Raw genomic sequence first — 144,179 nt, forward strand, 5'->3', positions numbered from 1 at the left:
AGCAGTTTGCTTAACAACAAACGCTGTGTGCGTGCGTGTGTGTGTGTACTGGCTGAAGGTCAGGCAGCAGTGCAGCTGTTGTCTATCACTCGTCAAACAGGTGGCTCTCAATCCTCAGAGTGTGTTTGGAGTCAAGTGTGAGAGTGTGAGTGAGCCTGAGGATTCGAACCATGAGGCAGTTTCTTCTTACTTTATTCCCCCAGGATTCCAGGCGTTTTGACACATTAGACACAACACTCCTGGTTTCTGCCAGAGATCGCCCTTTTCTTTCTTTATTTTTATTTTATAAAATATTTTACTACCACTTTCCAATAAGGCACCTTTTTATAGAAGCTTTAGAAGTTGTAATTACTGGATAATAATATTTAACAATGCTTTATTAATCAAATAAGCCATTAATAAGTAAAATTTTTTTGGCACACAAGGGCCAAGGTTCAATAAAGGGTCATGGATTTCTTACTTTCTAATAATCTATCAATTCTATAGTAACAAGTGGTAATAAAAAGTTGTTTTTAAATATTGATAAAAAGTCTGTAAAATGACAAAGCAAGTGTAATGCTGAAGGAGGATGTGGTGGAAATGTAATACTTGGTCCCCTTATTTCATAGGAAGAGTTGGCAAGAAAGCAAATAAGCAAATTTCCCAAAATGTTGAACTATTCCTTTTAATCCCTTTTTATAAAGTTACAATGTATAAACACTTTATAAAGGATGTCTTATTAGAAAGTGGTACCAATAGTTTTTAATATCTCGGCACTGTTAGCCCACCATTTGTGAAATAGTACAGGTGGCTCCTGACAGCTGGTAATGTTTAAAGACAACCAATGACATAAAGAAAATTGAGCAGCACCCCCAGACTGTTCACCCCTTTCCCCTCCCCCAATTGTACATTACAGATCCCCGTTTGACATTCGATCCTCTGCCACAAGAAAATCGAAAGACAGGTAGCATAAAACGCAAAAAACCTTTTCTGTTCAGATGATCTAAGGAGTGTTCTTCCGTTCTGCTTCAGTGACGGGGAACGTGCATTTAACCACAGTCCAACTGTATCAGTCGCCATCATGTGACGGCTGAAGATTGAGCAAGTTAACTGCTGTGCAGCTGTTACTCCCACTCAAACGTCCTACTACCGCTACCACTACCCCCCACACCAACACACACTGACAATGTGCGAGACACACCCAAGGACATATGCCTCGGACTTAGAGCCTGTCACACCACCAGCACCAATTGAGATGTTTGAATCAGTGCCCTGAATTCCCCGCTGCTGTAGTGCTTGAGAGATGTTTAGGAATGACTGCTGTGCCTGCCACGCTGCTGCTCAAATATGATTAAATTTGAATAGCTACTAAAACACTCTGCAGTAATGCATTCCTGTAAATTAATTGTGAAATGTGTTTATCCTTTTTTATGCTGAAGAATAATAAGAGGTCAACAGTGAATACACCCCAGAGGTTCTTCCATTTAATTTAAGGGGAAGGACTGACTGAAAGCAGTGAGTGTTTTTCGAGCATTGAGGCAGTGTCTTAATGTTGGCCAATCCAGTGTTCAATCTTAACACTTGTGTAGTCAACAGTAATTCACTGGGGAGTCATTGATGTAGGACTTGGGTTAATGAAACAGTTGGTCTGTTTTCTCTCTTTCTCTTACGTCTGCACTGAAGAACTGCAACAATTAGTTTAACTTATCCATCACTAATCAGTGCTGAGCTTCTTACTAAGAAAAATAACTGATCATCATGCATTTCTCATTTCATATGCGGTGTTAGTGTTCCCTAAAGACATTTACTTTTTTGATTACAACCGCAAACTTTATGACTGCACCCTGTCTTCAAAAATGTTGGTAATCTCATTTATCTCTTACCTTTTATTAATGGATAAGTCATATTTCATCCTCCATATGATACAAAATCAAGAGATTGCAGCACCCAAAAACAATCAAACGTCCATTGCAATCCACATCTTTAAAAAAAAAAGGTTTCAGAAACAAAAAAGCCCTCATATCCTACATCTAGATCCTTCCCATGCAAAATTCCCAATTTTCATAAAAAAGCAAAAAAGTAACAGCAACAACAATCAAACAATAAATTCTAACTGAAGTTGAGGCCTGCTATACAGCGTTTTTAAATTCTTTTTAGAGTTTACACGGAAACCTTAAAAAATATCCATACACTTCAATGCAGGAAATAATACAGCCCGTTGTGTCAAGGCTTATTGTGCACCTGTTGTCTGCTTCCATTTACACTTCCTTCTTTGTGATTGTTGATCAATAAATATTACAGTAATGCTTTCTAATAGGCACCCTTTAAAACGTTGTATTCAGTGGCTATTAATTGTTATTCATTATTTATAGGTCGGTATAACCATGATAAAACAAGTTTTGGGTATCCAGGTTGTGAAAGAAAATGCTTTTTCTGGTGTTTAGACATCTCCTGGTAATAATTCAGTTATAAATGTTGGTAATTAATGAATGTTGTTAATAAACAGATTTTGGTCCAGATCTTCAGTGGCCCTTTTCCAAGAGGTAAGTGGTCATATGGTCCAAATACATCAAAGGGATTTTTCACAACCTGGCAACCCGAAAGTTGCTATTATAGTTGCCTTGTAACTGATCTATAAGTTAGTGATTTGTTAACTATTAATAAAGCCATTAGGTGCACCCTTTAGGATATAAAGGGTTCCTTATTAACAAGTGGTACCATAATAACTTTTATGTGGATCAACATCCCCACAAGGAAGGAAACTAATATTTCCGTTAACTTTGTAGATCAGTCCCTAAATGGTTAGAAACAGGAAATCAGGCTGTCTGTTTGGAGGGATTTGGATTTAAATGTTCCATAAGTGGCTTTCAAATAAGTCTGTGGGCGTAAAAAAACTTTGGGGTCAAACCGGGTCCCACTCGGGCTAAGGTATGGGTGCCACACCTTGTTGCCATACCCAGTTGACTCCCGTTATGTGGCCACTTGGTAGTGCAGTGCGCGTCTTGGACACGGCGCTGCGCTCTCGGCGCTCCGCCGCTCTGCTCGTCTGAAAGCACACCCCGCCCTCCCTCCACCTCCATCTCCACCTCAACCAGCGCTGAAACCGCACAGCAAGAGCAGAGAGGACGTTCATCCGCGTCTGTGATCGTAACCGAGGCACTCCGCTCCCAGCCACACCGGCGTCTCTGACCGATCCGTCCCCGAGGTGCGTCCCGCTCATCCGCCCGCCTGCCAGCAGCTCCGCGCCGCGCACAGCCGCTCCGTTCCGTGTCGGCTCGGTCCCCACTGGAGAACAGTTTATTCCCTGGAAGCTGGATGAATTATTGGAGAGTTGTGAACAAGTGCGAGAAGAAAGCTGAGGCTCGGGATCTGCCTCCGCGCTCCGTCCAGAGAAGACAAGATTCAGCCTGAGTTGTGGACGACAATGGAGGGGACGTCCCTGTATCTGCCTATTGTGATTTTACTGATGCAATGTAAGTGGCAAATTGAAACTATTCATTCAGAAGAATTAAATGTTTCTCTGTTAGTTTTTGTGTTTCTCTACTTCTCCACGAAGTAAAGCTTAGGAAATAGATGATTAAAGTGCTGGATAGCAGCTTTAGTGTATGTTAACACTAAATTAATTTTATGATCGTGTTACTTTTATTTATAATAAGCAAAAAAAAAAGTCATTTCATTTAGTGCTCTAGACTTAAAATACCTTTTTTTAATGAGACACAGAGTGGAGACACACTTTCTTATTTTTTCAAAAAAGTGACGTTTTTTAGTGATTAGTTGTATTTTGCCTCAGTTGTTAAGATAAATTCATCTGAAAACATGAAATTGCATTGGAAGCTTAAGTTAAATACAGAAACAAAAGATTTTTTTTTTGTTTGTGTTATTCTGCAGTTCTCCATTTAGTTAAAGCCCCTCTGTGAGACTGGGCTGTGGTGACGATGCAGCCAGGCTGGGTTCCTACAAGTTGGCCCTAAAGTTGTATTTGGCGGTGTGCCACCTAAGGGTGTGGGTGGCATGGTGGTGACGGGTGGGCCCCTGTTTTGGCAGAAGAGGTGGCAGATCCGTTCATGAGGTCATTGGTTGGATTACCACCAGAAACTTCAAACAGTTTTTCCTCACGATGAGGTGTTTTCATGGCGGGGATGTTACCGGGAGACTGAAGGGTTGGGAACCAAACAGGAAAAATACTAATGGAAATGAACGTGAAAAGCATGAGAACCTGTTTCTTTAAATAGCAAAAAAGCACCTAACTTTCCCTGATGATCCTGCGAGGAAACCTGTGTGACATGCAGAAAAAGAGAAAGCAGTATAAGTGCCGTTAGGGCTCCAGGGGAGCAGTAGCGGTTTGAGATGGATGTGATGAGACAGTGAGAGTGAGTGACGCATATTTTACTCTGTGTTGTCCACATTTTGCCACCTGTCAGGCCACCAGGTCACGAGTTCACAAGAGGTGTGTGTGCCCTGTCCTGCTGTGGACAGCCTGACAGAAATCACTCATCATCTGGCACACTGATAGAGGTCAACAGAGCAGCATCAAATCTACCTCAGCTCTGCTGAACGCCTGTGGAGTGTATTGTTTAAAAAATAAAAAAAAAAATCTAGGAGGAAATGTTTTGGGTGTGTCTTCATGGCAAGAGACCCAATATCTCCACGACCCCCCCCACACACACACACACACACACACACACACACACACACACACACACTGTGTCTAAGACAGCTGTTGCTGACAGGGTTACAGTCATACAGAGAGGCTTTGTTCAAATGGAGAACACACACACACACAGTCCTCACCCTGTTTTTGTCTGTATCCCCACAGCCTTGAAACGTGTGTGCCATCCACATTCACGCTATCTATATCCCACAGCCAGACAGGATATGTCCTATGGGTTCATCTCCCTTCCTCTCTCATTTGTTCCCTGTTCATTTGAATAAGTGCTCTAATTATTGCTGCGCCATGCTTTTGACCTCGGCACAGCCCTGGCAACACCCACCCCAGTCTCTGTAACACTCTGTACGGACCACGTAATGAGAGTAAAGCTGCGTGCCAAGGAGCGAGCGTGACCATCTTTCTATTTTTGCTCAGGCAAGAGGGTGGCTGTCCCTCTGAGTTTAAGCTGGCGCAGTGTTTGGTTGATGTTAATGCCACGCATGTGTGTGTGTGTGTGTAAGAGTGTCTGTGTTGACGCCTTTGTCTAGATCAGACAACACAACAGACCCTTAGCAGAAGCATTTTAAGTACCACAGTGGTCATATCTAATGCCATATTGGAGGACCATCAAAGACCCGCTGATGCGAAGCACATGAAAAACTTTATGTAAAAAAAGTCTATATAAGCTATATAGTTTGTGCTTCATGCTCATTAAAATGATCTTTTTGGTGTAGCAAATCTAGTCAAACTAACACTATTTGCCTTGATAAGGCCACAAATTTAGCTAGCTACTCAGATGGCCAAAGATGCTCGGCTCAACAGCAGCCTATGTCTGGCACGCCTGTTTGCTGGACTCACTCATGATGGATGACGACGGAATCTTAGGCTAATACGGTACAGATTCTGAGTTTTTACATGTTTATTCTTTTCCGTTATGACCCTGGCTCCCAACAGTAGTTAGGTCAATCCCTGCATTTACTGGGCAATACAGCCAAAAGACTGAGCTCCATGTGAGCAACAACACAGGCACAACACTGAAGTGACATCCACTGCTCAGTGGGTCAACTTTTGCATGTGAGTAGACATTTGTCTCTGAATGCGAATAACATTTCGTGTTGACTTCTTGGACAACAGGCTTTTTATTTAGGAAGCTACACCATGTTAACATTAGCCACCATGCAATTGTGAAATGATCTGAACAGGCCATGTGTTCATTGTCTGCCTCAACGCCTTTGTAGTTAATTGAGGCCATTGAAGCTGACAGTGTTCATAGTAGTGGAGCGCACAGTGAAGCACGACACAGGGGCAGTGGGACCTCACATGCAGAGCCTCTTTGCTCATTTTTTGATGTGTGTGCTTATACGTGTGTGTCAGTCAGTGCAGCAGTAAAGTGCAGACATGTTGTCAGCCCTGCTACATTTCTTCTTTCTCAAAGAGACACCCTTCAAGGTGGCGGCAGGCCTGGTCTCACACTATGTGACAAGAGCTTCTCCCATTCACAGTCCTACTGTCTGAGAGGATCTCCCTCGCCTTCAATCCCACTTATGCATGCTTCTGCGGGTATCTGGTCCCCTCCACCACCCGGTACCCCCCACTCCACTTCATTTGTATTCTATTCTTAGGGCCGCTCATCTCTCCTTTGTCATTCCTTCTCGTCCATTTGTATCGTCCTCCCTCGTCTTGTTCATCCTTTAGTGAGACAATGCTCCTGAGAGGGTGTCGAGGTACGCGAGCCAAGTCTACAATGATAATCCTGTTACACTGCCACAAGTCAACACATGGCAAAGTGAGGGGGAAGACGGAGTGTCCGGAGGGAGAGTGTGCAGTTTTAATTCACTTAGCTCAAAGTTTGACCAAGTGAAGCTGGTGTAAATTGAGCCAACTTCAGGAAAAAACTTGAGTGCGCATTATGCTGCATTTGGCAGATGACATTATTATTGTATAGGCTGTTGTTTATTTAAACGCTCATTTAAAAATAGCTGTCATGGAAATTAGAGTGAGTGTGAGAGCTTTGGGTCTGCATAGAAACTGCATGCTCTCTTTGTATAGCCATCCAACATGGCCGCCTTCCTGTTCTGTGGTTCTATTCCACACTTCCTGCCTTTCGTCTCAGCTTGCCCTCCATTCTTCTGTGTCACCCCTGCCTTCACAGAAGACAACTTCTCATAGTAATCCAGTAACAATGGGTCCTGCACAGGAATTTACTGACAAACAGGAAACTGGACAACTGACCATAATTTCAGTACACTTGTATTTAAGTTTAGAATTGTGAGATTTTAATCTGTATGTTATGACATTTGCAGAAACAATGGCAGGAAAAGAAAATGTGTGTGTGTGTGTGTGTGAGAGAGAGAGAGAGGGAGAGAGCGTGTGTCTCCTGGGCTGAGTTAAGCTTTTTGCTTTCAAGAATATGTGAACATCTTCATTACGCCAAATTAGAAGTTTTTCAGCCCTTAATGTTCTGAGTAAGTACCCCTGAGGCCCATTCAACATTTATTATGTAATTTAAAAAATGCATGGCCTTCAGTCTTAAAATGTTTTTTCCCTTTTTTTAATTTGCAGACTTTTGGGAGATGTATTAGGCTTTGGTGCAGCAGCAGTGTGTATGTTTCTGACCTGTTTATCCCTCAGGTAACCTTCACCCACATTGAACCTGTATTCAACAACACGACGACCAGACAGTAATCCTCCCAGTAAACCAATCAGCACATAGGAAAGGCATCTCCTGCTTCCTCTTCCTGTTTGGATGTCGGGTATCACACAGACGGCAGGGAAAACAATCATGGACAGTGTGTCACCCGCCTCTCCCTAATGCCCCCCATCCATCAGGTTAATCTGGACAAGCCTCTCATGAGACGCTTGGTGACCTTGTCCTAACCTGCGTTTAAATAAACATACGGCGGGCTGCTCCTTAACCCCGCAGGATTAAAGCTGAGGAGGGTAATCCTGCCCTTACTTCAGATCTCCTGGAGAAAGACTCAGTCTGCTGTGTTCCTCAGACAGTAGAGCAAGAGAGACCAAAGACAGCCATTAAGCATTCTCCTCTTGCAGTTGGCGGGCAAAATGGAGCACTTTACCCAATTCACCTTGCCCCCTAATGGATGACAAGCGAAATTACGTTCTGAACTGCTCTCACCCCTCTTTTTTTATCTCCCACTCTCCCTCCCCTCTTCTTCTCCACCACCACCAGGTTCCCCCTCCATTCCTGTTACTGTGTCGACCATCAGTCACATTGTGGAGGTGCGCGAGTTCTCAGGTGAGGCAGAAAAAGCAGCTCATCTCACTTTGGAGGCATTTTCACCCTCAAGAGTTGCTGCTTTATCAGATTGTCTCGAACAGAATAAACTATAAGGCTATAAATAGACCAAGCAGTTAAAAATGCCACTGATTGAAGGCTTCGCTATTCTGCCATAAATATCTAGTTGGTCACATTCCCTTTTTCAGATGCGGTGCTGTCCTGCATGTTCCGCACAGAGAGCGACCAGAACCCACGCATCGAGTGGAAGAAGAAGGGGAAAGATGTTTTCTTTGTGTACTTTGATGGACACTTCAAAGGTGAGAAAGCAGCCTGTTGCTCTTTATACAACTTTTGATAAGGGTGACAAACAGGGCATTTGTTTTAATCAGCTTGTAGTACCAGCTGGAAGGGGGCCGCACAGGATGACAAAATACACCACCCAGAGACTGAGACAGGAATGATGGATGCACTGTAAGAGATATTTTAGGCGGTGGTGTCAAGGCATAAAATTTTAACCTGTCTCTTATCCTTGATCCCTCTCCTTTGTGGTTTAGGATGTGGATTTAATGGGTGAAATAAATAATAAATCATACAGTAGCTTTCACCCGGTCAGTCTCTTTTATAGACAGCGCAGTTAGCCTGACAATTTTCTCATATGTCCAGGCTTTGAGATGCCTCTGACCTGTCGCCTCCTCTTCATCTGCAACTCCACTTCACAGAGTTGGTTTAAAAGGTGGCATGAATAAAGAGTTACTGCTTTCACAATGTCAGGTGATTTCTTAGAAAGAGCTGCTGGCAACAAGTATCTTGTTAATTTATGAAACGTCATGCCACTGAAATCTACTCTTCCACCCACTGGCTAGATTATCTGGTTAGGGGGACCTGGGGCAACACATTTGCTGTAAATGTACCATGTAGCCTCTAAGTTCCTATTTAACAGCAGTGTAAACTGGGGCTTTTAGGGTCCCTCAATGTCTGGGCTGTGGGGCAGTTACCCACTTTGCCCAAATGGTAATTTAACCTCCCTGACATTAGCTGTACTCTTACATACCACACAAACACGAAGCTTAACTTTTTGTTATTGTGGCATGAAAATTTTCTAACTTCAGTATTTCCCTCTTATGATGAAAAACTATTTGAGGAATCATTGGAAAAACTCAGAAATGCATGATGGTCTATCTGTAAACAACCCAAAACCCAACTAACCTAACTTGTGCTACTTCCTGCAGCTGTTTCACAGTAAAAGACAACCACTTCTCTTTGCTGGAAGGCTTTTACTGTGAAGCAGCTGTTGAGTTTACATCACAAATTTCTCAAACAAAAATATGACAGTGGTTTAGAAAGTACAAAAAAATATGGTCATGTGTTTTTGAATGATTTATTTATTTATTTATATTTATTTCACTCATACTGCAGAGGTTTTGATTAATACTGGATGATAAATCAATTAAAATGCTGGATACAGAATGAATGGATCCATGGGCAGATATCTTAAACCTGCAATAACATTTGTTTTGGAAACGAGTTTTGAACACAACATTGACATATCATCACCTTTTGCGTTGATCTGGCAAACTTGTTGGCAAACAGTTGCTTTTTTACACATCCAGCAGTTACGGAGCAACAATATCATTCATTTGGTGTCATGTTTCTGGCCATGTGACCAATATAAGTCCAATATGCACTCTCTTTCAGCTCTGTTTTTGGTCTCTACCAACTCCTGATGGAAATATCTGGCTCTTTGCTAAATGCTCCACTATGATCTGAATGTAACGTCTCATATTTAGGTGGCAGCAATGTAAACACACATAGTGGCTTTAACCAGCAGCCAGGGAAGACATTTCCTCTTCCTCATCTTCTGTCCTTTCTCTCAGGTCCCTTTGAGGGCCGGGCGACCATTGAAGCGGCCACGGTGACGCTGCAAAGGGTGACCCAGGAGGATGCTGGGGTGTACCACTGTGAGATCAGTGCTCCTCATGACTCTGTCAACCTGGGCGAGACCAATGTCACCCTCAAAGTCCTGGGTACGACTGAAAGAGATTCAATGATTTAAAAAATGCTAAAATGTTTAGAACATTGGCTTGTTTTTCCAGGTTTTGCTTATGTTTCTGTAATTCTTACCTGTCCTCCAGTGCCCCCACACACTCCATCATGTGAAATCCCCAGTGGGGCAGTGACAGGCTCAGGGGTGCAGCTGCGCTGTAGGGACCAACAGAGCATCCCGCCTGCTACATACTCGTGGTTCAAGGACAGCCAGCTGATCAGTCCACCTCGCCACGCCAACGCCACATATGTAATCAACTCACACACAGGAATACTGGTGAGTGTGTGTGTGTCCACAGATAAACAGGAAGGATGGAGTGTGTATTGGGAGATAATTTATACTTTCTCCTTGCAGTATCATGTTCTATTGAAACAAGCAAGGAAATTATTGTATCAAGTTTGAAAGCGCTCTTTGGTTTGATAGTAGGTAGCGTTTCTGAGTCTTGCTCAAGGACACTTCAGTAGAACAGATGCTTCAATATAAAGCAGTCTTTCTAACAACAGTTGAACCCATCATCGTAAAAGTTTTCTTCTTCCCCTCTCTGTCTCTTCTGCAGGAGTTTAAAGCTGTAGCCAAAGAGGACACCGGCCACTACAGCTGCCTGGCTTCGAACAAAGTGGGACCGTCAAAGATGTGCAAGGGCAAGCACATGACGATAGGTGTGTGTGTGTGTGCTTGCGTGTTTCCACACTTCATCCTGCCTCTTCCCCCCACACCTTTCAGCACTGGAAAAAATCAGAGATGCATTGGAGAGGAAAAACCCACTACACTTATTTCACCCTACTTTTAAAATCTGAAACACCATACCAAACTAACTTAAAATTTGAAGGGCTACTGTATCCATTTTGGGACAAATTACATGGTCTTAAGTTATGCTGTTTTGTTTGGGAAGGTCTTCAGCTTGCTAATAAATTATGTAATGTACTCTAGGTTAATGCAAGCAACCATTTTATGCACTTAATAAATTACAAGAAATATTATTGGAGTACAGGAAAAGGCAATAGACGGAGTTGCATTAAAATGTGGCCTTCCTGTTTATGTTGATGTTAAGAGACTTTATGGTTACCACTGTTAGGAGTTCATATATTTTCCATCTTTTGTGAATTACTGCTTCAATAAATTGAAATTGGAAATGGAGATATGGAAAACAGACCATAACTCAGTCTTCATTTCCCCTCACTTCCAGAGGATGTCAACGTCTCGGCCATAGTGGCAGCAGTGGGGGTGGTCTGCCTGGTCATCGTGGTCTGTGGATGCGGGGGATTCCTCTTACACCGCAGTGGTTTCTTCAGCCGTGAGTTTTTCTCTTCAGTTGTTTTTCAATCTAATAACCACTCTGTCTGCTTGCATGAGCAGTGCACCAATTAATAGAGATATTGTTTTTATACTCTTACATGGTCCTCCTGACTCATCCATCAGCAGGACACAGAGGAAGGTAAGAGCTCTGTGATTGCATTAACATTGATGTGAACAAACAGGCTAATACCCTACATACTGAAGATCAAGGGAGGAGGGGGGGGTGGATGGGTGAGTGGGTTGCACTTAGACTGTGTGTCTGTGTGCTGAGTCAGGACTGTATAGAGTGACAGCTGTGGCTGTGTGTGCCTATATGTGCGTGTTTTTGAGCCACAACTGTGTTTCTACTCATCCAGTGATTGGCGCCAACAGATGTAAAAACCATGGGAAAAGCGTGTTGTTTTTAAATTGATTGCCACTTCCAGGCAGATGTACATCTGTTGAAATCATGTCAAAATGTAACGAGAGATGATCTAAAAAAGGAGACAGTTAAAGGAGAAGAAACAATCAGTGCATGATAATTATGGAATAATTACTGGCTGTTAATCAGCAAGGAGGAAAGTATTGGCAGTAGAAAAAATTGCAAGCAATTAAACTGATTGGATGGGTAATTTGAAATGGATTATTTAGATATTGAAGAGATTGAAGAATGAGACAGTGGCAATACAGAGGGCTGTTAGTGCAGTGCATTTACACACAATAACAGCCCTGTCCTGCAAACACACCAGAGTGGATGTAAGGACGTTTTGATGCTTGACTGGCTGATAAGCAAGAAACCACAGAGACATAAATGCATGTCCTCCTGTGACTGGCCTAAGTTGCTTGACTTTATGTTATTTGATTACTGGCTTGTTACTGCGCAGCGTCTGATGGAGAGTCGTTGTGGAGCTCTCCTTGAAGCTGATGCAAAAGCTCTTTGTCTAGGTTAAAGTCTGATGCTTATCCCACTGAGCTAACTGGAGCTGTCAGTGTCAACGTCCTATTTATAGAACAGGCTTCTTCACAAAGACTCAAAGACAATGTGACATGATATCTGATGCACCAATATTAGGCACAAGTTAACAGAGTAGGAAATCAGATCTAGGATTTTGCTCTGCCTTTTAGAGAAAAATGGTGAGGGACATGGTTAGATGGCTGAATGTTATATCATGCTGAACACTCTTAAATTGTCCGTAGAGTTGATGGTTGTCGTGAAAAAGAAGTGTTTGTCACTGAGACTTAAGATCCAAAAAACTAAAACAAGACTTCCTTGCATCAAAGTGTCCTTGAACAATACACATAGCTGTCCCTGTACTCTGATGGTTACATTACATACAGTATATGTAGCTCCCTCAGCTAGTGTTTCAGACGGATATTTAAAGAAACATTTTAACTACAGTTTTTCATTTTGTCATTTATTATACAAGAAAATCTTGTAGTAGGAAACCACTAACAGCAGAAGTAAATAAATGAGAAAATTGTTGCAATCAATGTAAATTTAAACTGTATATATAAAAAATTAACGTTATGAGTTATTTCAAAAGCATGGCAGGATATGTTGCTTTAATGAATAAATAGAGATCTACAAGGGGCCTGAACTGGAGCCTTGGGGAACACCAAACATAAAATGCCCACTTAAGAAGAAACAATAATTGTGTAGGTGTTAAATGTCTTGCTCAAGGACACTTCCACAGCTGTAATACAAACCTGAAAGAGAGGCAGTAGAAAAGAGTCACATAGGAATTAGACATTATTTATTGGGGTGTTGGATTGCTGCATGTGATCACCACTTGACCTGCTCACTCCAGCATGTCTGTACAGCTTTGGTGCTAATATATGAAACATTAAATCATTCATTCAAAGGTGTGCTTGAAAATAGTTTTGTACCTGTAATCCTACTTGTGTAACTTGTACATTTAATTTGTACCTGTCATTTTCTGTTTCAACTTGTATATTCAGGTCATTGCTTGCAGGTTTATTTTTTTGAGTCTGAATATTTAAAAAATAAACCTGCAAGCAATGACCTGAATATACAAACTTTCAAACAAATGACATGTACAGCGACAAACCTGTATTTTCAAGCACACCTTTATGAAGGATTTAATATTCCATACTAATAACCCCTCACTCCATAAAAGCATGGTGTGCAGTGTGAGTCCAAAATGACCCCCCTCCTTGTTGATCCTTTTTAAAGCCAACACACTGACCCCTACAGGTCATTTTGGATCTCCCAGGGTCATGGTGCAGCCCACATCAGCAGCCAAACCCTGCACAGAACTGAGGACACGTGAGTGTGACCCTTAGGCCGTCAGACAGATATGGAAGCAATTAACAGCCATAATAATTTGAATCTTATATGCAACTTAATATCTAATGGTGAAGTTTAACCATGACTAATATTTTGGTAAATACAGTATGCTTGGTAAATACAGTATGCTTCGGCCAAGAAATTGTTCGTACACCCCCTGTAAACTGTCAATTTTCACTTCTGTTTTTAAATTGATTATAAAGTGTTAATTGGTGAGTTTGAGAGGTGTTGGTAAGAAGATTATTTTACTCTGGGACATAGGCAGGATAGCTGTTTTCCTGCTTCCACTCTTTATGCTCAGCTAATAGTCTCCTGGCTGCAGATTCATATTTAACAGGTATGAGAGTGATATTGATCTTCTCATCTAACTCTCGGCCAGAAAGCGAATAGCCGTATTTTTATAAATAGCAATGAAATATTTCCCTGCTATAAATTCAGTCCTATTTATATTTCTACATATTTACTTTCTTGCCGAGTTAGACTAGAAGATCGATACCATTTGTGTTAATTACGAAGCTGCGGCCAGGAGATGGTTAGCTTAGCTTGGCTTGGCTTAGCACAAAGACTGGGAACAGGGGGAAAACGACGAGCTTGGCTCTATCAAGGGTAAAAAAAAATCTGCTTACCAGCACCTCTAAAGATCACTAATTAGCACGTTATGTCTCGTTTGTTTAATCCATTCAAAAATAGAAGTGAAAATTGACAATTTGCAATTTTATGGGGGGTTATGTAACAAACTTGGCTGGGTGCTAGACAGGACAGTAGTCCAAGCATATTTATCAAAATGCCAAACTACTCAAAGTATTCAGTAGTTACAATTAGGTTTTCAATTGCATATAAGATTCAAATTATTTCAACTGCTTTTTGCTTCCATAGACAAACCAGCAGAGGATCATTACACGTAGATACAGACTGGCAAATGTATACAAAATTGGTTTATTAGTTAAAACTAATGCAGTCTAATAGAGCAGTCCTGCAATAAATCCAACTTTCATTAAGGTTATAATCAGTTTTTGTTGAAACTACAGAGAGGTGTTGATTCAACTTTATGGTCATTTTGGAGGATGTAGTTTGTGGTGCTGTTGAATTGCATTGCGTTATACTGACAGGTGTTTCTATTATTTTGTCCAGCCATTTATATCAATAAAGGTAGGCTAAATAACAAACACCTCTCTGTATAATGCAAAAGAGTTTTAACAGTATTCAACAGTATCACAAACTACATCCTCCAAAATCAACATCTGAAACAGTTTCAACACAAGCTGATTCTAGCCTTTATGAAAGTGGGAGTTATTGCAGGACTGTTGTATCCGTCTGCATTAGTTTTAGTTAGGTGTACCTAATGAACAGGCAGCTGAGTGTATTTGTGTCCAAAATGGGAATGACGACTGTTAGGTTTATCAAATGTCAAACACTGAACTACAATTTCCTTACACATTCCTCTCTCCAGTTTAATACAACCCTGCTCAGTCGGTCAGAGCTCAGTCAGACTTTCCTTTTTACCCAATGGGAGGTTTGCCATGTATGATGTGCATTATTTATGCAGGGCAAGATATGACTCAGGATACAGCTGTCCGCCTCGAGTGTCTTCTCTTCTTTGTGACTGTGTCAAACTGTCCGATGTGCTTACCATGTCTTTCAGGTCCAATGTCAACTACATCCCTCCGCCCCAAGAAGTAAGTGTTCCCCACCAAAAGCAAAGCGCTGACTTAAGCACGAGCAGCTCACACTTACCTAATGAATGTTGCTGTGTTTTTGATTGAAATCATAACACCGTCACAGAGAGCCATAATTCTGAAACGAGTGCAAGAGAACAACTCAATACTTAAATACTTCTTTTTCTGTGTCCCTCAGCCCCAGGATTTTAAACACACCCAGTCATTCATGCTCTGAGAAGCTGGTCTTCCTTTGAGAACACATCACCGTAGTGATAAGGTGCCAAAATTGGATTCTGTGATTTATTTTCTCTCTGGACTCTGAATGAGCTCTTGTTCTCCCAATACATGCTAATTTCAATCTTCTTCCTCTACCACTTCTTTTGGATGGGTTATGACGAGCAACATTTGCAAGGCTGCTTCTTACTCTTACTTTGCCCTGTGGGTCGCCTCTGTCATTGACGTTTTCTGCTCTTATGGGATTAAGGTACAGATGCATGGCACTCTGCTCCCCCCTGGTGGTCAGATGTTAAAATTCCAAATTGATCTTTTCTGAATGATCCAGGGACTAGTAGAGCTTTCCCCAGACTTTGTTTCTCCCCTCTGCAGGCCAATCGTTTTAACTACCTTTGTTTTCTTTTACCAAAGACTGACCATTTAATTTAAAGGATTTATTTGCTTTAAAAAGATTGAATCATCACAAGGGAATTCTCCTTAAAGCCATAGTTTTGGAAAGCATTGTTTTCAATCTACTCTAACAAATGCAGGTTACCTCAGCAACTGCCACATGCCAATGTTTTGTCTTCTGTAACACTGGGGCCCCCAGCGCCACACAAGATCCTCATGATCTTAGTAACAACACGAAACCAGACCAAGCCAGTCTAGGAGAACAGGAAGCCACTCCAGCCAATTATACTGAGACCAACCCCATTCCATCCTAATGTGCCTGCATGGTCTTTATACACATATATATACCTTGTGCCTTTTTAATTTGTCTGTCATATTTATCTATGATCACAGTTTTTTGTAAAGAACTTGCCTTACTTTTTTCTGTCTTTATATTTTTGTGCCACTGTTTAATGTTTATCGAAATGGAGTATCTGTTTTTAGACAGTGTGTGAATGGATTGTTCAGAGTTTTATTTGAATGATGTATAAGTAATAAAAGGTTTTTCTATTCAAAACCACACTTTCCATTATTATTGTGATTACAATTACACAGTGGTGTTAAGTTACTTACATACAAACTTACATACTTGAGTACATTTACTCAAGTATTTCCATTTCTACTACCTCATACTTCTACTCCACTACATTTATTTAACTTTAGTTACTTACTTTACATATTCAGATTAATAATACAAAATATAATCAACATGATGTATTAGGTTAAAATAAGACTTTATTGATCCCAGGGGGAAATTCACAAGCTATCCAGCAATATATAAAGTAATTACGATGTAATCATAATTCTTCTAAAAAAGGCCATTCTTCATAATGAGTATTTTTACTTGTAACAGTATTTCTATACTGTGGTAATGCTATGTTTACTTAAGTAAAAGAATCTGAGTACTTCTTCCATCACAAGTATCAAACTGAAATGCAGTTATTATGGCCCCTACAATGACAATCTAATTAAGTGGAGCACTGGTTAATCTGTTGTTTTGTGTCCTACTGCATTGTTGTTGCCTTATTCCTGAAACTAACTGCATCTTTTGTATCTGCACATCATCTCATACATGCTGAAAGCCTCTTCTGTATTCCCACAGAGGGAAAGGCTGAAGTGCAGTGGCTCAGCGAGTAAGACTATACATTAATCTTTCAAGTGCATTTCCTGCTGACAGGCATGTAGCATCAGTCAGGTTGACAGGCAGCTTTAGCTTGGTGCACAGGAGCAGGAGTTCAGTCCCCAAATTACAGTTCAATATTTAAGAGTAAACGCTATAAATAGAATGCTTTAAACACCCATAGGTCTCCCCACTTCATTTGTTTTTTTTTAAATTCTGCCAATATGGACTAAGTGGGATTTGACCTGACACCCGGCATCTTACACAGGGGTCCAGCACTGGGTCCTTTAACTAGATCTTTTGCTATCAAAATAAATAGATTGTTAGTTAGTAGTTTTTTTTTTTTTTTTTAAACAGAAAATCCAAGGCCTTCAATCAAACTCAACATGCAGCCACAAAGTGTATTTACATGTGTATTCTGAATGCGGCCTTGCACGGCTGCAAATCACAGTGAGCCAAATCTTTGTACATTTTGTGAGCTCCACATTAAAGCTTGGCTGCACAAACTCTAGGCATTAGGTCAGATGGAAACTTACCCTTTCTGACGCTATTTTGGGTTTCAAATATTCATCTTGGAGAAGCTTAAAAGCATTTTTGACCATGTCATAATACAGCAAGACCAATTCAGAGCGACAGCCAATTTCCATCCAGGTCAGCCAGCATATGAATTTCAGATATCTGCCTATAAATTACAGCCATTTCTAATGCAAATACAGCATAGTATGTTCTCTGAATGCCATAATTCAATTTTTTTATAATACTGGACTAAAACACACATTTACAAGAGCTTTGAACAAGATCTTATTCGCCTACATGAACACTTTCAAATCTATGACATTTTATTATTTTCGGCAGGCACTGCTATCACTTACCTCAAATAGATTGTCCTGATTTTCAAGACCAGAACACACAACAGGTTTGTCTAGTCAGAATGCTGAATCGTATCAGAAAATATTTTTGACTGATCATAACATTTCAAATATTTATATACTATATATTTGGAGATATTTTGTCCAGTTATAATTTTAGTATCACGAAATGATAGACAGCATCTGATTTATTATTTTTTTTAATCAATTATCACTCTACAGCGAAGTGACAGTGCGTGGTAACAATAAGAAGCACCTTAATGGACAACCAGTGCATCATGGTTCAATCCACTATCGTTTTATTAAATACAACATATTGGTGACATGTAGGAGATATACAACATGGAAAGCATTCACTTGGCTCCTTCATCAAGCTTGGGCTCTGGAAAAAAATAAATAGAGAACCATTAGTTTTAGTTGTTGATGAGTGTAATTTACTGAATTGAGACATACTGCAGTTGTACAACACGTTACTAATCACAATATTTGAGATTAGATTTGAAACCTAGACAAAGACTACAGGAATATATAGCAACTAGCTAGTTGTAGCTTCATCAAAAATGAAGCTCAGAAATAAAAGCTTCCTGAACCAATTTCAAACACAATGAGAAAATCATCTCGCTTTGATAAGTGTCACTATTTACAAACAAAGCCCCAAATCACAGTGTGTCTCTCCAGTGGCAAAGGAATACATTTTTATGAGGGGGAACTTACTGTGTGAAAGCAAAGAATCCCAATTTTTTATTCATTTATTTTTTAAGTCAGCTGCCATTATAAGCACATTTAATTGTCATTTCAACACCGTAGCTGATCAAAGTTAATGCATTTTCTTACATTTATTACCCAAAATCTTGTTTTAGGCATTTGCTTCTATCGGCTGGGACTAAAACAATTAAGAAATACACTGTCTGGGTCACTCTGTACATCAGTGAGCCACAGTCAATGTTAAAACCTTGACTCATTAGATGAAAATGACATTAACAACAATGTGTGATATTGACAACCATTTGTGAACATTGCAATGCTAAGTCTAAAATATTAATTCAATAATTATTTACTTCTCTCCCCCCCTAAGCAGTGATTAGGAAAATAAACCCTGTCTAAATGAAGCTGTAATTTAGATTTATTTCAACCACTTAAAACAACACATTTATTTGACTTTAATAGATAATAATAATGGGAAACAATTAGGGTAGGAGACATAAAACACTCACTAAACCAACATAAGGTCAAACTAACCTGAGAATTTGTAATCCGGGAACTTGGTGAGGTCTCCTCCTCCATATAGCCTCTGTAGTTTGGTCACCTCATCAGACAGGTTCTTCTGGTAAGCGGGTCCTGCGTCCACAATGCCACCTGAAGTCCTGGGAGAGCCAAGGCATCAAATAATGTTCAAGAGATGAGCGTGACGCCGATGAGTGGAGGAGATGCCATTTGAATACAACATTAAGAGGGAGGACTGAAATTAGTGTGCTAAAGAAGCAAAAAGGTGGCTTTTATCATTTCTCTAGGGCATTTAAAGTTAATATTTCACTAGTGACTGAACTCTGAGCTGGAAGCCTACTTGTGATGAACCTCTTCTATCTGGACTGATCCAAAATCTAAACATGCCAGGACAAAGTAGTGACATTTCATGTGGGTATATGACAGGAGTTGTGCATTATCAACTGACTTGCTCTTGGTGTTGTAGTCGCGGATCTTGTCCAGGAACAGTTTCTGGACGGGGTCGAGCTCCTTGGCCCGGTTGAAGAGGACAGCAGACATGCCGATGTTCCTGCGCAGGGTCAGGCTCACAGTGGAGCGCAGCACGGAGGACAGCTGGAATAACCGGTGCAGTGTCATCTGAAGGAGCAAAAAGCCTCGGGTTATGTTGTTATCAGGACAATAGGCTGCGATTCTGTGTCTGTATCACATTAGTAGGAAATGAGTAGCCTGAAATTACATTATGAGGAAACATCTGCTAATGTAAAACTAGATGGGAACTGGAAACTACATCCTGTATTAAACGTTAAATGCTTTACCATTTTAACGCATTAAACCTTGAAGGACTCCGTCACCTACTAAACTTACATCATATATATATATATATATATATAGATAGATAGATAGATAGATAGATAGATAGATAGATAGATAGATAGATAGATAGATGTGCTGCTGGTTAGCTGGGGCAAAGTGACGTTAGCGCTAGCATAAGTTAGCTGCCGTCACCTGGAGCGCATACTTCGCTAAATGACATTGAGTTAGCTACATACTAAACAGGTGCAACATTATAAGCGACTTCTGGACTTAATTGCCGACTTACATTAGTAATATCAGAACGACGTTATACAAGGTCGGTTTCATTCTGGCTTCCTGCTAGCTAGCTAAATGTTTTCTTCACCCTACATAACAACTGCTATTGCTAATATGCTACGTTAGCTTTAGCTGACGCGACATAGCCTTCTAAGTGTCCTCTGTCGTGTTTTGTGCTACAGCAACTCATGCTAACGTTACACTCACTAAAGAAATTAACCTGCGTTTATCAGTATGCACAATAATGACACATAGGGTAAAGTTAAACGTTTGGAAGGATCTTTTAAAACTGAGTACTCACCTTGGATTTGACACTGAAAAGCTGAAGATCCAAATGTGGAGGACCGCGGTGGATTGTGGGAGTGCTTGTAAAAAGTAGACGTTCGCACACGTCAAAAAGGTGACTGTCTTTGCGCAGCGCTGCGCATATTTAGGTTGACCTCCCATGGCACATCAAATTATCCCAAATCAACCAATTTATGCGATTAAATGTCTTTAAATTTAAAAAATAACATTTCGGTTTTTTGTCATTATCTGTGGCTGTTAGCACTGAGAGAATCACAAAGGAAGGATATAGTACACTAGTATAGGTATTTTAGTTACCTTATTTTATTTTTGACTTTCGTCTACACTGTAATTTTCAAGGACATGTTATTTTTATTGTATGTAATTTCAATTAAATTCAGTTTAGGATTTGCACTGTCATGGTCCCTATTAATGTTACTTGTGGAAAAAAAGGCACAGGCAACTTTACAAATGTAGCTCTCACTGGTATGCAAATTAGTTGTTTCCTATACACCACTGTTCATTTGACTTCAGCATCCAAGTGGATTGTAGTTTTCCCCCATAATCTCCAGGTTTTATTTAATTTGACTTGACCTGCTGGCAAATGGCTTCATGTATGTTCAGTCAAGCCCTAGATTATTGACTAGGTGCAGCTAAAGAATAACCCGTATATAGGGTGACTCATGCATGTTTCATTTTGCACTGAGGACAGTTCAACATGGACTGAAACGTTTGCACTTCTGCACTCTATTCAATACATTACAGGGCTGTACAGACAGTGGAAAAATGTGCTAGAAATATTTAAAATCAAGACTCGAGTCTGAATCTTTTTTTGTTCTGTGTGCGAGTCCTCCCCTGCTGCACTTTATTTCATTTAATAAAATAACATGGATGTGGTCCACCTGAAACATTGGTATGGTTTCAGTTTAATGCAAAATAATTCAGCCTTTAACAACATGACCTGGGTTCATCTGTGTCAGGAAGCCCTCTGATGTGTCCTCAAGCAACACACTGAATCCCTGTCAGCTCCAGTCAGCTGTTTTCTAGCTGAGACCGACCTCTGACCTCGTTATATGAAGGGAAGAAAAAGGAAGATACCCCTTCATCAGAGTATCTGTTTTCACACTATTATTACCTGTCTGATACTTAAGACCATACAGAGACACGAATTATTAGTATAAAACAGGATGCATGATGAAACCTCATGTGCATTATCATAAAAAAAACACAAAGATACAGCATCTGTATGTACATTCAAAACTTTATTATGGAATACAGTGTAGAAAGCGTTTTCCCAGTCAATGCAAATGGCCTGCACAATATTACACAGTGGAAAACAAAACCAATATATAATCCACAGAAAAAAGATGGAAAGAAAATCCTGCTTCCTCTTCTACTCTACTGCCCTCTGTTGGGCTTCTAATGAGCACCCTCTGAAAACCAAGGACCCACCCCACTGCAGCCTCCATATGTACATTTCATTCACCATTTCCTCACAGATCTTACTCGCCACTAGATTTAATAACAGAGTGAGAGGCCACACTGCATTTCTTTCAATGTAATGTTGAGATGGTGACAAACCTTTAACATGAGCGGACTGTATGAAGATGAACTGGGGATTCTTGCCTACGGTGCTGTTAGCTTCAACTTCCCTGCTTTGACATCCCCGGCCCCGCCTCGCTCTCAAGTCTCTCGATGAACGCCTATCATCTATATACAGACTACAATGCTCTGCCTCTGAGGAGTCAAGTGTGCATTGATGGCAGAGAGGTGAGCAGCATGCCTGAGGGGAGAGGAAGGCGAGGGAGGGAGGGGAAGAGGAGTGAAAATCCATTATATATACACAGACTGCCTGCCTGGCTGGCTATCCATCCTGAACTGCAAGTCATTTCCTCTCTATCTCGCCCTCCTTCCTCTTCCTCTCAGCACTCCACCTGTTCAATCAGCAGACACAAAATGATTACAAAACCAAATAAGAGACGGCGTCGGCTTACAACTGGACGAAACACCAGACTGAAAACGACAAAACACATACACGCAGAGATAATCCTAACCCATCCCCCATGCCGGATTCCTCCTCTTTTTCCATTCCCCTTCCGCTCCCTGTAACCTTCACACCCACAACATGCCCTTTTCAAAAAAGACACATGAATTGAACAAAAAAAAAAAAGCACAAATTAAAAAGGGGGTGATTTCTGAGAGGACTTTTAACACAATATATTTCAGTGAATGAGAATAATATACCAACAGAGATGAAGCCAGCCCCCCTCCTGTCGCTTCAGGATCGTAGCATGGTTTTTAAAAAAAAGAAAGAAATGAAATGAGGAACACACTTAAATTCCAAAATCACAGATCTCTTTTAAATGTGTATTTTACATGATATCAAAGCAGAGCCCATTCATCTAGATTTTTATATTTTTCATCATTGTTTGAAGTCACGTGATCACGAGAAGATACTAAATGTACAATCTTGCTAGAATGACAATCTATACGTGAGAAAGGATCTCAAGAGAGCAGTGTTAAGACCTTTTTTTTCCTTTTTCCAAATCCTGTTGTCATTGTTGTCATGCACTACATAGGAACAGCTAAGACTTCAGCATTAATTCAGTAACATTACACGCAATTTAAAAAAAGGACTTTACATCAGTTGACTTTTTTTTCTCTGTTTTCATTTCTTTTTTGAAAAACAAAACTGGAAAACGAAAGAGAAAAACTCTAAAAGTAAAAACAGCTCATTCAGAATACATAATCACTACCGTTGTCATCAACATATTCATTATCATCAGCATCTCCAAATATCCTTAAGAGCCTTGTGTGACTTCGCACAGCCCAGCTGTCGTAAGAATGCGCAAAGAAAAGAAGATGAAGGGAGGGGATGGAGGAGGAGGAGGGGAGGGAGAGGAGGCTCACTAAAACTCCAGTGTAGACTGTAGATTGAGTGCAGTAGTGGTGCAGATGGTGGGGGAAACACTGGGCTTCATTTATAAAAAATAATGTTGCTTGATTTAATTATTTTATTTAATTATATATTGCATTATATAAATCATTACAAAGAATATGATACAAACAAATGAATATGTCTACATGCTGAGTAATGATTTGAAATGATTTTGATGATTCTGTATGCAACCAGTTTTTGTAAATGAGGCCCAGGTCAGTGTGCGCCTAAAATCCTACTGATCAGTGGTCAGATCTGCCTACACACACCATCCCATGCCAAAATACCCCAACTATACACTGGCCCTGAATCAGTGTGGACAGAACGCGCTTCTTTCCCCAAACAGTGGGTTTGTTTCGATGCACTGGGCGGGGCCTTTTTCCATACATCAGCAGGCCCAGAAGGAGCAACATATAAAAACGCCTTTCTTTAATTAAAAGGCGTCTTGCTCCGATAAAGTGAACAAACGTGGTGCAAACTGGCTTGGCCTCAGCGCCCGCCCAGGCAAAAATGAAAGAAAAAAATAAACACGGGCTACAGTCGCTCCTTATGCTTGTAACTGACTATTTCAGTCACGCAATGATATAAGCCACACTGCCTTTGGGAGACGTGGGACTAGTCGGAAGGGGGATTGATGTGTGGGAGATGTTTTTGTGTGTGTGTTTATGTGCGTGTGTGTACATGTGACATTCTCTTCAGTTCTGCATCTGCTCAAAGAACTTGTAGGTTGGGTTCTCATAACCGTTCTGCTGCATCTTAGACAGGTGGCGCTCCTCGGGGGTGACGGCAGCGTCCACCTGGAGGTGAGCCAGAGAGAGTGGGGGAGGTTACATACACACACGCACACACACACAACCCGAGTGTACAAATGTATAGACAATCTACATTTTAAAGACCTTTTTAATACTTCCTGGAAGTGATTTTTTTAAGTAATTGACAAAAATAAAGAAACAACTACTGTATTTTTTTTTTATTAAACTGCTAATGAAAGTTCTGAAATGACAAATGAGGATTGGTAATGGCATTAATCCAATTATATTTTAGTGATATAATTAAAAAAAAATTTTGCAGAGTGTACAGTACCAGTAATACATTTTCAGACTTAAACATATACACCTGGATACATACATCTACTACACATACAAGCTATAGTGAAAAACAGCTTGCCCCCACACGTGCATGCATGTGCACAGCATCATCCCCACACCCTGACTGCCGTATAGAACAGCTTGTACACACACACACAGGTCAGCTGTTTCTCACCTCAATGACTCCGTGGTGTATGGAGGTGTACTGCTTCTTTCTCAGCATCACCAAGGTGATGACGATCACGGTTGCTATGACGACGCCTCCAACCATCAGGCCGATGATGGCGCCCTTGTTGGAGCCCACATCCTCTGCGAAAAACACCTGTGGGAGTTGAAAGACAGACAGTGGTCACGTGACCTGTCAGTTACATGGCAACCACCAATCACAACCAGCGTGATGATTTTAATATAGTGAGAGTAGAAATGCTGTATTTTTCTCTAAGTACACCGAGGACTTTTCTTTACACAGTTAGCGTCTTTCTCTTATCGTGTAGCATGGAAGTGCGTTAGCAGTGTCACAAGCACACAATGAGTAATGAGTGTAGTTTTAGCTTTCAGCACAGCAGGGCTGAACTGTGCTTAGAAATGGTTTGCATGTCACTTCTCCCCGGGATCCAATCTAATACTACCTTTAATCCGATGTGTTGGAATATCACTTAAGGAGGGGAATACTGGTGACATTCAGAGTTACAGCCCATTTACTTCTGTTTCTTTCCAGTTTTCTTTTAACCAAATCGTTTTGCAGTGCGTGCTGTGTGTAATTACATTTCTTAATATACCTGTTTTTGTCATTTTTAAAATAGTATCATTACAGAGTCAAATTTAGCTTGAAAATAGCTGCTGTGGAACAAAGATGCACATAACACATAAGAACCCACGGACATTACAATGACTGTAAGGTGACTTGTTTTTGAGGGATAATTTCCTGGGGGAGACATTAAGTTTAAGGTCATTTACAGAAAGCAGAGCACAACCTAAAGCAACATTGATCAACAACTCAGCTCCATTACAACACAATACTAAGACACATAATTAAATAAATTTCACAAAACCAAATGAAGGCCTCAACTTCTCTGTGGAACTCGTTTTTCATGCCAAACACAAATAAATAGAAGCAAATGAAGGGAGGACAACAGCTCCTGATATCTCTACCTGTGATGACACCAGCAGGGTTAATGGGACAGAAACCTAGTCAACTGGCACAAACTTCAAAACACCATTAAACTGCAGATAATCTAACAGAAATACATCTTGACATCTCAGCACTGCTACCTCTGCTTGTGTCACAACACTGCAAACTGAGTGGAGACTTAATTTCAGGCTGGTGAGCCTCCTCCAGAATAATCCTGCAGAACGCTGATTGGGGTTACGGTGAATATCAAATTAAGGAGTTGAGTTAAGGAGACAGCCCGACACACTGGCTGCTCATTGTGAATGCAAGAACCGTGATATGTAATAAAATGTAGAGATTAAGGGATTAAAGCCTTAGGTGAGAGGAATAAGGTACGCAGATTTGGATTTGACTGAGGATGGATTGAGGTTTTTGTGCTGGTATTACAATATTGGATGAGATTAATGAATGAATGCAGAACTGGGTTAGAGCCTTATAATGTTTAGTACAATAACCTGTGGCTGACAAGGAAAATACTTACAGCACAAAACTTAACTCTGATCAGAGGACAGCAGATTTTAGAGAAGAACAGATAAGCGTGACGCACTCATTATCGCTGTCGTCTCCATGGACACCTGTCTCCATGGTGACAACCTTGGGAGTTTACCACGAGGACAAAGTGGAGACATGGACCTGACTCTGTGTGTGTGTGTGTGTGTGTGTGTCGGAGGAGAAGAGAGGACAGAGTACAAGCTTGCATGTGTCAATTAATGCATCTTTATGTGTGTGCGCATGCTTGTGTCTATTTCTCTATGTTAATTAACTAGCCTGTATTTTTAATGAATCAGTGAAATTCAAATGAGTCTGCATATCTGCGCTGCCTGTGTCAGAGAGCTGCTTTCTGTGTGTGTGTTTACCAGTTTCTGGTGGTGAACTTCATATTCAGTGCTTTGTCTGTCCTCCGTCTCCATCCGCAGCTCAGGAATAGCTTCCATCTTCATTCCAGTCACTGGCGAGGGAAGGAGAAGTACTATCTATTATGGATGGTGACACTCAGCCGCTTTCTCTTTCTCACACACACACTTGCTGCGATCAAACTCACTCGCTCAAGCAGGACGGACAGCAGAGTGTTGGGATGTAACAGCAGTATGAATTGAATGTAGCACATACATAGCACTGCATATATAGTACAGTACGCATAGACCCTGCAGCTGCATCACAAATCTCCTGACAACCACAGCTGGCGCCTTAATGGAGGTCAAGTGGAGTTGGCTGTGTGCAAGTAATGGCAGAGAGAAGGAGAGATAGTGGAAAAATGCTGCCCTGACTTTACTTCAAGTCAAAACAATCCTGAGACTTTACTTAATTTGAACAGATATTTTTTGTTAGCCTGGGAGCTACTTTAACAAAGCAAATAATTGTTAAAGTTGACATGCTACTTTAGCCATGATCTATAGTAGTTTACAATAGAAACATTACCTTACATTGCAAGCAGTGATACAAACTACATATGTTGGGACCACTTTCTAATAGGGCACCCTTATATAGGGTTTATAAGTTACTAATGGCTTTATAAACGGTTAATAAATCATTTACTAATGCTTAATAGAGCAGTTATAAGCCATTATTAAGAGCAACTTTTGGGTTACTAGGTTGTGAAACACACCTTTTGCTTGTTAATGAATGCTAATAAGTCACTAACAAAAGGGGAATTACCCATCAATTCTGCATTTTCACATTAATAAAGTAATTAATAAATGCTCATTAATTTCTCACTTTATTGTAAAAGCCATCAGCTAAAGCTAGTAAGATTTCAACAATTATGAAAGTCATCGATAGACATTTTTCACAACCTGGCAAGTCAAAAGTTTTTATTTATGGCTTATAACGGCATCAGTGAATGACTTATTAATAAAGCCATTAGTTGCAACTTATAAACCCTTTAGAAAAGGGTGACTTATTAGAAAGTGGTACACATACATTTAACTACATCAGGACCACAGAGCAAAATTTTATTGTAGTTTCAAATTTAATCAGCTGTTTACAACTATTACTGTCCAATGGCTCATATGTGGCCACCAAACCAAAGCAACAGGGCCTCCAATATTGTCACCAGAGTCTGCATTCCTTCATCAAGAACCATCTCTACACATAAATAAGAAAACATTGATATTTTTGGGAGAAAGTGTCTATAAACACTTTTGCCAACCTGGTGGGCAGGGTGTGGCAAAGTCAACAACATTATATCGGCAGGCCTTAAACACTATCCATCTGATTTTCTGAATACATATAAATACTTTAGATAGCTTTTTGAATAATAGCACCAACCTGGCCGTGTGGGAATGCCTCTGTCAAGATTGGGGCGAGAGTCCACTGGCTCAACTAGAGAGAGAGAGCAATTTCATTTTCATATATCATTTTGTAGCAAAGCCAAAAGTGGATTGCGTATTGCTTTATAGCATTTATGGGTGTCATTTCTATCAACTTTGAAGCAACCAAAATGTAGTAAAATGTAATTAACAACCCAGTGCTTCAGCAAGTACCCTGGTTCTCAGTGTTGGGCTGGTTGAAGCTCTCAGGGTGGACAAAGCCGAATCCCCCCAGGCCCAGTGTGTCTTCCTGAGGCAACAGGTCGGTCTGTCCGTCTCCCAGCTCCTGGTCGGGCATCAGGGCGTCGTTGCCGTAGCTCATCCTCACGTCCGTCTGCAGGTTGGCCAGCTGCTGGGCCATCTCCGCCTGCTCCCTCTGCAGAAGCTCTGGATGGACGCGACGAGGAGGTAGGAAGGAAGGACAGAGGTCAGAGGAGACGAGAGGAAGGGAGGACAGAAGTGAAAAGAACGGAAGTTCCACTTCATTTATCCAGCAAACTTGTTGTATCTTATTGTTTTCTGTTGTTTCAACATAAAATGCTTTCTATGATGAAAATATTGCTGATGATAAAATAATAATTTCTTTGGTAATTAGAATGAAAAAAGTTGACAACTGAATCTTTAAAAAAAAGGTGCTGATGTGTTTATATTTCTGCTTAAAGGAAATATTATATCCCACGCAGTGACCCACAAACATTTCTCTATCAGAAGGGACAGCCTCCAAGAAATGTTGTTTAGCTCAGTTTAATAGACCTGGTGCCTAGCAATGACTGGATGGTGCTTTTTCTTCTGTGTATGTTTGTTCCTGTGTGTGTGTGTGTGTGTGTTTTGCCGGGCAGCACAAACTGTGACAGTCTCCGAGACAGAGACACAGATGGCAGCGTGACGCACGCAACTCCAATAAACCCAAAAACCCACAGAAACCTAGCAAATGCAGGGGTGGGAGGGAGGGTGGGAGGGGATTTATCTTCCCAGCAAACAGTTTCATTTGACTCTGAACAGAAGAATTAGGCCAAATGGCTCCAATGCCCTTATCAACAAAAAAATGCATTTCTTGGGGGCCTGGAATTTAGAGCATTCAATCTCTCGGTTACATGAAGCACAATCAGGACAGTGTGTCTTCCCCTATACAGTATCTCTCTCATGCCAGGGCCAGACATCTAAAACTCATATTTACAAGATGTGGTTCGTGTCATTCTGAAAGATTTTTTATTTTCTTGTCTCTACCTATTAACTGCTCTCTCAGCTAAAAACTCCTTTCTTTCTCAGTTGGTTATGGTTATCTGGATACTGTAAAGGCTCTGATTTTTTACTTTTAGTTTCTACTATAAACTGGACTCTGTCTGCAATTTTAAGTTACCAATACTACAAGACAAATGTAATGAATGAATCAAAATGACAAACTCACCAACTTGGTCCTGGATGTCGTCGGCCACACCGGGCACCTTGTAGAGAAGTCCCAGTGACTGGTTCATACGCTCCTCAATGACACGCAGGTGGGTCAGCACCTTTTACACACACACAAAAAAAACGCAATCTGTATTTAGTAAAGTGGCAATATAACTTAATTTACAAGTAAAATTATTTCTGGATGTTGGATGGAGAATGTGTTCTTCCTAAGAAGCTGGCATAAGGCAGTTGTGTGTCTGATGCTACCTGAGGTCTGATCTGCGCAGCCTTCTTGGGATCTACCATGCGGACGTGTTCGAAGTGTTTGAGGGTGTGCTGCCTGTCTTTTTGCTCGGCACGCACGTACTTCTTCAACAGGCTGAAGACATGGCGAGGCTACAAAAGACAGACAGAGAGAACAAGGCTGATGGTTTAGAGCAGAGGAAGGTACATGGTGATATAGTTATATACAGTCAGGATCAGAAAACAAACCTTTGTACAAAATCAAACTGAAGTTAAAATTTGTAAAACACGATGTTCAGTCAGTAACATTGTTTTTTCTTCAATTTTCTTCTGCATATCAGAAGATGAGGTTAATTCATATATTCATTATATTTATCAAACCTCAGACATTAATCAAATGCTTCAGAATGTTGAGTTTTATGTGAGAGCTGGGTGACGTTTGTTTATTAATTGTTAATGTTTTGCCCTTAAATAATGTCAACTTTTAGAGTTGAAAAAAAAAAAAAAAGATTTTCTAGATTGCAATCCAATACATTCATCTATAGTGTATACTGTATAAAAGGGCTCCATTTGTTATGTGTATTTATACAGTGATAAAACATAGAAGCAAAGGACTAACAAAACAGAACACGAACAGGAGAGTCATTTATGTTTTGCAGCAGATCAGATTAAAGGACTCTTATTGTGCGGTTACTTACTAAAGAAATCAATAATTTGACACCAAATATTGATTTAAACATGATTTTAAAACGTTTGGTTTTTTTTGTCACAGGACTTCTTGATTGATATGACTGGACTCCAGAGTCTATGATCAGAACTGTGATCCATAGCAACAGTCTGTTCTTCAGAAATAACAGACCATAGAATGCCGTGATGGACCAAACAGAATAGAGTATTAAACAAAGCCGTGTAATAAAAACAGAACAAGAAATATCTTGATGAATAGCCGAGAACAAGAAGGTGGGAAATGGCAGGACAACAGTAAGCTTTGCAAGAAAATAACATTTTAAATACTATTGTAAATCACAGGGGAAGTGACTTGTGATCATTAAAACACTGTCAATCATCTGCATCAGTTACAGGAAAGGAGATCGCTGATCTGTGTATACAGCGTACCCTGGGTGGGTCCTGCTGCAGCGCGGTCAGGTAGCTCTCCAGAGCTAGGCGGCGGCGGTCGTTGAGCAGAGCCTCCACCCGGGCCATGTGGGTCTCCACCAGCTGCTGCCGCTCGCTGGCCGCCTCCTGCTCCAGCGCCTCCACCTTCTCCTGGAAACGCTGCATGCACACACGCAAAATTGCAACATATAGATCAATGAATAGACACTAAAAATGTTGGGTGGTCCAGTATGTGCATGTTTTACCTGGATGACAGCCTTCTTGTCAGCACGTGGAAGATTCTTTGCTTCCCTCTCAGCCTCCTCCCACTCTCTCATCACCTGAGTGCAAGAAAAAGAAGGAAAACATTTTTTTATGCTTGTCAATCTACTTTACTTCTAAAACTTTACAAGGCTATGAAAAGATAATATCTGGGCTGCAGAGGGTAAATATCTGATCCTTCCTGCGTGTGTAAATAATCCTTTCAGATTGAGAATGTTGATATGAGGGAGTTTCTTCTTTCTAAATGGGGTGTGTGTGTTTTTATATTAAAATCAGTTTCTTCTCCTGTTTTGGTCAGTTGCATCTTTTTTAGAAAGATGATTGTACGTCCTACCTGTTTCATCCTCTCTGACTCACTGGGTGGATTGTTTGATTCAACACAGGCCTGTACCAAAGACATGACCTAACAGAATCTGTAAGGGTGAAGTCAACTGTGTGAAATCAGACTATGCTGCGCCTGTGGCTACCCACGTGAAACAAACAGAGCTATCCAGAGTGGTGCACAAACTCTGGCTAAAAAAGAAAAATAATGCTTTTAGAAACATACAAGGTTGTTAGTGTTCTTGTCTGAAGCTTTGAAAACTGTGACATTGCTGTGGACCATGTGGCTTTCTTCCAGAGAGCGAGCCGGTTGATTAAAGAATACAATTAAGTTTGAATTGGCTCGGTCTGCTCACCTGGGAGGGATTAACAAGCGCACCTATTCGTTTTACTTGACACACCTTTCCTCCCTCCATTTTCTATTCATAGAAATATCTTTGTCCTCTCCCTGCTACAAAGAACATCCTCCCCCCTCTCTCTCTGCTTAGCTACCATTACTCATTCACATGTAGGGTGACGGCTGATCAGCTTTCAGTCTACTGAATTAAAAAAACAACAGAAAAGACATAAAATCCTCCCTCCTTATTTATTCCCTTTGCTTATTTCCTTCCTCCCCCAGCCCTCTCCATCAGTACCTGGGACATCCTCTCGCGGTGCTTGGCCTCCAGGCTCTCTTTGGCCTTCTGAAAGTGGGCGTGTTCGTTTTCGTCAGCGGGCGTCTCCAGGTAGTGGTCCACGGCGTCGGGGGAGCTGGGTGTGGCTGTGGGTACTGCAGGAAATGGAAGTAGAGGGGAGAAAAAGAGGAGGCAGGGAGGTGAAAAAACTTTCAGTGAAGCATCTTTTTAACGTACCCTTTTTTTTTTTGGCTGATCTGGGACCGGCTGTGTGTCCTCAGCACACACAAACACAAAACACAGAGTCCAAAATGGGTTAATAGAGTTAGTGTGAGATCAGGAAAGAAAGAAAACAAGATAGTAGCTGTAGCTGGAAGCCAGCACCCTCCAAAAGCAAACAAGTGATTGCCTCAGATGACCTGTAGTCCTTTGTGGAAGAGAGACAAAACCCCTCTCTCATTTATATAACTTCATTCAGAGCCTGATACGGCTCTCATGCCAAAACACTGATGCTGGAATTTATCCTGCGGGCTCAAAAGCACAGACTGAACTGCAGTCAACTTACCAGCAAGTAATATAAATTGACCACATATTGCATGAATCCTGTATTTAATCAGTGGAAAGTTGATTATCTTTCACAAGTGTGCTATCAAAAGTGGTTGGTGGTGTGTGTGTGAATCTGTGTGTGAGCGTGTGCTGCATGCGTGAAGGTCGCACATCATGTGAAATTGGTTATGCCTGATGAGCGTGCACGACTGCACAAGACACAAAAACAACGGAGAGATGTTATTCGCTTTGACGTAAAGCAGAGTGTTTTGTTAGCCTCTGTTCCTCAAAATCATTTAAAGGATCCGTTCACACAAGTGAAAAAGTATTTTTCTCACTTACCTCTGGTGTTATCATGCAGATAGTTTTGGTTTTATTTAACCAGGTTTAGATCGCTGAGATTTCTGCCTCCAATCAACGCAATGCAGGTGAATTTAGTTTGTGGTGCTCACAGCATTGAAAAATTCAACAGCAACATCTATTTCCAGAATTAGTTCACTTCAATTAAATAGTAGTTGTAGTGTTTCAAGACTGCACATTGCGTGCCCCAAAATGCACTCAAAAATTCCCCTAATGGAACGAAAAATGCTGTATCCATAGCATGTACACTACTTCTTTGCTAAAAATCCCACAGTGCAATGTTTTGCTTTCGATAGATTTCGATACACTGCACCTCTCATTGATGGCAGTTCATAATCATAATTATTCAAAATACCATTATAGAGTAAACTACTGAGTATTAATTGTGCAGGGAACAGTGAAAGACAGAATAAGGGAATGATGTCGGGCACAGCCTGGGTTTTTGTAGGCAAACCACTCTTGTTGCTGACCAAAATATTGCATCACTTCTTAAGTGCTGCAGAACCTTCCCTAGTACAACCTTTTGGAAATGTGAAAGCTTTAATTAACTGGACAAACACTAAATCAATATTTTGTTGGACCAAACCTTCAGAGAACAAAGACAGAAAAGTGACATTCGCTGAACTCAAATTACTTGGATTATTACTGTAATTATCATGTGCTTTATATTTACAAAAAAACATTTGACTATTAATTGACCACACAAGCAAGTATGTGTGTGTCTATGGGGGTGTGTGTGTTGGCGTGGGAAAAAAAAAAAAAATAAAAGACACTGCAGCACTTTCTCACCTCCATTATGTTCAGCAGAGCAGAAATCATAACATATCAAAACACACATGCACTTACACATCTAAACACACACACACACACACATCCTTGTACTTATATCTTTGTGAGGACTGTTATTGACATAATGCATTCCCTAGCCCCTTACCCTAACCTTAATCATCACAACTAAATGCCTAACCCTAACCTAATTCTAACTTAACCCTTAAAACAAAGTCTTAACCTTCAAATAGCCTTTTGAAGTTGTGAGGACCGGCCAAAATGTCCTCACTTTCCAAAAATGTCCTCATTCTGTAGGTAAAAACGTGTTTCAGTCCTCACTATGAAGCAAGTACAAGTACACACACACAGTGGATAAAATTAGATAAAAAAAATAGGGAGATGGAGAAAGCATACCTCCATTTTGCTGCGGGGCAGATCATGCACTTAATGACTGAGATGCAAGCATACACACACATCGAGCAAGGTCACTGAACCTTACACAACACTGAAATCAGCATCTGAGCCAAACACTTAAACCACCTTCCGCTCCCCATCTATCACACACAACCCCCCTCTGCACACACACACACACACACACACACACACACCTAACAATGAAAAAAAATGCCAGGGGAAAAACAGGTTGACAATTCAGGACTGACTTCACTATTTGAAATCTGACCGGTTCACTTTGTGACTTTGTGATCACATCTAGCTCAACAGGAAGTGGTGCAAAATACTCTCTTTTAAAGTCAAAATTCTAATGGCCAAACACATTAACAAGGTGTGAAAACCATTGACCAATTGTCCTCATTTTCAGCGTTGCCACTGATAATCAATCATCACAATGTGATGTAGCAGGCAGGTGTGCTCAGAGTGTATAATGATGTATTGATGAGTTTTTCCCCTTACCGCTACCTAGGAAACGTTTCACATTTTCAAAATTGCCACAGGGTAATTTGACATCCGATTTAAGCGAATGTAATGAATTAAACAGGACTTTTTTTCCTGAGAGATGAGGATCGAAGGTGAGGTGAGGATTATTGCAAAATAATTCCTGCCTGGATAATTTTGCACCTCATATTCATGTTAAAGTAATATACAAGATGACGCCCATGAAATGACTGTAATCACAGAAATAACTGTCGTTATCATACATGCTCTATAGGGCGACAACACTGTAACATGGCAATGTAAAGATGTCATTCAGCCTCTAAAGCAAATTGTCCATGAAAATGAATTCTCTGTATTTAACCGTTGTTATCGGAGCATATCGTTTTTGGTACCTTGTTTCACTACTTAATTTGAATAGAAATCAATAAATTCAACTTTAATCTGGTAGTCTCTTCACTGAGGATTCAGAAAAGCCATGTGGTAATACAGGATTTCTTTTTATCACTATGGCTTGAACATAACTGCTAAAACACCTCTCCAGCTCTTCAATACAAAACTAGGTCCAGTGTGGCTCAAAGCAAAATGTAATGTAAAACGTGAATGCATCTTATACCCATCTTACACCTACAAACTGTGCAGACGATCAGGTTGGTGGCCTTAAGAATCCAGAAAGGATTACGGGAAAGGTAAAGTCTGTTTTTAGTGCAAACACATTTATTTGTCTGACGGACACACACAGACACGGTGAGGAAAAAAGTAAAGGTTAGCCAAGAATAGAGCTGACAGGTAGGGAACGTCTAGAATAGGAGCACACCAAGTGAGAAACCTTTGAGCAGCTGTTAATATCTGGCAGCTAGTGGACAGCTTGGATAGACAGCGAGTAAAAGTGGGGGTTAGAGACAAATCGGAGATGAAAACAACTGGCCGAGGTTAGCTGCTGTCAGCAGGACTTACTGACGCTCCTGCAGACAGACAGGCAGTACTCCTCTGACTCAAAGTTATTCCGGTTGCCTCCGCAGCCGCCGTAGATGAATTGAGCACAGCGGCCCTCCTGTTGGTCAAAGTACCAGCGGGGCAGCATGGCCCGGCATGGACCAGTCTCTGCATTGGCCCAGCACACATCTTGGGAGGACACACACACATACGCACATACGCACTTGTCATCATTCACAAAGTCTCTTTATCTCACCTTACACCATGTAAGTGCGTCTTTTTTTTTTGGTCAAGATCTCAAGTGTGTTCACCTATAAAACATGCCACTTAAATTCAAGGACATAAAAATAAAATACCTACATAACAGGGCATGTGAAGAAAGCCAGGTTTAAGTGTTGTTAATGCTACTTGGAATTTAATTTAAGACCAATTTAACACTAAAATGAAGAAACAAAAGCTGGAACTGATTCTAATGGAACGTAGCTAATGAAAGCTCTGAAATGACAAATGAGCACAATAAGAAAAATGACAGCAGGAAATGAATTGGTGAGGAACATGAAGTTCAGTTGTGTTTAGCAAAGCATAAAAATGGAGAAATAAAACACGTTTTATATGCTGTACTACTAAGCTTGTTCCACATCAATCTAAATGCAAAGAAACCTATCATCTGATTACTGTATTTAAGATGTTAACATTTCTTTAAAAAAAGCCTTGAATTTGGAAAATTTCCAAGGCTTTTCAAGGACCTCCAGATACCCTGATAATGAAAACAAAAATATGAAGGACAAGACAATAAATAAATAAATAAATAAATAACAGAAGATGAGAACCAAAACTAGACACATATGCCCACATCGGAAATGTTCCTCACCCCTGACAACCTCTTCCACAGACTCGGTGGTGGTGGTGGTGGTGGTCGTCATGGCAACGTTGGTGGTGGGCTCGTCTGCGTCATCGCCGTCGAGTGTGTCGACAATGTCGTCATCTCCCTCCTCCTCCTCCTCCTCCTCCTCCTCCTCTTCCCCCACCACCTCTTCGTCCTCCTCTCCGTCTCCGTCCTGGTCATTGTCCAGCACATCCTCCTCCTCCTCTTGCTCCTCATCTTCCTCGGGCACCTCCTCCTCCTCCTCCTCTTCCTCGTCCTCCTCTACCACAGATGGTCTGGTTTCCTCTTGCTGCTCTGCTGGCTCTGGCTCCCGCACCATACTGGGAGAGAGGGTGGGATGGATGGATAGAGGGAGGGAGGGAAAGGGAGAAAAATGAAGGTAAGGGAGGGACAGAGTAAAAAGACATATGGAGAGAACAAGAGCAATTGGGGGAAGGAAAAGTGACAGAGAAAGAAGGATGAGGAAATAAAGAAGACAAGGAGGATGAATGGGCAGGAGGGAAAGACAGGGACATTATAACCAACCTGCAGTTTGCTTTCAAGGTGAGAAATGTTATCCTCATGGCTATGTTGAAAATGAAAGTGGTAGTATCTATGATCATCTGAGCGCTGATGTATTACTCTGCTGCAGCCTTGCCCTCATTTATCTGTGTGTGTGTGTACCTGTTGTCAGAGTAGTCAGTCTCCGCTCCACCCCACCAGACATCGGAATCATCAGCATCCTGCTCGGCGCTGTCGGTGTCACGCTCAGCCTCCGCAGGACAGCACACAAACTCTACTCCTCGGAAGCGGTCGATGCCGCACGGCAACAGCATACCGTAGTCGTGGAGATTCATGGTCCGGTCTCCGCAGGACTACAGAGACACGGAATGAGTAAGACACACACAGACAAAGAATAGATCCGTATCTGTTACTAGTCATTACAGTAGTGTACGTTTGTGTGTGTATGTACTCACCTCCTTGGCAACAGTGTGCCAGTGCAGGTGGCTCTCACACTGGTCCATGCGCTCCTGGTGCAGGAACTTGCACTTGTCAGGAACGAGCAGGGCGTCACTCACAAACTCTCCCACTGCAGCAAAAACAATATCCATATTCATACACAATGGGCAGCTTCAGCCCAGCCTTCTGACTGACTGAAGGCACATTTCAACCAACACTGACAACTCCATTAAGCATAGCTGACTCTAGCTCCTTGGTTGCTATGGTAACTCTTGTAGTAACCAGAGCAAGATAGTGATCTTTTCTTTGTTTCGGTTGCTTTCCTAAAAATTAACACTTTCTAGAAATGCTTTCACACAAGCACTGATAACTGTGAATCAGTAGAAACATATATGGGACTCACCCAGGCAGCGGTAGGGCACCACAATGTGCATGTGACTGCGACACTGCTTGCGCCCCTTCTTGCACCAGTTCTGGATGCTCACTGGCTGATTGGCCTCCACCACATTGGTAATCTGGAGCTCTGGGTACACCTACACACACACACACACACACACACACACACCGTATTATATATTATAATGGCGTCATAACACAACACAGCTGAAATAGAGTAGAATGGGTGGTCTTAATGAATACTAGCAACTTCTATCCATCTTTATTCATCACTTATAGTTCCAGTCAAACCATTTTATTTCAGGCACAGCCACATAGTTACAATTTGTTACATTATTGCAGTGTTCCCTGATGCCATTTCTGCTTGGCAGACTCTGCTGTGTTTACCTCTATGTTCCTCTCAGCCATGCATGACATCTGCCTCTGCACAATATTCTGAGTCGACGTGTCATCCCTCTCCAAATACCTCTCCCCTCATTCTTTTTCATGACACCACCTCTTCCGTTTTCTCTCCTCTTCATGCCTCTCCCAATGCAGAGGAAAAAGATAATTCCATAACCTTTTTTGTTCCTTGTCGTCACTTTTTTTTGCCAAGTCGGCTCTTCCATCCGGCTTTAGGTAGGAAAAGTCAAGCTCTCCATATCTCTTTTTTTGTTTTTGATGCTTGAAGTTCAAAATGTTAAAATGTTTAAACCTGGGACCTAAAAATGATTGTTATCACTGGATTTGTTAACAGGGGCAACATTTTTGCATTTTTTTTCTTACACAGTGCATTTGTGCAGTGATAGTCACTGCTGGAATATTCCCCAAAGAAATGTGGTCTTGTGGTTGGAGGAGACTGCAGCAATTGAAAAATCTGTTTCAGACCAACAACAGAAAGGTTCACTGTTGTATTTCTGTGTTTGGTTAGGTTAGCGTCTCACTGCCTAATCAAAAGCATTCCAGAGCTTTTAAAGTAAAGTCACATGGACTTAAGCAGCTTGTTTACTGAGCAGAGTTTTGGCATCATGTCATCCTGCCAAATTGGGGATTTTGGTGACTAAAAACAAATCTGCTTGCAGACTCTATAACACACTCACTTTTCTGTGCTCTTGTATTCTCTCAAACAAGCAAGAACAAATACCTCATTCTGCCCTCTAATATCCATAATACTTTGTGTTTTGGGGTAGTTTTGTATAGTTGGTTCAGACTGTATTGTAGGACAGAAACTCACAATTTCAGGCATCTTTGCATGCATTTTTTGGTACCACCTAGGTTTGAAAGTTGTTCTCACTTGCCCAAACATATCAAAATAAAACTAAATCTAGAAAATGGAAAAAAGACAATCCAATCTTGCTTGTTGTGAACTCCCCTAAAGTAGCTGCACTGCTACCTGCTCAATCACTGTAATTTGCTCCGAGAGTCAGCTTAATGGCAAACATGTAAATTTTCCAACCCAAAAATCCAACTAAAATGTTGCGACTATAAAACTTTTCATCCAGGCTTATTGCTCACTCAAAACAAAATAAACACTGGGTAATTACAGTTTAAGTATTCCATATATATATATATATCATAGCATATATGGCCAAATGAGAGCCATTTCCAAGGCATGACAGGCACTGAAAATTATGATTACAAATGGTCTGGGAGGAAATGACCTCTCTAACCAAAAAGATGTTCAAAGAATTTCACCTTCACACTATTATTATTCTTTGAACACTATCCTGACATTCTATGTCTATACCCCCCACCTTTTCTACACCACTTCAGGCTGACTTTTTACGACAATATGTACAATAAAGATTCATATCAGCTTTAAAGGGGGGATTAATATGATCATGTAATAGACTTAATTGATTCTACAGGGGAAATAAAGTGTTGTACATATAAAACAGAAAGAACAGCTTCTTGGGTTTACCTTCCAGGCCAGCAACCCCCCCCCACACACACACACACACTTTACCTCCTGGCAGTACTGCAGGATGCCCTCCTTGGTGCCGATGCAGCTCTTGGTGCCTGAGGCGTCCGGCTCCCACTTGCCGCTCTGCACGTTGATGTGCATGTTGAGTTTACCGCAAAACATGGCCACCTGGGGCTCTGCCAACAGACCCATAGAAACATCTGTAGGCACCTAGGGGTGGGGAGACACAGACACGAGAGCGAGAGAGCGAGAGACAACTCATGAGCACTTGCGCTGAAAAATGCAAGACGGATGCAATTCAATTTTATTACTTAGATAGCGGGGGGGGGATATTAGTGTGTTGGATGGAATGTAAGAATGTAAGATGAGATGAGCTAGTTTAAGATGAGGAGCGGGAGAGAGATGAGGGGGGGAAAGAGGAAGGAGGGAGGATGGAGAGAAGAAGAGGGAAGCCAAAGATGGGGTGTTAGCAAAAAGAAGGTAGGAACAAATTCTCACATTTTCACATTTTGGGTGTGATTTTCAGTGTTCCTATGATAAAACTCTTAACCATGGTAGTGATAGCATGCATGCTCAATATCTGTTCATATTTGCCATTGGGTGTTGTCAAATATATAAAAGATCTTGCTGAAAAATGCTGAAAAACAGAGCAAAAAAAGTGATGGACACAAAAATCAATAGCTTTAGAGGAATAAATTGCCTCAAAACAACAGGCCTGGAGAAATCCAATACACCTTCTGTTGTCTATGATGTTCATGCACAAGCACACACACCCACTCAACTGCTCTGTGCAATACCATTTATGGGAATAGTGTACATCTCTGTGTCCATGTGGGCTTTTTTTTCCAAGACAGTATAGTGTTTATATAACCCTCTGTTGATTCATTTTTGGTTCATTTCTCTCCGTTAGTGCTGCACATAGTAAGAGCAGGTTGGCTGGAGGCAAGGGGAGTGTGTGAGCAAACAGTGTGTGTGTGTGTGTGTGTGTGTGTGTGTGTGTGAGAGAGTGAAAGAGAAAGTCCGCCTTTGGCATGAATGTATTAATTTTTGTGTTAATGTGCCTCCCTGCGTGTGTGTTTGTGCGCCATTGCTCTCTGCCTGCATAAGGAGGTTTTGTGCTGAAGCTCCCTTAGGAGAGGAGGTGCAGACAAACCACTGAATGTCTGCATTGTACTGGCAAATGAGCTAGAACAAAATGGGAGGGAATAAGGGGGAAAAAAGAGAAGGAGACAGAGGGAGGGAGGAGAGGGACTGTTGCCATTGTGTGCTCCCTAATCTTGTTAATGGTTTTGAAGGCCCTGGCAGGCAAACAAATGTTGTTTTGTGAGATGGATAGCATATTTTTGCCTCCAGACTTGATTCTCTCCAAGCAGTCAGGGGCATGAAGTCCTCTCTGAATATGAGAATAGCTGGTGGGGGCCATCAATTTGGATAAATGTGAAGCTGAAAACTCACACTTTTGGATTGATTTAGCAGGCATCTATCTGGCGTGTTGGGGGAAAGATGAACTTTATCCGCTTTCATTATATTCCATTTATACGCTGTATTTCCACACTTACCACAAGAAGAACACAGTGCTCTTTGGAGCTCTCTGGAGATCAACACCTATACAGTGTAATGCTATCAAATCAATACCTGTACAATGTAATGCTGTCCATTGCTATTGTGCACCAGAAAGCAGACACTTATGAAGATTGTAATTATCAGTTTGAAACTGTAGGGTGGGGGTTGGTGGAGGTTGTGATTAACAAGATTCACAAACATAATTTATTGCAGGGATATTGTGTTGGATTGCATTGCAGGTAATAACTAATTGTATCTATGTAGTATCTTTTTTTTTTTTTTTAATTTAGTAAGTACAAACAGTACTTAAGGCCAAAGTCCTTTTCTGTCCTTTGATTGACAAAGACTTTGAGATGAAAAGTGGCATTGCAAAATAAAAAGGACATTTGGAAATAAAAATAAAAATTACCTGCAATGAACTCAATAAAAAGAAGCAGGATGAAATAGTTCATGAACTGGAGTCACACCTCTGGTTTTGGGGAGTGCATGATCTATGGCCTGTACAGTCATTAACTGCAAAATGACAGTCAGTATAGGCCAGGTATTGGAACTATATCAGAGAGTTTAAGCTGTACAGAGGTGCCATAAGCCACCACTTGAGTAGTAGTAGTAGTAGTAGTAGTAGTTGTAGTTAATAAGGTTTAGATATGCTTAGATATGCTGTTTCTGATTTTGTCATGTTCTCATGAGATATTGCTATTTATCTACTACCAGTAAACACAGTGCTAATGGATTAGAACTTTAAAAAGTACACTAAAGTGTGTAAAGAAATTACTGTACTGTATTACTTTAACGCTGAACTAATTTCCACTAAAGGAACAAAACTCAGTCACCTAAACATTCGACTGTAGTTTGGAGCCATTGAGCCATGAGGATAATTTTAACAGTCACATCATTTCTGCTTCTTTATGAATAAAGGAAACAACTGCCAAAAAAAAAAAAAAAAATGTAGTGATGTGTTCTTGGAGGTTCAGCCATTTACTGCAGTCACACGGGGGTAAAAAGAGCACATACACAGATCAGGTTACACTTCCTAGGGTCAAACAGGCACCTAAAAAGTTCACATCGCTCACAGGCCAACATGATGAGCCACAAGCTGTAGCAGCACGGAAATGAGTAAATCCCCTACACACACACACACACACACACACACACACACACACACACACACACAAAGTAGGTAAAATCCCCTCTTGCCTCCAGTCATCCTCAGCTCCAGCACATGGCAACTTAACACTGGTGGCCATCAGTCTTGACACTGAGCCATCTGCACGACACAGGGTTATTTAGGGGTTTGTTGCTCAATTCCCACACAACCATCTGTGAGTGCGCAGTGCTAACGGGGAACAGGTCAATCCCGTCCTGCACATTAATAGTAAAACCCAAGGCAAACAGAGCAGAAAGTTTTCAAATAATCTTTAAAAAAGTCATTTTTGCATGTGTGCTATCTTTTAATTAACTCACTTTCTGGGTGCCCAGTTTCATTTTGACCTTATCTGCCCACCCTCTGGCCTCTCCCTGTCGCTTATTGAAAGAGATAAACCAGCTTCCTCCCTGCTTGAGGCATAGGTAGGCAAATCTGTGCCAACTGCTCGTTCACATTCAAATTCTTTATGTCATCCTCTTTTGGCTGGCAAATAATATCCTTGCCAATCGCTCTCTCTTCTCCTTCCTGCCTCTCAGCCTCTCCACTGTTATCTCTTCATTGCTCTGTCTTCTGCTGAAGGGGGGGGGGATCCGCCAAGCCTTGACTGCAAGCTTATAAATCAGAGTCCCAGGATGATGGCGAAGGCAGAAGCGGGAGGAGAAAGTGAGGGAAAGAACAATAACCACAATGGCAAGAGACGGGGAGAGATTGGAGAACAGATGAATTGGACAATAAGCCTTCGGGCTCGTGCAGAAGGTCAAGCGCTCTGTAAAACAGAAAGGATGTGGGGACAGTGGGCCAGAGACAGAGAGGGAGGCTGAAGGAAATCGGGGAAAGCTTAACAGAGAAAAGATGGGAAATTATTGTGTCAGAAAGAGGTAGTTTATAGAAAAAGTATAACTGCATCTTTTGTCACTTAAGTTCGGTGCTGGTTTCATCAAAATTATTAAAGACATTATTAAAGACCCTCTTGGCAAACCGTACCACCACTGATTATACTGTGTACAGAAATAATCACTGCACCGCCCTTCACATCTTCCAACGACTGGAGAAATAAGGGATTGCACACAATTAGCATTTTGCAATCATCCCCAAAAAAGAAAAGATAAGAACAGTAAGAGTTAAGCGTTGGTTTTTTTTGTTTTCTTCTGGCAATGCTGGGAAGCTAGAATCTACCCTGAGTGAGCAACAGATGGACTGAAAAGAAAGGCAGACTGATAAATGGTGAGACACCAGCAGCAGAGTGGTAGACAAATGTATATTATAGAAGGAGACACCAGGCTTCTTTATCCTATCTCAGCGCTGCTTCACTGTTCTGCCAGTCTGCCAGCCGGTCATCCTGCAGGGAGGGAGGGAGCAGTAATCTGGGCATTGAGGATTAGGATGGCAGCCTGGTCAGGAGAAATATCCCCCTTTGGTCTCAATCTGGCATGATAGCCATCACCGTAACGACAGGGAATAAGCCAGGGGAAAGGAGGCTGATGCGTTATGAGATTGACCCCGAGAAGATAGTTGAGTTAAAGTCAGCAGAAACCCCAGTCACATATTGCTTGGCGTGCTAATTCTCCCAACAGAAATTACAAGTGATGCAAGTAAAGCAGCGATCCATCAAAAATGTTTTCCAGCTTCTTGCTGCTTCTATTAATCACACTAGCTGATGAAAGACAAAGTCTATAGTTTGACAAAAATGAGAGCAGCAGACCAAAAAGTTGCAGTCGAAAAAGTTGAACATAGTTGAACAAAATTAAGTTGAACAAAGCCCATGTCCAAGTTGTTAAAGCTGGGCATGCAATGTTGGTTTAAAAAGTATACAAAGCGCTCTACATCACCATAATAATTTGAGGATGAAATGGAATTCGTTTTACCCCGAGGGAGGCACATAAAATAAAGAAAAACATTAAAAACCACAAACAAACAAACCAACAATCTAATAATGTAATGCAATAACATACAAGTTTGTAGTAGTAAAGCGATTAGAGTGAGATTATTTGCTACTGCAATTTGATAGAGTGGTTTGCTACCCCAAGGAGGTTTATGATGAGGATGACAAGCTGCACAGCAGTTCACATGAACCGTCCACGTGTGTGTGTGTGTGTGTGTGTGTGAGAGATTTTGTTACACCGCAATTCAAAATCACAGTTCCCATCTCAGACAGGTGACCTATTTCCACAGCTGGAAACCATGACCCAAACAACATGAAAGCAAACCTTAAACACATGCAATGTGATCTTTGCTTCACTGTCATGAGACTGTCATATGTTCTGCCTTAAAAAAGGATCATTCCGGTCTATTATAAAGGTCTTGTTTTGTTCAGGTGCACTCACTTTTTAATGAAGTGGTTTAGATTAGAGCTGAAACAATGAAATAAATTAATTTCATTAATCATTAATTAATCGTTTAGTTGATTGGCAGAAATCTAATGTGCAAATATTTTGCTCAATCTATTAATCATTTAAGTTATTTTTCAAGCAAAAATGTCAAAACATTCTGTAGTTCCAGCTTCTGAACTGTGAAGATTTTTTTTCTTTGTCTTATGTGATATTAAACTGATTATCTTTGGAGTTTGGACTGTTGGTAGAAGAAAATGAGCAATTTGAAGACTTTGAAGAAGGGACTTTCTAAGACATAATAATTGTTCTTCCCCTTTATGTAAATTGCCTAACCATTCCCATCTCAAAATCATTATGTAAAAAGGGAGTGCATAAAATGTACCAATATGTGTTAACGAACCTGCTTATGGTTGGCACATTCACAGATGTGATCAGCAGCACTAAAAAGAAGGAAAAGGTTTATTACCCATTAAATATAAATAGGGGGGTTGTCAGAAAAAGAAATATTGCATCACACGCTTACAAACTGCAAATAAGTCCATTCTCACACACACACACACAGTCATGCCATGTATCTTCTCACTCACACAGAGGCTATGAAACAGTTTAATGTAATCCAGTCCACAGTATGCCTACACACACACACACACGTACACAATCTTTGAAGTGTCCCCATGGGCGCTGGTCCTGCGGTGCTATTAATTGTGCAGTCTTATCGAAGTGGCCCAGGCCTGCCATGGGGGAGTTGGGTTAAGGTGGTGGGAAGATAAGGGGGGAGGGTGTCTTAGTTCAGCTCATCCCAGGGGGGAGACTCCCTGGAGAGCAAGAAGTGTTGCAGGAGCTCCACACACACACACACACACACACACACACACACTCTCTCTGGCACACATCTTTAACAGGCATTTTTGGCTATGTCCAAGCTAGTAGCTAACAAGACAAGGCTTTATTGTCCAGGCAGGGACATTGTACCACACCCAAGATAGTGTCAACTGGTGAGTGTTGGAGATGGTTAACAATGGCTCAGATACACAATCGCTATGTAGAAGAGATCTCCTGCAAGTGGCAACGTGACATAATGCAAATAAGGGCTTTATTGTGTTATCTTTGGTAGCCTTTAAACATTTATTAGTAGGATAACGTGTTATACGATACACGTATATTGCTTTCCTTTGAGCCATTAATCAATCAATTGTGGTGGAATCGAGCAGAAGCGTGGCTGTCTGTGGGTTGTTTACAAGACACGTCGCTGTGGGGATTTGTTTGCTGAGCTTGGGAGGATATGTGACGGCTGAATTAGATAAGACTGGTGAGGTGACAGAAATGCTCAACGCTGTCACACACAGCAGCAATGCTTGTGCACAAGGTGCGTGCACGTCCATGTACACACACACACTACAATCCCCTTGGCAAGCAGGCCCTGCTGTTACTTAAAACCTTCAGATCATCTTTGACTGGACTTAAAAGTGTGGGCGCAACGCTATCCCACTCTGGTGTGTCAATGATTACAGGGCAGCCAGACCCTCTTCCCTTCCCTTCACACTCCCTGCCGGCCAGAAGTTCAATTACAGACCAGATGTAAAACCAGACAGAACGCCTCCATCAAAAAAATAAATAAATACTGGGGAAAAACAGAAGCTATGGCCCGAATATGTGAAAGAAAAAGGAAAAAAATTGGGTGTGGAATTGACTCATCCTCTAAGCAGCACTGCCAACGTTTTAGACTAAAGTGAGGTGAATCAGGTTATGATGAAACTCGAGCACCTCAAGAAACGCAGACAGCGTCGCATCATGTTCATTCAGTCTGGATAAACTGATCTCCTGACTTACTGAGCTTAAAAGGTCAAACTGACACCATGAAATGTTTCCTTCAAGTCAAATGCCTTTCAATCTGTAAACATGCATGTCTATGTTGATGGTTTTCCAGGCTCTCTTCATGTCCATGCCATGTCTTTATCCAGTTTTTTTTTCCCTTACTCAGAGCTCATCCCAGCAGTCCTCATCATCAAAAGTTTGCATTGAGTTTGTGGGGAAAAGTTTGTTTGAAGCATTATCTTCATTCATATTCAATGCGATTAAGCTTTGTCTCGGGGGGGGGGGGGGTTCCTCTGGAATTAGCAGACAAATCTGTTTAAAATCTGATTAGAAGTATGTAAGAAAAATAGTTCTGACTTCTGCCCACTTAATTTGTCTCGACATGATGGAGGGACTCTTGGTTTCCTTAGTTATAATCTCCATGGATACGGAGCCTACTCTCAACCCTGGGGATCTGCCTGGTATAACTTCCCTCTGTCATCGCTGTGGCAACCTGAGGCAACACCATTATCCAAGTCACCGAGGAGCAGGAATTTCATCATCAGGTCGGTTTTCTTTCGTAAGGAAGCAAGTGTGTGTTTGGATGTGTAACCTGCATGTAGCTGGGCGTGCATGCAGGTGCTTTTGTGTGCCTAAAATTAAACCAGTGTAATGGCCGGCTCATTCAGTAACTGCCTGTTAAACTGGCTCTGACCTCACTGGTATCCAGCTGGGAGGCCTGCTGCAGTGGACTGGCAACATACGCAGATGGAGCTGTGATCGCCTGTGCGCAAACACACACACACACAGAGGATACACTCGTGGATCACAATATGAACTGTGGCTACTCGGATCAGAAATTACGCAAATCTGTTTACAATCTCACACAAAAATGTGTGAATTGTTGTTTGTGCCTAAACTAAATCAGTGTCTTGCGTTAAAAGATAGCTGTGTTTTGTGGTCTCCACATGGCTCTGATCCATGATTCAGTCAGAGCTTTTCCATGATATAAGCATTTTATTGCTTGTTGTTTTAATGATGCTTGTCTACAGTATGTGGAGGAACATAGCTGAAAACTTATTGCAATGAATGTGTGAGATAAAATATTATTCATTAATTTTCTTGTGACCATTTCTAAACCTCCCCCACTTCTCCAGGGAGACTTTTCCCACCTGGAATATGCATCTAAATATCCCATTAAAACCTCAGTGTTGCTCTGCCTTCACTACGCCCCCCGGATCCAAGTTTTGGATGTTTTTCTGACGTCACCCAAGTTGCCATATATTCTATGAAACAATCCACACACCACATACAATTTCAACCCCGGCGGAAAAAAACTCCTGTATTTTGAAACCTACATGTTGGCAGGTATGAGGTCAACCCTGCACTCATTTGCAACAGAAATACTCAGCATCTTCATGCTCCAGTTGTAACCCCTCCCAACAGGAATTGATCAAAACATAATTTTTCATAATTCATGTCATTTGTGTCAGACACACATGCAAGAAAAACACAAAATAAAACAACTTGGTTGTAAGCATATTTTTCTTAATGTGTTCACTTGCATCAGTTTCAGAAGAGGTTAAATGAATTTAAAAGCAACCATCAATTTTATTTGAAAAAGGCTGAAATTAAGTATGTACAAATCAGAAGCCTAACGACCATGTTTACAGCTATATAAAAATATTTTAAGATTGCTGATTGTGAGTTGAGGTAATACTTGATCAGTGTTATTACTAGGAGCCATTGTGATTCAGGGCCCTGGGGTGCTGATGGGTGTGTTTTATCTGGAATCATCAGTGGTTATGAGCACCGCCTCCACACAGGGCCGGAAGGTACACTGGGAACACAGTTTTTCAAAAAGGAAAACACTCGCCAACGGAGGAGTACTACCAGTTTATACTTTACTGTCTTGAAAGAGTCCTACTTACCTACTTCAACAATGGCTTAATATATAAATCAAATGACTAAATACTAAAAGTATCACTTTGAAATCATTATAATTCATTTCATCTTAACAAGAAGATAAAATTAAATTTCATAAATCCCAAATTAAGATTTAAGTGATTTGGGGTTTTCCTACAAAGCACGCTGTCAATTCAAACATGAGGGATTTTCTAAACAATGTCTTCCTACCGCAGGCACACACACACACACACAGACACAGACAGACACACACACACACTTGGCTGTACAAACGCAGGAAGTCCACCTCTAATATGAAGATCAAACAGGAAACAGATCCAGAAATAGCAGGGCACTGTCAAGAATATCCTCTTTCTGACGCAAATCTTCACCTCACCCCTCTCTCGTTTGCACACACACACACATCCTTGTACTTTTATCTTTGTGAGGACCGTCATTGACATAATGCATTTCCTAACCCCAACCCTAGTTTGAAGTTGTGAGGACCAGCCAAAATGTCCTCGCTTTCCAGAAATGTCCTCACTCCGTAGGTAAAAAACGTGTTTCAGTCCTCACTATGTAGCAAGTACAAGCACACACACACACACAGAACTTGGCATTTCAAATAAGTGTTCCAATTTCACACTTGGACTCCGAGAGGACTTGTCATCTACAATTGATGGTGTGTCGCCCGACACGAAGAGGTACTAGTTTCATAAACCCTCTGAACTGTGAATCTCAAACCGCAGGCATGAAGCACATCACTAACATACTGTATGGATGACAGCGTTTCACAGAAGCAGCAAGAGTGAGAAATTGTTGTAGTGGAAAATGGTAAAAGGAGGGAGAAAGGGAGGAAAGGGTGAGAAGAACGATGGGAATAACACACAGCAGCCTAATTATAGTCCAAGTACCAGGCACCTGGGGTAGACTCCAGTGCTATGGCAACCCTGAACACCCAGGACGGTGAGTGGCGAGATGGGAAGAACGAAGTGAGAGGACGAGGGGATGAGATCATTTCAGCAACTGGAGGAATATAACGTTGGAAAACAAGGGCCCTCGTGGGTATTTGTGTGTGTTGGTAGAGGTGGTGAAACGAAAGAACATCATTAATAAGAAACTCTCAAAAAGATTCCACATCTTTAAAATAATGAGTCAGCAACCTCTGCAGGAATTAAAGATAAATTGGGGCAAAGCGGTTTCTTAGTGTGCTTCCACTTACTGAATAAAAATAATAAGAACGCTGAACAGATGAAAATATGAGAAATATGGAAACTAGTAGAGGAAAAAGAGAGCACACAGATTCAAGATCCACCATGGTTCCAGGAAATATTTCTGTGGATCATCTGGAAGAATTGGTTTGCATTGGTTTTGTTGGGAAGATTGTGTTTGTGAAGAGCTTATGTTTGGATTTGTCATATTAAACTGATGAAATAAAGAATTTTAAATCAAATGCATGTCCTTTAATTTTAAATTCAGCTCACAAACTGAAAACCAAGCAAATATTTAATACAACACCATCAAGGGGCATACTTCTAAATACTCCCACTTGTGTTTGCTGGCTAGTTGAAGTTTTTTCCTTTCTTTCTTCCATTTGAACGCTTTCTGACCTTTTGGTCAGGAACATCAACAGCATCTGGCAAATGTCCGGGCTTGGCAGTGGCCAGGAAAAACTTGCAATAGAAGTACATGCTCTTTTTGAACTGTGCCTCACAAATTCAACTCATTAATTAATTTCATTTGTGGAAGAAAATTATTTTTTTTTTTTTATTCAAGGCAGAACAATAGGCATGTCAATATGTCAAATGTATGACACTTAAATACAATCTCTGCGGGCACTAATCTCATTCCATATTTTGATATTTCTAATCCGTGTGATAGATAGCATAGATTTTGTTTAATTTGTAAATCCTTTCCAGATACATCCAGATTTTGGGGGGGTATTTTAGCCTGCCTTTTTATTGACAGCTGATAGGAAACATGAGGGGGACAGACATGCAACAAAGGTCCCCTTGAAAATTGAACCTGGGATGTTGTAACTATATGGTATGTGTTAAAACCACCAGGACTCTCAAAGAGATGCAATTTCTAACCCACTTTGTTGCATGCTTTTTTAGGACGGAGGTACCTAAAGTACTGTATGCCACTCTGGTTTCACAAAGTTATCTCTAGACTGACTGAATTTGTGGAGCCACTTCATATCAGCCTTAATGCACTTGACCCAAAAATAAATGCCAAAACTCGCAGGCACAGAAGCGGGGGCGGGACCTCTGCTGGTCTCCTCTCTTACAACTGAGAGCTTAGAGGTGAGCTGCCGTTTCTTTGGTTCATTACACAGCTCCCGTCTGGGATCCGACAGGACACAAGCAGCCTGTTGGATCGGCCGCACCATAAGTCAAACACCCCCTAAGTGCCAGACGGGCTTGAGTTATGATGTGTGACGACGAACACATACATGTGATATATTATAATATAGTGATTGCAGCACCACAAGTTAGTCACATGGGCGTGAATCTAGACGTACACACTTAAATTTATATACCGACTCATCCGCCATGATTAAAACTTGATTGTATTGACCTTGGTCAGATTTTGACAGCCATGGTCATATCTCAGTGGAAGGTCAGTCGCACACACACACACACACACACACACACACACACCACAGCCTTGCCTGAGACACGTTACTTATGATGGAGATGCGCCTTTAAAAGCACTGCAGAATTGGAAGATGGTTGCTGTGTGTACGAATAGTGTGTGTGTGCAGCTTCCTCACTGAAGAAGTGAAAAATGGATGCACCCTGTGCTGCTGCTGAGTAATTACGCAGGTCAGGGTGGCTTGTTTCTCGGCTTATTATTCAGATTCTGTACCAACAGCTGCTTACTCAGCAGCAGTGAAATGAAGAGTGTGTCTTCATGGCGCACTGCTGATATTTACAGATGGAAATAACGGTCCAATGGTGATGAATGGTACTGCCTAGTGGGAGATTCGCTCTAATATCAGAAGTGGGAGGGAGAATATCGTGCTCCCTAAAGACTACGAAGCGATAAAGCTAGGGGTGTGTACATGTTTGACCTATTAGAGCTAATTATGAGCCAGTCATAAAGAGGAAGAGGTGAGCAAGATGAAGAGGTGGTTTTTCAAAGGACTGGCTTGCAACTCCAAATTAGTGAGTTGTAATATTTTGTACACAAACTGTATTATTCACATTTTGTCTTTTTTTGTAGCTTTAGCTTAACTAAACAGAAAGTGATGTGAAAGCCTTCCTTTACAACTTGGCAGTACTGTATCTGTATAGCACTGGTTTGCTCTTCATGACAGAGGTTCTTGAACAAATCCCCAAACTGGCTAAAAATACTTCTTTGAACAGTACCCTCAAGCCCTGCTCAGTGGCCAGCACTTCAGACCTTAATTGCACTGTGCTGCTTGCAGTAGAGTGTGAAACATCTCCACCCAGACCTTCACTGTAAATCAGACTGCTCTCTTCAGTCAACAAGCAAGGAAACCCAGTTTCTTATTCTATCAGATACTTGCTGGATCTTATCAAACCTTCTGGCATTCATCCACAGTATCTCATTCAGAGGCCAGGATGCGCTGCACAAAGCAGGGCTTTAAGCTACGCACTGGCCTGTTACCACTGAAATCAGCACTACCAGATTCCTAACATGCTTTGAAAGGGGGTTGCTACCTTTCAGCAGGAAAGCACATTATGAACACACAAAGACGACTCAGGACTTAAAAAAAACACAGAAGGATAGGAAGCATAGAATAACAGGTAAAAACATTTTCAAAGTTCATGAACAGCTGATTTACATCACTACCAGGGAAACTTAGTCACCTGATGTTTCATTAAGCGGACAGAGAAGAGAAGCGATGGACAGGCAGCTCCAAAAGACAGCAGGCACATCAGCGTCATCCCCGTTTCCAGGGACAATAACAACAGAAACAACAGTATAAAAAAGGTCAGGAATTCTTTTCTCCAGGACAGACAGAGGGGGAAACAGAGAGAACATTAATTGGGAGTGCTGCGGTGCCATTGTTGTCATTGACACAACCAAGACGGACAATGTGCGCTGTTTGAACAAGGAATTTTTATAGCCAACTCTTTGCACCACTTGTAGGACATAAAGGATTTAAAAAAATTAAATGAGAGACAAAAACAGGGAGTGCTGGAGACAAACTCCTTTCATGTCTCATTATGAAGAGGACATCCAGTCCTGTCATATGATAATATCCACTGTTTACTGTGATGAGGAAGGACAGGTACAGGGAATTATTGATATTTATCAAATTTTCATTTCTATGTCTGCAAACACTGATTCTTTTCATTATTGATATTTTTCCTCCCATTTAAAAGATTAATAATTGGTCAAAATGTCAAAAGAAAAGTACCCATGACACGTTCTGAGAGCCCAAGGTGACGTGTTCAAATGGCTCATTTTGTCCAACACCAAACCCCAAGGATATTCAACTTACAATGACAAACAAGAGATTATCACATTTAAAAATAAGTTATTTCATTATCGAACTAGTTTTTTGGTCAATCGACTAAGTTATTAGAGTCAGTGTATTGTTTCAGCACTACAGTATTTGAACAGATAAATGTGCAAATGTAGATGAAGTAACTAGGGCTGAAAATAAATATTTTAATTATCTAATCAATCTACTAATTATTTTCTCAATTAATTCTTTGGTCTATATAATGTCAGCAAGTAGCAAAAAAACATCCATCACATTGTCAGAGCCCAAGATGGCGTCTTCAAATGTCTTTTTGTTGCGCAAACAGTCCAAAATCCAAAGATATTCAATTTGCTATCACGGAAGTCTAAGAAAACAAGAAAATATTCACATTTGAGAAGCTGGAATTCTTGCATTGTTTGCTTGAAAAAAAATTACATAAGCGAATAATCAATTATCAAAATAGTTGCCATTGGTTTTCTGTCGAGTGACTAATTACTTAATAGACTAATCATTTTGGCTCCAGATGTGACATTACAAGGTATGCCCAGTGCAGCCACTATGGAGTTTGATAGCGGAAAAAACACAACAGCAAACATCGGCGTTTTGGTGTCAGTCTCTCAGAATCAGAGCATAGGCTTCGCCGCTACCAGGTCAGATCAACGATCAGAAAAAAATACAGAGATTGAGAAACTGAATTATTCACTGACATTAGCCTTAGTTGACCTGAATACAGCACAGCCATAAGACATGTTGCATTTTGATTAAGAGGGTTCTTAAGTGTAGAAACTCTCATAACAGTTTTGCTGTTGCTTATCTATCTACAAGTATACTGGAAGCCCTGGGTTAAGTCTGAACTCTTTCTCTGGGGGTTGTCAAAAGGCATTCTGCAAAATGTAAATTATAAACTGAAGTAAAAGTATAGGCAAGGCAGGCCAAAGTGGGTACAATAAAAAAGTAAAATACGAAAATGGAAAGCAAGAGAAGATATATTAGTGCTGGGCGGATTTCTCCTTAACAGAATTGAAACTGCAGTGTGAGCAGCAGAGAAGGTGCCAGGGAGAAACACTGGCAGCGCCAACAGGCATAATGGCATTAAACTCACTAATAAGGGGAGAGGGCTGGTCCGCCCCAGGCTGAAAGACTGCAGTATGCACACAAACAGACTGCCTGCGACCATCCAAGAGCCATTTCCCAAGGATTTACAAATACACAAAGGCTGGCATCCAACTCCCACGCTCCACACCGCGGGCCCGTCAGGAAGAGCAGCTTCCTAGAGCTGTGTGTTTAGAAGTGTGTGTGTTGCAGTCATGAAGGCCATAAACAAGCCCTAACAAGATCAAAAACTTGCAACATCTCATTTTCAAGTCTGACTTAATCTTGCGTATATTATTCCTGAAATTTTAAACAACTTCTTTCTATCGAATTACATCACTTCTGCCTTTGATGTTGATATTGTAAATACAGGACTCAAAGGGTAAAGATTGTCTTTGGTAACCTAAGCAATGGATTATGAACAAAGCCAATGCTTTGCTTGATAAGCAGCCCAAACTATTCATTCCAAGTACACTGATTATAGGCTACGTGCAGGAAACAATGAAGGTCAGCTGCCACATTTCACCTGATTCATATGAGGAAAAACAAAAAAAACTTGAAAGCTGACCAGAAAAGGCCAAGGCAGCAGAAACAGGAGGCCTAAATTGAGTATAATAGCCATTGTTTAGCGCTATTGATCTATTACAAGTAACACCTTTATCATGTATACCAGCTATAAATTGTTACAAACAAAGATTCCACAGACAACATTGAACTGCAGCTGCTCCTCAACCACAATTGCAGGTCTCATCTGAAACAATGTGGCTACTGGTGGTTATGCAGGAATGTGTCATTTCTTTCACAACAAGGCCACAAAATGACTAAATTCACATTCATCGCATAACCTTAAGTGTTGAAATCACTCATAAAAATAGGTTTTAAAAACTCCCAGCTGGGGAAAGCTGGTTTCTTCCATTGTTTCCCTGTAATTTGGGATTTTCCTCATTCGAATCGAGGGTTAAGGACAGAGAGTGATGTATGCTGTACAGATTGTAAACCCCCTTGAGGCAAATTGTGATTTGTGATATTGGGCTATATAAATAAAACTGACTTGACCCAGATGGGGAAAGCCCCATGTTTCAAATGGTGCTTCACTTCTTTGAGGAATTTCCCAAAAACAAACGTTAGTAGCCTACCCTGAATGAAATGGGGAAATAAAGCATAACTGCTGCACATTATCAAGAAAATTACACTAGGCCTGCTGACAATGATGACATGACATTTAAAAACAATTCTATGTACGCTGAAAATGGCTGAATTCGATTAAATAACTGATTTTTCACATTTGAGTGACATTTAGCTCAAGAGCAAGTAAATGACATGTTAAAAATAGATATTTTTTGCAGTGTATATTCACATAAAGCGATATTCTTGGCAAAGACGCTTGAAAATGGATGAGCAGTGATTATGTGAAACTAGGTCCACTGTAAAAGACATTAAAAAATACCTTATAGTGCCTGTGCCACTATTATCACGCCAAACTCTACGGTGGATTAGAAAAGAGCTTGAAAGGCAACAATGATAGTCAAAGCTCCTGTTGGCTTCCCAGTTTCCCGACCCTCGATAAATGCTGCAGTGCACCGCCGCCATCTTACTTCTCTATTCTCTTCTCTACCGTCTGACTGAAATATGTGGGAGCGTTAATAATGTTTGTTTTCTAAGGGTACTGTCATGTTCATTTGCTTTTTTAAAAGACAGATTCTGGCGTCAAGTCTTCGTTATGAGGGAACACGACGTCTTATTGACTTATTTTCATTCCCAAAACACGCCCACTCCCTTAAAATTAGCCCTCGGGATATGGAAAATGAGACAATACACTTTTCATTTATTCACCCTAAAGAGTTTAACAAGATTCAATTAGCCCGAATGACCGGTAAATAAGCGTTTTACAAACAGCAGCGTTCAGAGCCATTTGAGCAGTGTGATTTAGGGTAAATAATTTGTTGACAAACCCAACTTGTTTGTAACATTTTAAATCAGAGGAAAGCAAGTTGCTTCTCCGTTTTACACAAAGGAAAAGGAAACACTGAAGGGTTCAGCATTAGATGGAGGGTGTCGGAAATTCTCTCCATTGTCACAGTCTCAATAAATCAGTTACCACAGGCTTAAAGGGAGACTTTGCCCAAGGAAAGGCATTAAGGAGCATCGGAACAGGGGTATTTAAAATAAATACGCCTTTCCTGTTTATATCTCGTGTTTTCTGGGGGGATTCATTAAAAATAAAACAACAAATAATAACAAAATATCTCGATGGTTACGTGATGTATTAAATAGTGTGTTTCTGGTTTAGAAATATCCAAGTATTCACAATCAGTGTCAAGCTACCTAGAATTTTACACAAGACTTCTTGTTATAACCTTCAACATAAAACAGTCGGCAAAATACCTGCATTTTTTTTTACACTACACTGTAAATTACCAGTGTGCAAAACACGAAGGTTTTAAGTACTCATGAAAATAGTAGTGTTTCACTTACATACGTAATTTTCGCATAATTACATCGATGGACATAGACCGTTATCAAGTTGTATATTCAAAATACCACGCGCAACAGCAGATTTATACACCAAATCTCATAGTCATTGTTTATTAGTTTTTAAGATACAATTTAGTTACTTAATTTGATACAATTTAAGTTGCCTGTGTTTAATCTTCCCCTTGCTCCCCCCTCAAACACATTCTAAGCCTTAGCTCTGAAGGTACAACCGCTTAGCTTCCGGTCTAGTTGTAGCTAACTCTAGCTAGCTTGACTCAGCTGGCAGCAACAATATGGTGGAAATTACTACCCATTTTCGCACAAAAACTGATTTTCTTACCTCGGCAGCCAGAGCCGAAGCCGCTACAGCCAGCAGCAGTAAAGCTACTCGGTCCCCCATGTCGTTTCAATGACACAACGCTCCTAAAGGCAGCGTTTCACCGAACGGTTTAACGTTTGCGTCGGGCGAGAAACTGAGTGTGTTCAGCGCCGGTGACTCCCGTTGTCTGATGATGAGCGATACCGAGGCTGCACAGCTGCTCAGCGCCGGATCACCTGACCACAGCAGAGTGGGATTAACTAACACACACACACACACACACACACACACACGTTATCTTTCTGACGCACACATTTGTATTTTATGTACGCTACACTCTGAACTCTATCAGACTCACGCGCACGTAACCTACATCAACAGCCTCGTGCACACGCATTCCCGTTTTTAAGCACAAAACACGTTGTCACAGTCAACGCACGCGCGCACATGTGTGCATTATTTATCATTCATATGACTAAATGGAGACCACAGACGTTAATGTTCATATGTTACGTTTTAATAACTTTAATTTACAATACAGCCACTGAAACAGTAAGGAAACACTTAAAAGCATTAACCTATTATTATTAAGACAGTTAAATCCCTTCCATCATTCACAGTCATCCATCACATGAATCAGTCATAGCACAGTGAGGTCAATGGACTTTCAGTTTCAAATACAAACCTTAATTAACCTACAACTGCAATTCAAATGATAAAGGCATCACAATTTTACAAAAGTCTTGCAAAGGCAAAAGAATTAAAATTTTTCCATTTCAAAGAGAATCCACTTTGGCTCAACTGAACGTGATGTGACCCCCACTTCAGTTTTCACCCTCACATTGTTTCAAGTAAGGCAATAAAAACCAGTTCATTACCAACAACCCCGTCCTTTCAAGTTGTTCATGCCATTAAGGTCAGTATTATTATGCATTAGATTCAAGTCTTTGTGTCTACACGTGACAGGTCCAGACCTGACTTGTTTAAAACAGCTTTATTCATCAATTTCCACCTCAGTCACTGACATAAATCAAGTTTCTTTTTTCTTTTTTAATAAATGGGGGGAAAATGTGTAACCTTCCATTAGAGCAGAGTCTACATTGTGTCCTTTAAAGACTTTTCTCCTCCAGTGATGTGAGGTTCCCCTCCATGCTGACAAAAGTGGTTCTTCACCTGCATCAAAGCAACACTGTGCCTTTGATGTGCACAGCCGGGGATGGACAAAGACATTGGTTATTAGAGAGAAAAAGTACCAGCTGCAGGCTAGCAGTGCTGCTAACAGTTAAGGCTACCAGAATGTGGACAGTTGGGGTGTTCCTTGGCGTCCTGACACAACATTGTGTTAAATTATTTATTTCCCCACCATTAGGTCCAGACTGCAGTGACATTTACACCCTGCAGGCGTGTAGGAATTCTGGTCTGCTGAACAATATTGCACTGGGCCACCCTTGTTTTTTTTTTTGTGGGCCCCTTAATTTGTCTTTAACCCCGTTAGCAACAGCACTTCTTCAGAGGCCAGAGATGTACAGCCATCTCCAGGTCTGGAAAACCAGGCCATGAGAGTTCCCTTTGAGCTGGCCGATAGATGATCCGTGCTGCAGGGATTCACTTGCGGGTGCAGCCAGGGTAAGGAGGAGGGGGGGAGTAGTTGGCCGGCCGAGGCTGAGTTGGGGTGTAAGGCGGGGGGTGGAGCGAGGGAGGGTACATCTCGTAGTCATAAGTGTATGGAGGTGGAGGACCTGAGTTCGAGAAAGAAATAGACGCATTAGTTCAGCAGGGAGGTCAAAAGCATTTATTTCCTCCATAATTACAAACTTGACATCTTAAAAAGGTGAATGAGGTCCACTCCAAAATGCCCCCATTTTACAAGGAGTTTGATGGGACAATTGCGCCCTCTAGTGGCTGAACAGAGAAACAACACTTTGGAGGAAGATCAAAAATATGGCAGCAAAAAGTCTTTTTGTTGACCACAATGCATCAGTCTCACCAGGGGAACTTACATTAATCACTGCAACATCAAAGCCGCAGAGATGAAAGAGAAGATGAATGGAGTTAGTCGAGCCCCACTCCAAACCTATAGATTGCATCAGCAAAACCTCACATTTACGACACTATTATTATTATTAACTCACAGTCTAACATGCTACAGGAGGAGCTTTATTTTAAAATATCCAGTGCTGATCTGAAACTGGTTTGAAGCTCAGACAAGAAGACCCTGCAACTTAATGTTTTATATCTTTAAGGCACCGTTATGTAAAATATAACTAATGAATATTATAAGCACTAATCACTAAGTCAATTAAAATATGGATTAACTAATTTTTGTGGCAGTGGAGAAGGAAAATAATAGCACAGCAACACCTCACATCCTTTGTCATGACAGAAAATAATTCATATCACTGTGGCTACATACATACGCATTCAATACTGCATCGCTTTGTGTGTTTGAGCGGCATGTTTATGAAACATGATCAGAGCTGCAGGGCAGAGCGAAGAGTGCCGGTCCAGCGTACCATGAAGGCGATACACCGAGAAGAGAATGAAATGTGATAAATAAATGATGAGCCCCAGGAAAAAAAACAAAAAAAAAAAACAGCGTTCCTGGGGCTAGAGAGTGTCACAGAGTACAGACTCTTGATGTGCAGACAATGTACCTGTGAGTACAAAGTGGAAACACTGGCCGGTTTTTCTCCCTTTGAGCGGGAACAGGGTGTAACAGATGTGAAACAGTGAGAGTGGAGAAGAAAACAAAATAATCATTCTTACGTAGGGGGCGGTAGCTAATGAAATAAGGTGTATTTATATGAATTTCAAAAGGCACTTGTGTGTCAAATGCTTGAAAAGAGCTCATGGTTAAGTGGTAATGGTTTGAAGCATTTATATTATGAAAATAATCAGTCAATCAATTTGTATTACTAGTCAGGAATGGTGCTCAAGGCCAAGGTGGATCCTGTAACACCCTTACACACTGTAACACACACTGTAGACACTTATTCATTTTTTACAACTGCTGTTTTCTTTTCATATCTGGTCGCCTGAGGACAGGAGATGAAGTGTCACTGTGGCGCAATGTGTAGTAGTTAATCACCGCTGTCTAAATAGTTATACTGTATGAAGTTGTAACTAATGCTTTACTAACATTAATACATTATTAATGCATAAAATATCAGTAAGCAGAATTATCTTATTGTGAAGAACTATTTTGGCTGAGTATATCCTTTAAAAGAGTGTCTGATAAATAAGTTGGTACTACTCTCTAATGAGTCACACTTTATAAAAAAGGGTTTATAAAAAATAAAACATTTATCGATGTTAAATAGATTAGATCCGTAACGAATGGTTGTTCAAGAAATGTTTTGTTGTGAAAAATTGTTTCTCTCCTTATAGCCTTAGAAAGTGTGTGGTTGTGTGTGATCAATATGTTTGTATCACTTTCTGATGTGCCGTACTTTATATAGTGTAACTAATTCTTTATTAACATTAATAATTTATTAATGCTTACTCGATCAGAAATGAACGACTATTAAGGGCAAGTTTTTTTGGGCTTGTGCATTTTCTTTAAAAAAGTCTGTGTGATCAATATGTTGGCACTACTTTCTGATAATTAATACTTTACAGGGTAATTCGTTGTAACTAATAAAGCTTTATTAACATTAAAAAAGCTTTTTTGTATGAATTAAAAGATCAGCACTAAGATATTACTAAGAACCACTTTTGTTTTGAAAGATTCTTTTGGCTGATGTATATCCTTTAAAATTGTGTGCGATTTAAATAAGTTGGTACCACTTTCTGATAAGTCATCAAAGAGTTTATAAGTTGTAACAAATGCTTTATTAACAGTAATACATTTATTAATGCTTAATAGACCAGTAGTAAATTGTTTAGGACAAGTTTTGTTTGGAAAATCCTTTTGGCTCATCTATCCCCTTTAAACACGTGTGTGTGTCCTGTAGACCCACCTGGGTAGCCCTGGGTCACAGTGTTGATGTAGGAGGTGCTGAACACGCCGACCCGTGCGCCCCGCCCGTTCTTCATGCACATACACACGCACAGGAACAAGGCCGCCACCGCTCCCATCAGAAACACCACGCCGAAAACTATACCGGAGATGGCAGTGCCCCTGGAAAAAACAAACACACACGTGTGAGAGGCGGCAGCTGTCTCAAACAGACATGCTACCAATGCTTCTAAGTTGCTGCCATGGAGATGGACTGCAGCATCTGATGTAACTCAGCTGTGTGATGTGTACGTGTGCAAAGTGTGTGACAGTGCATTGGTGTGTATGGTGTGTTCGCTGCAGAGGAGTCTGTGAACTGGCACTATAAAATAGAAAACCACTCATCATTAACAGGTTTGTTACATCTTCATAGTCAGCGTTAGTCAGCACGTCAGATTGGCTGTTTTCAAGAGCAGCAGAATCTGACTTTTTCCAAGAGTATTAGTACCAACCAGAGATACACCCCCCCCCCACACACACACACACAGATCATTAAAAACTGTTATGTAAACAAACAAAGCTTTATCTTAAAGAGAAACAGAGGTGTGAGAAGTAGGTGGTAAAGCAGCTGTGCTGATTTAAAGCAGGCAAAGGTCAAAGGTCAGATCCTCTGAAGGCTCTTCTGGCATGTTAAAAGACAGCTGGTGTGTGAGTTAGTTGTTACTTCTTACCACCAGAACCAAAACTGCACCAAACCTATGTGTGTGTGTGTGTGTGTGTGTGTGTGTGCGTGCAGCTCATTCTGAAAATGTGTTAATATTTTGTCCAAACTAGCACCGTCGGGTGGTTTTCTAAAAAGGTTTGACACTGAAAACACAAAAGAACAGAACAACACTCAAAGCTCTTCTTTCCCCTCTCTAAGTTTAATGGTGGTTGGCAAAAAAAAACCATTTGATAAGAAGTGTGGCTGAACAGATGCGTGATTTTTGACAACAAACAGAACACCTGTATTTTGTGATCGCCCATATTTAAAAACACAGTGATCTCAGATGGAGAGCTGGTGATGGCAGAAAGTTGCCATCTTAACCGTATTGGTAATGTTGGAGTTTCTTTCTACAGTAAATAACAAAATCAGTATAAATTAGATTTTTGCCTTTGCAGAGAGTTTTTCGCAGAGACCTAATCTAGGACTTTAACACTTGTGAATGAGGCACAAAAGGATTTACTTACGAGAGGACGTCCCCCACATAGGCGTAGTAGGAGCAGCAGAAAGGTGGCGATCCATCGCAGCAATACTCTATACAGCCATCACACTGGGCTTTACTGCCACCTGCAACACACACACATCCACACACTCTTAAGAATCTGCCAATGCAGGATGTAAAATTCTGTGGAACCCGAGGATCACCAGCAATTCCCAGAGTGCTGGTAGATGGAACAGAAATAGCACAGATAAAGCCTGTAACCAAGTCTTTAAGAAACGCATTAAGCTCTTCAGTCAAATATTCAAGAATAAAATAACAAGCTACTTTTTTTTTTTTTTTTTTTTTAGGTGGAGAGGGTCCAGGGTCCAGGGTCAAAACATGTGGTATATTTCAAGTTGTTAAGAAGTCGTAAGTGTCCACTTATAATAAAAGAAGCCCTTAAAAGAAACCATTAAGTCAGGTCTTGTTACCTGGGAAACTTTTTTAACAATTTCCCTAGATGAAAAAATATCTTGAACGCTATAATGAAACCTTTGATGAACTAACCTCAAAAGCGCACAACCTCAACCAGCAGTCTCTATTTATACCTTCAAAGACAAAATTTAAAAGCGCGGAGACAGTCGATTTATGAGCTTGGAGAACAGGAGAAGCACTTGCCCGTTTTAAAAAAAGAGGCAATCAATACCTGTGGAGGAAGAGAAGATCTCTGTAGTGAACTCACACAGGGCCCTCGGGTTTCGTTCCAATAAACCCAGCCACCCTGTATTATTGGATTTAAGGTTTTTTAAATATCAGTCGGATCAGGAATAAAAATTAAACCACTGGGAGATTTAAATAAGTCTCAAGCTACAGCAGCGACTTTCTGATCACTTAATATATATAATATCATACGACGATTACATGGCAACAAGCAACCGTTGCCATGTAACAGCTATGCAGCATTTCACTGAGTTAACAGTACACATGCTTGATGTATTTTTCCATGTCATGGCTGACTGAGGCAGCGGAGCGGCCCACATGGCAGACCAGCTGATTCAAACACTGTAGGCTGCAAACTGGCTGAATCTGACAGACGAGTCTATGACGCAGCCTGAAAAACATTTATGATAACACGGCATTATTGATTCATTGATTGGTTAAACCACGTTTAGCTGCCAGAATTGCTCTTTTTTCGAATCTGATGACACACTAGCTGCAAAACTGGTTCGGTTCTGTTTTTCAGTCTTTTTTGTGTGAACGCTTTTTGCCCATTAGCTGATTAGTTTGTCTTGTCAGGAGGATATTTCAAGTAGTTGTCGAATTTTGCTTCATTATATTGGCAGTATTGGCATCGACAATTTGTCGATTACAAGATTAGTCGATCCGTAGAAAGTTTACTAGCAACACTTCTGGTTAGTCAGTTAAACATTCACTGGTTCCAGCTTCTCAGAAGAATCAACAATGAAAATAACAGACTCTAACAGAGACAAAGACTTGATTCCAGGAGATCTTTGCAAGATCATCGAATAAATTCAATCCGATTGAAATGATGTTTTCGGGTATAATGGGGAATTCCAATTTTACACACAAGGGAAAGTTCCTTATAGGGAGTACTATACTCTGGCTTTGTCAAGTTTGAGAAAATAACCCTGATGATGTCCTCTCGGCTTGGGCTTGGTGATTGCAAACTGTTAACAGAAAGCACCTCGAGCACATTTGAGGCGTGTGGTTTGACAAGCGTGTGCATTTACCGGGCATACTTGCATTATGGGAAGCGTAGGATCCAGCGTTTTTGGAGCTTCACCCAGAAGATAAGTCAGATAAGATATCTGAGCCTCTGCTGCTTTGATCTCTTGTGAATCCCCCAACTTTATGTACGTGCAGTACTACGTCACTGCAGTACCCCTTTAACAGTATCACAGAGAGCTGTTCAGGAGGTGGGTTACTCAGGGTTACTGTAAAACCCAGAGACAGAACGTGTGAAAACTGTGTACGATGGACACAGAATCGTGAGCCACAGTGATCCAGCAACTGAATTAATTACTTTTGAGTGGGAGGTCATTAAAATGGGACACAGTATGACTGACGTGTGTTTGCGTGGGGGTCAAATTAAAATGGTTTAAGAGCAATGATTTGTGCACCGACGCAAATCAAGATCCAGCATGATCATTTTACATCTTACGTGCTTATTCCTGCTACGAACAGACGTGGCATTTGCAGGATCTATTACATACTTTGTGTGTGATTAATGTGGTTCTTTTTACTGCCCCCCCCCCACACACATTCAAAAGCATTGTACACACAGCTGTGCCTCTCTCTGTGTACTCGTCTCAACCTGCTGCCACGACATGAGCCCTTTTCATCTGAAGGCTTTTTCCCCTCATGAGCTGCGATATTTGTGTGTGTGTGTGTGTGTGTGTGTGTGTGTGTGTGGTGGTGGGGTTTGCTGTCGTGTGCAAGGTTGGAGTCTTTCACAATCTGGAGCGCATCAACACACTTCAAATTAAGGACACTGCAAAGAAAAACAAGCTCCCTGCATACATATATATATATATATATATATATATATATATATATATATATACATATATATATATATATATATATATATATATATATATATATATACATATATATATATATATATATATATATATATATATATATATATATATATATATATATATATATATATATATATATATATATATATATATATATATATATATGTGTGTGTGTGTGTGTGTGTCTGCTTTCTCTCAGCAATCACTCACACACGATGTGTGCCTGGAGGCATATATGCAGAGTTACAGGCATGCGGGTTCACACACAGGTAGAAAACTAAAGAAAGAAAGCAGAGTGCTGCCTTTGAATTACTGCAGGAGAGTGCTCTTCTCATGGAACTTGAGTGTACACACCTTTTTTTCCTGCAGAAAAGTCTTTAAAATCTAAATTCACAGTGCGTTACAAAATCACTCAGGTCTTTTAAAACAGAAAACTTTTCTGTGATTGGGGGTTTCTTCTTATGATGGATGTCAACCCACCTTTTTAATTTAAAACACTACATGCCTGCATCAAAGCTCCATGTAAATGCCTACAGGAGGTCCCACCAGCAGACTTCTGGGGTTGCTCAGTCTGGGTGGTCCTCTGAGGTCCTGGCTCCTGTCTCTCCACACGCTTGGAGACAATGGCACTATGTCCTTTAGCCCACCCCTTTTCTCTCTCTCTCTCACTCTCTCTCTCTCTCTCTCTCTCACACACACACACACACACTACCAGCTAACGTTAGTCCTCTCCCCTGCCCCCCTCCACGGCACTGTACCGCAGACTTAACTCAGATTAAAAGTTTGGTCTGTGCGTAATTTGGAGGAAAACGAGACTAAACTGAGGGTTACAAAAAATGTGACCGGAATAAAAAAAAATACTATAAACTGACTTATGGATTTTCTTGACTTTCTATAGTTTCCCAATACTTTCTCCTTTTTCTCATTTTTGAGGCTGGAGGAGTCGCATCACTAATAAAACACTAAGACGTGGTGAACTATGGACATGTGGCTGCTCGAAAAGGTGGACGAGGATTTTAACTTATTAAACAACCCCCCCCCCCCCAAAAAACTCACCGGTGAATAAACAAAGCAGCAGCGAGTTCCTCAAGAGTTTCCATCTCACCGCCTGCGTCCTCCTCCTCCTCCAGGGGTTTTCCATGACCCTTCTCTCCCTTTGCGCCCACTTTCCGGGCGGTTTTAGTTCCTTAATCAAGAAGATAACTAAAAGCGCTTCTTCCCAGTGCCTGGAGCAGTCACCTATTTGGCTCTTCCAGGAGCATGGTTGTGCCCCCCCTTCCCCTAAGACAGCAGCCAACTGCTCGTTATGATTTCGGATTATTTAAATGTCTCCCCTTAAAAGTGAACCTCCGGTTGTTCCTCCACGTGTGAGCGTCGTTTCTGTCGCTGCTCCGTCCTGTTCCCACACCTCTGACTGGCTGCTGACGGTTTTATTTCCCTCCCCTCCCCCGTTTGCTCAAATTCCCCTGTTGAGTTTACACTGAGAGAGAGAGAGAGAGAGAGAGAGAGAGAGAGAGAGAGAGGAGAGAGCGGTAAGTCAGCTACAATATGAAAAAATCACATCTGGTATATATTTTCAAAATAAGACTAATGTCTGCCCATGGCAGTGTCGCTACTTTGCTAAATTCTCTTTACTCTTCACAATATGCATTGATATATAGACGATATGGCTTTTATTTATATATTATCATTGTTTTTTATTTGTATTACTAATATTAATTAAAAATATGTATTTGTTGTATTCATATTATTCATATTATTTGTGTCCATAGGTAACTCACACACTTGTGCTTTTCTGTATATGTGTTATGTTTATTTTTTCTTTCCATTGCAAACTTTTGCTAGTGTTAGAAAACGGTGATAATAGTTAATACGATTTAAAAAAGAACTGTTGCAGTTATATTTGAAAAGCACACTGTTCAATTATCTGAATAGTTAACTATTACATACTGTACATGTAGGCCTGTTGTTTTTTCTTTCTCTTTTCCTTAATGATGATCTGAATATGGTAAATGAATGTTAGTATTCATACCATGCCAATAAAGACACTTGAATTTGAATGTAAGATAGGCCTATTATTGGCTACAGCACTGTTCACTGAAGGCCACAGCACATGATTTACATCATTTTTATACTCATCAAACCATTCAGTGAGCCATCGTGCCGTGTATGGAAGCATCTGCATTTGTTATGTTTTCCCACTCACTTATTCAGATTTCTCCTTTAACTTGTCACCCATTTGTTGCCTACCATTACAAGTGTATAGAATAAGACCCACAGCTAATAGTTCAAATGAACCCCTCTCTTTGGGGAGAATCTTTTTAAAAATAATCATACAGGAAATTATTGAATGAGATTTCTAGCCTTAATAAAATGAGGCACTCAAAACATCACTGTTTGCTATTCACTAGTCCCCATCACTATTTATTTGGTTTTGATTGAATTGATTCAATGCTCTGTATACATAGACAGATGATGCAATAGAACTGTTTTCGCAGGCTGTGTAGCGCTTCCCATAACTACTAAGCTGACTGCCCCTTTAAACTTGAAGACATAGGATATTTCTATCAGATATATTTAAAGTGAATGTATTTGTTGACCCTACAGTCTAGTAATTTTGTTTTACCCCATTGTCATTGCTTTACAAATTAATGATTATAAAAAATAATTATTAGTAGACGTAGCAGTGATTAGAGGTGGTCATAGTGGTACTAACCCTAGTAGTAGTGATGATATGGGAGTAGTATTATTAATAGTCATATTTAATGGATTTTAAGTGCCTTTGTGCTTTTATTTTGAAGGCAGATTTTTTTCGTTTTCCGGTCTGTCTGTCACGCTTGACCAGCAATAAACGCCTGGGCATGGGTTTCTACGTACGTGCGCGCGTGCACACGCGCACTCTCGATGGCCTGCTTTTCCGGGCTCCCCGGCAGAGTCCCCCCTGCTTCACATGCCGCCGTCACATCACGACCCCTATTGAGATGAAAGAAGAGGCAGACTGTAATGACCCAAGGCGGCACAGCTTGCCACTTCACACCGGTGTGACAAAACGTTACGTGACTCAGGGCTTTTTTTCAGACACCAAAACAACACGAACCGCCCTACGGCTCTTATTAGGTCTAAATCTGTCCCGGAGCTAGATGGTGGCGTAGTCTGAAAACTTCATCCCATTAACACTTGTGCAACACACAGCTGTCATGTCAAAAGCACTCAAACAGACACATTAGACCAAACACACACCTGATAAGATTAGAGAGAGTCTTTGTAGTTTTCATATAGCAAAGTGAATTCTTCTTATCTCTGCTGGCGAGGAGGGGCACGGTGGAACAGAGGTGAAAAAGAAAAACAGGCCCACCCCAACACAGGGGGCCATAACTAACGTTAAATGGGGCAGAGAGGACCAAGGTAGGGCGCACGATAGGACACTATGGTGGTAAGGCAAATGGTCTGCTCTGATTTAACTGAACATTTGTGTGCAGCTTTATTTCACTACCTCTTATAGGTCCTATCTTAAACATCTGTGTCAAAAAGTAGTTTCAAGACATTTACTATTTCACTTTCCTGCTCGCATGTTGTTGCCTGGGTCCAGACCTTTGAATCTGCCCTGCTCCACCGAGCTGACTGATTCTGAAGATGGAAATAGAGTGTAAGGAGTTGACAATTCTATCTGACATCAGGCAATGCACGTTGCATATTCCTACATTAATATGTTTAGTCAAACTGCCACACAGCAAATCTGGGGCCAGATATATATCTAGAGGACGTCACCCTACACTTGATGGGGGAGAAAGAGTCAGGGCCCGATCCAGGATAGAGCATCATCGTGGAAGGGCACGATATTGTTTCTACCCTTGCACCTATATAGATGAAAAGGACAGGGGCAGACCACCACCCCCACACACCTCCCTCTGTAGTGGGAATACTTTGGATCCAAAATGTCACTTGTGCTAACCTGTAGGGACTTAACTACAGTCATAAAAGTGATAATTATAGTTCTGAAAAGGCCCCTGGTAGGCTGTGAACATTAGCAACCATAAAAGATCACCATCCAAAAATGCTACATTTTTACATACATTGAAGAATAATATATAATAAAGATATTTTGAAAACCATTTTTGGTCTTAGCTAAAGTAGTAGCAACCAGACAGCAGCAATGCAAAGGAGTAATAAGCACAATTAAAGTTGATTTTCCTAATATGAGCTGGTTAGGAGAATTTGTCAGTAAATGATACGTGTGCATAGGGATAATCAATATTTTGCCTAGACTTGTGTAAAAAGTGTGCATCAACCATCTGTGGCATTTATTGCACAGACCTAATGAAGCTTTTGGCCACGATGGATTTAGATTTTTAGATATGAACACTGTTGTTTTTGAAGTTTGAAAACTGGATCAAATTTGCCATAATCTAAACAAGGTGTTATGGGCGACCAAGGGTGGCAAAAGGATGAAGGTAATTTAGTTCTCAGAAATGCCACCCACATTGAGCAGCAATGATTCATAATGCCTTCCAGATGTTTCTTTTAAGCTGTAATGATGTGACGCTGAGACATGAAAAAACAAGCAGGTAACAAAGTAGGCATGAGTTTCCTTACAGGCGTATATATTAATGATGACATTTTCCTCCCCGAGTGTGTGTTTTTCTTTGTCAGTCGTGAAGTCAGAAAAAAAAAACATGTAGTATACATCCTCACCTACAGCAGTTGTTTAGGCTTACAGCGTGTGGTGACACATTATGCTGTTATGCAGATTACAGAGATGGCCAGTCTTCTTCTTAACCATCCATAATTACAGGATAATGATTTCCTTTGTGCTTGCAGTGGGAGCCGACAAGGCGGGAGATCATCTTCCTCAGGGCCCAACAGGAAGTGTCACACAGGCTTCAGCGTTTAGAGTCAGTGCTGATGGAGTATATTCTGGTCCCAGCTGGAGTCCAGAAAGTCCGGGGGGTCGGGATGCCTGGCCACAGACAATTTAAAACAAAGCTACAAAAGTATCAAAGAAGAAAGCTAGGTAGAGATGCTATCAAAATGTGTATGCACTGAGGCAAAAATACATCGCTGACTTTCTAAAGGTAATTTCTGCTTCAACAGTCTATAAAGGAAAGACTGACAGCTTTCTGCATGGATTCATCACTGAAAGTAACTGATATATAAGTATGAAGTGGTGGAGCTCATGTTATATCGGAGTAACAGTGTTAGCAATCCGAGTCTTAGCAGTGACAAACAGTATATTGTCTTTACCCCCCGTAATGCACTTTTCCACTCTTTTCCAACCCACAACTCCAAATTCACATATACTCCAGACCAACATAAAGACTATTTTAAAAAGGCTCAAAGAGTTGGATTCACTATAATAAAAGGACATTAGAACTTGGTTGCATTCATTTGGGTGGATGATTGACAGTTAGGAGAAATCCCACACAGCCTAAATTGTGTTAAAATGTTATGTTGGTATGCTATGTTAGCCTTGTTTTTTTATCATTAGGGGCCCACAAGTTCACTTTTGCCCTCTAGCAGTTTAAACCGGCCATGAAAAAAACTGCCCTTTTCCGCTGATGTTTAGAGACTGTGGAGGGATTGGGTATCCAAATTGCGTGATGTTCTGAAATACTCCCATCTAGTGCACAAAACCTGGATTACAAACAATTTCACATTTTGGGTAGTTACGCTGTATCATTCCAAAACTACATTAAGTGTTAGGAGGCTGTCAAACAGCACCCCTAAAGCTCACTGGGGTTCAGAACACTTCACCAGAATCCCTCATAGATTTTTGTGTGTGTGTATGTGGGCTTGTATTGCAATCCTTGTGAGGACCAATTTCAATTTTAAACCGTCTTAGTGAAGACACTTTTTTTTGCATTGTGAGGACATTTTGGCTGGTCCTCACTACTTTGGTTTTAAGGTTGAAGTTAGATCTAGGTTTAGGTTACGTTGAAAAGAATACAGTCTACAGCCCATGGCTGTAGCTTGAGGTGCACTGGCACAGGTAAAATGAATACAAACACTCCTCTAATGATAAAATAACTTCATAAAAATCATAAAACACAGTTAGGGGATAGGGGATGTATTATGTGAATGAGGTTCCTCACAAGTAGAGACAAAAAATGTGCGTGTGTGTGTGTGCCTCTTAACTTTGCTGACTACTCAGTGTCTCATTCCATGAATAGAAGTGCAGCAGTAAGCGAGGACATTCTCTGCTTTACTGCGAAAGCCAGACTACAGGTGTTGCCGACCAAGAATAATCTTGCTTTCTGATACCCTGGAAATCACCATCCACATTGTGCATTGCATTCTGACTCTGAGCAACACTTAGAATCAGTTGCACATATTGTAAATGGCCGTAAGGCTTATAAAATGGCCCTATGCTGCACGACCTGGACGCATTGTCAATTTAATTGCTGCTGCTGTCAGAGAGATGTGTGATGTCAGGATGGTTTAATGTCTCTCAGGACCCGTTGTGTAACATCTCCAACACTCCTGAAAGAAAAGTGTTAATCCTAGAGATAGGCTGTGTTTTCGACCTGTACATGGATGAAGCTTTTTCATGAAGATATTTGCTACCAGACCCTGGTAGCAAATATCCGTGGGCAAGAATATGAATGTAGTTTATTGATACTGATATTTTGCAGCCTCGGACATGTTCACAAACTGTTGGTGGGTTATGATTGGCAGGCTTACCAAAGAAAAGAGCTGGACAGCTGATGAAATTTTGCTCCATCTCTGCTGTAACAGTTAGCCTGGCTGTGTGGCACAGGCGGTGCCTTTTTTACCCTTGAGTTTTGAGGAATATGTAAGAATGTATAAGATATTTGAGTCCTGTAGACATTGTTAATGTAATTGGCTGATTCAAATAAAGCATTTAAAATGTGTGTGTGTGTGTGTGTGTGAGTGTGTGAGTGTGTGTGCAAATCAGTGCCCCCTTCCAAGTCAAACAGACAAACCACTCTGGAGACATTAGCTGCACAAGTCAATGTGATACTTTATTCATGAACCTAGGACCATATATATATAAAACACTGTATAAATACTCTATATATTCTACTCCCTTCTGTGATCTCAATAACAAATAAAAAATAATATTAAAAAAGCCACATGATTACATTTAACAGGCTGTACAAAAATAAATAATGTTTGTATATTCTGTACAAAAGGAAAAGACTTGATAGAAAAAAACAAGGTGCCTTCGCAGAAGGCAGGAGAGACTTACTTATGAAGTAGTAGCAGGAGACAAGTCCCTCTTTAGGTCTCCACACATGCACACACACACGCATGCTCACACACTCCTCTTTGGTCTTTGAAGAGTTCCCTCATTGAAGGCTGTGTAGACTAGGGCAAGATATGGCTAAAGACAAAGTACGGTGTACTGAGGCATTTAGAGACAACTGGGTGTTACAATGTGCCGCTGGCAAAAACAAAGATGAAGTGCTACAGGTTTGTGATAAATAAATGTAATCTGGCAAGTTTGAACATAAACACTATGACTATAAGCTATCTTATTTTCCATACCTGATGGGGTGAGCAAGTAGAATATGAGCTATTCTCTTTCATTTGTTTCTTTATATACTCTGCAATAACCTCCCCCACCCCAACCCTTATGTGTCTGTCCAGCCCAGCTTGGACAAACATATACATGCGTTAAAAATTTGACACACACACACAGTCTCACACTCACACACGCACACACAAACATGACATTGGCACGGTAAGCAGCATGCTCCTTTAGGAAATCAGGAATGTCCATGCTTTCTTCCCCTCGATGGGAGGCAAAATGTGCCACTGCTGCGCTGAGGCCAGACAGGCAGCAAGCTGTAATCAGTCTGTATTGCTGCAACTAGGTGGCAGTGCCACTGTGGACCAACATCTGGCCTTTGCAGTCGCAGTCACTGAGGACCCATTGACATGTGGTACTGTTAAACTACCTGGAACCCATGAAAACCTGCAGCACTCGTGCTCTGGATGTAAACATTCATCGGCCTCTTTAGATTGTCCGTGGGGAAAAAGGAGGCAGTGAAGATCAGAGTTCATATCTGATGTCTTTCTGAAAGCTAGGTGTATGGAAGGAGGTTAGATTGTGAAGGCAGTCACTTAACAGGCACTCTGATTGCACAGTTCCAGCAGGGGTCGCGGCCGGTCTTTGGGGTCACAGCTGTCATGGGTTAGTGTGCGCCCGTCGTGACCGATGCAGCGCAGTTGGCGTTTGCGGAAGCCTCGGCCGCAGGTCTTGGAGCATACCGACCATTCTCCGAGAAGCCAGGAGGGACAGAGCTGGGTGGCGCAGGACCGTGAGGCCAAGGGGCGCAGCTCTTCCGGGCACTCTCTGGATGGACGACCCTGGGGATCAAGACACACCACCTCTCTCTGCTGCATACCTCCTCCACAGGTCTGGGTGCATGGACCCCACTCCCTCAGGGTCCACTCGGCTCCTCCCACCTCTCGGATGGCATTGATGGAATGGCGGCGGCCTCCATTGTTGTTGTGGACTGAAGCAGCATTGTTGGGTCTAGGGGCAAAGTAGCTGTACTTAACCCGGGGCCTTGGGGCTTCCCCCACAGAGAGAACCTGGATGGTGAGGGGCTCGGTGAGTGGGGCGAAGCTCCGGAGGCGCTCCAGGTTGGCAGAGGAGCCGCTGTATCTCAACAGCGCCCCTCGCAAGGTGATGTCAGTCTCCATGGTCATCAGCTTGTAATCGCCATTTAACAGGTAGGTTCCATCCTGGCGACGCACTGCCAAGTAGCTGTTATCATGACGACCGTTGCCTGGGGCACGTTGCTTGACATCCAGGTGGGTGGCACCAGCAGGGATGGTTACAACATCCTGGTAACCAGGCCTGAAACAGTGACAGACAAAGGTCAGACTTAGCCACGAAAATTATTTTAACATACATGCTATGAGGTCTCAGTGTATATTATAAGACACAGCGACTGTGTATAACAAAAAGGCTGTTGGATGTTTACCTGGCACGCTCCAGAGAGCCAGACACCTTCTTGCAGGTAGAGCCGTCTCCACCACACACACCGCACTTATCAAAGCGCCGGTTAGAGCCAATGACACGATCACATCCAGCCTTGACACACTGGCCTTGAACACAAACTGAGGTGGAGTCTGGGCTGCAGGGTGTGCCATCAGCCACCTGGGGGCAGCAGAGAAACACAAATGGCACTTGAGAGTTATGTCTAGTAAGACTGTTATGAGTCTGAGTCAAAAGGTAAAAAGTAAAAGTCTTTTCCCCAGCGAGCCAGGAGCCTTGGGGCTGAGAGAAATTACAATAGCTGATCCTTCAACTTTCAGGTCTGCACAAGTAAGAGGACTGTTATAAGATAAACTAAGAGCCTGAGAATGTTGTAATGCCATTCTAAAACAGAGTATAAAACAGTTTATTAACGTAATCTAGCATCTAGCAACTCTCACCTTAGATTTGAGGACTAAGAAGTATCCAGTCCCCTTGGCCTGGCACATGAGCTTGCAGCGGTCTTTGGGTGAAACTCCAGCATACTTGGGTACCCACTCGACACCCTCGCCTGAACCCAGCGACACTTGGGCTGACATGTCGTTGTGGGCCAGGCACTGTTCCTCACGGAATGACAGGCCTGAGAAAGAGACAGAGAGAGGTCAGATTTACTGCTTGTTCAGTCTGACCCGCATGCTGACTTTCACACCAATGTGCAACGTACATCAAAACATGACTTCTACATTCAAGCTAAAGGACACATAGTCATTTTATTTCCATATAAAGTGTTTAGACCATTTCTTAAATCTTATCGTAGATCCATTATTTCTGTGTGATAACAAAGATCTCTTACCATTGGTATCAGGGCAGGCGTCTGTGTTACAGGAGCGGTACTGGATCCTCTTGCCCTCACAGTACTTGCCCCCATTCTTGGGCAAAGGGTTGTCACAGGCACGAAAGGAATACTGCACTCCTCCACCACAAGTCCGAGAGCAGTCGCCCCAGGGACCCCACACTCCCCAGCCACCATTGACAGGAGTCTGAAAGAACCAGGGACATGACAATTACAGTTTTGAACTGGGTTGGAATTAGCTGATTGATTCAAAGTTGAGAGTTAAAACTGATTGGTCCAACAGCAAGCAAAAAAGAACAATGAAGTATTATGGCGTGTTTTCTGGGTGTTTTGAAGTGTAATGGGATTGGGTCTGGTTCCTACCTGGTGTTTGGCGGCTTGGCTCTTAGTGAGACACTGTCCAGCCAGGCAGTAGCTGTCATGCCCACATGGCGTTCCATCAGCCCAGGGGAAGTTCTTAGTCTGGCACACCAGCAAACCATTGGATGTAGTCACAGTGCACCACAGAGCTGCACACATGGTACTCAGATCTGGACAGTGCTGGGAGTCTTCGCCAAAGGTCAGCCGACACTGATGGTCTGCGTCATAGACCGTCCCGGGCAGGGGCTGGGGGAGCGGCTGAGGTTTGACCGGTTTATCCAGCAGGCACTGACCATGGCCATTGTCCAGGAAAGTGGTGACCATGAGGGCGGAGCAGGGGGACCATGGCTGCTGCTGGTCCAGGTTGGACAGGGTGGAGGCCATCATGTGGGAGCCCCAGTGGGCACCGTTGACCCTGGAGCACAGCTGGGCATCATCATGAGGCATGTTGAAGACGTGGCCTGGAGGACAGACATGAAATAAGAGTTCTTTGAGCACCTCTAATAAGTGGCAGATGTGATTAAGTACATTTCAAAGCTTTTTTCCACACAAGAACATGGATTTTTTTTCTACTTACCCAGTTCGTGTGCCACAGTAAATGCTGCTTGCAGCCCATCATCCTCAATAATTGAGCAGCTTCTGTCAGGGTCGCACACTGTGCCAACATCTGCCATGCCCAGAGTGTCACATGAGTGGGCGCCACACAGGTCCTAAAAAGGCAGACAAGGAGCAAAATGGATGTTTGAATACTCTTGAATGATGCTTCTCTTCCTCTTTTTCTATCTCTGATCCATTCTCACACACTTCCTCTTCAAATCAAACTTACCGTCCTGGTGAAGAGCACAGCGGTGTCATAATGCTCGGGGTGGCGGTCACTCTGTGGGTTGTGCTGCCGCTGCCACTGGCAGAAGTTCCGGAGGGTCATGGCGGCGTTAGAGGACACCTGAGGGCCTCGCTCCTCCTCGTACACCACCAGCAGCTTCACCACCGCCAGGCTGATGGAGTTGTGGATGCTGGGGTGGCGGTAGAGGCGGGATGCCACTGCCATGATGGTCAGGAGGTAGGGTTTGAGCCCGGCACCGTGGAACTCAGCCATGGACTGGTCGGCCACCAGCATGATCTCCAGGTAGCGAGGGGTGGAAACAAAACGCCTGGTTCTGTGGTGGGCTGAGGGGAGAGAAGAGAGAGACAGAGAGGTCAGACCAAACTGGGTGCACAGGTCATGTGAGCTGATATCAGGCTTCAGTCCTAATTTTACTGCACTGTAACTTTTGATTTGATATTTTTGATAGAAATGATTCAGTTTGTCTAGAACAGTCTGCGCACTACAAAACTCTGCCAGTGTTCTAAATAGCAGATACAAAGGCTCGTTTTTTTTCAGGGGGATAGAGGCTCCAAAGAGAGCTCCGGATGTGCCTGGAGGAGCCTGGCTGTGACTCAGCGTCACACCACCGGCGGCTCCTCCTCCTCTGGGTCCACATTCTTACAATGACCTTCTCTGGTGGAAAATTATGCGAGAGAGAAAGGGCGAAGGGAGAAAATCCTTTCTGGGGGGAAAATGTCTGCCGGTACGAGTTGTACCAGGAGTTTACACGTCTCAGCACTGCCGGGCTCTGGCTGGCCCCCAACCCCGCTGCTCCCCTCCCCTTCCTCCGTCACGCCTCCCCCCTCTTTCCCCTTGGATTAGTTTGCCCCCCCCCCCTCTCTCCGCTCCTCCCCTCCCTTCCTCATCTCTGGTAGTGCGTAGACGGCGCTGTCAAAAAGGTAGCTGAGTCCATTGCGCATGCTGTGCACCCTGGCACACGCGCAACTCCAGCTGACAGCAGTTTGGTCTGCATACCGGTATTCACTTTAGCTAATGACTTATGGAAGATAAGTAGTTTGTTTTCAGCTGCAGATAAGATGAGTGCGTTTCACGACATTCTATAGAGTAAATAAATCACTTTCTCTGTGTTTCCTTGACCACATTTAAGGTTGCTGCTCTGATCATTTCAGCTCAGTCTATTAGAAAATGAGTAAAATGCGCAGCCTTTCTGCAGCCTTACCTGTCTGGTCTGCATTAGCAGCTCCATGCCTGACCTTCTCCAGATTATTTGGCACCCTCTCCTCGTCCTCGTTCACCCCACACTTGGAGCTCCCCTCCTCAGCCGAAGCTGCCCGACCCCTCCGGCGGATCATGTGGACATCTTCCTCGGTGCCCAGGAAGTCACTCGAGTTAAGGGGCTGAATAAAATATTCTTCACCCTGAAAGTAGAATCCGCCCCTGAGTCCGTGGCACAGGTTGAGCGCAGCTGCAGAGTGTTCATCTCCGTTCACCTTGCCCGAGAAGAAACAACCGGGCTCGGCTCCGCTCTTGGGTTCCTGTGTCGGTTCGGATTCGGGACTCCCAACAATGTGGAAGACAAAACCCGGCGCCAAGAAGGACTGGTCAGGCTCTAGCTGCAAGACCAACTCCTTGCCAAATACGTCCAACCGGTACTCCCTCATCTCCGCCTCCTTCTCCTTCTCCTCTGGGGAGAGAGTCCGCCACGGTTCGGTTTCGCTCTCCGACCGGGCCGTCGGGTCTAGTCTGACCGGCACCACGGTGCCCTCCTCCCAGGCGCTGTGCGCCGTGCCGACGCACAGAGTGGCAATTAAACCAATGAAAACGTGTAAAACCCACATCATATAACTGTGAAATCCGACAAGTGGAAAGAGAAACTGATAATAAAGTCTCTACGAGGAAGAAAGTAATTCCTTTAAAAAGTTTTTCCACTATAAGCTACAACCCCAAGTCTTTGAACTTCCACAAAACTGTACCCAAAATTACGCACACTCATAAAAATCTAAAAAGGGATCAAATCCAGTGCTAAACTTGTTTAAAGTTATGTGCAATTCTGACTTGTGGCAAAAAAAAGTCCTTTCAATAAATGAAAATAAAAGCTGGAACTCCGCAGTAAATTCCAACAGGTCTTTTTCTCTCCAAAACTCAGCAGATGTCTCAGTTTCTAGCTCTCTCTTTGAATTCGGGGGCAGGTTTTTCCTCTGCTGGCGTGTTTAGTCTGTTCTCTGCTCTTGCCTTGCAGTCAGAACAGAGCCGGTGCCTCCTATTTATCCCCCTGCCTCGGGACCACCCCTTTCCCGATGGCCCTTTGATCTGAGAGGGGGCAAATCCCGTGCGCAACGAAAACGCACCAGCGACCTGGAGCGTTGCCATAATAATCAATCATTGTGGAGGAAAGAGAGCATATTCTATTGATATTTGTCATATGGCCTAATAGATCATTTCACACAAAGCGCCTTACTTTTACCATTAGTGTATACATTTATGACATGAGTGGCCAAAATAAAAACCAAATTTCTAACTTTGGCACTGTTGCAGTGCTCTGCTTTCTAACTTAATCAATGAGCTATACCGCTTACTTATGCCTATTCCAACATAAATCAGGGTGACAGGCAGCAGTGGCTGATGTGGAGCAGCGTTGTAGTGACAATGCAACTGGAGAAGGGAGATGGCAGTAGGTCGGGTATGGTAACCATATCGTGCTGGCCAAGGCTCCGGGAGCCGTACTCACCTCCTCCGTGCCAAGCCGGCTGTGGTGCGCCGTGGCCGGGTTCCGCAGCTCTGCTCCCCGGGGAGAGGGAGCAGAGAGGGGCCGCTGAGGTCTTAAGGTGGAGCGGTTCCCTCATTGGGCTGCCTCTGCGGTCAAACCAAGGCAGGCCGAGCCCCTGTCCTCCGGCTCCTGTTCCCCCTCTCCAACAGACAGTTTACAGAGGAGTTTCATTAAAAATAACTGCAAAGCAGAAATCTTATTATCTACAGTGCACCGAGAGACATCACAAATAAGGGAAACTTAAAAGAAAAAACTTTTTAAATTCACTATGTGTTCACACTACTGTTCAGTAACAGCTATTTAGGGAAAGTGAACTAACGTGATCCTTCGTTATGCCGAAGGAAAGCATATCATATAGACCTGAAATTGTAGCAAAACGTGAAATCTCATAAAATAATGCTTAAATAATGATCCAAATTTAAAAATATCATATAATAATATAACAACGCCGAAGACCTAAGTGTGGTGTTATTGATCTAAGACTTTTACAGTGGATAACAATTTAGATGGGCCCAAGAGAGCTTAATGGAATAACTTCTACTACTGTGTGTAACTTTTGACTCACTGGAGCAAACATCACTGTTCAGTCTTTGAAGGGACAGATTATGAAAGTCCACCTTAAAAGCAACAGGTCAGAAAACATGAATAGTTGTAATTTCATAATTTTCCAGTAGATGGTAGGCATGACTTTAGGGAATTCCCCAGCCAGCTGCGGAGATTTTCCATGACTTGATGGAACAACAACAAGTTTAGCCGACAGGTGGCGCATCAGCATCACATTTGGGAGCTTGTCAAGGTGAAAGCCGTGAGCCATTGACCACAGGTGTGCATGCCTGGTGCACTAATGTACTGGGGGGAGAATGGTGCTTCTGCTTGAGGGTGCTGATCCTGGGTCAGAACTGCAAGTTTAGGAGACGATCACCAGGTGACATTTGGATGTAGGGGAGTTGGAAAATGCCTTCTTTTTTATTTTATGTCTGGATGAGTGCAGATGAAGAACAAATGTCTGTGACAATTACAGCCAACAAAAGAGCTGATCAAGATGGACATTTGTCCACTCAAGTCATTAAGTGACTAACTGGCTGTATTGTATTTGCATTTGAGTTTGAGTGGAGATTGCTCCACTATCAGTGTAAGAAAACCCCCAAACTTTATTGCCTGAAGGTAGTTTTTAACTGAGGCTTCAGGTTGGAATTGGAGGAAGTTTCTTTTCCAATCTGAACCTCAGATAAGTGCCATCCTGACATGAAACTAAACTAACAGAGAAATTGCAATTTAAACATTTTGTGATAGAATATTTATCATAAATGTTAAAGTAACAATCAATGTGGTGTCAATAAAGGATGTTAGTGTATTTGAAATAGTGTAGAAGGCATGCTTCTGTGTCTAGTAAAGTCTTTATATATCTTCTGGCCAGTGGTGGAAAGTAACTAGTACATTTACTCAAGTACTGTACTTTATTCTTCTACTTCGCTACATTTCAGAGGGAAACATTGTACTTCTTACTCCACTACATTTATCTGACAGCTATAGTTACTTTATAGATTAATATTTTACATCCAAATAATACGATCAGCTTTTAAAATATGTTGCATCTTTATAGATTGACCTGCCCAACAATATATAAGGTTGTTCAAATGAAAAAAAAAACACCTCCATTAGCTACAACATTAAAATGCTGCTTACATGTTGTATCATCAATAATAACAATCGCATAATATATATATATATTACTTTTAAAGGGGTCAGTGTGCATAATGTGTACTTTTGATACTTTAAATATATTTTGCTGGTAAGTACTTTTACTTAAGTAAAATGTTTTTTTACTATCTACGTATTTTTACTTTTACTTGAGTAAAATTAAAAGTACTTCTGCCACCACTGCTTCTGGAAAAAGCCCACAGACTGACAATGGTCCTTCTGTCATAACTTAGTGTTTGTGTAGATATCTGCAGCAGTGGTTCTTCAAAGATGTGGGCATATCACATAGACACAGATTATCTGTACATGCAAAACATCTTTATATCTGTATCTCTCTAGTCAATACTTAGCGGTTTCATTTTAGGCAATAGGAGCAGTTTTAGCTTGATGACGTCCTCTTTAATCTTCAATATGCTGAATTCATTGACATTTTTCTGTTCCTGTTTTCTCTTCTCTGCTGTTGCATTTATATGATTATAGACCTAATAAAGTTAATCTCATCTTCCTTTGTCAACGTCAACTTTGCCGTGTGTGATGATAGTGGCTGGTTTGCAACAGTTAAAACACATGTAAGATTAAATATTAATGTATTGATGCCATGACAAAATTAACAACACAGACACAAAGATATTTAAATATATAGATTTTATGTACATATATTCATGTGGATGACTAGAAAAGAAACACTATATTCTTACAAAGGAATGATTCTGCACAGTCATATTCCTAAATTAAATAGTAATTTGATACAAAATTACTATAATAAATAAAACTCATCTTGTTGTGTTTTTATTCACACATACCAGTTGTACAAACAATAAATTACAAGTTCAGTGCTGTGTTTCTGTCGTTCAGCGAGAGGGGTTTCCCCACTGGAAGAGTGAGAGTAGTTTGTGTGTGTGTGTGTATGTATGGAGTGTGTATGAGGGTTTCTGAAATACTCAAATACTCTGTAAATGATGGATTGTTTCAATGGTGTGTGTCTGTACGTGTACATTTCTGTGTAAATATGTTTGAATACTAACGCATATATGAAAGATCTATTCATTGTATTAAATGTCTACATTGTGTAAATAAATCTGAATGTGTGAGGGAGGAAGAGAGAATATTAATGTGAGTGGTATGTTGACCTGGGTCTTGTAGTATCTGAAAATGTTTCTCGTGGTTTGTTTTCTCCTGCACAGGTGCCAGATGGGTGGGGTTTGCCACACAGGAAAATTTAAAAGGTGCCAGAAATTTGAACACAATTACAGGAAGGTATTTTAAAAGTCCATTAGGTGTGTAATCAACAGTACTTTGTAATGCTGGGGCATGATTACCATTCAGGAGAGTTGAGGTAATGTTCTCAGTACATTTTCATTCGTTTCACACAAAGATATTTGGTGGAAGATTTTAAAAGGTGAGTTCACCTAAATTACAAAAAAGCTCACTTAAACCTAGTGGTATCTAGTGATGCAGATAGTTTTGTTTTTTTCACTTAAAGGAATATTTTTATTCACTTTCTTGAGTTAGATGTGAAGATTAATACCACACTCATATCTGTCCGTTCAATATGAAGCTAGAGGCAGCAGCCCGTTAGCTTAGCATTAAGACTGGAAACAGTGGCAAATTGTAGTTTTTACACTTAGATTTTCGTACGGATTAAACAAACAAGATATGATGTGTTAATTAGTGAACTGAAGAGGTGTTGGTACATGTATTTTTAAACTTTGGACAGAGGAAGGCTGGCTGTTTGCCCGTGGTTCCAGTGTTTATGCTAAGCTATGCTAACCATTTCCTGGCTCTTGCTTCATATTTAAAAGGACAGACATGAGAGTGGTATCAGTCTTCTCATCTATTTCTTGGCAAGAAACTAACAAGTGTATTTCCCAAAATATCAAACTATTTCTTTAAATCAACCACAACACAACTTTCCAGAATCAGTCTCTCCCAGTAGACGTGGGGACTATTTCTTCAGTAGAAAGTAGTTCCAAAGACATTGTTGACAGTGAGGTGTGTGGATTGTCTGGAGTAACCGAGGCATTGTTTCTGGAGTTACACATTTCTGCTGTGACCACCACAAATGAAATTCCATTCATCTGCTGGGGTGGAGGCACCAGATGGATATCTCAAAATTTGGGCAAAACCAAGCCTATCTGCATGGCTAGATTCCACTAGAGGTAAGTGGGAAATTCATCCATTCTGTAGCACTATCTACATTGTTGTAATGTGGCAAATACCACCCATCAGGGTTGGAAACAGGTTAAAACAATCATTTGCAAATACAGGATGCAAAGTAGTAAAATAGAGAGTCATGACAAGAAAAAAAGAAGAAGAAACAGTTGAATTGCAAAAGGACATTAATGACTGCATTAGTATCTCTCTTGCTGTCGTTGCGAGTATCCAGGGCACACATTGTCATATTAGCATTGCTTCCTAAACAGATAAACAGACAAACAAACAGATAATGACCGCCACAAAAAAATATGAGGACCATAAACCTCCCAGTACCAGTATATTGAATGATACAAATGGAACTGAGAGTGAAGAAGCTTCAAGACACAGTAGAGGACAAAAACATGTCCACGGTACGTACTGCATGTGCTTAAAACACAGGCCTGGGTACATGAATGTGCTAGCACATGACATGCACACAAAGACACACAAACATTACACAAACACACATCAAAAATCCAGAATTGCCCCAAACCATTGAGTCATCATTAATCTCCATAAATGTTAAGGAGTGTCATGGTTACTTTGCCCCTTTATCGATTTAACTCTTGTAAAGTTCATCCTCTGAAGGCCACTGTATGCTCCCTTTCCATCCCATCAAACCATGCTGCTGTTTCTACACTGTACAGGTGATCAGTTTCAGTACAATTGATACTTAACAGTTCAAGTCTAGAATGACTGATTTGTTTCCCAGCTATGTACTATATTACTCTGCTGTTTAGATGGAATGCACCATCCGTTCACCAATGTCTGGGTTTACCCGCTCATTGTTGGTCGTGAAGTCACCCTCCCGTGCATCCTCATTTGGAAATTGTATTCATAAGCTTACGCTTGCTTTTGGATGCTCTCGACACAATGGTCATCACTATGGGAAGTAGTTTATGTTCAGTCCTCCCCTCTCCTTGTGCTCCTTTCTGGTTTTCAGCTGGACAGATCAGTAAAATAAAGACACAGAAACTTATAGTCGGGGTATATTTTTAGCCCTGATCCAGGACTGTCAATCGTATCGCCATCTCCTGTAACTCGTACAGTTCGTCACAGGAAGAATATTGGTATGCAATTAGAAGATAAGGAGACCACCATTTTATTAATACTGCTGTAATATACCTTTTGACCATCAGTAGCACCACTGACAGCACTGCTGCCGAGACACACTCAAGTTGTTTCATTAAAAAGACATCAGTGTAATCTTTGACTTTACATGGTTTGAATTGTTTTTAATAGAAGGGACCTTTCTTGTTCTGAGTAAATCATGCTTTTTCTTCACGAAGATAGCCTACCATCTAGTGAGTTCTTCTTGTAACAAATTTTATGAGCCGCTCAGTGAGCGAAGTGTCCAAATTACAGGAGATGGCAATCCAGGACTGTTGAACGTAGTATGACGGTCGTGGGACAGGGCTACAATAAGGGCAGAAATGACGACAAGGTTGAGTAAGGAGTGCTTCCCATCGCTGGGGCTCTTGTCTCGGACACACTCATGACAAAAGACAAAGGGGTGCGACTTCCAAATCCCCACAGTGATTAGAACACATGGAATAGCATAAAAAAAAAAAAAAAACACGACACGCATGCCATTACAGGGCAAAACACACTAAGCCTCCAGGGTTTGGAGACTGAAGTAAAGACAATCAGTTACTGTCTATGTGGAAATTACATGCAATTTAAGTCCTTAGCTATGCCAGGGCCATACTTGTCACTATCATACGAAAACTATCCTCCGTCCTACTTCTGCTCTGCATAGCTACTGTAATTCCAGGACATTCCTCTGGCATATAGTACATCCATGCCAATCTGTCTCTGAGTCTCTGTGTATCTGGTCCAGGCACTTTCAGCCAACATTCACAGTCCTGTTTAAGGTTCTATGACTTAAATTCATTGGTCCATAATCCTACATCCAGCACTTGAGACCTTTATCAGATGTGTACATATTAAACTTCTTCCTACGAATTGTTTCTTGTCTTACAAATAATTTTTCCTCTCCTGCCTCCTCAACATTTCTTCACCAGACATTGTTTGAAAGCGGAGGGGCGGGAACCTAGCGTGCAGCCCTTGGACAGTTTCCCGTCCCGGTCTTTACACTGTACTGTCCGGCTCTGCCAACCAGTGTCACAAGTCCTGGAGCAGGTCATCCAGGGCCCGGTTACCCACTGGGGCCCTGGGGTTGGGGTGGAGGGACCTGGAGCTGTTGGTGGCCCTGGGACCAGGACAGGGGGAGCGGAAGAAGATGTAGTGGTGCTACTGGCGGTGGAGGTGGTTCTCGTCGTGGTTGAGACTGTTGTAGTGCTCTGCACAGGGGTCGACTTTGGGTTGGGGATGAGCGGAGCTGACGGCTTCTGTGGGGCTGTCCGGCGAGGCATGAAGAAGCTATAACGGACATCCAGAGGCTTTTTAGCGTCTGTCGCTAGAATCTGGATCACCAAGGCCTCTTGGAGGGCCCCGGGACCCATGCTGTGAAGCCACTCGTCCCTTTGGCTCCAGCCGCTGTAGTTGAGCACAGAACCGTTGAGTGGGATGATTGTCTCGGAGGTGGAGATCATGAACTTGCCGTTTAGGAGGTACTCGCCGTTTGGCCGTCGGAGAGCCAGGTAGGCGGTGTAGTGGGTCTGGTCCTTGGCCTTGTGCTGACGAACCTTGATGTGGGTGGAGCCTGCAGGGATCTTCACCACATCAGTGTAGCCCTTACTGTTTGGAAGGAGAGAAAGTGTAGAAGAGAGGTCACATTAGTATGTAATACTGTGTATTCTTTGTCACCGCTGACTTTGCTATCGTCATGTTTATCAAAATAGAAGCCAATATTAACACTACTACAACCGATTCAGCTAAATAAATGGGACTTATAAACTGTTTGTTTGGATATGCGGTCACTTGTTAGCAAACTGTAGCAAATGTCGCTAGTTAGCAACACTCCGTTAGCGACACTCCGTTAGCGAACACAAAATGGAGAAAACTTGCGAGCGGTGCTGAACAGATAATCATGACATCAAGACATTAATACATTTCTCAAAATTTTTCAATAAACTGAGACTCCCCTCTCTTTTCTCTTACCTCTTCTTGGTGAAGTTGCCCATAACGCGTATACATCCTGTGCTGTCGCCTCCACATATACCACACTTGTCAAACTGGAGCTTGGAGCCAATGATGTCGTCACAGCCTGTCCGTACACATTTCCCTTTCACACACACCGAGCTGCTGTAAGGACGACACTCTGTCCCGTCTACCACCTGAAGACAAACAGTTAATGTCATCTCCCACATTTGTTTTTATTAAATACACTGCACCCTTTTTTGTTACTAACTCACCCTCTGAGAGAACACCACATAGTATCCTGTTCCTTTTGCTCTACAGGTCAACTTGCACACATCTTTAGGGAGGACTCCTGCGTACTTGGGCACCCACTCAACAAAGGTCTTCACCCCTTTAGGATCTGTCTGGGGACCGTTGCGCACCTCACATTGCTCCTGCCGGAAACTCTTATCTGGAGAAAAGTTCCATTAAAACAGGTTAAAAATGAAGGACTGTATATTTTGTATGATAAATAAACATTAGCTTGTACTATTATCAGGCTGTCACACTCACTTGATGCAGGACATGGTGAGACGTTGCAGGACCGATAGATGGCTCTCTTCCCTGTGCAGTAGCGTCCGTTGTTTCGTGGTGGCGGGTTGTTGCACAGACGCTGGGCGAACTGCACCCCGCCTCCGCAAGTTCTGGAGCACGCACCCCAAGGACCCCAGGAACTCCAGCTGCCGTGATTGGACGCCTGGGAGAGAGAGAAGAGGAGTGAAGAGGATAAGAGAGGAGAGGAGAGGAGAGGGAAGATGAAAGAGGAAATAAGAGTTGGGGGAAATGACAGCAAAGGGGAGATCAAAGAGTAGAGAGGGATGAACATAAAAGAAAGATAAATAAAGATGAGATGAGAGAGGACAATTAGTGCTTGGAAGTCAGAGTGGTTGCTGGCCAAGCCACGTGTCACAGGGAAAGCCCTTTGGAGAGAGATTTGTGATGTGATTTGAAAATGTGGCATGCATTGTGGTTAAGACAGCATGACTGAATCTGTGGTGTAACAGCTCACATGCTTCTCCTGACGAGCAGCCTGAATGAAATTCTTAAGGTAATGTACTTATTTTTGTGTTTTTCCAACCAGTGTTAGTCATCAGTGATAAAAAAAAGACTGGATAAGTAGCATTTAACATTTTATGAGACAAAGTTGATTTTATAACCCTGAAGTTCTGCAAAACTTCTTTGGAAACAGCTTTTCCATTTAGTTCCACTGCTGAGTCTTTATAGTACTTGAACCGCTACTTTCCACAGTAAAAGCTACTTAATCTGCAATCAAACTACAAGAAATATATAGAGGTTAAAAGATTCTGAAAATGGAGGGGCTTAATGTTGCTGTGGTCGTCATACGAGGCAGTGAAAATGAATCGTGTCAGAACTTGGGCTGGATCCACACATACAGTTGTCTGCCAAGGATCGAGTCAAATGTCATGTGACAAATAAACACAAAGAAAATACTCTTTCCCTCTTTCCCATTCTTTTTGACTTTCACTCTCTTTCCCTCCCTGACACACACACACACAGTGCAGAGAGCCTGCCAAGAGCAGATTTGGTCCTTTAACTCATTAAGGCCAAATTCAATTTAGATCTGTTTAAGTAAGGCCAAGAGAACAAATAGCACAGATTAGCAGTGGCATAAACAAAGTGGACCACACAGTGAAGTCACATAAAGAATCTGTGACATTTTTTTCATTTCAAGTGTCTCAGTCTCCCTTTCTACTTAATCTTTTTCTTTCTTAATAGCTGCCCTGTATACTGTATGTTACGTTTATTCCTATTTATCTTTGTCTCCCACAGATAAGTTTGTACAATGTGGAAATGAGTGCTTAAAATATCAGTTTTTGAACTATAAAAAGGAGTCTATTTTTGATTTTAGTCCTTTTTGTCTCTCTCGACAAACAGCTTCTATCTCCATGTCCTTTTTCAATTCTCCCTCATGTTCTGATACCATCCATCCGTCTTACCGAGTAGTGTCTCTTGCGGGTCTTGTCCACACACTTTCCCTGCAGGCAGATGCGTCCCTTTCCGCAGGGCGTTCCTTCCACGGCCGGCAGCTTCTTGGTCAGACACACCATCTGTCCCTGGCGAATCACGGCACACCACAGCCGAGAACATACATCCATGCCCGGGCAGACCGTGTACTCGGGGCCGAAAGCCAGGCGACACTGGCGGACGGCGTCATAGCTCTGCCCTGGGAGCTCCTCGGGGCCCAACAGGGGCTGGCGAGGAGAGTCTAGGAGACACTCAGCTGTGGCAGCAAAGAAGGAGGAGGGATTTATTTAAAAGGCTCTGCAATCTGCATACTCTTGCTTGGTGACTGGTGTATGAAAATCTATTTGTCAAATGAGACCTGTATGACCTATCACTCACTGCTGGAGCAGCAGCAGATACTGTCAAGCTTGAAACGATGCTGTTGCTATATGAATTATGCCAAAAACAAGTGTATCAAATGTCAATTGACAATGCTTTATGGGCAACATGAATGGAACTACTTGATGAAACGGGAACGCAAAGTCTTGATTTCCTGCCAGAGATTTGTCTTTGGCTGCAATCTTTAAGAAGTTAATACGATTGTAAATAACTCTCTATTAAAACAGATTACAGATCTGTTTGGTAGTAAACAGCTCTCAGTAATAGGTACTGTGGGAGAAAATCTATCACAAGTCAAATTCACATGGATGCAATTTAAAGATGGAGAAAATAAAACTCCTACTGGCTGGGAAAAGTTTTCTATTAAAAGAACTACAGATGTTTGCTGAACCACAAGCATGGACCTTTTCTTTCCCCATGCCTTTATTGTTCTGCATTTTCTCCCACACTCACCGTTGCCATCGTCAAAGAAGTCAGTGATGGTGGCCGAGGTGCAGCGGCTCCAGGGTTTGGAGGCGTCTATGGAGGTGAGGATGGAGGACATGAGCCGCTTGTCGCTGTTCACCCCGAAACGCTCCTCGCAGAACTTGGAGTCGTCATGGGACAAGCCAAGCAAGTGACCTGGGGCACAGGGAGAAAGGACACTTTTACTGGAAGGCTGTGGTTACACGCTGTACAGAATTTGAGCTGATGGAAGAGAGAGAAATGATGAGACTTGTCATGGGTATGCACACGCAGCAAGAATGAGAAAAGAAAACATTCCGGGCGCTGAGGTATCAGGTGTATGATATCAGACAATACTTGCGTGATGTTAATCAACAAGAAACAAGTGCTGACAGATGTGCATGCCCTGGCGTGTTCATATCTTTCTTTGCGTGCTGGTGTGTGTGTGTATCCATGCCTACCTATCTCATGCGCGACAGTAAACGCAGCATGAAGCCCGTCATCCTCGATGACAGCGCAGCTTCTCTCCGGAGAGCAGACGGTGCCCACATCCGCCATGCCCAGGGTGTCGCAGGAGTGGTGGCCACAGAGGTCCTGGACAAAGGAAATACTGTTAGTTTAAATTAGTACTTCATCAAAAAAAGTGGGGAAAACCTGTTTATTTCAACAGATTTCTTTTAAAAAGTGACTTCACCCTGATACTTGTGGAACAATCAGCATTATTTCCATATTGCCCCCTCTCCGTTAAAAATGCAATGTAAACATGTAGAATTATTCCAAGATTTTCAGACTTAACGCCAAAATTAACCAAAGCTCATTTTACTGAAAGCATATCAACAAAAACTCAAGACAATGTTGATCATCGTCTTGAAAAAGGATGGAGATTTGGCCTGCTATGTCCTAATGAAAGATTAAATGAGCTATCTCCTTTTCCTCAGGCATTGGGGAAATGTATTACTAGACCTTGCAGCTATCATGCGCCATTCTTGTTCAGCTTGCTACATTCTTTTTTTTTACTGCCCTCTAGGCCCATCGCATGGCTCAGATCCCATTCTATTTAAAAGCAATGTGTTTCAAATACTTCCTTGAAGATATTGCCATTTTTTTCAGCGGTTCCAGTTATTTAATAGAGTGCAAAGACCGGTCCACTGTCATTGTCAAGAGCTAGACTTTAGCTCTGTTTGTTCTAGTCCTCCTTCTTCTGCATCTTTTAAATCACTGCCATTGGGTGGTGATGCAGTTGAAGCTGAGTTTCAACTTGCTATACAAATTTTGTAAACATACTGAAAAGATCTATAAGATAGTGAAGTAGCGTCAGATTTCAGCCATTGTGACAACATAAAATTCAAGGCGTCTTGTTATTCTTATTGCTTTTGTTCTCTCAATCAAAACCTCTGCCCCTTAAAAGAGCACTCCTGCAATACTAAATTGCAGGAGTGCTCTTTTCCTGGGTTCCATAAGGTTGAAAGGCTTGTGAGAGAATCGAAAAATTGGTGTAGTGTCCCTTTAATTTTTCTTCCACTGCTTTTAATACCCGCTTCCTTCCTCTGATTCCACCACCTCTCTGTCTGCCTCGTGGGGTGCCAGAGCACATAGTATTGATCTTTGCTTTGATTCCCACACATGTCCATGCAGATGAGGCCTCAGGCTGCACTGCTTGGCCCTGCTGAGTGCAGAGATCAATCAGGTAATCATTCTGTCACGTCAAAGTGCACACGCCTGCACATGGACCTGTGTGCATGTGCGTACACACTCGCAATGCAGCAGAGAAACATGCTTAGAATATACATAGACGTATGGAGACAAACATCCATGCTTGTGCACAGGAGAACATCCAAAAAAATAAAAAAACACACACACACACACACACGTCCCATGGAGAGGATGAATCGTCATGTTAAGCGATGCTGACAGGCCTGCTGGGTTGTGTGTGAGAGGCTCGTTGGGGAGGGTGTTTACCCGTTCCGGGCAGATCGGTTTGGAACAAAATGCCTTGTGTTCTGCGCTCACACACATGACTGACTGGGTGGGACAACCTCACACACACTCATACACACACATGCAAGCACACTCAGATGCACATAGCTATAAGAACGTATGGTACACTCACAAGCAAATACACACAAATACACACACACTCCTAAAGAGAACAGGAAGCCTGCTTTTGCCAATTGATTGCTGGATACACAAGAAGCAAACAAAGGGCAAGTAAAACACTCACTGCATGGATGCTTCTTAGAGCCAAACTGTGCAGACGTTTATCTTCACAAGCTGTAAAGCTATGGAGGGAAGCCTGTTTGTTTTATATCAGTCAGTGAGAATGTATAGAGAAGTTTGTCTTCATATTTTGTCTGTTTTGTCTTTTCCCGTTTCCCACACTCTTTTACCCTTCCATTTCATTTATTTATTCATTCACTCCCTCCCAGGCTCCTGAACTAGACCTGTTTTTGTTTCGATCTTTCTTGTACACACAGTGTAACAGGAAACATGTGGGTGAAAAGCAGAAATATGGGAATCTCTCATTGGAAATTAATGGTGATATGTGAAAAACACCTTAAATTACCCCAAAACTACGTATTATTTACTTCTTCCCGCCGCCAAGTCTCTTCTCAACTTTGTTTTCATCCAAAGGCCTGTCACACAAGCATAAAAAAGAGGGTGGGAAAGAGAAATAAGTTCAGGAATCAGACGCTGGATGGATGGAGGGATGGGGGATGCAGGAAATTAAAGAGAAGAACTGAGAGAACAAGGACTTACAGAAATATTGGCAGAAATAACAGGAGAACAGGTGGCAAGCTGGTTGTGAAGGTCAGGAGACGATCAGAGCTGTTATGTGTGTGTGTGTGTGTTACAAGACCACTTGCAATCTAAGCCAGGGCTCGAGTTAAACAAACAGCCAGCCAGACCCAGACACACACACACACTAAAATCCCTCTTGCAGAGTGAGTTTAACTCACCATGTGATGAAAACACACTGCAGGCTGATTTCAACAAACCTGCTAATCAAAAGCAACACAAAACAGCTTTCCCTCATTGACTGGACAGGTCACTAATGATTGGTCACCAGTGATTGACAGATTGTCAAATTCATTTTCATGCTACTTTATACTTATACTCTTATATTTCAGTGGAAAATATTGTATTTTCTAGCTGCAGATCTCTAGAGATGCCAGTGTTGATTGTCAACAGCTATTGGACAGATTGAACCCACCCCAAAGGATTCAAACCCACGCCGCTGCGATGTTACACATTTTAAAAGGAGAAATGAAATCACTTACTAATAAAATAAAAGTATGACTGTTATTTTTCTTTGCATGGAGACACGAACCAGCCTAAGGTCAGTGCTTAAAGGAAATTTCAGGCCATGATTGCAAACACGAGTTCAGTTTAAAGTCACCGAAGCATCACAGTGTGAAGAGGCCCATGTGATGTTACCGGGCAGACTGAACTCTCTGGTCAATGTATGTCGACAAACCGGGGGCTGGGGTCCGAGGGTTTGGGATCCAAGAGCTGTCTGCGGGTTGTCAACATATGCCAGTCGAAATATAGCACATGTGAAATATCAAGAACAGTTAAAACAAATAGAGGGGCTGGCTATGACGGGGGCGAGGGCTGGGAAATGTACACTGTAATGTACAGACACACACATAAAGACATGGAGGAGGAGAGGAGGAAGAGGAGTGCATGGGACAGGGAGGAGTCCAAACTATACACATGTGCACATTCCCACATTCACTGTAAGAGGCTAAATGACATAACTGTGTTTAACACACGTGTGGAGGAAATGGATTGTGTATAGGTGCATGCTGTGTCTACATCAGTGTGTGTCTTACATCAATCATCATTGCATAAGGGCCTTCTCTGTGTTTCTGCAAACTATTGCATAATAATAGTATAATATAGAATTGTTTAGGCTCATAGTAGTGGTATACAATTCATGGCTTTGAACAGTTTGTTATATGTAATTTTGCAGGGACGTTCTATTTTCACCTTGGGATCAAAATAATCTCAACTCAAGGTCCACTTACTAGTTTTTTTCTGAGCTGTCAACTGCATTTCACAGTCTTCATCAGCAAATGGAAGTGGCTCAGGTCTCATCATGTGACCCAAGTGTGGTGATCTAAGACTTTCTGGTATTTGGGCTGATGGTTTAATTCAAAATGAAAACCTCAGTACTGGTGAACAAAGACTTCTTGACCCTCCCTGATAAAATAACCCACTCTTACCCCACGAGTGTGTTTGTATTCCAGACTGATAACCCATATTTTTAAGAAGATCTCACTTTATTTCCAATGAAGGATATTTCATCTTCTTTGCTCCTTTGCTTTTTTATTTTCTGGCTATGATACGACCACTTCTACTACAATACTGTATGTGTAATATTAAGTCTAATCTTAATCACTCATTTCTTATTCAGCTAAATGCCTAAAATATAAAGGCAAAATGTAAAAAATAACAAAATAAAAGTACTATATTTCACATGTATTATTACAAATCTGACAGTGGCCTGACCTCAACCCAGGTTGAAAAGGTCAGCACACTGGCATCACAAGTGCCTGCTAGCAATGTCTATCCAGATATTTGAGCTACTGCTGCAAGAAGCAAAGGAAAAAAAAAAAAAAATCAAATAGCAGCATGAACACTCATGTATGTCAATATCTCGACAGCTCTACAGTTCCTCTCTGGCCGCCTTACAGTAGGGCTTTGTCTACTGTCCAAGCTCACAACAAGCGAGCACAGCCATGCATAACATTAATGTTCCCATATACACGAATACACACTCGGATCAGTCCCGGGTCCCCTCAGTGTGCCCCGTTGTTTTGTTCTGGTACTGGTATGTGTGGAACTGGGTGACACCGCCACACGGGTCAACTCACTGCGGGTACGGGGTGTTGGAGTAATTGGACTTGACCACAAAGAGATGAGTTCCCTCCAGCCATGTGGACTCCTGCTGCCCCCCTCCCATCTGGGAACAATGGACTGGTCTGACTTCACAGTCACAAAGTCTTCAATGAGCTTCAGTTCTAGTTCACGATCTACTTCACAGTCCAAATACACTCATGAAAAAGGTTATTTCTTTTCATGCATAAACTACTATTTGGTTACTTGACACCTCTGACATTCAGTACAATGGAATACTAGGCAGACCATTTCCTATTACACATCTGAACTGAATCTACAGCACATCCATGTTTGTCTTCCCCTGTTAAGTTTCCATTGGGGTTACAGCCACAGTTTTTTCCTGAGAAAATAGTTAACCATGTCTCATATATCCAGCTGTTTTTTCTTTTTTTCTTCTATTTCAACCCAAAATGCGGCAAGGTATGAGGTAACTGAGCCAAATAAAGTTATTTCCTGACTGGCATTCTGTCAGTGGAAACTCTAATGGCTCTGCTCTGTTTGTAAAATGACAACTTTTTGTGCAGCTCTTGACATTATATGGGGGATCTTTTCTGACAGCCACTCTTGCAAAATGATTAATGGCAAAATGAAAAGTGTGGTTCTTGTAAAGAATAGAGCAAAACAACAATTTTTTCAACATGTCAGCATCTTCACATTCCACATTTTCCTTTGTAGCACCTTAGCTGCAGTATGAGTGGATACATGCAAAGGACTCTCACAAGAATGTGGCTTTTTAAATTTGACTTTCACTCAATCACTCAGAGTTGGTCTGTTTTCCTGCAGTGTTTAGATGTAAACAAACCTCGGCCCTGCTTGTCTGATAAACAAGGTAAAGTAACAGTAATTTAAGCACTCAGCCCAAACCCAGAATCCTGAAAGTGGCCTTTAATAGCCAAAGAGTTCAAAGGTCAAAGTTAAAGTAAGGCGGTGGCTGCTTTCTTTGTCAAGTCATGCATTAGCTATGTGCTTATTCTGCACACTGATGTCAATACAGTTGGGCTCATTTGTCCTGCAGTAATGCAACAGATAGGGATCAGGAACCCACCTCATAATGTTTCTCAGAGGTCTGTACTGTGTTACAGGGGCCATAGTAGATCATTATACGCTCTGTGTAGCTACAACAGAGTGGGATCACCTGCTTCTTCTGCTGACAGGTAACATCTACAGTATGACCTCCATGTTCAATAGTGAAGGTGAGATGTGTGTGAATGATGGTCAGGAGGCAGATCTATGAATAATGCAAGTGCTGCGACAGGTGAGACGCATATTAAGTGCTGACTGGCCTTTTATTAACACCTGTTATGATGGAGGTTCCTCCCTGATCACAGCAGCATATCATAGTCTGCAAAACATCGGCTAAACTTGTATTTCTTCATCTTAAGGCCAACATATATCCATGTTCCATCCATTAATGAACACAGATGGTTAACCTGCTCATTTTTACACTGTTTAATTAGTCTGGGTTTCAATAGAGTTGTATCTTCTTGTGTCAGTTTCAGAGGCTTTTCTCCTCTGAAAAGAATGAAAATCACGTGAAGGTTTTGTTATGAAAAGGGTCTAATATAATGATATCAATAAAAGTATGAGAAACTGTCTGAAACTGTGTAAGTCCTAACATCGACTGCTTGGAGATGAAAAGGCATTTGAAGTCAATGGAAAGATACTGAGAGTGAATGGGTTTTGCCAGGATCAAAGCCAAAGTAGAATACAGAAAAATCCACAGTCTATCGCCTGTCATGTTTCATTAGTTTCCTGTCCAATTTGACTTTCTGCCCTCTTGTCCTGGGGCTGCCTTAGAGGTATCCATGCCCGCCTGACCCTGCCAAACCCAACCACCGGAGGATGGCACCGTCTTCTGCCTGGGCTCTTTCAGTCTTGCCCGTGCAGGTGCAGTGGCAACATGGTTAGTAAGGAGCCACAAGGAGGTTGGCGCAGAGGAACTGTGCCACTTTGCCAGCTTGCTGACCTCAGGTATGCAATAACGGCTGCCTTGCCAATGCATGACGGCACCAACTTGCAGCCGATGCCAGAAGATCCGAGGTAATACCCCTGATGCTTGCTTTTTCCACCTCTAGGCCATGACAAGACCCTGCATGAGCTGAACACACCGCAATCCAAGGCGAGCTTTCTGACATGTTAACTGGAGCTGACCACCATGAAGCCACACCCGGAGAGGTGAAAACGCATGTAGATCTGCTGCTGCTGCCTTGCGGCTTTCGACTAGGCAGGGAGGGAAGGAGGAGGAAGAAGGAGGAGAGAGAAAGAAAGGGATGGTGAAAGAAGGGATAAATGAGTGTGGTCTCAGTAAACCTATGGCTTCTCAAAGGGTGGATGTGTTTGTTTTCCTGACAGCTCCCAGCCCCAGCTGAAAGACACTGGAAGAGTTACTTGGAAAAAATGTGCAGACTGGAGTGATGAGAGAGAGAGGAATTTCAAGGCTGGGATGGCTACCTAATTAACTGCAGCTTCAAGGGAGTTTTAGGGATATTTCTGCAATGCACCCAGCAGCTGATTTCAAACCTCCTACCCTGGGAAGAATTTGCGTGCACGGCCGCGGGCACGCGCTCCAGATCACACAGACTCCGAGGCTTTTGGGCTGTCAGGGGACTGGGAGGGGGAAGCTGGAGACAGAAGAGCCTGCCTAGAAAAACACCAGGCGCAGGAAATACAGTTTTCATGACTGTTTCACAGACGCTGCGCTGCATTACGCACGAAAGATTCAGCAAAAAGAAGAGGAGAGAGAAACAGAAGGAGAAAGAAAACTTATACAAAAGGGGTGGATATAACCAGGGACATGTGGGAAGCAGGTTGTGCAGTATTCACTTCTGCCTTGGGCTACTGTGAATAAAATGGGTATCAAATGGGTAAAAATTAGCCTACTACGCCAAGTGCTTAGCTACAGTCAACCAGCTGTCACCGCGTGCACAGTTAAAATAAAAACAAACCGTGGCGTCACTCCGCTGCCTTGGCATCACAGCGGGGGACGGAAGGACAGGCGGACCCGGATGAGCATGCCAAGTGAGAGCAGCGGACAGGTGGAGGTGAGGAAAGCGAGAGTTTGTTTACCTGCCTGGTGAAGAGGATGGCGGCGTCGTGGTGGTGCTGGTGGTCGTCGTCCAGCGGGTTTTGTTGGTTCTGCCACTTACAGAAGCTCTTCAGCGTCGCCGCCGCGTTCTTGGACACCTCGAGCCCCTTCTCCCTCTCAGTGACCGTGGTCACTTTCACCACCGACAGCCGGATGGGGTTCTCGATGCTGGCGTGCCCGTAGAGTTTGGAGGCGATGGATGCTAGTGTGAGCAGATAGTGGTTTAAGTCCTTGCCGTATTTCTTGGTCATGGTGTCGTCGGCCACCAGGAGCAGCTCCACGTGCCTGGCGCGAGAGACCGACCTCTTGTGCCGCGTGCCAGGCTCTGGAACAGGCGCTTCGGCGAGCCGGCTCCACCATCTCCGCCCGCGCGCGTCGTGGTCATCTGTTTTTTCCGCTGCGAGCCCCTCTTTGTCCCGTCTTCCCTTCCCGCGACCTCTGTGCCGGCGTTTCCCCGCCGCATCCCTGCGTCCTCTACGCCAGTCGCGCGTCCCGCAGCTCTCGCGCCCCTCGCGCATGGCCTCGAAGCTGAAACTCTCGCGCGTGAACACGTGGAGCGCGCTGTCAACGTCCTTGTCCTGCAGGGCGCGCACGTCGTGCTCGTGTCCCTTCGCCCTGATGATAGGCGTGATGGTGTAGCGCGCATGGTTCACGGCGAAGAAGCCCTCGAGACCCCCTCCACAGAGGTTGAAGACGGCCAGGGATTCCGGGTTGGAGTCCACTGTCCCGCGGTACACGCATTCCCGCTGCAAAGGCGCAGGGCTCTCCCCCATCATAGCGAGCACATACTGGGGGCTGAAGTGATGCGACAGCACCGACTCGTCCCGCTCCATGTCCAGCTGAAACCGGCTCCCATCCAGGTACACCAGGTAGCCCACCTTCCCTCCTCCGTGGTAAATCCGGTCAATGGTCCGCACGACCCCGTCTGTCCTCCGGGCAGGTGTGAGAAGCGACCCGTTCGCAGGTGGAAGATAGAAACCCTGGAAAGAAGAAAGCCCGGCTCCCAGCTCCAACTCCACGACGCACAGCAACAGTAGCCGAAACCAGAGCATGCCCTCGGCCAGAGCACCAAGGAGCCGCACCATTGTTTATTCCAACCCGAAAAACAGGTATCCACTAATACAACCCTGGACTGGCCGAAGAGACAACTTTGAGTATTTGTTCCTCCAAAAAGCGCATCCTCCCGGTGTCCAAATCCCCCATGAAAAAACACACAGCAGTAACCAACAGACGAGCAAACAAAACCATTGAGGAAAAAACGGAAAAGAAAAAGAGCAGCAGAGAGGAACTGTGTGCAGGCTGATTTGCACTGAGCTGAACTTGGAGAACAAAAACACAAAGTTTGCTCTTAATAGGACCCGGAGAGAAAAAGTCCTGCCCCCTTTGCGCTCAATCACCACTCCTCCACCCCACCTCTTCTCTCTCTCTCCCTCTCCCTCTCTTCCTCAAATCAGAGTAAAGTCAAGTGCTGGAGGAGAGTAGAGGAGAGAAACCTAAACAATGCTGCCAGTGGAGTATTTCCCTCTGCTGAGGCAGAGGGAAGAGGAGCCTGTTATGCTTTGCAGGTCCATCAAAATCCCTTATGAACCATCTTGAGAGGCAGAGAAAAAGATCCTCACTGAAGTCATTTCTGGTTATGAATAAATCAAATAATCTACCTCATCAGTGTCAGTCACCTCTTGCGTTTTCATCAATTTCAGGATATAAACATCACTTGTAGCCAGCATAAAAAAACATCAGCAACACAAGTTTCTAAACAGCCACACACTGCCACTCCCAGGACCAACAGCATTTATCTAAAAAATGTACCCATTAAACACCAGCCTGTTATTTTTACACTTTTACCACTTTGACTCCTTTAATAATTGAAGGCTAAAAAGTCCAACAGGAATTGACTGGAGAGTTTTCAGCAAACTAGAGGGGAATAGATAATTTATGGCCATTCCCGAATAAGAGTTCTGGGAGTTCACCGTTCCCATGTGAGACATTTAATGGTGTGTTTGAGAGCAGGAGGAGGCGGAGGAAATCTTTGAGCATGCATATAGTGGGTGCTGTATTGCTGCACTTGGGTATGAGAAAGTAAAGAGAGAAAAAAAACAAAGAGTGTGAGTGTGCAGGTGTGTGACTGGGCCTGGAACTGCCCTGGGCGATGTCTTGATTATTTATTGTACCTTTAGGGAAGTGTGTGTGGTGGTGCCAGTGGGATGTGTGTGCTGAGAGGGCTTTAGCCATGCATACCTCACTGGAGCTGAAGTCACTGTGTCTCACACAAACACACTCAGAGGGCAGCCGACTAGAGAGTGGCTTTTCTTAAAAGTTCCAAGACACTGCTCATTTGCTGAGTCACCTAACAGCTATTACCTTTGCACACCACAGAGGGGGTTTCAGTGCGTGTGTGCATGCCAAGAGGGAGGCCTCTCTTTGTGGACGCAGAACTTGAGAACAGATATTACATTTCAACTTTGTCGCGTCAAACGGCGAAAGAGCCCAGGTCGGCTCTGCCTAAAAGCGGCGCACTAATCCAAAGCCCCTTCTACGTGACTGAGCGTTGTGGGTTAGTATGGCCTGGTGCATGCAGGGATGCAGCCAGGGAGTGGGTGTGAGAGTGAAAGCATGTGTGTGTGTGGGGGGGTGGATGGCGGAAGTGCTGCCAACAAACGGAACGTGGTGTGCTTGCCACCGTAAGCCTGGCCGCCCCCTGTCAAATCCCACCGTACGATCCACACACGAAACATCCCACACCAAAAGGATACACTCTGCATTCAAATAAGCCTCCGGAAAAATGTTGACAGTTCCTCAACAGAGCTGTGGCTCAGTCAACTGAAACCTGCAGCAGGTTTGGACTTAATACATTTAAATTTGACAACAAAAATGCATTTGATGTAGGGAAATCACATTTACAGAAGGTATAACTGAACAGTGAATCAATAATATATGAATAATCCACATAATTAGAACATTGTACAGACTTTGTGTTTGGTGTCAGGTCAAATTTTCCAAAGGGAGGCGGAGCTGCGTGGGGGTTGTGCTCATTACCTTAGTATTTCTAAAGTCTCTGCTACGGCCCTGCTGCCCAGTACTGAGCATGAAAACATTGTGCCCACAACTTCAAGATGGTGACCACTGCAGAGTATCGAGCTGAACAAATCGCCCAACTGTTATGCAATGCACCTCCCACCCCCACTACCCATCTCTTTTTCACTCTGTCCTCAAGTCTCGTCTCCACCACCCCCTGCCGCTGCCGCCTGCCTTTCCTTTACACCAAACTGTCAAGTGTATTACCTGCAGTAAAAAGGCGCCCATAAAGACAGAGCAAACCGGAGCTGTGTGTGTGAGAGAGAGGATGTTTGATCAGGACAGTGTGATGTCAACACAGACCATTGGTGCTTATGGATGAGTATGAGCGTGTTTGTGCTTCAGTTGGGAACAGAAATGGTTAAGTTAACATTAACGTTAGAGAAGAGAAAAACTGCTTTTCCTGCTATTGCATGGCCAGGATTCCAGTTATTTTGTCCCTGAAAGTATTGAGACATATGAATATATGAATGTTCAGTTTAAATGTACACAAAAAGGACTGTTAACACATGTGGTGAAATGTAGCTTTTGCAGCTGCAAACTAGTGGCAGTGAGCTGGAGCAAAAAATTCGGCAACTTTCCACAGGATCTTCATCTTTCAATGCTATACTGAAACGTGCGCGCGCGTGCACACAAACAACACACACACACACTCATGCTTTGGCTCATACCCCTACAATGTCCTCCTCTCCCTCCCTCTTCCTCTCTCCTCTTTGAATCTCACACACTCAGCCCATTGGATCATTTTTAATCCCTATCATCTAAAACCGACATGTATGCCAAAGCAACCATATGGACATAAACCGCCCCCGTTATCCACACATACACAATTACACAGTAACCCGGATCACACGTGCAAAGCAGGCTGCATACAGTATTGAGCATCACCAAAACAAGCTGTGTGTGTGTGAACCCGCGTGCCGAGCCACGTGTGTGGGACCTGCCCACTTCCTACGGTGGCTGGGAGGGGAGGGAATCCAATACAGATAATTGACAAGCCGAGCCTTTTACATAACCGCCAGGCTCCATCTAAGTGGTGGTGTCAGAATCCCCCGCGCTGAAACGCTCCCTCCCTCTTCAGTCTCCATGACTCCCTCTCCTCCTCTGCGCACACACACACACTCCATCCCTCTCTTCCATCTCTCCTTCTCTTCTATCCCTTCATGAATGTTAAACCAGTAATTCCTATCAGGATGAAAATGCTTCAGATGAAAGGAACAGCAATCACAACGCTTGTTTCTGTGACGGTTGAATGGCTGATGGAGTGGTGTATGCGCTCTCGCAACTACTTTCTCCTCCATCTCTCTTTTCTCGTCTACATTTCCCTTCGTTACCTCCGTAGAAGCCAGGTGTGTTCTTAGCATCTGTTACCATGGCGCTGAGGGAGAGAATGCAACATCTCCTCGGTTACAGCTAGCCTCGACCAAAGGTACACTCTGTACTGGCACGCGCACACACAAATGCGCACACACACCTTTTTTTGCAAGAAATGAACAGTCAACACAAACTCTTTTATCCACAATGTATATATGTATATATATTCATATAAAAAAGAAAATAATGATACACATACAAAAGAAGCCCATTAAAAAAAAAAGAGGCACATCTATGCATCTGTGAACAGAGTTGATAACACACATGGATCAATTTGAAGTTAAGGAAAGCCTTTCAAAAGATACCAGATGGGTTTAGCACTTTGCTTCTCGTTAAATTAATCTCAGAGGAGCATTTGAAAGAATTTCCATCAAAAAACCTGATCCAGGTCTGAATGACAGTGCAAGGAAAAACAACAGTTTCAAGTTTGCATAAGGAACTTTAGCTTATTTATCTTCAAACATATTAAACACATCACGCTCGCTCAAGAAACATTCCTCATCCTTCTGGGTTCTGGAGATTTACACAAGTTTTCCCAGTGAAGAGTACATTTTGTCCTAGACTTAAAGTACAGTAAGTTAATGGTGATTTCCCAAACTAAACCCCATTGAGACACTGGAAAGATTTCATTGTGATGAAAAAAGCAAATAAATTATTCTAAACACCTTATTGACTGACATTTTAAAAGTCTGTAGTGACTGTACTCTGTGATATGTGAAAAGGAACACTATGAATTCAAGTTGTTTTCATTAACAAGGTAAGGGACAATTATTATAAACTAGCCTTTTGGAGAAAGATATACACATTTCTAGTTGTCTTTTATTTTGATAAAACAAAGCACTATTCATTTTAATCGCGGACACCCTTACTGTCTTTCTGCATCAGGAGGTCAACGAAGGAAAAAGATGAAAAACATTTGGATCGATCTTCTACAAAATTTACATGATTCTTCACATTCTTCATACTGTATTTTTTTCTGAAAAATATAAACATCCCTACACTGCATATAGGTCATTTCTTCATTTGCACTTTAAACTTCTACTCCATGTTACCATTCGCATGTTACAGTTACATAAACTGTAATGTCCTCTACAGTTATTTTCTTATTAAAAACTTACTTAAACATTTTAAAATGAACATTTTGGGCATAGAATGAAAAGTAATTTCAGTTTTGTCTACACAACAGCAGCAATATTATTATATTGTATTCAAACATGCTGATTCAGATACTATGATTGCATGTCTCCTAGCTTGAGAAGTTAGTTATTTTTGGTACAGGGCTAATAATGCCATTTATTTTGCAACAAACAAACAACTTTCCTGCCCGCTTAAAAAAAAAGATACATGTGTATAATGGATGAAAACTGTTACTGCACATTTCATTTTGTCAGTGATAAAGTGCAACAATGACGTCAAGTTAAGTACTTGATACATTTGCAGTAAAAAGTTTTACTGTATTTGGCCACCACTTGGTCTAGGTGTAAGGCATATAATATGAACCATTCAAACTCCATGATATTGGAATCACAGAGGGTAAAGCACATACAAAAAAGTCCATTTTAAGTTAAGTTGTCAAGATTGTGGAGTGTGGGCTGTTTTAGAATAACCATCTCTGTAACAGCCTGTAACAGGGGGTGGGGGCAGGTCTTAAAGGTAGAGCAAGCTGTGTCTCAATTCAGGGCTGAACCCTCAGAAGGAGCCAAACTCATGGTCTCTTGAGGGCCAGAATGAACTTACTTTACGGCATTGTTAACTCTAACCTTGACCCTCCTCTTCGCCACGCCTGACTGGCTGACCAGCATCCCATGTTACACCATCACTGACCATTATCACATCATATGATCCTGGATGATGTCTGTGATCGACTCCTTTGGCTTCTCAGTCAGGGGCAGTGCAGGGCTGTAGGGGAGCGTCGAGTTGTTGGTGGGGAAGTGGTGGAGAGCCAGTGATGAGTTTTTGGCAGGGCTGCACAGACGCTGGAAGCGCTGAGGGGTCAAAAAAATCATAACATCCTTATCACTCTGAACGCTTTTATTCTGTGTGTTTAGGTTTAAAATCTTCGAGGCGATTCATCTCTGGGTTAATACGATATTATCAGCAGCACATGGTGCTAAATGAATTAAAGAGATTGCTGGTATAACCTGTGGTAGGGTTCCCGGGGTGGTAGCCAGGGCGTAGATGGCCCAGATGGGAAGCAGGGAGACGGAGGAGAGAGTGAGGAGCCAGCCCAGCGTGGTGGCCCAGGCTGGAGCGACCAGGCCTTTCCCCAGGCTCAGTGGAGACCAATGCAACAGGGAAAACATAAAGGTAGCCTGTAGGAGACAGAAAGAAGGAAGACTGGGTCAGTTTGTCTGAATCAGTGCAAATGGAAATGGCAAATGGATATCAGGTTGACACAGTGATACCCTAAGAATCTGGGCTCAACCAGTATGACTTTCTGAAGTCTGGCACCAACACGTTTAGACGGCTCTTTAAATTTCAACAGTTTTAAACAATTCAGTATTTCACAAATTCACTGTTGGCGGGATGAAAGACCACTGATGCAGCACTGAAAGGAATAGTTCAACATTTTGGGAAATACACTTATTTGCTTTCTTCTCGAGAGTTAGATGAGAAGATTGTTACCACTCTGATAGTTTGTTCAGTAAATATGTAGCTGGAGCCAACAGCTGGTTAGCTTAGCACAAAAACTGGAAAAGGGGGTGAGGACAGCTAACCTGGCTCTGTCCAAAGGTAACAAAATCCACCTACCAACTCCTCTAAAGCTCTCAAATTAACACGTTACATCTTGTTTGTTTAACCTGTACAAAAACCAAAGTGTAAAAATCTGGTTGCCTGGCAACTGGTCCAGTCCAAGAAATAGTCTGGCACACTTCCGTTTTGGAGGCTAGCCATAGCCAGGCTAGCTGCAGTTGAGAGTATAAATCTTCGCATGTGACGCTAAAGCTCTGCTGGACTACTGAAATTCAACAAAGAACACTGAAAATTTGATTTAACAAACGACTGAAACATAAGAATTACATAATACATTACATATTTTCTCTATAACGTTACATAAGTATGTAATTATTTCATATTACTTATGATAAAATTACTATAATATTCATATTGACATGCACTTCAAGGCAGTGGAAATCAATTTGATTTAACGTGTTTTTGCATGTTTGCAGATATCGTTATACCTTGACAGTTAATGATCGGTAAGCATGGAAAGACCACATATGTCATGGGAGGTAGACTGATTGACAGGTACAGGGATGAATTTGATGTCCCAAGCATGCATTTATGTGTATACTATTTCACAGCAAGCAGACACTGTGTATGAAAGCAGGTCAGTGGGGAGGGGGTCACTCACAGTGCACACAGCAGGGGTCAAGTATTTCCAGCAGAGCTTGAAGACAGGCCACGGGCTGTAACCGGTCATATCCCTGATGTTGGCACTGAAGCGGTCGGCTCCTGTGGGCAAAAGCAGAACAACTTCACCATGAGTGGCTGTGGTTTGGTTTGACATCATGGTTTGGTTTACGATTGGCTTGTTGTTTTTGGTGGCGGTGGCTAACTTTGGTTGGAATAAAAACTGTTTTGCCAGTATCCACCACTCTAGAGGGAGGTACCAGAAAACGTTATTGAAAAAGACAACATTACTTCAACTTGACATTTCATCATTTCTACTATGTAGCAGCAGAGCCAGGAGTAACAATGGTAGTAGTAGCATTTCTAACAAGTAGTAGTAGTTAGGGGCCGGGCAGCTCTGCTGTGTGTGTGAATTGCCAATGTTATTATTATTATTCTTCCTAGGAAATCAGCCTTCCCATGCATGAAAATAAACACAATTTTGCACATAGATAGATAGTCCTATGCCAAACGTCCTCAACAGGCATTGTGCAACCGTCTAAAGGTTAAAACTTTGAAAATTCATAACAAATCAGTCATACATGCTACCACTTTGAAACTTAAAATGTAGGCCCAATTGAGCAGAATAGTTCACATGCTTCAAGCTGTAGTGTGGTAAATTTCTGAATTGTATCTCAAAAACTGATTTTTTGAAACCACTGCAGTCAATGGAGATGGAGCATCTATACAAGTTACAACCCTTTCTGTATGTATTATTTGTGAGCAGGTTTTAACATTTTGATGACTCATTTAGTAAACGTAGGTGTCCCTTTTCTAAAATAACCGAACCTGTGGTGAACCTCTCTCTTAAAACCTAACACGGCAGCGGCGGATGGCCGCCCACCATCGAGTCTGGTTCTGTCTGAGGTTTCTGCCTGTTAAAAGGAAGTTTTTTCTTGCCACTGTCGCCAAATGCTTGCTCATGGTGGGATTTGTTGGGTCTCTGTAATTAATATTATAAAGAGTGGGGTCTAGACCTGCTCTATAGGAAAAGTGCAATGAGATAACTTCTGTTATGAATTGCCGCTATATAAATAAAACTAAATTAAATTGAATTGTGGAGCGAATTTCCTTCTGGACCACAGCAGACGAGTGTCAGCGTATGTTAGAGTCCTTAAAAAACGGTCAAATCCCGCAGTCATAAAAAAGGGGGAGAGGTGCGCTGGAGTCCTGACCTGACAGTCCACTTAAAACCCCTCTCCTCAACTCTGCTGCTCCATTCACCTACTGCTGGGAGAGCCATAAAAACAGACCTCCTCGGTATTCATATTCAGACTTACTTGTTATCACCTACGATGGCACTACTCTTTTTACATTTCACAACTTTTCTGGGTCTTAATTCTTCACCAAATACAAAGATAATTGTCTAAACACTGTAGCATTTATTGTATTGTCCCGATGGATGTACATGGCACATTCCACCCATCTCACACTTAAACAAACAATGTTTTTGTAAATGCTCTAGAGCCCGAGGTCTGGATAGGAGAGGGGCTCCCTGGGGCCGCCAGACTGAGACTGAGAGGCGACGGGGCCCGGTGGCTGATTTAGGGCCCGGAGGAGACAGACAGGGGCCTGGCTAGGAGCCAGTCTCCTTACAACAGTGGGCAGCTGCAGCCATGTTAATATACTGTCTACTGACTTCCACTGGAATGCAGAAGGAGGGGAGGAAGTGGACTGGACTGTGTGTGTTTATCAGATTTTAGGAACTACTTTCATTGGAGTGATAAAAAGTGTTGTCTGTATGTACTGAAAACAAACAAACAATCAACCTGAGATTTATTTAGGCATTTTCTAATTTGGCATCCTATTGTCAGACTAATGCGCTCCAACAGAATTTTATTAAATTCAGAAATAGAATGGGATGGTAAGATATTTTCTGTGTCTTTGATTAAATGAGCAACAGGATTCAGGATGAAAAGAAGAAAAGACAACAAAGACAAAAGAGGATGTGTGAGGCAGTAGAAGAGGAGAGGGAAGGAGAAGAGAGAATAGAGAAGAAGAGGTGATGAGAGTAGAGGAAAGGATAAGAGGAGAGGAGAGGAGAGAAAAGGAAAGGAAAGGATAGCGAGGAGGAAATTAAAGGTAAGCTAAGGAGAAAAGGGAGAGGAGATAAGAAATGAATGTAGAGGAGAGACAAGGAAAGTAAAGGAAATGGAAAAGGAAAGGAGAGGATAGGATGGGCAAGGAGGCAAGGAAACGAAATGGAAAAGGATAGAAAAAGAGAGGGAGGAAAGCAAAAGAAATCAAAGGAAAGGTAAGAAGAGACGAGGAGTTGGGATTCATACCGTAGACCCAGCCGATGGCCAGAGACTGGAAGATGGAGAGAAGCAGCAGGCTGGCTCCACTGCAGGAGAAATGGTCATAGATCTGGAACACATACAGACCACCCTGCATCGGGGTGGAGACAAACATGCACACAAAAGAGACAAAATGACATTTTAGAAAAAACAAATGGGGTAGAGGATCACATACACACATCCATCCATCCTGAGTGTGACTTACCGGCGTGACCATGACCAGTCCTATCAGGAAGCAGACGACACAGACAAACAGCAGCAGCAGCTCTCTGCGGTGGCCTTGCCTGATCAGATGAGGGTACAGGTCAGTCACCGACGTCATCAGGGCCTCCAGACTCACAAACTGGGTGAAAGGTCAGCACGTGTGCTGTCAGTTTAACACGGTACTACACATAATACATCAGCGCCATCAAATGTAATTCATCAAAGTCGGTGTGTGTGTCTCTACCTGTGTGTCCAGCCCCAGCATGATGATCATGAGGAAGAAGCAGACGGCCCAGAGTTGAGGTAGAGGCATCATGGCTACAGCTCTCGGGTAGGCAATGAAGGCAAGGCCAGGACCTGAGAGGACACGCCACCACAGGAAAAATATGATAAACAAAGTAAATACATGTTATTCAAACATAAAATGCATGTTGATTTTATGGATTCTGCTTATCAAGTCCAGATACTATCGAAGCCTGTTTCTAATTCTTATCACATTATATATGAATAAGAAAAGAAAGCAAAATATCATCAAGTACAACCAAAATATGTATATTAAATTTTTTTTAAGCTAAATTTGGCCATAAATGACGACATGTTTTGTAATGTTTTGGGAAAAATAAAGAAAAAGATAAATATTATTATAAAATCTTTGCTAATTATAGGATAAGGCTGGCACTCAATTCTTTCCAACTTCCCATTCATTCCTACTGAAGGTGTAAAAAATAAAAAAAATAAAAAAACCCAAATAAACCAGGTCACATATATAACTTTTTAAGTAATTTCCTAAAGCAGCTGGGCACTGTGGTATTTAGTAAACATTACTCAAACAGGAGTAAATAGTGCTTTTGTTTGGGACTATTTTCACCCGCCGATTACTACAGATATATTGGACAACAATACAGCGCTATGGCACAGAGGAATAAGCTATTTCAGGCTTTGGCTACACAGACGATACTTGTTAGTAGGATCAATTCATTGTTGGTTTTGGTCTTTTAAGGGGATTTGTCGATAATAAGAAAAATATAGAATATCATCAGACTTATCTTTCTAAGTGCCTGGTCATGCCAGAAAGTGGCACGCTGAAATTCATTTGCCTGTTCTCACTAATAAGGTGGTGCTAAGCTTGGGGATCTGGCTACTGTTGGTTGTGTCTAGTTTTGTTTACAACAAAATGCTAGCAAAAACTCAGCCCCTACACCACCCGTGCACCCAGGGAAGCCTTTCAAGATTACCGTGACATGTGATAGCTCCTTCAACTAAGCCCTACAATTTTTAATGTAGCATCTTTTTATACTTTTAGATTCAATTTAAAGGTCAGCAAGAAATACTGCAGTGGATTAATTCATTAGCTAAAAGTTTAGCTTCTTTTCTGTTTTTTCTTGAGCCGTTTTCCTAAACAAGATCTCCTCACTTTCACTGAGGAAACCCTTTTTCACCTGACTGGGCCACAGTGGCTATGTCCACGCCCTGCTCCTCAGCCATGAAGCCCAGCACCGAGAAGATGGCAAAGCCTGCCAGGAAGCTGGTGCCGCTGTTCAGGAGGCACAGAAGGAAAGAGTCCCTGGAAGACCACATACACACAAATTAATTCAGCATTACAGCAAGATGCAACTTTAAGAAATGTATGTAGAATTAGGAGAAACAATAATGTGACAAAAAACCCAAACTGTGTGCCTTTAGTAAAACTGGCAACGTAACAGAATCCAGTGAGGTCTTGGTCTTGGTCTTTGGCCTTGTATTGTGGAGCTGTGGCCTAAATACAAGCTAAGAGTTAAGTGCTTGGCTCTTTCTGTGTGTGTGTGTGTGTGTGTGTGTGTGTGAGAGAGAGTCCTGGAGTGTGGGAAACATGGCAGCGAGGGCTTTTCTTTAAGGTGTGGCTGTATCAGTGTGTTTTCTCTGTCCATTCCAGCCATTCCTTCTGGAAGCCATCTGACCGGCGGGAGCTTACATCTTACATTTCAGTAAATCTGAAGTTTGTCTGAAGTGGAGTGTAAGGAGACGCTGTGCGGCTGGAATTGCTGCTGTGTGTTTGTGTGTGTGTGACAAAGTGTCTCACTTATAGCAGTCATTGTTGTATTTGTTGTAACTGCCGAGGGCTGTGAGACTTCCCAAACATATTCCATATGAGAAAAATATCTGGGTACCTGCATCCATCCATACCTGTAGAAAGAGAGAGGGAGGGGAGAAAATCAAAGGACAGACAAGGAGCTAACTGCATGTTACTGAATGTGATTTGCTGTATTTAATCAGTACTTCCTGCTCTCTGTCTGCTCTATACACATATAGCATATACGTACATACAGGAAAAACTTTTATGTCGCGTCCCAGGTTGCCTGATATCCGAAAATGCCTTTAGAGGAGATTCACTTGCAGCCCATAAAAAAAAAAGAATTGGGCCAAACTTTACTTTGTCTTTACATTTGTAAAGGTGTACACAATGTGTGTTTGGTGGTGACATATTAACTTCTGTTAACTGTTTTGTTACTGTGTGCACATGATGTATTAAATGTGTCCTTGAACTGCAAAAAAGTGTGCAGATTCATGCAAAACTGAGGTTTTATAAAAGCCAGAATAGCTAAATCAGTCTGTATAGTGACAGTGGTAGTTAGATCCTATTAATTCTCGGTATTTAAGCTGATTTTACGTAATAATATGCCTTTGTGTTGCAGTGTGGCGTTGGTGATTGCTCCCCTATCTTGTCAAACACTTAATTCAACTCAAAATATCTTTTTCTAATTCAAATATCTTCATCCTTTTTTGCATTTGAAATTTCAGGCTAACACAAAATCCTAAAAGATATGCAATAAAGTCCATTTTCATTCACACAAATTACAAAAATGTATACACACATAAAAATGAAACAGACTTTCCATATGATCTAAAATGAGGGAATAATGTGTATCTTGTGAACTCCCATTAATTAAAATAAGGACACAAGGTATATTATGTACATCTGACTTAACAGTCCTGCCTACTGTACTGTAGATCTGACAAGACACCTACTCAACTGACAGGCTGGGCCTCCTACCTATAGGAGCTGCTATACTACCTGAAAGAATCACTGGAAGAATTTCTGTTGACTCCAACAGAGAGCCTTTAATGTCGCATAGCAGTCTAAAGACATCCAAAGTGTGTGTGTGTTTGTGTTTTTGTACCTGTGGGTCTGCCAGGCAGGTGTGGTTGGGTTTGAGGTAGTAGATGATGCCCCGGGTCGCTCCAGGCAGGGTGGCACCGCGCACCAGCAGCACAAACAGCATGACATATGGGAAGGTGGCTGTCAGGTACACCACCTAGAATGTACACAGCGTGCAGGGATGTGGTCACAGACAGAGAAAACAGGAGTTTTGTGACATCTGTGATGTCCTCAAACAGAGCTGAAATACTAAAAGACGGAACCCTGGAAAGTTGGAGTCTTAAAAGCTGTTGACAGTTGGAGGCAGTGACGCAACAAACAAGTCCTACAAAATTATTGCAGTGCCCAGTCCCTTATTTCATTTGCTAGCCATATGAAAGAAGAAGATTTATGCTCTGTTTCCAACTTTGCCACCACTAGGGGTTTTGTTAAAAAAAGTGACTGCTACTGTTTGTGGCCCTGCTAAAGGATCTCTTAGTATCTCGTAAACCGTCCAAATTGTAATGATTCCATCAAATGAAGGAAGGAACATTTTGTGTTTACTTAATTAAAAGATTAAATTCTGGATTTCTCATATGCATTTTTTCACTGCAGGAACTTTTCCAGGAACCCAGAAAACTCAGGAACTTTGCATTTCACCTGGAGGAACAAGGTTTTAAATTTAGTTCCTGGGCCATACTTCCTGATCCAGTACTTTCTGATGGCCCAGGAACTGTCGGGGCAGAGTTGCTGTACTGAGTGTTGAGTGTGAAAATATTTTTATTTCATTATTGGCCTATTATCTGCCTAATCTTCACAGTTCTTGAGATGTTGTGAAAATGCAAGTAGGAATATGCAAAAGCACCTTTTAGATCCAGGAACGGTTTCATCAAGAAGGCAGCAGTCCTGTGGTCACAAATCAGCAAGCTCTGCTGAAAAGCCCTTACTTCATGGACGCTGCTATTTATCTCACCTTGTGCTCGCTGCTCTCAGAGGAGTCAGGCAAATAAAAAGAGTGTTCAAGCTTTATGGACTTTTATACATGGAGATAATAATATCCTCAGAAAGTAAGTCACATGTCTGTGTTTTCGGAGTTAACTATGTTATGATTTGAGAAAGAGTAGGCAAATTGCTGCAATCAGGTGCAAAGGGTTTTAAAATACCTTAATTGCCTCTGTGACCTGTGTGTCTGCTGACTGTGTTAAACTACAACTAACTTCCTGTTTTCCTGTTCCTATACCTACCCTTATACTCTCCCATGTTTTCTGCTCACCTTTCCGGTGGACTTGACCCCCTTCCAGACACAGAAGTAACAGACGAGCCAGACGAAGGCCAGACACAGAGCCAGCTTCCAGCTGATTGGACCCAGCTCGTCTAAACTGCTGGAGAGGCGGAGCACCTCCCGCCTACCCCCCATAGACACACACACACACACAAACACACACACACACACACAGTTAATGCATGATCAATACCGCAAAAAAACAACAAAAAAACACTAGTGAGAATCCAAGGAAGCTACACTCACTCCCAAAATTCCATGACAGGAGAGGTGGCGTTCTCAGGCAGGCTGCTCAAGTTGGCTTTCTGGTTGTGGTGGTCAAACAGGACGCACGCCTCTGCAGGAGAAAACACACACACAATAGACCCTAGTTACCCCTTAAAGTTTTACACTTCTGCCTCAAAATAAGCTTCTAATTTCCTTTACTGACCAGTGTTCCACGTGTTGTTACAGTGCGACCAGGGCAGCTCTGCCTGGAAGCTGTAGGACAGGTAGAAGAGAGCCCAGGCCAGGATGACAATGTAGTACACACAGCCATGCAGGATCATCACCTGGCTGGCATATCCGAGACCTGCAGAGACATAAGATAATGCAGACACACAGATACAGGGTGTGATGATTCACACAAGCAGATCCTATCGTTAGCTGATGTACAGCAGGATTACAGAAACAGATGGAGAGCCAAAATAACACAAATACATGAGCTTCAAAGCATTCATACACACTATCAGTTCCAAGTCACTTGAGTTTCACATGAAAGCATCCATTTATTGAGACACTAACTTGCAGCCCACATCTAGTGTATCTTCATTAAGAATGATGGTCTTATGAGGCCTTGAGTGGGTTAGAAAGCGTAGGCTGTTTACCTAGACAAATAGCTGTTTGTGGTATCTTCTAATGAAATTCAGGCCTTTATCTGATGATGGCATATTAAATCCGCAAACCCGTGAGGAATCCCTACAGAAGCATTTCTTTGTTTGTATAGCTTTGTCTGTATACAAACACATGAGCCCGAGGAAGTATTCTGCAAGTTTGTACCTGGTGCTAAACACATGGCCTTCACACAACTAGCTGTCGACAAAATACTGGTAACCCTGTGTGCATGTGCAAATGTTTGTGCGCATCTGCAGGCCATATGGACCAAGGGGCAGAGTAACACATGTTGGCACAATATTTGTCATTGAACGGGGGCACGTGCTTCGTATAGAGCACGAACATATTCTGTTAATAATGTGTTTCCCAGATGGTTCAGCTAGCATGCTACTGGCCTCAGCTGCACCTGCATATGATAATGTCAAGGCTTTACAAGAGCTTTGAATTTGCTAAAAATCTGTTTTAACTGGAACATTTTGTCTCTTAAAACCTCTCTGAGCCTCCAGTAACAGCCAAAGCATGGCTGTTACTGGAGGGTTGCTAGTCTAACTGCTTAGAAACTACTGTCAGTGTTACGTTGTACTTTGAGAAAGAAAATGTTCTCACCACAAGGTCCCTTTAGTGGCTGTTCTGGAGCCCTCAATCATATCACCAGATTTTCATAAGAACAAGCTAGCCCAGTTGTCATGGAAGGTCATGCGATATGATTGAAAGCTCCAGAACAGCGACTAAATGGACCTTGTGGTGAGATTGTTTTTTCAACTGCTGTTTTCAAAGTCAAGAATGAATTTTGAACATCAGCTTTTAAACCAACATGGACAAGAGGTCCTTTAAATGCTCAGAAAAAAAAAAACTGAGATTTGAAAATCTACAATTGCACGACAACTGGGCAAACTCCATCTGCTGATGAAGTTCATGTGACATAATCAAAAGCTCCAGAACAGCTACAAAATGGACTTTGTGCTGAGATTGTTTTCTGAACTTCATTAGCTCAGTTTTGTGCTTGCAAGTTGCATTTTTCTAAACTAAGGCAAAGTAGTATTCCAGTGTATGTGCAATGCACATAGAGTGGGAGGAATGGGAGGGTTATTAGGGGAGCGCAACACCTCATTTTTGGCCCCCCAGCAGGTAAATGTCTGGCCATGTCTGACCCCTTGAAAGCAAAAACTGAATGTCCTGTTTTAAAAAAAGATTTAATTGTTTGGCTTAAGTGACGTGCTGTGTGGCCATCGAATAACACAAGGGCAAACTAAGTTACTGCTTGTTAAACATTAACCAATCACAGCTCTATCACTCGAGTTAGATTTCACACCATCTACTGCATGTGTTGCCCCACCACAGGGCAGCATGGCTATTGACTGCTGCTGTTTGCATTCATATAATTTCTCCACCAATTAATCATTCTGCTGCACCTATAAATAAATACAGCTGGGCAGATTGACAGATCAAAGTGCCTTTACTGTCTGGGGTTGATAACCAGAAGGAAACTGTAAACAGATGGAGTCTGTTGTACAGGTCTACTTAAAGACCGTAAGCCTTTCCTTGATGCTTCAATGCATTCCTGCCATCCAAATGTTTAATTGTCTAAGCCAGCTTCCATTTCTGAAGGGTTTGGATTATCTAGGATCATGTGTGCAACTTAAATAACTTCACACAGTGTTTTATTTCTCTTAAAAACCATGTGTGGTGCAATTGTGTGTTAATGCTTAACTGTGATCCTTTGTTTGGATTGCAGGATAGCATGAAAGCAAGACATTCAACCTCAAGTGTGTGTTGTTATTGGCAGGCAGGGAGCGTGTTGCCTTCTGCACTCTTGAATTGTTTTGATACACAAGATGAAATTCAAAATGAACTGCACACGCATGTAGCTGGCAGGGCATGCCAAAAGTTCTGATTGCAGTCAGATTGTTAATATGGGTTTTGTATTCATGTGGACATAGGAATGCTTTGAATGCTTGTGCCAGTACGGGGAACGATTAGGAAAAAAAAGACAAGGGAATGTGAAAAGACAGTGAGAATGAGAAGAGATGCAGTCAAACATGGAGGAGGCTAAAGTAACCAGTGAGAGACACAGAGAGGTTGGCGAGGTTGCAGGTTGGTTTAAGACTTACAAAAAGCATCAAGGCATGCTACAACAAACTGAAAAGCCATTTTTACACTGCAGTTGTCTCGATGTCTTTGAACGTCTTACTGTTGCTAATTCAATTGCTTTGTAAATATATGTGGCAGCTTGCACATCATTTTAAAGATGCAAGCTTTTCCAAGTTCTTATCCTGTATGCATGTTAATCGTTCTGGTATTTCTTGTTACATGTCAACTATCTGTCAATTTTTAAAAGTATTTATATATAAAAATCTTTCTCTTTACTCTTTTTGTCAAACATTAAAATATGTTTGATCTCTCATCCTGCCTCTGAAGCATCTACATAAATCTATCCAGTCAAATCTAATAGATTGGAGGCGAGCAGCTACCCGCACCCATCATATATACCCGCACTTGACCATTAGCTCGTGGGTTGTAGCTAGCGGAGTGATATCATGGGTCGGAGGGATGTGTTTTCATAAGCTCCACCTCCACCCTTGCATCAGGGTTGGAGGCTCAGAGTATATGTTCCCCCAAGGGTGGAAGTTATTATCGTCACTCCCCAATCCATGCTGTGCTGACCTTGGTGTATCCTCGTCACTCCCCACAAAGAGTCTACGTCAATCTCTGCTGTGGGGAGTGACGAAATATCAACTGTCAACTCTTTTCATATTCTACATTCACATAATAGTCCATTCCACATTAGTTCGTGGACTAATATATGTTCATTTGAGGTGAAGACAATAGCAGCAATGACTGCACATTGTTTTTCTTGTTTAAATAGTAAGGGCAACAAAATTGGAGCTAAAACGATTAGCCGACAAATTGATCGACAGATTTTGATACTATAAATCTTTTCTATACATGTCATTCATGAAGTTGCTTTTTGCTTTCCTTTGTCATATATGATAGTAAACTGAATATATTTGGGTTTTAGACTAAACAGGACGTTTGAATATGTTACCTTTGGCTCTGGAAAATTACAATGGTAATTTTTCACCTTTTTTTTTTTTACATTTTATGGAAAAACAATTAATTGATTACTTGAGAGAATAGTCGGCAGATTTATCAATAATGAAAATTTTTGATTTTTTAGATTCAACTTTATTGTCATTACACATGTACAAGTACAAGGCAACGAAATGCAGTTTAGGTCTAACCAGAAGTGCAATAAGCAAGTGCAGGATATAAAGTATGTGCATAAATGCAGGATAGAGCAGTAGTAAAAAATAATTGTTAGTTGCATCCCTAAACAAAACCTGGGTACACGTAAAAATATGCAAAGCAACACAACAACGGCACAAACTGATTGTCTACTGAGAACATAATTAGTTAAGTGCACCTCCAAATAACGGGCAGATACTCCTCCAGGCGCTGACCCCTCCCAGGCTGGTGTACTGTCCCAGTGAGGTCTCCAGGAGGAACAGGGGGATGCCGCACAGCACCAGAAAGAACAGGTAAGGTACAAAGAACACACCTGGACACACACACATTGGGCGCTATTATTGTGAGGACCTTCACCAATTACAGCTAGACCAGTATCTAACCCTAAAATAGCTTTAACCCCAGTTTTAATTGTAACTTTACAACCAAGTAGTATCCCAAATGAAGCCTTACACTGTTATAATACTTAGTAATTTTAATTTTCTTAATGGACACATTTTGGAGAACTTTCTTCATCTGTCCACCTTCAACAGGATATCTTTGATATATCATCATATCAAATGTATAAAAATACAAAATACACATATCCCCAGCTCTAACAAACACCTTGCAAATGTCATGCCTAGTTTTAGCGAATGAGAAAAAGATGGAAGAAAAAAAAGAGGGAAATATAAGAGCAGACAGACAGAGAGGGGGGAAAGAGAGAGAGAAAAAGATTTTACAGAATTACATTTTTCACACTTTTTAGCTTAAACTTCCTCTCCCCTCCTCTGCTATCCCACATGCTTTACCTCCACCGTTCTTGTAGCAGAGGTAAGGGAACCTCCACACGTTGCCCAGACCGATGATCTGCCCCGCGACGGCCAGGAGGAACTCAGCCTTGCTAGCCCACTGGCCCCTGGCATGCAGGCCGTCTTTGGTGGCTCCTTTTTTACCATTGGGGTGGTTTCCTTGGTGGAACCCATTCAGCAGCAGGTCTCCCTGTTGTGGAGGCATTGTGTCGGCCATTACTGGCTCTGGCAGAAACACCCACACACCTGGGGAAAGAAAAACACAAGAAGTTAAGAGAAAAGTTGGGAAGAGAGAAACCACGGAGGATGATACCTATTGTAAAAAGCCATGGACGCACAAATGACAAAAAGGAAGAGAAAAAAAAAGAGCACAAAGCAAGGTTCACTCACAGCTTTGCAGCCGGGATTGAATAACAAGAATTTAGGTTCATTTTCTGACAGTTGGTTTGGCTGCTTCACTTATCTGTGATGTGTGTCTCAAGGACAGACTTACGTGGGTGTGTGTCCTTTATCTGTACTTTGCAGCACACTCAAGGACTACATTTGTCAATTTCAGTTTGTGCATCGGGCCGAGTATTTCTTTTACAACACTATTTCATAAAAATACACATTTCCATCAACTCGGCACACAAAACTTTATATAACACACACACACACATATATATATATATATATATATATGCGTGTGTGTTTTTACTTCAAATATCTTTACATACTTTTGCTATTTATGACTTTACTTCAGTCTAGTCTGACCTAAACCAGATGACTATGCCTATTTACATAGCAACAAAATCTAATTTAAAGTATTTTAAGAATATTTTTGTCATTTGTAACATCAAAATCTCCACCTTATTTCATGTTTTTTAATAGGGAAGCCTTTGTGTATTGTAGTCCAACTCATTAGTCAGTTGATAGCTAGTTAATAGCTGAAAATGATCCTTTCACACTTCTGATGTTGTCATTTCATGTGGTTTCAAAACAGACATGTTTAGGTGTGATTAGTCATTCTATGTGATACATAGCCTATGTTATTTCCATTCGTTTAATTCCATATATTTTAAATTATAGAAGCAGGGGCTTTTGCACTTGCTTCTTTTCTTTCTGAAGAACTTCTTCGCTTTATTGCTGTGGACGGGGCATAACCTCAGTTCCACTCTTCCTTTTTCACTCTTCCTCTTTCACTCTTCCTCCACATTGTCCCTTGCTGTGCCATGTGACCACACACTACTGATATAACGAGCACACGCCACCTTTTATAAGCCATCTTTCAGTATCACGCCAATGAAAAATAACAACAACATACGGGGATACTGACGTTGCAACACACGGACTAATTTACAGGTTCGGTTATCCCTAAATTGTAGAGAAGCTACACATGTAACAGTTCCATAAGACCGTTACCGTTCCGCTATCTGTGCGGAACTGAACTGTACAGGTGGTTAAGTCTCAAGATGCTCTATAATTGATGCCTAAAATAAAAACAGTGAAACGGTACATTAATCCTCTCCACGTATGTCGTATGAAAGGACAAATTGCAGAGAATTCGACGTTACATTGCCTACCTCTGCGTTTCCTGTAGGTCTCTACACCGCGACCACCCCCGTGTGCGGTTGGTGAAGTGGTTTGTTCCGGGAGGGGGCAGAGCTGCTGGCCGGTGTAGCGCCACAGTCCAGATTTATGGAGGTGCTATGTTTGGGTCCAGCCTGGCGCATGGATATTTACCAGCAATGAACAGCTTACGAAATGACGAAATGACGAAAAGCTAGTGTTAGTGTTACAATGCAACCAATAGCTGAATAGCTGTATTTTTATTCTTTTAACATAAGCTCTGATATTTACACTAGGCTATATATTAGTGATGGACTTGATAGATATTATAAGTGAGAAGTTATCTGTCATGTAAATAATATCATATATCATGTTTTTTACACATTTGCATGGCTACTAATTATATAATGATGAAATAAAATAAAACATATCATTGTCATTATTTCAACATGTATGATATAATTTACAGTATATGGCAGGAAACAAGTAGAAGTGAGATTTACTGCCATTATTTAAAATTGTCATCCTGCTGCCTCTCTGGTCCCACCTCAAACTGTGATGTCATCCCCGGAGACACACCTTCCCCACCCCCTCCCCACTCCATCCACACACTGCATTTATCTTTAATATAGACAGATACAGTAAAATAGAATATTAACTGAATAGACCAATGCCATACTTATAGCATTTATGGCATAGACTAATTTCCAATACATAATAATGATGATAATAATAATAATAACAATAACCATCATCATGACTTCCCAGTCAAAATTAGCTGTTGTTGTTCATTTTTCTTTATATATAGTATTTATCTGTTGAATTTGTGTTCTGTGTTTTGGATTTATTTATTTGCTGGTGTGTGTATTATGTATATTTTTGTAAGTAAATATTGTGTTGTGACAGAATAAAACCAAACCAATCAATTCAAAGTATTGTCAATGTCAGTGTGTTACATCACCTGAAAGCTCTCTATATCAACAATGGTCACATGGCAACTGATATTCCACTGAGGCCTTACAGGATATACACAGATACAGCACATTGTTCAACCAGGATTCAACTAGCTTTGTTTTCTCTTTATCCATATAGGCCACTGGTGAAACTTTAGAAAAACTCTACCTTTCTTTGACTCCTAATTGTGGACTTTATTGTGGATTATGGTCTCGGCATCAAACCATTTAGGCTACCTCAAGCAGCTCTCAGCACATTTAATGGGCTGTGTCATTGCCTGTGCTCATTCAGCTTAGCATTTATAGCCACAGTAAAAAGTCCAGGCTCCAGCTAACACTCTGCTTCAAGGACCTGATTCAGAAAATGGCATTCCACTGCAGACATATTAGGTTATATTACTAGGTGTATAAATCACATGCAAAAGTGGAGATCATTGCACTCTGACTTCTGACTCTGATATATGAACACATACATACCTGTGTTTCAGCGTGAGGATCATGCAACATACCAGTTGTATTCTAAAATTAATTGTACTTTCTGAAATATTATTTATTCACTGGATACATGTATTCTACACTGCATGTATGCCTACTGTCACTACATCTTAATGTTTCACACTACAGTGGGGGACTCAACAAGGATGTCCACTATCACCATCTGTATTTGCCATTTTCATTGAATCACCTGCTGCATTAATTCTTCAGAAATAAAAACACAACCACTGAAACTGCAATTCAAGATTAGCCTTTATGTAGATGACAAATTACTCTACCTAAAAGTGCCTCCAAGCTCTCGTCAAGACCACAAAACATGTTGATGTATTTCCCCTAACGTTAAATGTTAGTATATTAAATAAATGATATTGGAAGTATCCAGTATTTGTTCAATATTATTCACAAATCTTAAGTGACACCTATGTCTATTGTTTTTCTCTTTCCTTTTTTAAAGTCAGATTAAGTAAGGAGTCTATGTTTGTTCTCTAGTCAGTACATCTCCTTAACTGAGCCACAAGTGGGAGAAACAAATAGAAAAATGTTATTTCATATAATTTATTTTACCCCAAAATAACCCTATCATTGGTAAGTAACGTTAAAGAGTTCAGCCTTTTTCTGTTGCCCTGGCAGGTCTGATATGATTTGCTGACAGACTTTATGAGGAAAAGTTGGTTTTACTGGAGAAAGACTCCTAATCCTTGGAGTCAGTTTGATAAAGCATGTTCAGTACATCAGGATGTTGTGTCTCCTGGTTACTCTACATTCCTCCTCAGAAATTACAACTTAGAGAGGGAGTACTGCTGCCAACGACATTCCTCCTAGGGAAGATTTTTCTTCAAATATATGCTGCCTTCAAATGGGATTGTGTTTACCATGTTCATGAGAAGAGTCCATATGAATGACCAACCTTGGAAGTGGAAATTGTCTGAAATATCCAAGTTTACGAGTTGTGACGTGTTTGCTGATGTTTTCAGAAAGAGGCCATGGAAGTTAATTTTTCGGTGGATGGTAAGTTAATATATTATAATTCTTTGTAAATCTCATTTCTTGTTCCTCTGCGTGGCGTTGAAATACAAATGAAGTCAACATTTCTTGGAAAGAAGTCTTTTGTCGTCCATTTTGCCTTTGCCTAGCAGCGGTTTTCTCACAACTTACCGTCGTAAGAACACCAAGCGTATCGTGTACACGACTTCCCATGTTGTAACCATGAGCTCACGAGTTCCATTTGAAGGCAGCAAGAGACTATGCAGAATATGCAAAATAAACCAAACAAACAGCCCTGGGTGTATATCCAAATCTCCATAATTGACAACAGTCAATTTGTACCATTCACTGGATTTAGCTAACAGCAAAAACTTAATAGATTAGAAGCAGTTGATTTCCAAAACTACTACCTTGTAAGTCAATTGCTATATATTACAGTATATTGCTAAATTATTTCTCTTGAACAATTTTTGCATACAAATGAAACAATGAGCAACATTGTTAAATCTTCCTTATTAAAATATTTAAACCTGTATTAAAATGTATGTAAATTCTGGAAAGTAATGAAATCACAAAATCCACAATGATACCTTGTAAGTACAACACTGACATCTATCAAGTTAAAGAAAGCTTTGAGTTGTTAAAATTACACTATTTCTATGTATAGCTTAAGTCTGCAATTAAGTCCCTATATGAATTTATGTCACAATTTAGACACCCTCATTAGTAGAGCCTCCCCCCCCAAAAAAATTTCTAAAAGCCAAGGGTCAAAAGTCAGGAAGTGGTAAAATGTCTTGCAATCATATACAATGCACAAATTCTTCAACGACACATACACTCACACACACACACGCACACACACACACACACACACACACACACACACAGCGTGCATAACCTCTCTTTAAATGCAGACTCTGCATTGCTTCCCAGGGGCCAAATGAAATCCCAGCATTAAGGGTCCTTCAATACAGTCGCCATTGTTCAGTCCTGACAAACCTGTAGCCCCTGTAAATGTGGTGCCACGACTTGTAACTCAGACCAGCCGTAGCAGTACACAATTTCTGCATGCTTTATGGCAGCTTTTATTGGTGTCTGGCATCCAGTGCAAGGGCAGTGGGTCACTGATGTACAGTGGTAGTCATTGTGAAACTCCTCCAGCCTGCATCTATCCTGTTATATAACTGCAGTCTTTAATAGGAAGCAACACTGCTGCATATTAAAGAAAGTGGTGAAAATTCAGCTTTGATTATGACATCTGCTTTGAGTTCTCTCTATGAACACAAGCTGAGTGCTCATACTGTAGTTACTATGCAAAATGCATGCAAACAACTACAGCACACAGTAAAATAGTTGCTCATATTACAGACATGCAGTAAAAGGCAAGGACTTCAATATACCCCAAAACACACACTCAACCAAATGCAGTTCTGGGCAGTGATACAGTTGGCAGGTGTAGTTCGGTAGAAAGAAAATAGTTCCTACATGAAACTCCTCACAACAAGGTCTGTGGATTATCTTTAGCTTTGAGCACTACAAGCCGAGTGCCATCTTGTTCCATTATATTCGAGAGAAGGCAGACTTCTCTACGGCTGATCTCTCCAAAATTCGGCAACTCACACCAAAACAATCTAGATGGATAAATACCACTACAGGCAAAAAAATATGTATTTTTGATTTTGGGGTGAACCGTCTCTTTAAAATGACAATTTGTGGTTTTACGGGGAGTTATGTACTGTAACTAGGGTTGCCAACCGTCCCATAAAATACGGAATCGTAATTGGAAACTAAAAGATGTGTTCCATATAGAACTGATAGGGGACGTGCTTTGTTCCGTATTTTTGAGAATCAATTCAGTGCAAGACTATGGGAGGGAAATATTACAGGTTAGACTATTAAGACACGTTGATTTGTATGAGATAGAAGGAAACACTCCTGCTTTGTTTTCCCTCAGCCTGTCTGTGATGTTGTTCCACAACCCAAACAGAGAATGCACTTCTCATTGGTTGGGACAGCGCTGCTACGATACGCCTGACAGCAGTATGGATAGGACTTCTTTTCCCAAAGTATGTAGGCATTTTTATTTATTTTATTAGGGTTGAGCGAGTACTCGGCTGAAATGAGTATCCAGTACAGATAAAGTACTTTTGAGTACGAGTATCGTCATAGTAAAATGTTCCATTGAGAGTAGGATATGAATACAGATAATTTTGATTTATTTATTAATTAATTTAGATACAGATAATGGTGTACTTGTTCATTCCTTTTTATGTCATATCTTTAGATAAGTCAACTACTGAAGGGTAATACAGATGTAAGACCTGTCGTTTTGGACAAAATGAGTTCCTGTTGTTTCCCTTCTGTGTGTGTAACTATTCCTTGACAAACAACAGTTTACCTGTCCAACGAGTAGCGTGGGTTGCCAGATACGATTGGTGAGCACAGGTTCTGGTATAGGTCTCAGGCATGATTGTAAATAATCTGGGAGTCCTATTATTATTTCTGTCCAGTTTGAATGAAGTGTGTTTCACGATTATCTGCAAGGTAAAATTACTGTTTTTCTCAATGGAGTCTGGTGCACAGTACAGCTCCTTTAATGACTTGAACGGAGTGAAATAATGATCATGTATTACTTGACAGATTAAATTTTTTATCCCCCAGAGGGAAGTCAGAGGTGAGGGTCAGTACAGTGCAGCTACCCTGCAGCTGACTTGCTCAAAAGCACCTCAACAGTGTGGATGTTTGACAACACAAGGCCATCTATTTGATTACAGTCTGCCAACTATTAGACCAGAAAGGTGAACGTAATTCAATATTTGGAAGATTATTCAAAGTGTTTGTGCATTCAGACGAGACACATTAATTTGCTGCCTCAACCTTCAGGTCAAACTTTAAGAAATTGAAGTGGTCTTCTTGCCTCGTTTGAACCCTTTGAAAGAGGAGTTCCTGATTTGGTCAACATCAGACCTTTAACTCCCTACCTCCTTCCCATACTCTACTTCCCATGTCCCAACTAGGTGAACATTCCTGTGGCTTAACCCCTTTCTTCTTTGACCTGTGTGAAAAATATACCCTGTAAAAGAGGAGTCATTTAAATGTAACCTCTGGCCTTATGTCCACACTGTACAGGGCTCCCCTGAGGCTTGTGGTAGGCCAGATATTTGGTGCTGATAATCTTTCCTGGAGATTTTATGGGAATAATTTGAAGGGCAATTCCTTACATGAGTCTTTTAACCACAGTGGGTTGTCCCATGATGTGTTAGTGCTGCTTTCAGAGATTTGTGGGGATTGGCTCTCTATGCTGCTCAGAAGGACCAACAAGTGATTTCAGCCCTACTCCAGTCAATTAGCTTATATACTGAATGGACAGTTTATTCACTGTGTACAGTGTTTTTTCCGTCTTTGGAAATGCACGCTAACAACTATAAACAAAATAGTGTAAACCAGGTAAGTCACTTGTCACCTAATGTAAGACTAACGAGTACAGAGTTTTTCTTAGTTATCTTAGCTTAGCATAAAGACTGGAGCGAGCAGCGAGCTCAGCTCTGTCCAAAGCTAAACAAATCCATCTACCAACACCTCTAAAGCTCACTAATTAACAAGTTATGTCTCATTTATTTAGCTGTACAAAAACTGAAATTTAAAGGTGATTTTTTTAAACCTTTGGACACAGCCAGGCTAGCTGTTTTCCCCTGCTTTTCGTCTTTATGCTAAGCTAACAGTCTGCTGGCTCTAGCTGCATGGTTAGCGTTCTCATCTGACTCTCGGCAAGAAAGCGAATAAGCATATTTCCCAAATGCTAACCTCTTCCTTCCTACAGGACAGAGCATCATATTGTGCTTGAACCAACTTCCGAAACACACCAAAAATGTGATTTATAAACAATCTGGCCCCTGTCTGCATGCTGAATTCAGCACTTTAAAGCCCCCTCATGGATCTAGATTTTGGTGGTTTCATTAGTATCATAATCAAGAAATCAACTGCAGTAACTATTTGTCATCTTTTCTCCAAAGTTGATTGGATTGCTGTTTAGGAAACCTACAAATAGAGCTCGTATTGAGTGCATGTACCAGATAAGCTTGAATTCTTGGGAGGACAGTAACTTTTGAAAATACATTCTGCTTGAACTGATACTAGTTGGATTTGGAGACCTTGCTTCCTGGGATAGCCAGTTAATCGGTCATATAGTTTGAAATGAGCCTTCACTTGTTTCTAGGCAACAATACACAAAGTTATTATGATCACATTTTAGTTACACAAATTATTTGGTTAAGTGGTACTAAACAGATAAAATCATGCAAAAAGAATTATGTACCAAGATATTTTTAAAATGTTATTCTCAAGAAACTCATTACTAGGCATGTCCTTAAACTGAACTTACCTCTGTTAATGTGGATGTGGATTTTTACTAAGCCTTTAATGTTACGCCTTAATAAGATTAATTAAGACCCTGTTCGTCTGGATCATTTTACAGAAAAGTGAGTACAACCCTGCCTCTTCCTCACCCATCCAGCCTTTTGCCTGTGATGAATCAGGCTCTCAGGCAAGTCTAGGCAAGCTAAACAAACCCGGATTCCTGTTGCTCACTGAGCCTGAAGCCAGGGGCTAAATTATCAAATCATGGGATTCTTCTAAGTGGGGATGTTGGACTAATTATTTGGTCTCAATTCACTTTACATGTAGCATCAACCCTTAAGCAACATCATCATATTGTGTATCTTAACAATGTTAACATCTTGGTTTACCAGTGTGACAGCCAGGAAGCTAAACTTAACGTAGCTGTAACAACGATAAACATTATATTTTACAATATATTATACAGGATACCGGTATAATAATTGATGAGGTTGAACTTCAAGCAGTGCTGTATACACTCATGGAGGATAAAAGTGAGTGTGATAGTTAAGCCTCCAGCCAGCAAGTCAGCTGTACAGTGATTAAACCATCTAATGTGGTTGAGGCTCCCAGACCTTCACACTCTGGGCTGAGGTTGCCCCAGGGAGGAATGCAGCGCTGGATTATCTCAAAACATCAAATAATAAGCCCCCCTTCCGCCACCACTGACTTGTGTTTTTCATCCCTGTGGAGAATCAAAGACATGAAGAAAACTCTGCGGGAATCAAACTTTGAAAGCAAGTTGATGAATTAACTTCTATTTTAAGCCCACAAAATAATAATTTGATTAATTTTCAGTGACTAGTGCCCCACATATCTCCACTGTTGTGCACATGACAACGTTGTGGGGTACCTTCAAGGTAATTATATAATTACAGGCCATCGCTCCCATTATAACCTGATTTGATTATTTCATTACTGTGCTCTTTGCTGACTTGGCTATAACTGGAAAAGTTTTGCATTCCATAGACAGCCGATTTCTCCACCAGCATTATGTTTCTGGCATTGTGGGGAAGGCATTATAACAACCTTTCGACCATTGTATAGGGAGACAACATTTGCAGAAAATATATTTTAACAGTTAAATTAATTCAGAAAATGTGGAAAAAGAAGATTTATAATACAACCCGCAAATTACAATGTAATTTTGTTGTACAGTATGAATCAGGTACCAATAGAATACTTAAATGTACACACAGTGGAAGAAAACAAGAATATGGGGAACAAGAGAGTAACAATTAGGCCTTTAGAGGAAAGGAAAAAAGTTTTTGTCAGGAGCAAAGGGCAAAATCATTTGTTTTTTTTGTACTTCATCCATTACTATAGGGAACAGCTATTTCACCCCACTGAGCAATAGACGTCATTTCAACATCGCCTCTATGTTTTAGCTCTGACATAGACCAGGATTTTGTGGGCTGCGTATAGACTGGTTTTACACCATATTTTAAAAAAATCTTTACATATTTTAAAAATGCATACAAACCTGTAAAAATGTAACATAAGCAACACCTCTGCATTTACAGTATAACTGTTTATTTTTTGTCATATAAAACAGATTCTGTTTACTCATATGCCACAATGCAATGTTACATTGAATGCACGTTTAATATACATCTAATAGGGTAGTTTCATTTCTTAAAACTTTCTATGCGTAGCCACGATTTAGCTCCCAACTGGACTGGCTATTTGTAGCCCACTTCTAGCCAAAATAGTTTCATTGTAGTTTTTGGTCTACATGAAGACGTAATTTCAGCACCGTTAATGTTTCATGTAAAATATCATAAATATGGAACTATATAGGCTGTGTGCTCCCAACATGCAACTTTCAGGACATCGTAGTGGGAGAAGTTCTGTACATTAATATAAAATAAGAAATTGCACTTACTGGTGTAACACACATGTGCAAGTACTTTTCACTTTTTGGCAAATCGGCCTTAGGAAGTCTAGTGACAGTTTAAAACATGAAAAGAGATATGATATGATGGATGAGTGGGTTACATATAAGCTTGACCTTTGGGAGATTGGTGTTCAAGTCCTGTGTTGGGCAAGTTCTTAAACTGGTGTTCAATTGAGAAATTTGTTTTTTATAGTTACGCTAGTGACAATAAGCTATTATTTGCAGAAAAGTGAATCCTATAGCCATTTTGTTGTTGTTGTATTACATATGTTGTTCAATAGCTGTCTAATTTATGGCTAGGCTATGGTTACGCGTCTACTAATCTTTCACTTTTGAACCAAATTTAACCACATTTTAGACTAGATGGCTATGTACCAGTTAAACAGCTTGTAAATGTCAACTCAACAGAAAATTGCTCAGTGGATCTGTAGTCAATCCAAAGAACAAGCTGGTATGCTAAATCGCCAATGCAGTGGACTAGCATTTAACCTGTTAAGTCCCCTATAAGTACATTGGTGTACTCCTTAAATGATTGACAAGTCCATCATGATTTTCTTTTGTTACCTCACTGTACCCCTGCAGTTTTTGTGGCATATTGTAACTATGAAATACATTATACCATAATTACTTTTTAGGTTTTACAGAATACTAGTGCTGTTAGCACCATTTTGCCCAAACTTCAGTTTTGTTTCCCAGTACTGTACCCTGTAGGTAACCAGTACAAAAATACTTTTCTCTAAAGGCCCATTTGTTACTCCCTTGTTCCCCATAGTTGTGTTTTTTTCCACTACACCTACATTTAAGAAGCAGTAGGAACTGGTAAGTATTTTATTGGAACCTGATTCATACAACTAAACACTGAATTTTAAATCTGTGAATAAAGTGATACTAAAATTTTTAAAGGCTTTTTTTTGGTTTATGGTTTTGGCTGCTCAAACAAAAGTAACACTTGGGTGTGGTTGGACTGGGGGCTCTTAATTGCAAACATCCTAGCAACGCTGAATAAGATGTAGCTGTTTGTTTGCAATGAATATTTTCAGTGATTTGGTCATCTGTTATTCTGCCCAGATACTGCAAAAACACTAGCAAAATATGATCATTATGCAGATAATCCATTTGATTTTTTGTTGAGATATGAATAAGTGCAGGCCAGGATACTGAATCACAAGCACAATGATGCAAGCTAGCTACAGTAGATAGCATCTTTGACACACATGCTTCCAATGAAGTGACCATGTACTATTTCCACAATGGGAGGATTACACAGAACAATCAATTACAGATACAGAACTCTACACCCAGCCTCCCGCAGCTATTGTAGCTAATTTGTACACAGCTATGCTTCATGAACACACCATAGCATCAGATTCATTCTTGTCCCATTGACATACAGTGGAACTACAAGGATTTTGGCGACTGTTCAGTGCTGTTGGGGGGAAACTGGGCCCATATGACTGGTTTCAGTTATTCTGTTCAATTCTCCTGCCAACAACCCAAAAGGGGGCAAAAGGGGTAGATTGCTCAACATTGGCCAAAGTCCCGCCACATGGCGATGACAGAAAAGTGCATTTGCAAAATCCAAGTAGCTGCCTCAGCACTGTGGTCAGATCACACGAAAGGGTTGGAAACATCCGTGGTCAACTTTGGCAGGCGTTACTAAGTCCATGCAGCTAAATAGGGACCACAAATAAACACATGTGCTGTAACACAAATGACATCATACTATAGTAGCACAGAGAGGTGAATAAATGACTTCACTCAGCTAACCTTACATTGATTGCTAATCTTTAGCAAATCATTTAGTGGTCATGAAAATGTATTCAGATTTAGCCTTGATGATGCATTCACCTCATAAATCATGACACTGCTCTTATATATATTACTTGGTATCGCATCAAAACCAAATTTTCCAGTATTGCTCACCCCTAGCAGTCACCGTGATATTAACGTGGAACATGGGGTAAGCACACAAATATAGTGTGATGACCTTTGCCTTTGTAGAATCATGCATATTCATCTCTGCAAATGATTTGAAATTGCAGTTGTTTGCAATTGAAACATGTACCAGGCTACCATAGTTCGCTTTCAATAGCAAGCAGAAATGTCAAGCTAGCAACAGGTCATTATATGCTTCCATTGCCAGCAGCAAGGTAGGCTGCTTATAATCACTTATTATTATGATTATATAAATTATATTAATTATAGAAATTAAAATTAAATATCTTATTGAAAATGGTGCAATTATCGGGTGGTAATGATCTGGGCTGGGCCAAGCCCCCAATGTTTCGATAATTTCTGGTTAAATTATCAATGACACTGACTTAGTGTACAGTATAGAGTTGGGCGATATCTTAAAAATTTCAGCCCAACAACCAGTAACTGCCGAAATATTCACATAGGTGTGTGTGTGTGTGTGTGGGAGAAGAGCTGGGAGATGTGCGCGAGCGGCGAGTTCGCTACGTTTCACAAGCTCTCTTAGCTTTTTTAGTCTAATAAATAAACAAAATGTCAAGAAAGGAAATATTCTTATACCTATTTTCCTTATTAAACAGTAAAATACAACTCTACACCTTCGGAATTCAAGTTTCTGTCTTTCCACTGTTCCAACAATCACCAACTCTGGTTTGGTCAAAATAAACCCTTAATGTTAGATGTGAAAATATTCTGGCTCTACATGCTGTTTTCCCCCGCTGCCTCTCTCTGCCGTTGCTGGCCTCTCTTTGTGCTGCTGGATTAGCTCACTAAACGAGAGTCTGTCGCTGAGCAGCGGCTCAGACTCGTTCTTCGGAGGCAGACCATTAAATCAGCAAAATAAAATGACAAAAAGTGTGCAAAGAGACAAACACACTTCTTGATCACATAGCAACCGCATATGTTGTCCTGCAGCGTGAAAAGACAGGACATCATACTCAGCGAAGACTATCTTTTTTATTATATTAAATAACTGATGTACCTGTATAAAACTGTCCTATTTGACCTACAGTACCTGTGGATGAGGATGCTTTACATGGGGGATCAATAAAATATCATATTACATTTCTATTCAAGCTTGATAAAATGGATACTAGACAATTAGAGGACTGAATCCTCTCATATTCCCTCTTAAGGTTCATAGTTTGGTTGTGCATTGGGAAGATACAGGTGTGTCACAGATAAATCTTCAGTATTTAGTGAACTACAGCTTGGAGATATGTGTTATAGTGCATTAATAAGGGCTAATCATCACTCAAACAGTGAACAGGTCAACATTCAGTGTCTTTTTTAAATCACCGTACCACCTGACATCACTCTAATACATGAGCTCCAACCCCTGATCCACAATGCTGGCCACTAGAAAACATACACACGTGCTTGTGAAATGCATGTGTGTAGTTTTGGGAGGATGAGGAAAAAGGATAGAATTAATGGGAAAGGGGAGCTAGTTTCATGGGTGCTTCACTTGAGTTAAACCAGCCTTAACTGCATACAAAGTTAGATTTGAATAAAGTCAATAACATGGACTTTGAGTGAACTTTGTTTTAATGTGCAGGGGGAGATTCTCGCTAGACTTGGGGTATTTGGGTAATTGGAAAAGATTGTGAGATTGCAACAGCGTGCAACAACAATTTGTAGCTGTTGTTTACTGACATTTTTATGGGTTTTTTTAAAATACACAAGGCCTTGAAAAGAACTGCAAACAAGTCAAAGAGTCTATGCTAGCAGTTCTGTAAGGCTGTACTCAGGCTCACAATGACAATATTAACATGCTGATGTTCAGCAGGTATAATGTTTACCATCTTAGTTTAGTGTGTTAGCATGCTAACATTGGCTAATTATATGACCCAAAGGGTCTGTCTTTTGCCTAGTGAGCTAAATGCAGATGCTACTCTGCCAAGAGGCTATACATGCAATCATCTCTTATATAGGTCAGTTGGCCAGGCGAAGCCAAAACTAGCACCCAAAGGCCTATACGTCATGTTAATGTGCTGCTGTCTGGCATGCAGAGAGGAAACCTGTCATTTCAGGGGGGCTCAAACAGTTACTTGGAATCATGATAATAGTGAGTAATAATGTTTCAGAGGAAGGGGAGAGACTGAAAAGAAGTCCAGAACAGGCACATAAAGTGAGGGCTAGTGGGAGCTACACACAACATTCCATAGTCTCTCTTTATTAAGACGTCCACATTAGGCTGTGTGGTTGGTCCTCTGTCATTTAATGGCCATCCATGACTACTGTGGCATGTTGATGATCCCCCTACAGCTTTATAATCTCTACACATACAGGCTGTCTCATGTAAACACAGGTTTGCAACATTTCTGTGTCTAGAGCTTGAAGGCACATAAACATTGGAATCCATTCAAGCAGTCCTCAAACATAAATCAGCTTGATTGATGAAACAAGTGTTTTGTTAGTCAGTGCTGCCTAAACCTTTTGGCTTCTCAGGCTGGAGTAGAACTCTGTGTGTGTGCATACATACTGCACACTGTGTACATGATTGTAAAACCCCAATTAGGCCTGTATCTGTTTCACCTCAGTAGTTTTCTGGGAAAGCCAGAGAGAGAGAGGCCGACTGATAGAAGCCAAAGCAGTCTGTCATAAAGAGTGCAGGGAACCATCAAAACAAGACCAACATGCTCTAATAACCAGCTTTCCACTGCGCTCTGTCTCTGTCGCTCCCTCTGCATCTCTCTCTCTGGTTAACTAGCCTATTTTCCTCTTTCTTAGTTATATTTTGTAGCTATATTTTGTATTCTATTTTGAAGATTTCTTTATTTCTGCATGATAAAAATACTTTCTGGATTGCATCAAGCTTTTTCAGGTTCTCTCACCAAGCTGCCAACACATTAACAACACAATATGATCACACGAGTAAAACATCAATTATGTCAATTATACAATGTCAGTATATAGACCAAAATATATATACCAAAAACAATAAGCAGTAGAGGCAATCTAGTACAGTTCAAATTAAAAATAATATTAAATCTACATGTCTGCACTGAAGACAAATTATGTCAGTGAAGGTCATGAGAATGTTTGTGATATTAAATATAATGTCAATAAAGAATATGTATTTCACGTAGTCAGATATTAATATTGAAACCCGCCACAAATGAGTAAAAGGTACATATTATATACAGAGAAAAGAAAAAGAGTAAGAGTCTACAGCCACGCTAGCAGCTGTGTGAGGCTGTACTGATTCACAGTGGTGCTTTCAGCTAAATGCTAACATCAGCATGCTGAAATGCTCTCTCTCATGTCTAACGTGTTTGACAGGTAATATTTTCCAAGTTCACCATCTTAGTTTAGCATGTTAGCATGTTAACATTTGCTAATTAGCACTAAACACAAAGTACAGGGGAGGATAATGGGAACATTTTTGCAGGTATTTGGCCATAAATGGCATTGCGGAAACGGAAGTTTTGACCTGATGATGGCACTAGATGAAAAGGGGATCGCCAAAGTGATTACAATTCATCCAAATTTGGTACATGATCCAATAACTGTCCACAAATGCCAATGTCATGGTGGCACTATAGGAAAAATCAAGGGATAACTAAAGTCAGCTAGATTTCATTCTCTGGAGATCATGAATGTCTGTACAATATTTCATGGTAATCCACCCAGTAGTTGTTGAGATATTTACCAAAGCTGTGGACCGACCGACTGACAAAACGACCAACAATATTGGAAATGTGGCTGCCGAAGGACAGACTGCTTGAAGACGCTCTGCTTCTGAAATGCTTCTAGTGGACATTGGAACTGCAGCGGACTGCCTATTTCTCCTTCTGTCTGCTCCTCGTATCTTTGACGCATTCCTGTAGGACAACATGATGTAACCTTTACTCAGAGTTGGTATTTTGTATAGTCTGGCTGTGTTGTCTCAATATTAAAATATTTAGGATTTTCCCAGTCACTGAACCAGAGGTTAGACTTTTGTGCAACACAGAAGCATGTCCTAGAGGAAGGTATTTCCTAAAGTTGCCCAAATAGCTCAAATTTTTCCCATGACGACAGACAAATGGCTGCAGCTGGAATAACCTGTTAGCTATGCAACAGATAATTGAATCTAATCTGTCTATACTGTGTCTATATTTGAGGCTGTAATTTTGTGGTTGTATTATTTAACAGCTGTTATTTTGCACACCCATTGTGTGTTGCTAGTAGAAACATGGATTTTTCAGTTTTTTCAGGCAATTAATTTATGTACACCAAGGATGATGCATATTTGGGTGCCATAAATTCATACTTACTGTAGGGTGCCTAATTCCAAAATTAAGAAATGACCCATTTTAGCAAGGCCCTTGAAATAAAATTTCAAAAAAATCATTAAAGCTCTAGGTGTAGGGTTTTTTGTTTCACGGTAGCCCCCCAAAATAGGAGAACCGACATTCTACTGCATCATCTACTTTTGTTCCTTTCTGTCTGGTTGTTTAGGGTCACAGAGCTGGAATGAGGATTGACAGACAGTGATGCAGAAACCTATTTGGCACAGCGCTGTGGTCGCAGAGGCAGAGGGAAGAGAAAATATGCAGAAAAACTGGGTTGGTCAATAAAAAGGCAAAGAGGAGGCAAAAAAAGGCGGAAAACATGACAATTAGAATGCAGTTAAATTGTTTGCTTCAACAATAGCATTCAGTACTGTCAAGTATGTGTTGCACAGCCTGCTTAAAATCATGTCTGTCCCAAACAAAGCAATGTCAAGCCTTGCCACACCACAGTGAGCAACTGCCAAACTAAATCTTGAGGCCTGACATTATGAATAATTGTTCCTGTATAGCTTGATTTTGCTGCTTACAGATGAAATAGAAGAAGTCAGACTTACTGTCAAGGCTTTTGGAAAGACAATAGCAAACATGTGGGCCTCTGAATAATCAGTAACCCATAATGTGTGTCACCCTGATCTGATCATGTGCTGTGCTCTCCCTTCGCATAATAAATAACTTCCAAAATCTGCCTAGTGTCTCGTTTGACACTTAAGACATACTGTATGAAACAAATTATCAACAAAGTCCTCCCTTGAGCCAGTGTGTATAATTTTGAAAATACAATGATGAAATCATGCATGATGGATGGACAGAATTAACACAAAACTGATTCATATTCGTCCCTACAGTTTCACTGGCAGCAATAAACTAGTTTTTTTTCGATGAGTGGGTCAAATTAAGATTATATAAAAAGGAGTGAATAAAAAAAAGACACACTGAAACAAGTTCAGTGTTGAAGGACAATGAAATTCCCCTCACGAAACATGTGTATGTGCTGAACTGACAGCTGTAATTACTGTATTATTAAAGTGAGATACAGAGTCATTTTTGGTGTAATTATACCCACACCCTTTTCCCCTCTGACAGGGGGAAATGCATTCCAGGCATCATTGCTCCAAGCGTTTACTACAGTCTGACATGCTGTCACATTACTCTTTATCTGATGGCTTAGTTGGAAACTGCCAGCCAGAGTGAGGACAAAACACGAACCTGAGGGCTTACAGGTGCTTTCTTGAGTTACAGCTTAGTCAAACATATGCTTAGCTTATTGACTGAATTGATACAATTTTGGCTGGCATTAGCCCGCCGCAGATACTGTTGCTAAGGTTTTCAAGCATTCTGTTCTCGCACAGTATATGTAGTTCACAATGATAATGGTGGCAGATTTACTCGAAATTCATAGTAATTTTTTAAACTATGGGTCTTTGATTTTAGACAACGGTAGATAAAAATAGGCTTCTCATTTCTAGCCATTAATTTTGTCAAATGCTTAATTTTGTCCGATTTGATCAGCTCTAGCTAGCTAATTGTTGCTAATTGTTAATGTTGGCTTCATGAGTTTGTTGAAAACTCCCACTGACTTTTTTATGTGTCCAACTGTCTAGTTTTAAAACAAGTACCCTGTAAAAGGGTCTTAAATGTGCACTTGATTGTTACATGCATGACATTGTGCTAAAAGGCAGAGGATAAAGTTGCATGTTTCAGGCAAAAGGTCAGCATCCTCACCAGTTGATGATCCATATAGAAGACATGGAAGTAAAGAAACAGCATTGTTCTTGTATTGCAGTGTGGAGCTAGTGAGCCATGGTGTTTTAAGGAAAAAATGGAATATCAGACTGTTAATTCATTCTAACATAACACTGTTTAGCTGCTTAGCTTACATACTTTGAAAATACGAACAATAGAGCATTCTAACGTCTCTGTTGCTTTTCTAACAGTACATTTCACTTTTAATATTAAAAGAGAAAAGGCTTTTGAACAAAACTCTGAGATCTTAGTTATTATATTTAATGCACCCGCAGCAATAATCAGAAGTGTCATCAAACCAACCAGGACTGGAATTTTAAGGATTTTAACTCTATGTATTATTTTGACTTATTTGTTATTATGACAATAAGAAGAACATACAGTGTATCAGCTGTCTATCTTGCTTCCTGTGAACTGTAAAACCTGTAAACCGGCTCAGAAATCCACAAGTTTACAAGCTCTCATCCAAAAAAACAAGTGCCCAGAATCCTTTATTACACCCGTCAGCTTTCAACAACCACTTATTTAATAGAGTAGGTGGAGGAGAGGAATCTGACAGCGTATAGGGTTCCTGTGAGGAGCAGAGCCTTGTCTCGCAATGACACATTTGGATTCCTGAGCAGTAAACAAAAGGGCTATGATCAACAACTGCAGTCCTGCTGCCAGGACTCGACTCCAGTCTGTTAACATTCTTATGGAAAATTTTGGGGATTGTAAGGAGAGCCGAGAAGACGGGTGGGTAGTGGTGTCATGGAATGAGGCATGTGTTTATGGTTTTTTTGGCAAGTGTGTGTGTGTAATCCCTTGCATATTTTACTGACTTTGTAGTACAAAAGTTCTGTCAAGACTTAGCTCAACAGAAGAAGAAAAATAGGATTTGTGACCCACTATGTATTCATAGTATGTCAGAGCAGTAAAACAGTCAAAGGGAACATTTCTGAGGACTGGAGGGAGGGTCCACTTCTCTGGTCCAAATCTAGGCTTATAACCTCACCATTCTCCACTGGGACCTCATTTATAAAAGCCTATGTGTGGTTTTTGTCCTTTTGCCCTAATCCAAGCCAGAATTGTGATTCATGAAAAGCCCAAGTGTTTAATTTGAAAAGGAGCTACGTAATAAAACAGTAACCTCCTGCATGCTGTCTGCATTATAAAACCCTTTGTCACTGGAGCAACATCTCACTGCATAAAGGAAGCAATATAGAAAGTGGCATACTCTCTATAGTCTGAATCAAGCTGAAAACACTTCATCATCATCATCATCATCATCATATACTACGAGTACAAGGAAACACCTGGACAAATCAATACACAGGGTAATCAATCAGTGTGGAGGATAAAATTGATAAGGGGAAAGTAGGAAGCATGGGAAATGTTTAAAATACTGTTACAGTCAAAATAACATCATATTACAGCAGTGAAAGACACAAAAAGACACATACATGCACTAAGACACACACACGTCATAACACAGTAGAAATGACTCATTTAGGCTCACTCGAGATAGAGTTAAGTGTAGATCCTTACGCTGGCCGAGAGCGCTCAACACCCTTCAGCTTAAACGTACCCTGTGGAATTTTTGACCACTAGTAGCGCTATTGAGCAATGTCTTTTGAGTGGGTCTCCATTTTGTTTATATCATGCACATGGACACGATACACATTCCTGCTGCCAGTTTTTACGTTATTTCCCTGAACCAACAATTGGTGGCGGTAATGTGCCAAGTAACGTAGCAATGTGCCAACAAAGTCAAGGAAGGATAAGACTGCAAGCTAGTAAAGGTGGATGTAAACAATGCAGGATTTAAAATATTTAAAAATTAACTTTACGAATGTTTTATGAGAAAAGAAATGCATCACTGTCACATGCTTGTCAGGCCTCGAGAATTAGGTAAACCTTCAATGTAAACATACATGTTTTTGTTTACAAGAAAACCCCACATGGTACCTTTAAGAAAACACTAGCAAATGAAGAGAACATCTTCACAACTTTCACAACACAAATGTTACATTTAGAAAGACAAAAACGCAAGCAAATTAACTAATACTTCCACCACTTTGACAAAGTCAAGTGGCATAAATAAAAGAGCTGCTAACTCAGAAATCCTGCAAGTTGTAGGCTACATATTAAATACACTATTAGATATTGGTTATTTACTAATTACTTGCGTGTCCCCCGAAAACTGGTTTTGTGATGTAACTCAGTTCCATTTTGTTCTGTACAACCTGAAGCATTTTCTGTATTTGCAGTGCGTTTCTTTAGGTCATAAATTAATTTTTTCTAAATGTGTTGTCAGTGCGGTGATCTTTCTTTTATTTGCTTTTAAGTTGCAGTGCTTTGGGCTCTCTCAGCCACTGTAGATAATGCATGGATTTGCTCTTTTTCAGCAATCAGTCAAGATCGCCACTTCTGTAAAGAAATATGACCCTTTGTATTCCTATAAGCTCCATTACCTATTACCATAAAATACTGAACAAGGTACGGGGTGTATGTAATAATGTTGTTAACAGGTAACATATGAAAATATTAATGTTACGTTTGTTTTTTATATTGCTTAAATTAAGAGAAAGAATACGGCTCTAGAAGTGAGGAACTGTCTCACACACACACACACTCTTTTACACACTTTGACAGACAGGCACATCCATGCTGACTTAATGCTCTGGCCTGCAGCTCGTTGCGGCTTTGCTAGATTTACAGTCACCCCACATGTCCCTTCCAGGCTTTTTTAATTGCCTTCCCCTTGTGATGAATGGCCCCCAGATACAATAGGCACCCGCTGTCCTCTGATGCGCTTCTCTCGTCAAAGTGATGACACTCTTCAAGGCCAGGGAAACTGCACTTTTGGGAATGCAAAGTTCAATACGCAAGTCTAAATTTGGCAGACTCTTGACCAAACAAATGTTTCAGGGATTCTTCTTTTGGATTCCCTTTGATGCTGTGACCATAAATCTATCAAACAACGCTGAGATATTTTCCCTGTACAGCTGCTTTGTCTTGATTTTCCTGATAAAAACCAATGCTGATTGCCTTTACTGAAAGCAATGCCCTCAAAATAAAGCAATACATAAAGATAATGAACTTGACCCATTAAGAGGTCATATGAATTTTGTTAGAAACCCTTTAGCTAGTAATATTGCGGTATTCAAGGCTCCTAGTCAGTTTAAATTTGACCTTGCACAACATCCCGCTGCTCACGTTTTCTATTACAGAATCTTGTTTTTTTCTTTTCCTGAACTTAAGGGCCTCTTTCCTATCTAAGCTCTTAATAGCCGGTCGAATAGCATTCCTTGACATTAGCACGTCATAAAACCAAAAACGGCTTTCCTCATGAATCTGTGGCTCCCTTGTGCTCTGTGGTGTTAGCACTGCAGTCTATATATGAAGAGTTTTACTCCAAATGAAGCTTCTAATCACAGCAATCATATTGTGATTGGAGGTTTCGCAGATTTGAAATGGTGGATGTCTTATTTTGTTCTTCATGTGTCACCCCATAAACATGAATCGAGAATATGTACATTTCAACATGATTTTCATTATGCAGCTGAACATTTTGTCTATTTGTGGCAATCAGTGATTTTGTGGTATGCTACCCTCTGAGACAAAAAGAAAGGAAAGAAGGATGGCGAGAGAGAGAAAAAAACGACAAAATGTGTGGATGTAAGGAGATCTGTCTGGAATGCCGTGTAAGAGAATGCATGACCGAAAACCACAGAGGCAAACTCTGCCCTGCGTCTCGCCTGGCCCGCACCCAAAAAACATGAGCTTAGGAGACAGAGACTCAGACAGTGGTAGGAGATAGTGGAGCATGCCCCACAAAAATGCAGCTTAACCCCCCCACACACACACAACAAGAACACATCCAGAGACCTTCAGGTTATCAGTAAAGAGAATTTGTGGTATAATGTTAAGAACTTAGCCCAGTGGAATATGAGCCCTTGAAAAAAACAATACCATGAATATACATGTGGGAAGAACTCCAACATACTGCTTTAGAAAACATAAAATATATAAATTTGACATTATATTATATTCATATTCATTTTCATTTTAATAGACCTTCTTTTCTAACGTCAGTCTTTTTTGTAAATATAGTCTTCAATGAAAGACTTAATGTATACTGGCCACTATATTTGTGGACATTCTACATGAAATAAACCAGCATTTTAAAAAAAGGGTTAGTTAACCCACATAAAAATTCTCACTTAACCTCTAGTCATGAATATAGTTTTGGTGGTTTTGATTTTTCCAGGTCTTAAGACATCTTCTCTGCCTCCACCCCAATAAAATAGAGGTGCATGGAATTGTGTTGGTGGTGCTCACTACTTTGAAAAAATGCATTTGAAATCTCAATACAACATAGAAACAAAATCTCCATTTCTCAGTGTCAGTGAAATATTTATTGGAAGTTTCCCAACAAGTCGTCCACTCTCAACCATCTTGCATCAGCAGGGTGAATGTGTTTATCACAGTTTTTTCTGATCTGTTACATCTGTGGTTAAGGTTAAAGTTTGGGACTAAGGTTAGGGGAAGATAGTGGTCAACATTGACTATTGGTGGGACACGGACAACAAGTCCATGGACAAAATATGTTGTTTGTAACTGCACATATGTAACAACACATATAAGCGTAATCTGATCTGACAGCTGTATAGGCAGGATGACATAATTTGTCATTGACTTCCAAAGCTCTTGCAAATCACTTTTGCAAAAGTAAAACTGTATTCTGATGGTTAAGGTTAGGTTAGGGCAGTCTCGACATGGGATGCAAATTGCATAGTCACGATGTCATAGTCAGATGCTAAGAACATCAAGCAACTTTCATCTCTGTTTCTGAGAGATAACCCTCATAATTTGTATGGCCACAAGAGATCATATGTCAGAAAAACATACAGTTTTGCGGTGAGAACAGTCAACTTTCTACCAACAAAATAGTCGTGAAGAAAACAGTGTTTTTGGTGGATTAGCGGAGTAAAGGCCAATTTTAACTTTCAGCTTCTGCATGGGCGTGACCTGCCCCTGTGAAGTCCCACTTACGAACTTTTATTAGAGTCTGTAAGGTTTCAACAATCAGGGCAAATGAGACCAAAATCTGGTATCTGGTAACTGGTATCTGCTAGATACCAGTAGAAGTAAATGAGAAGATGTGTTTTCTTGTAATTTGTGTGAACATAGACTTTAAATGAACATAGACTGTTTTTGACTACATGGGCTGAATTTTACTCTGGCAAAGATCAGATGCTCTTGGGTATGAATATCATTTAATAAAATTTCTCGTGAGTCCAGTTGTAATCTCTGGTACTCCCACTGTGGGTTTTGTCTCTAATTTCCTGGAGCTCCTTTCCTCTGGGAGGATGTTTGACAGGAAATGGAATTGGCCGGAATCCCTTGCGGGGTTCAGGCAGCCATTTCCTGCGCCAACCCATGCCAAGCCGTGCCAGCTTACTGCTCAGCCCAGACCACCGTGAGAAAAACAGTCTTCAACATCCTCTGGGAAATGAGGACTGGGCCTTCCCTTCCCCTGCTGTGGGCCCAAACATTAGTCTTTGACTCGCATGTGCATACGTAGGGTGGATGCATCAAAAAACCAGATCAAACGTTGGAGGGTCTGGCAAAAGTTGATATGGATACCAGCAATGTACCGAGTTCAGAAGGTGCAAAAAGTTCAAAAAGGAAGTAGTACAGCGAGATTAAAGGCATGCTAAACAGAAAGAGGATAGGGGATGAAGATTTGAGGTGGGAGGTAGCTGGTTTTAATATTCTGTGACTTTTCATTAACATTTGTTGAAAGACAAAAGTGAAAATGTCAGAGAGGAGCGAACGCTAGGAATTTGACCAGCGAGACAGCAAAGAACTGATAAAAAGGGGGAAGAAGCAGAAAGGTGATAGTGTGGAGGCGAGGGGAAACAGATGGAGGATCACATGGGAAAACAGCCAGTTGGAAAACAGCCAGTTGGAAAACTGGTGGTGGAGGAGGAGAGCAGGAGCCCAGGAGGAAGAAGGGAGGTTTGGCGGGGAGGGTTTCCCTGATGAAGCACAGCTGACGGTGCGAACCTACAGCGCTCTCATGACAGGCCTCACCACATCAATCCGTTGACATTATTATTCAGCCGTCCAAGGCCCGGGCCCACACACACACTCCTGACCTGCTGCACTGCACTGCACCGCCAATGTGTGTGTGTGATCTCTGATTCAAAGGCACGCACACGGTGCAGCACATGTAAGAAATGCTTATTCATGCTCCTGCAATCAGGTATACACACCAACCCATCACACACACACACACACACAGACACACACACTGCTCTTTCTACACAGCCTGCTGCTATGTTCTTTGGCTGTTGGCTCGGCTTCTTTTGGACTGAAGTCACACCAGCAGCAACTGAAGGATTCAGGTGCAATTTTGAGCATGTGTGTGAAGTAGTGTGTGTGTGTGTGTGCATCGTTGCAGGCACACTTGTTCTACCTTAAGTTTGGCATCACATTGCAAAAGGAAACATGTTGCTATTATCTTGGTTGCCAGGTGTGCAGCCCTCCCATCCGCTTAATCCTCTTTTTCAAATTGCCACCCTCAGTGTTTTAAGTTCTGTCAAATTGAGCTGTGAATTCAGATTTCTTCAGTTTTTACAGCAGCATGGATGTTTACTGGAGAACCACACAGCGTCCTATCAACCAACTTCTCCTATTTCAACTTCTCCTAATAAGCAGCCACTCAAAATACCATTCTCCATCTTGTCACTTCATATTATGTCACCCTCAGGATGCTCGTACACACCCATAAATATTTCTTTACGCACCCTTTTCAGCATACTTTGATAAATGTCTTGATGTATTGACAGTGAAGTGGAAACTTTACTTCCACAATATATCTTTCATCACTTGCTCCCTCAGGATCTTCGGCATCATAAAATGGCAAAACCAAAAAAGTTTGAATCTTTATATTTTATTTTTAGGTTTTAGGTTTTAGTTGAAGGTCATTGGGCAACCTGCTTCCCTCTTGGTGTTAGATTTAGGCTACTAAAACACTTGGTTAAATACTGAAAAAAGTTAACCCTAACTTTAACCAAGACCCCAAGTGCTTTTAATGCCTGAACGTACCCATAAAAACATTAAAGGAGTACTCCACCAATATAGTGTTGCGCTCCTATAACATTGTCAGACTAACCATGGACAAAAAAAAAAAATCAAATTCGATGCAACAGAACCAGGAATATCGCTTCTATCGATTTTATTCCATGCATTCTTCTTCCTTGTCAAAACCTGACGATTAAATTACCCATAATGCAACTTGACTGCCAACAGTTCGACAGTTGGGTTGAAGATTCGGGTGTGTTATGCTAGTAGCGGCTAATGTAGCCTCGAGCCTCATATGCTGTATGCAGTGGTGCTCCACAAGACCTGTAACCAGACTTTGATGTGTAAAACAGGTGGAGCTCCCCTTCAATCATGCTGAAGCTGCCCGGAGTGAATATTGTATGGAAAAAAATGAAATATGATGACAAAGACCAACCTACTCTGCTGTGTTGTTCCTGTGTTATGTAACTGTAGTGTTTCTGCAAGTTGTATATCTACTGTATCATTTGACAAATGAAAGAGATTCTAAATATGATTCTAATGTGTGTGTGTATGTGTATTTTAGTTTCTCGTCATGTGTTTATTGCCACTCAACGACTCAATATGAGTGTATCGTGTATTTTTCCCTCGGATTCTGCGGCCAGACCTGCACTCCAAAACAGTCTGCAGCTGCACTGCAGGTAGCCAGCAATACATCACCTGACGAGCCATGTGAAAAGTCAGCCCCCTGGGTAAACACTGCAGACACACACACTCACCCAAACACACATACATGGAGATCACTCATCAGTCTTGTTATCAAAAGACAAGATGGTCAATGGGGAAGTTTTGTTTGAAGTCGGCGGGGGATTTGCCCTGTTTCTCTGCCCGGTGTTGTTATTGCGGATGAAAGGTGCCTGTGTAGTGATGATGTGTGTGCGCTTGACCCTTGACCCTTGACCTCGCCTGTCTTTGTGTATATAAATCAGCAGATTGTTGGGTTGGAGGGCTGATAGAATGATGGGTGGAGTTTTCCTGTTTTGCTAGTTTAATGCAGCACAGATGCACTTACACATGAAAAATAATTGATTAAATGTACTGTTACCAGTTAAAGAGTGTGTACAGTGCAACATATACTAGAAACCGCTACTACTTATTACTTAAAATTGACATTAAAAGAGTAATCAATACATTAGATTTAATACGCTTCTTAAATTCTAAATTTTGACTTAGCTTTATATGACTTTACACTAAGTGTCCTATGTGTGTGGTGTACGTAAAACTGAGAGAAATTAATGTTGTCCTTGGTTTCCATGGGCGTGAGAGGTGGTATGTTAAGTGGCTGCATTTCCCACAGCCTGGAACACACATGAACGCGTAGGCTACACACACACAGTCCCCCTTAAGGTGGCACGTGTGGTGTGAGGAAGCAGAGGTCTCACAGAGCCTCTATTCCCCTTTGGGTTTTTCTGAAAAATACACACAGTATCTTGAACCATCCATCACTCTGCAGCCACCTACGACGCTGCTCCAACCGCTCTTGAGGCATGCATCAGTCACTCAATGGGAAACCAAACAGGCATGCATGCTGCAAAAATGTCTTCAATCTTATTTTTGTTCAAAAAAGTGAAATTAGGTAAGTGCAAAGTGCAAATCTAAGCCTTTGCTTCTAGGAAAAAAACGTGCAAATAAGGGAAGAAAATTAGATTAGTCTCAAGACAGTAAGATTTTTGAAGTTGAAAATGTCTTGGATGAGTCAGCAATCATGCAGACACACAAACACACACTATGAAGTCATATCCATATCTGATTTCTGTAAAGAAAACACTTCGCTGTAGATCAGCGTGTGAAGCCGAACAATAGGAAGGGCCAAGGGTTAATGAATGTGCACACATCGTGACGAAGATGGCGGCCCTTTCCTTGTCCTCTTCCTGTCAGTGGGCACTAATGGGAGTTAACACACCCTCACACACATGCACATAAACACACATAAGCGCACACAGACTCAAAATACACACCATTGATACATCCAATGCAGTGCTTGCCTTGGCCAGGCCCTCTCGGAGGAAGAACCATGACGGAATAACACAGGGAAACAATCAGCGAGCTCTGCCCTGGAACAGCTGCCCATCCCTGGGCGACAGAACCAGTGAGGCCTGGGTGGAGGTCTGGAGGGTGTGGGGTGAGGAAGCGGAAAGCTTGGAAGGGAGGGTCCCCCTGCAGAAGGATCCTTTTAGCTGCAGCCAGGGAGATCCTTCTGTGGTCTCTCACACACTCACTCACACACACACACACACACACACACACACACACACACACACACACACACACACACACACACACACACACACACACACAGACATATGGAAACACACATACTGTACACACAGACATATGGAAACACACATACTGTACACATTGCACATGCACTTCTCCCATGGTGACAGGAGCAGCTTCCGCTTTCACACACACACCGGGCCAATATCAATACGCCCACACCGTGTTTGATCTGCGTTGGGTCCACAAGCACAGCCATGGAAGTTAGGAATCCTCCATCTTTCAGAGCAAGAAGCCCTCACTTTGTTAGCAGAAAAACTGCTGGACGTTACGCCTCATGAAGAACAACTCCCTTAGCTCCAGCGCTACAGAAACCACCAAGCTAAACTTTAAAATTTTAAGAAATACACATCCTGACTTGAATAAATCAGGTAAATCAAGACCACTTGGGAACAACATTAGTATTTTTGAATAAATTAGCAGGGCTCACGCATGAGACACGAAGACGTTAAAGCATTTAAAATGACCATTCATCAGTTAAAACGACCCAGTCACACATTACATTCTATGTCAATAACTGCTACTATACACCTATATGACATTTACAGGCATGTTTTAGTTTGACTCACAGTGCAGATGACAGTGAAAAATGTAGGTGCTTTCACATGGTAGTTTCTTAGAAAAATCCTGCCATGTGGTTCTGGTTTGGTCTTCTGGGAAGTTGCTGAAAAATATGTTGTGCATGGTGTTCACTGGTCCTGACTGCTGGACTCTCCTGAATGCCAAAAGAATGTTTCTCTGTTTTCAGATAGATGCCAGTGATGATGATGATAGCCATGGAGATGTCAATCACGGGTGCTGTTTCTTGGTTACTGATTGGTCACGGAGTTTGGTCATCGGAGCAGAGATGTAAGATGGTGTGACCACTGTGATTAGGAACAGGGGGAAGTTGGAAAGGATTGGTTTTCAGTACTCACAAGCATGCGACACACTATACTGAGAAGATAAAAAATCTGCCTACTACCACCTCTAAAGCTCATATATGACCATGTTATGTTATGTTTGTTTGATCCGTATAAAAACCAAAGTGTAAAAACGACATTTTGTGGTTTTACGTGGGTTTATGTGGGGGAAATAGTCCCCCCACACAATCTGCTCTAACTCTCAGCAAAAAAAAG

The 144,179-nt window shown here is 41.5% G+C and overlaps 7 protein-coding genes and 1 long non-coding RNA gene across 11 annotated transcripts; 1 reads left to right on the forward strand and 7 right to left on the reverse strand.

Moving 5' to 3' along the window:
- The first annotated feature begins 2,764 nt into the window (after window positions 1-2,764).
- Window positions 2,765-16,330, forward strand: jam2a (junctional adhesion molecule 2a). 3 transcript variants are annotated; one of them, XM_044187183.1, is made up of 11 exons: window positions 2,765-3,452; window positions 7,818-7,883; window positions 8,072-8,182; window positions 9,740-9,889; window positions 9,998-10,185; window positions 10,466-10,568; window positions 11,096-11,203; window positions 11,329-11,344; window positions 13,400-13,471; window positions 15,135-15,168; window positions 15,347-16,330. In XM_044187183.1, the coding sequence occupies exons 1-11, from the start codon at window positions 3,404-3,406 to the stop codon at window positions 15,383-15,385; spliced, it is 936 nt and encodes a 311-aa protein (XP_044043118.1). In that variant the 5' UTR covers window positions 2,765-3,403; the 3' UTR covers window positions 15,386-16,330. The 3 variants fall into 3 exon arrangements, with proteins under 3 accessions (XP_044043118.1, XP_044043119.1, XP_044043120.1); XM_044187184.1 differs by having other exon boundaries at window positions 2,771-3,452; window positions 11,332-11,344; XM_044187185.1 differs by lacking the exon at window positions 13,400-13,471 and having other exon boundaries at window positions 2,796-3,452; window positions 11,332-11,344.
- On the reverse strand, window positions 12,922-13,404 carry LOC122871798. Its single transcript, XR_006376931.1, has 2 exons — window positions 13,209-13,404; window positions 12,922-13,121 (listed from the first exon to the last, which is right to left on the reverse strand). It is a non-coding gene; the product is annotated as an uncharacterized LOC122871798 (long non-coding RNA).
- A 1,748-nt stretch (window positions 16,331-18,078) lies between the features above and the next one.
- atp5pf (ATP synthase peripheral stalk subunit F6) lies at window positions 18,079-20,550 on the reverse strand. The gene is made up of 4 exons (XM_044187187.1): window positions 20,399-20,550; window positions 19,475-19,644; window positions 19,042-19,166; window positions 18,079-18,184 (listed from the first exon to the last, which is right to left on the reverse strand). Exons 2-4 carry the CDS (start codon window positions 19,642-19,644, stop codon window positions 18,156-18,158), a joined length of 324 nt encoding a protein of 107 aa, XP_044043122.1. The 5' UTR covers window positions 20,399-20,550; the 3' UTR covers window positions 18,079-18,155.
- A 1,075-nt stretch (window positions 20,551-21,625) lies between these two features.
- Window positions 21,626-56,799, reverse strand: appa (amyloid beta (A4) precursor protein a). Of its 2 annotated transcripts, XM_044187311.1 has the most exons (17): window positions 56,566-56,798; window positions 39,500-39,667; window positions 37,562-37,691; window positions 37,176-37,288; window positions 36,883-37,073; window positions 36,205-36,539; window positions 35,355-35,522; window positions 31,854-31,987; window positions 30,882-30,956; window positions 30,637-30,795; window positions 29,545-29,673; window positions 29,297-29,396; window positions 28,063-28,275; window positions 27,848-27,901; window positions 26,437-26,528; window positions 24,584-24,730; window positions 21,626-24,117 (listed from the first exon to the last, which is right to left on the reverse strand). In XM_044187311.1, exons 1-17 carry the CDS (start codon window positions 56,623-56,625, stop codon window positions 24,016-24,018), a joined length of 2,370 nt encoding a protein of 789 aa, XP_044043246.1. In that variant the 5' UTR covers window positions 56,626-56,798; the 3' UTR covers window positions 21,626-24,015. The 2 variants fall into 2 exon arrangements, with proteins under 2 accessions (XP_044043246.1, XP_044043247.1); XM_044187312.1 differs by lacking the exon at window positions 35,355-35,522 and having other exon boundaries at window positions 56,566-56,799.
- Window positions 56,800-57,039: 240 nt separating this feature from the next.
- cyyr1 (cysteine/tyrosine-rich 1) lies at window positions 57,040-65,669 on the reverse strand. The gene is made up of 4 exons (XM_044188401.1): window positions 65,286-65,669; window positions 61,712-61,811; window positions 60,504-60,664; window positions 57,040-58,283 (listed from the first exon to the last, which is right to left on the reverse strand). The coding sequence occupies exons 1-4, from the start codon at window positions 65,368-65,370 to the stop codon at window positions 58,150-58,152; spliced, it is 480 nt and encodes a 159-aa protein (XP_044044336.1). The 5' UTR covers window positions 65,371-65,669; the 3' UTR covers window positions 57,040-58,149.
- A 5,519-nt stretch (window positions 65,670-71,188) lies between these two features.
- On the reverse strand, window positions 71,189-77,449 carry adamts1 (ADAM metallopeptidase with thrombospondin type 1 motif, 1). The gene is made up of 8 exons (XM_044188019.1): window positions 76,435-77,449; window positions 75,216-75,556; window positions 74,967-75,099; window positions 74,393-74,850; window positions 74,030-74,216; window positions 73,638-73,816; window positions 73,184-73,359; window positions 71,189-73,056 (listed from the first exon to the last, which is right to left on the reverse strand). Exons 1-8 carry the CDS (start codon window positions 77,054-77,056, stop codon window positions 72,315-72,317), a joined length of 2,838 nt encoding a protein of 945 aa, XP_044043954.1. The 5' UTR covers window positions 77,057-77,449; the 3' UTR covers window positions 71,189-72,314.
- Window positions 77,450-80,313: 2,864 nt separating this feature from the next.
- LOC122872158 (A disintegrin and metalloproteinase with thrombospondin motifs 5) lies at window positions 80,314-98,543 on the reverse strand. The gene is made up of 8 exons (XM_044188008.1): window positions 95,737-98,543; window positions 88,230-88,362; window positions 87,778-87,945; window positions 86,919-87,202; window positions 85,474-85,657; window positions 85,197-85,372; window positions 84,943-85,118; window positions 80,314-84,579 (listed from the first exon to the last, which is right to left on the reverse strand). The coding sequence occupies exons 1-8, from the start codon at window positions 96,838-96,840 to the stop codon at window positions 83,886-83,888; spliced, it is 2,919 nt and encodes a 972-aa protein (XP_044043943.1). The 5' UTR covers window positions 96,841-98,543; the 3' UTR covers window positions 80,314-83,885.
- A 1,779-nt stretch (window positions 98,544-100,322) lies between these two features.
- Window positions 100,323-117,132, reverse strand: LOC122872187 (sodium- and chloride-dependent GABA transporter 2-like). Its single transcript, XM_044188062.1, has 15 exons — window positions 116,968-117,132; window positions 115,406-115,651; window positions 114,793-114,927; window positions 110,926-111,066; window positions 110,742-110,832; window positions 110,487-110,619; window positions 109,257-109,391; window positions 108,158-108,261; window positions 107,538-107,662; window positions 106,343-106,455; window positions 106,100-106,237; window positions 105,883-105,985; window positions 103,560-103,660; window positions 102,346-102,516; window positions 100,323-102,189 (listed from the first exon to the last, which is right to left on the reverse strand). The coding sequence occupies exons 2-15, from the start codon at window positions 115,620-115,622 to the stop codon at window positions 102,034-102,036; spliced, it is 1,863 nt and encodes a 620-aa protein (XP_044043997.1). The 5' UTR covers window positions 115,623-115,651; window positions 116,968-117,132; the 3' UTR covers window positions 100,323-102,033.
- Between the last annotated feature and the right edge of the window lie 27,047 nt (window positions 117,133-144,179).

Source organism: Siniperca chuatsi, linkage group LG24 (assembly GCF_020085105.1).
Source record: "Siniperca chuatsi isolate FFG_IHB_CAS linkage group LG24, ASM2008510v1, whole genome shotgun sequence".
In the NCBI taxonomy this organism is placed as follows: domain Eukaryota; kingdom Metazoa; phylum Chordata; class Actinopteri; order Centrarchiformes; family Sinipercidae; genus Siniperca; species Siniperca chuatsi.

Bases quoted from the DNA above. Each gene is read 5' to 3' on its own strand.
- jam2a (XM_044187183.1), top strand. From the start codon at position 3,404: ATGGAGGGGACGTCCCTGTATCTGCCTATTGTGATTTTACTGATGCAA. The intron at 8,183-9,739 runs GTGAGAAAGCAG...CCTTTCTCTCAG, and splicing joins CTTTGATGGACACTTCAAAG to GTCCCTTTGAGGGCCGGGCG. The intron at 10,569-11,095 runs GTGTGTGTGTGT...CCTCACTTCCAG, and splicing joins GGGCAAGCACATGACGATAG to AGGATGTCAACGTCTCGGCC.
- atp5pf (XM_044187187.1), bottom strand. From the start codon at position 19,644: ATGACACTGCACCGGTTATTCCAGCTGTCCTCCGTGCTGCGCTCCACT. The intron at 19,167-19,474 runs GTCAGTTGATAA...TGGCTCTCCCAG, and splicing joins GACTACAACACCAAGAGCAA to GACTTCAGGTGGCATTGTGG. The intron at 18,185-19,041 runs GTTAGTTTGACC...ATTTTTTTCCAG, and splicing joins CCCGGATTACAAATTCTCAG to AGCCCAAGCTTGATGAAGGA.
- appa (XM_044187311.1), bottom strand. From the start codon at position 56,625: ATGGGGGACCGAGTAGCTTTACTGCTGCTGGCTGTAGCGGCTTCGGCT. The intron at 30,796-30,881 runs GTAAAACATGCA...GTGTGCATGCAG, and splicing joins ACAAGAAGGCTGTCATCCAG to CGTTTCCAGGAGAAGGTGGA. The intron at 24,118-24,583 runs GTGAGAAACAGC...GCTCACCTCCAG, and splicing joins TACACCACGGAGTCATTGAG to GTGGACGCTGCCGTCACCCC.
- cyyr1 (XM_044188401.1), bottom strand. From the start codon at position 65,370: ATGGAAAACCCCTGGAGGAGGAGGAGGACGCAGGCGGTGAGATGGAAA. The intron at 61,812-65,285 runs GTGAGTTTTTTG...TGTGTGTTGCAG, and splicing joins GCTGCTTTGTTTATTCACCG to GTGGCAGTAAAGCCCAGTGT. The intron at 58,284-60,503 runs GTGGGTCTACAG...TCTCGAACTCAG, and splicing joins TGTGACCCAGGGCTACCCAG to GTCCTCCACCTCCATACACT.
- adamts1 (XM_044188019.1), bottom strand. From the start codon at position 77,056: ATGATGTGGGTTTTACACGTTTTCATTGGTTTAATTGCCACTCTGTGC. The intron at 74,851-74,966 runs GTAAGTAGAAAA...TCTGTCCTCCAG, and splicing joins TACTGTGGCACACGAACTGG to GCCACGTCTTCAACATGCCT. The intron at 73,817-74,029 runs GTAAGAGATCTT...TCTCTTTCTCAG, and splicing joins CGCCTGCCCTGATACCAATG to GCCTGTCATTCCGTGAGGAA.
- LOC122872158 (XM_044188008.1), bottom strand. From the start codon at position 96,840: ATGGTGCGGCTCCTTGGTGCTCTGGCCGAGGGCATGCTCTGGTTTCGG. The intron at 88,363-95,736 runs GTAAACAAACTC...TCCTTTGTCCAG, and splicing joins CCATCCTCTTCACCAGGCAG to GACCTCTGTGGCCACCACTC. The intron at 85,119-85,196 runs GTGAGTTAGTAA...GTTTGTCTTCAG, and splicing joins ATGTGGTGTTCTCTCAGAGG to GTGGTAGACGGGACAGAGTG.
- LOC122872187 (XM_044188062.1), bottom strand. From the start codon at position 115,622: ATGGCCGACACAATGCCTCCACAACAGGGAGACCTGCTGCTGAATGGG. The intron at 114,928-115,405 runs GTAAAGCATGTG...GTGTGTGTCCAG, and splicing joins CTGCTACAAGAACGGTGGAG to GTGTGTTCTTTGTACCTTAC. The intron at 107,663-108,157 runs GTGAGACACTTT...GTGGTCTTCCAG, and splicing joins TACAACAATGACTGCTATAA to GGACTCTTTCCTTCTGTGCC.